The sequence below is a fragment of the Dryas octopetala genome, chromosome 1 (genome assembly GCF_963921425.1).
Source record: "Dryas octopetala chromosome 1, drDryOcto1.1, whole genome shotgun sequence".
Classification (NCBI taxonomy): domain Eukaryota; kingdom Viridiplantae; phylum Streptophyta; class Magnoliopsida; order Rosales; family Rosaceae; genus Dryas; species Dryas octopetala.
Genome location: NC_141366.1, coordinates 12,784,362 through 12,905,527, shown reverse-complemented (window position 1 = coordinate 12,905,527; position 121,166 = coordinate 12,784,362). Strand labels below are relative to the sequence as shown.

General features: G+C 36.1%; 18 protein-coding genes and 3 pseudogenes across 23 annotated transcripts; 6 read left to right on the top strand and 15 right to left on the bottom strand.

The window, feature by feature from the left end:
* The first annotated feature begins 1,747 nt into the window (after positions 1 to 1,747).
* LOC147298052 (F-box/FBD/LRR-repeat protein At4g26340-like) lies at positions 1,748 to 3,767 on the top strand. The gene is made up of 3 exons (XM_086243342.1): positions 1,748 to 2,782; positions 3,172 to 3,381; positions 3,483 to 3,767. Exons 1-3 carry the CDS (start codon positions 1,748 to 1,750, stop codon positions 3,765 to 3,767), a joined length of 1,530 nt encoding a protein of 509 aa, XP_086099468.1.
* A 2,197-nt stretch (positions 3,768 to 5,964) lies between these two features.
* On the bottom strand, positions 5,965 to 9,512 carry LOC147298051 (nucleic acid-binding protein). Its single transcript, XM_086255230.1, has 8 exons — positions 8,807 to 9,512; positions 8,526 to 8,571; positions 8,203 to 8,252; positions 7,976 to 8,017; positions 7,134 to 7,247; positions 6,508 to 6,586; positions 6,357 to 6,428; positions 5,965 to 6,235 (listed from the first exon to the last, which is right to left on the bottom strand). The coding sequence occupies exons 1-8, from the start codon at positions 9,397 to 9,399 to the stop codon at positions 6,188 to 6,190; spliced, it is 1,044 nt and encodes a 347-aa protein (XP_086111356.1). The 5' UTR covers positions 9,400 to 9,512; the 3' UTR covers positions 5,965 to 6,187.
* A 1,882-nt stretch (positions 9,513 to 11,394) lies between these two features.
* On the top strand, positions 11,395 to 14,612 carry LOC147298050 (pentatricopeptide repeat-containing protein At4g21705, mitochondrial-like). Of its 3 annotated transcripts, none has more exons than XM_086229419.1 (3): positions 11,395 to 11,686; positions 12,283 to 13,535; positions 14,372 to 14,612. In XM_086229419.1, the coding sequence occupies exons 1-2, from the start codon at positions 11,417 to 11,419 to the stop codon at positions 13,504 to 13,506; spliced, it is 1,494 nt and encodes a 497-aa protein (XP_086085545.1). In that variant the 5' UTR covers positions 11,395 to 11,416; the 3' UTR covers positions 13,507 to 13,535; positions 14,372 to 14,612. The 3 variants fall into 3 exon arrangements, with proteins under 3 accessions (XP_086085545.1, XP_086085544.1, XP_086085543.1); XM_086229418.1 differs by having other exon boundaries at positions 14,221 to 14,612; XM_086229417.1 differs by having other exon boundaries at positions 14,203 to 14,612.
* Positions 14,613 to 15,724: 1,112 nt separating this feature from the next.
* Positions 15,725 to 17,593, bottom strand: EXPA12 (expansin 12). The gene is given in 4 exon segments (XM_086251014.1): positions 15,725 to 15,913; positions 15,915 to 16,047; positions 16,715 to 17,024; positions 17,434 to 17,593. Coding segments are annotated over 4 exon segments (792 nt in total).
* Positions 17,594 to 19,026: 1,433 nt separating this feature from the next.
* Positions 19,027 to 21,661, bottom strand: LOC147298048 (E3 ubiquitin-protein ligase RMA1H1-like). Its single transcript, XM_086249678.1, has 2 exons — positions 21,462 to 21,661; positions 19,027 to 19,986 (listed from the first exon to the last, which is right to left on the bottom strand). Exon 2 carries the CDS (start codon positions 19,971 to 19,973, stop codon positions 19,212 to 19,214), a length of 762 nt encoding a protein of 253 aa, XP_086105804.1. The 5' UTR covers positions 19,974 to 19,986; positions 21,462 to 21,661; the 3' UTR covers positions 19,027 to 19,211.
* Positions 21,662 to 32,447: 10,786 nt separating this feature from the next.
* Positions 32,448 to 34,655, bottom strand: TRX-M4 (thioredoxin M-type 4). Its single transcript, XM_086242285.1, has 2 exons — positions 34,313 to 34,655; positions 32,448 to 32,966 (listed from the first exon to the last, which is right to left on the bottom strand). Exons 1-2 carry the CDS (start codon positions 34,566 to 34,568, stop codon positions 32,653 to 32,655), a joined length of 570 nt encoding a protein of 189 aa, XP_086098411.1. The 5' UTR covers positions 34,569 to 34,655; the 3' UTR covers positions 32,448 to 32,652.
* A 1,152-nt stretch (positions 34,656 to 35,807) lies between these two features.
* On the top strand, positions 35,808 to 37,083 carry LOC147298046 (uncharacterized). Its single transcript, XM_086243219.1, has 2 exons — positions 35,808 to 36,742; positions 36,892 to 37,083. Exons 1-2 carry the CDS (start codon positions 36,440 to 36,442, stop codon positions 37,081 to 37,083), a joined length of 495 nt encoding a protein of 164 aa, XP_086099345.1. The 5' UTR covers positions 35,808 to 36,439.
* A 1,235-nt stretch (positions 37,084 to 38,318) lies between these two features.
* Positions 38,319 to 41,427, bottom strand: CKS (Nucleotide-diphospho-sugar transferases superfamily protein). The gene is made up of 8 exons (XM_086249061.1): positions 41,113 to 41,427; positions 40,698 to 40,743; positions 39,977 to 40,063; positions 39,761 to 39,885; positions 39,401 to 39,540; positions 39,181 to 39,232; positions 38,936 to 39,046; positions 38,319 to 38,703 (listed from the first exon to the last, which is right to left on the bottom strand). Exons 1-8 carry the CDS (start codon positions 41,356 to 41,358, stop codon positions 38,611 to 38,613), a joined length of 900 nt encoding a protein of 299 aa, XP_086105187.1. The 5' UTR covers positions 41,359 to 41,427; the 3' UTR covers positions 38,319 to 38,610.
* Positions 41,428 to 42,522: 1,095 nt separating this feature from the next.
* LOC147298044 (Nucleotidyltransferase family protein) lies at positions 42,523 to 47,058 on the bottom strand. Its single transcript, XM_086245683.1, has 13 exons — positions 46,639 to 47,058; positions 46,201 to 46,313; positions 46,031 to 46,087; positions 45,795 to 45,890; positions 45,648 to 45,718; positions 45,486 to 45,528; positions 45,088 to 45,168; positions 44,888 to 44,947; positions 44,754 to 44,804; positions 44,359 to 44,456; positions 44,210 to 44,255; positions 43,677 to 43,721; positions 42,523 to 43,429 (listed from the first exon to the last, which is right to left on the bottom strand). Exons 1-13 carry the CDS (start codon positions 46,988 to 46,990, stop codon positions 42,917 to 42,919), a joined length of 1,626 nt encoding a protein of 541 aa, XP_086101809.1. The 5' UTR covers positions 46,991 to 47,058; the 3' UTR covers positions 42,523 to 42,916.
* Positions 47,059 to 51,341: 4,283 nt separating this feature from the next.
* On the top strand, positions 51,342 to 51,893 carry LOC147298043 (putative RING-H2 finger protein ATL19). The gene has a single exon (XM_086243095.1). The coding sequence runs from the start codon at positions 51,342 to 51,344 to the stop codon at positions 51,891 to 51,893; it is 552 nt and encodes a 183-aa protein (XP_086099221.1).
* Positions 51,894 to 54,772: 2,879 nt separating this feature from the next.
* Positions 54,773 to 55,444, top strand: LOC147298042 (uncharacterized). The gene has a single exon (XM_086230167.1). The coding sequence runs from the start codon at positions 54,773 to 54,775 to the stop codon at positions 55,442 to 55,444; it is 672 nt and encodes a 223-aa protein (XP_086086293.1).
* A 2,903-nt stretch (positions 55,445 to 58,347) lies between these two features.
* LOC147298041 (Nucleic acid-binding, OB-fold-like protein) lies at positions 58,348 to 58,997 on the bottom strand. Its single transcript, XM_086229006.1, has one exon. The coding sequence runs from the start codon at positions 58,926 to 58,928 to the stop codon at positions 58,497 to 58,499; it is 432 nt and encodes a 143-aa protein (XP_086085132.1). The 5' UTR covers positions 58,929 to 58,997; the 3' UTR covers positions 58,348 to 58,496.
* Positions 58,998 to 61,285: 2,288 nt separating this feature from the next.
* Positions 61,286 to 68,993, bottom strand: LOC147298040 (uncharacterized; annotated as a pseudogene).
* A 996-nt stretch (positions 68,994 to 69,989) lies between these two features.
* On the bottom strand, positions 69,990 to 72,645 carry LOC147298039 (uncharacterized; annotated as a pseudogene).
* A 6,533-nt stretch (positions 72,646 to 79,178) lies between these two features.
* On the bottom strand, positions 79,179 to 82,331 carry LOC147298038 (uncharacterized). Its single transcript, XM_086254637.1, has one exon. It carries the CDS (start codon positions 82,298 to 82,300, stop codon positions 79,424 to 79,426), a length of 2,877 nt encoding a protein of 958 aa, XP_086110763.1. The 5' UTR covers positions 82,301 to 82,331; the 3' UTR covers positions 79,179 to 79,423.
* Positions 82,332 to 84,800: 2,469 nt separating this feature from the next.
* LOC147298037 (uncharacterized) lies at positions 84,801 to 87,418 on the bottom strand (annotated as a pseudogene).
* Positions 87,419 to 89,740: 2,322 nt separating this feature from the next.
* LOC147298036 (uncharacterized) lies at positions 89,741 to 95,088 on the bottom strand. 2 transcript variants are annotated; one of them, XM_086229018.1, is made up of 8 exons: positions 94,910 to 95,088; positions 94,685 to 94,793; positions 93,993 to 94,133; positions 92,777 to 93,877; positions 92,617 to 92,680; positions 92,182 to 92,321; positions 91,789 to 92,100; positions 89,741 to 90,399 (listed from the first exon to the last, which is right to left on the bottom strand). In XM_086229018.1, exons 1-8 carry the CDS (start codon positions 94,951 to 94,953, stop codon positions 90,091 to 90,093), a joined length of 2,220 nt encoding a protein of 739 aa, XP_086085144.1. In that variant the 5' UTR covers positions 94,954 to 95,088; the 3' UTR covers positions 89,741 to 90,090. The 2 variants fall into 2 exon arrangements, with proteins under 2 accessions (XP_086085144.1, XP_086085145.1); XM_086229019.1 differs by having other exon boundaries at positions 92,777 to 93,868.
* A 5,463-nt stretch (positions 95,089 to 100,551) lies between these two features.
* MT3 (metallothionein 3) lies at positions 100,552 to 102,163 on the top strand. The gene is made up of 3 exons (XM_086229172.1): positions 100,552 to 100,704; positions 101,579 to 101,626; positions 101,799 to 102,163. Exons 1-3 carry the CDS (start codon positions 100,655 to 100,657, stop codon positions 101,899 to 101,901), a joined length of 201 nt encoding a protein of 66 aa, XP_086085298.1. The 5' UTR covers positions 100,552 to 100,654; the 3' UTR covers positions 101,902 to 102,163.
* Positions 102,164 to 103,261: 1,098 nt separating this feature from the next.
* On the bottom strand, positions 103,262 to 104,824 carry LOC147298034 (cytochrome c oxidase copper chaperone 1-like). Of its 2 annotated transcripts, none has more exons than XM_086229203.1 (2): positions 104,699 to 104,824; positions 103,262 to 103,766 (listed from the first exon to the last, which is right to left on the bottom strand). In XM_086229203.1, the coding sequence occupies exon 2, from the start codon at positions 103,732 to 103,734 to the stop codon at positions 103,492 to 103,494; it is 243 nt and encodes an 80-aa protein (XP_086085329.1). In that variant the 5' UTR covers positions 103,735 to 103,766; positions 104,699 to 104,824; the 3' UTR covers positions 103,262 to 103,491. The 2 variants fall into 2 exon arrangements, with proteins under 2 accessions (XP_086085329.1, XP_086085330.1); XM_086229204.1 differs by lacking the exon at positions 104,699 to 104,824 and adding an exon at positions 104,080 to 104,662.
* A 1,385-nt stretch (positions 104,825 to 106,209) lies between these two features.
* Positions 106,210 to 107,877, bottom strand: LOC147298033 (uncharacterized). Its single transcript, XM_086227557.1, has one exon. It carries the CDS (start codon positions 107,165 to 107,167, stop codon positions 106,733 to 106,735), a length of 435 nt encoding a protein of 144 aa, XP_086083683.1. The 5' UTR covers positions 107,168 to 107,877; the 3' UTR covers positions 106,210 to 106,732.
* A 2,080-nt stretch (positions 107,878 to 109,957) lies between these two features.
* On the bottom strand, positions 109,958 to 116,198 carry LOC147298032 (tRNA (met) cytidine acetyltransferase, putative (DUF616)). Of its 2 annotated transcripts, XM_086227536.1 has the most exons (10): positions 116,109 to 116,124; positions 115,364 to 115,977; positions 114,572 to 114,892; positions 114,214 to 114,427; positions 113,959 to 114,068; positions 113,674 to 113,873; positions 112,773 to 112,876; positions 111,367 to 111,554; positions 111,027 to 111,226; positions 109,958 to 110,433 (listed from the first exon to the last, which is right to left on the bottom strand). In XM_086227536.1, exons 2-10 carry the CDS (start codon positions 115,626 to 115,628, stop codon positions 110,233 to 110,235), a joined length of 1,803 nt encoding a protein of 600 aa, XP_086083662.1. In that variant the 5' UTR covers positions 115,629 to 115,977; positions 116,109 to 116,124; the 3' UTR covers positions 109,958 to 110,232. The 2 variants fall into 2 exon arrangements, with proteins under 2 accessions (XP_086083662.1, XP_086083656.1); XM_086227530.1 differs by having other exon boundaries at positions 115,364 to 116,198.
* Positions 116,199 to 121,166: the final 4,968 nt, after the last annotated feature.

Here is a 121,166-nt window from a genome sequence, read left to right as displayed (position 1 = left end):
CGCTACGTCAGCATTTCTAATGGTCGTGTTGACGGAGTTGATGGAATCAGGCAATATGGGTAACGGCATAAAAGTTCAGGAGGTTATATGAGACAAATAAATGTGAGGGGCAAAGTGAGAAAAAACCTATAAGTCATGGGGTAAATGATGCAAATAAGCCTTTTTTTAATGCTCGAATTTTAATTCATCTCCTTTTCTAGTTTTTCAAATTTATCAAGTACATCTATCCTTTGTCTCAAACTTTGTTTGAGTTTGGTCTAATGTATGAGGGCATAAGCCCCAACTAAGTCCAACTCCAACCCCTATCTTTTAGTCAAACCAACTCTATGATAGAATTAGAGTTTCCAACTCAAAACCAATTGGCAATGGGTGGAGAGGCCCAAGACTTATAAGCACATATGCTAAGCTCTAGTTTTCCGATGTGAGACATTACTCCACATTACTCTCAACACGCCCCCGCACGTGTGGCGAGATTTTGAGCCTTACACGTGAACAAATTGTATTGGGTGACGTGGGAGCACTTGTAGCCGTTGGGCCTTACACGCGAATAACCAAGCTCTGATACCATGATAGAATTAGAGCATCCAACCCAAAAACAATTGGCAATGGGTGGAGAGGCCTAAGACTTATAAGCACATATGCTAAGCTCTAGTTTTCCGATGTAGGACATTACTCTCAACACTCTACAACCCTTCCAATAATGTCCACAAACTTTTAACTTTTTGACTATTTACTCTTAAAAATTATTGTGTATACATAAGATAATATTCTTTTGCCATGATTTAACATTATATAAGAGGTTTTATGTTGCTCTCCCAATATATGGGAGTAGTAAGAATCTAATTAATTTAAATTTATAGTTTGATAAGAAAATTTTTACATATATATATATATATCAAGCAAAATTTGAAAAATGAATCCTTAAATTTTTAGATATTGGGAGAGCGTTCCAACTCCCAACATTATTTTTGAAATTTCTAGTGTCCGAATTCCGAATTCTGATTCGGTTCACTTTTTTATGTAAAAATAATTTTTGAAGTAAGACTCAAAAAATGAATAATTTAAATTAAAATATTACATTGGGTCCAGAAAATGGGTCAAATACTTATAAGGTAATGGGCCTACAAGGGCAGTTTTGTTTGCAAACAAGTTATAGGCCACAAGGGAACTTTTGACATTTTGTGGCATTCCACGTGTAGTATCTGTTGGGCCAAGTATTTTAATTAGCTAGACAAGCCCAACGTTCATTGAGAACAATTAGGTAATTCATAATTGGGCCTAAAGAAAATCGTTGTAGATTTAGAACTCTCAAAAAATAACTTCAAATTTCCTTGTCAACCAAGAAGGTTACCGACATGGAAAATCTCTTAGTTCAGCTATGAGTTTCTTGTTAGCCAAGAAACTATCCATTCCTCTATAAATAAACCATTTAGCATGAAAAAGTCCTTGAAGGACACCCCACGCAGGTGTTGCTCCAACAGTTTTTTATTTCTTCCTGAATTTTGGCGGGAAACCCTTTGTGTATAACCCACAGAGGTGGAGCTTTCTGATTGTTTGGGTATAAATTTTAGCACATCAACAACTGAAATACAGTTGAGCGTGAATTTCAGTTGAATCGTTCCACAACAATTAAATATACTTCTCCCTCCCCTTATTAAAGCAAGATATAACTCCCCAAAATCCTCATCCTAAAAACCCTAAACCCAACCACAAAAAACCCACCAAGATTTTTGATTATTGATCGACCATGAACCCTCACAGAGCCCCAACGCCTCAAGATTCAAGCAGTCTACACCTCACAAAGAAAGCAAAAGAAGAAGATCATCAAGAAACAGATGCGATCACCAACTTACCACAAGACATCCGTCTCCACATTCTCTCATTCTTGCCAGCCAAGCACGCAGTCTGCACTACCGTGCTCTCCAAGAAATGGACCAACCTATGGGCCTCCGCCTCCTTCCCCAACCTAGACCTCGACGACCGCCTCCTCCTCCTCCCGAAAACCTCCACAATCATCCACAGCCGCGCCTCCTCATTCGCCAGCTTCGTCGATCGCGTGCTCAGCCTCGCCCCTTTGCCATGCACACGAAAACTCACTCTCTCTTGCTCACTCCCGCACAACCCAACTCGCATAAGTTCTTGGCTGTGCACCGCGTGTAAATCCCACCTCGTTGAAGTCGAGATCAATGTGTTTCATCCTCAAAATCCCATCGCATTGCCTCCCAATCTCTACGTTAGTACTTCGCTTGCGGTGCTCAAATTAAACGCGAATATAAGGCTGGATTTTCCTCCAAACTCCCTCTATTTTCCGAGCCTCAAGGTTCTTTGGATCAAGATTTATAGACAACACGATGTAAATGTGACACAGAGGCTGTTTTGTGACCATATCTGCCCTGTTCTTGAAGATTTGTTCATAGAGGCTGAAATCTTGGATGAGAATAATAGGAAGGTGGTTTTCTTGGTGTTGTTGAATTCACTGAAGAGGTTGAAGATTGAGTACCATTTGGTGCATAGCATTCATGGGAATGACATCGAGTGCAGCTTTGTGGTTCATTGCCCCAATCTCGAGTGCCTTGATCTCTGTGGTGACTTCTTGGCCAAGTATAATGTTAAGGAATATTTCAAGGTTCTTGGTGATGCAAAGATTTGTATTGGACACCCTTCTGCGGATTATGGTGCATTTGAGCTTTATAATGGTGTGGAGCACTCGAATAGTGCATTTGAGCTTCTTGAAGCACTCTCTAATGTCAAGGCCTTATCACTGTCTGGATCCACTACAGGGGTAAGTCTCTCTCTATTGATTTCTTTAACCTTATGATGTTAAATAACTTAAATTCGATTTGGGATATCCTCTGTTTCTATGATTCCTTTGTTTTTTATGCTCATGTCGTGCTTTATGTCCAAAGCTATATAAATTTTATGATTCATGATTAAACCCTTTGAGTTTAGAGTTTAGTATATAGGTTTTTAATGAAAATAAAATTAAATAGAAGCTAAAGCGACCTAATTTTGGACATAGGCATGATATCAACACCAAAAACACATTAACCGTGAATCTAAACTCTACAAATTTATGCTAAATCCGAATTACAAGTGCATATGTTTTTTAGTTTTACAGTATTCTAGTAATTAATCATGGTTCAACTACTTATGAACCTATTTTGTGTGAAGGCTGTGAATTATTCCTATGAGACTGCGCAACATACCGATCCATATGACAATGAAGATGAAAATGCACTACTGAGCCGCTTGAGGAATTTTCAGCTGAATTTTCCATTTTTGACCTGTTTGGAGCTGGGTTTTCGCACCCTTGAGAGCTGGAATTTACTAACTTTATTACTACATAGATCGCCTAATCTGGAGTACCTTGTGTTGAAAAAGGTGAGTTTACATTTGAATGAACAATTTCAACTGCATGCATTTAGTATTTGGTGTCTTTCATCACTTCAGCTTCTTAGTATTTCAACTTTGTTTTGTCACAGGAATTGAAATCAAATATTTATGGCTACAAGAGAGCATTCATCTGGACGCCCAAAGGATCTGTGCCAGAATGTTTGCTGTTTCACCTTAAAGAAATCGAGATTTGGGGATTTGAAGGGAAGCTACATGAGTTGGCAGTGGTAGAGTTTTTTCTGGGACATTCAGAAGTCTTGCAAAAGATGACAATCCATGTCCAGGAATTATCACCAGATACAGAGGTGATGCTCTGCCAGCATGTGATGGAATTCCCAAGGGCTTCAGAATCATGTAAAATGGAGATAGTGTAAAGAATAAGAGGACAAAAAGGGTACAAGTTACTCTATTTTTTTGATGATATGAAAGGAAGTGAATACCTAACATTTACAGTGCTATGGTAACTGATGTAACTACTTTTGCAATTCGACTATTTTGCATAATCATAGAGGAGTAACCAAGGAATAAAGTTTCGGATTTCGAGAAAATTTCGATGGAAATTTCGATGGAAATTTCGACGGAAATTTCGAAGATTTTTAAATTTCGACAAAAATTCGACGGAAACGACAGAAATTATTATCAAAATACGGAAATTTTGAATGAAACTTCACCATATGTTTATTTAACATATGATCTACTACATTGATAAAAAATATTGAAAAAAACCAAATTATATGGTAGGTTTCATGTGATATGTGATGAATATAATGCGCGCTGGAGGCAAATACTGTTAAAAAAATGCTTCACTAATTAATAATTACTTCAATAACACCTCAATTTTATTTTTACAATAATATTGCCACATGAATTACAAAAGTAATCAATACCACATAGAGTTTCTAGGAGGTTCAAAATTTCCGCTGTCTTCAATATCATCATGTCCAGAGTAGGTGTAATGTGAAGAATAATCATCTCAAGATACTTCTCCAGCATAATTTTGCATGTAATTGCCAACATGCCAACCATATGGATCAGGAACCTGTTGTGGTTGAATTTGCCCATAAGCATACTCATTTGAAGAGTTTGTCTCTTGTTGTGCTAATGAGTTACTATCAGACTCAACCAAGAAAGGCAGATGTGGTGGGTAGAATATTGGAGGGTTTTGCCCATAATTGTAATTGTCACTTCCTACCCCCATAGAGCCAAAAGTTTTGCCCATAATATTGAGAAAATATATTTATTTATTTTTTGGCCAATATTGAGAAAAGTTATTAAATAATATACTTAACGGATTCGGTTAATCACCCAGCTACCCGGAAAGACCGTCGTCCTCTTACCCGAACCTTGACAATCCAATCCCCTTCCATGCAACTGCCACGTGTCCAAACTGTAACCAATGCACACAGATATCCCTCCAAATTCTCTCTCCGAAACCTTACCCAACCTTAAAATTTCTCTCTCTCTCTCTCTGAAGTGTAAAACCATATTCATGTGGTGGATCTCCCCTCTGTTAAAAACAATGAGTCCATTTTAAGCTAGTACAGTCAACAAGACTTTACAAAAAACACAATTTCATGACCCCGAAAGAAGAAATGAAACCATAGTTCATTACTTCATTATATCTTCCCCAGATTTTCACATTGAAAGTCAGAGATGAAGTAATTTGGGGAGATGTGGGAAAAACAAATACAAAAAAGTAGGAAAAGAAAAAGCACATCATCCGTACCACAAAGGCCAAAGCAGGGTCCTCACTCAGCCAGGCTTGGCCTCTATGTCTCCCACTAAGAGCATGACATGTACAATACTACAATGTCTGTTTTTTTTTTTTGGTAAACTACAATACTACAATGCCCAAACTTTCTCTCACTGATGAGTCACTGACTCATTAATTACAAGCTTCAACACTCTCACATTACAAAAGAGATATTTGCCACCCCCCCACTATAAATTTTGCTGCTCCACATAAAAACAAATAAGGCACACTTCTCTAGGACTCTATATCATGTTTGTGGAGAGCAAAACCAAAGCTGCATAGTCTGAACACTGAGCAGCACTCCATTTCAATTCATGCTCCCAACACCACCATGAACGCCAGAGCTCTTCTTTACTCCTTCTCTCCCAAGCCAAACGTCCCGTCCGATATTTCGACCCCCAAGAGAGGTTTCGGTTTGGGCTGCGATTTCAGACCACAGAGCCCGTTTCAGTTTCGCGTGCGGATTCAAAATCGGGAACACTGCTGCGTCATTCAATGGAGGTGTGCGCCGATGCAGGTGAGATTGTGAGGCTGGGTATTTGAGGGAGTGACCGAGTGAGGGAAATTTGGTGCGCTGGGGTTTGCTGGGTTACTGCCTTACTGGGTATTTGAGGGAAATTTCGTCGAAATTTAAGCGAAATTTCGTCAAAATTTCCCTCAAAATCAAAAAAATTTACATTTAGGGTATCCGAGCGAAATTTCGAATATTTCGCCGAAATTTACCGAAATTCGGTCGAATTGGTGTTAAAATTTCGGACCCCCGAAAAAACGAAATTTTCGGCGAAATTTCGCCGAAAACTTCGAAATTTAAACCCTTGGGAGTAACTGACTTTCATAATCAATCTGGTAATAAAGCAGTAAAAAAATACATAATTTCCTATGTATCTGCAAAAATGGCTGAGCTGCTGACAAGAATACAGTCACAACATATTACAACCTAGAAAGTATGATAATATGACTACATAAGGTTTTCTGTGGGTTTTTCTTTTTTGATGGTAGAAACATCTTAGGATTAAACTCGTAAACTACAGTAACCCATTTTCATACGGCAGCGTCAGGGTCCAACCTTCTCTGAATAGCAGCAGCAGCCTGAAATGAATAAGAGGTGACACCACAAATAAAAAGCGAGAACATGATTAGGAATTTTTATTGATTGGAAAACATGATTAAGAATTACACCAAGAAGACGACTCAAGTTACTTATCCTCACCTCAAAGTTCCCAATCTTGTACTGATAAGCCATCTCCTCCCTGAGTTGAGCTTGCTCTTTCATTGCTTGTGCCTGGAAATTCAAATGAAAATGGAGAGTGATAAATTAAGCAAACTGAAGTTACGATAAGAGTGATGCAGCAGAAACTAACCAATCCACTCTGCATAGAGCACTTCAAAGCTTCTACTTCTTCTTCCTTTTGCTTTTCACGGGCTCGCATCATTTCTTGCCTGAAAACCAATATGACATTATTGGAAAAACCCGAAAATGTAATAATTGCAGTAAATTTGGGTTAATAGATCCAAACTTGTGTTATGTTTTTTCCTATCCTGTATCTGAACAAAGTTGCGCACACCAAGTTACTTTTTGCAATTGCTCTACAATAAAGGACTGTAAAAGTTCCATTTGAAACAAAGTTTTCGATCAATGGTTGGATTTTAATGAACTGACAGAGAGGGGGGGGGGGGGGGAGCATTTGAACCAATTATGTCCAGAATATTTTTAAAGAATTACAGCTCTGCTGAAGTTTCAATTGGTCCTATGTATGGTACATAACTACATAATGAAGTCACTGGGTTAGATGTAAAAATCTCAAAACAAGAGAGTAAATGAAACATGAGCCATATTAAAGAAAATCATATGAATGAAATGAAACTAAGCATTGCCAAAACTAGTCCACCAAATGAAAACTAAAAATTTTAGTAAAAAACACAAAGATGCCAGATAACAATCAAATTCATGACAAACTCAAATAATAGAGCTACCAATAAAGCATACCGTCGTATTTCTTCATCATTGAATACAGTACGTTCTGCTTGCACAACCTTTTTAAAACCTCTTTTCATTTCCTTTTCCATTTTGTTCCGGTAATAAGCATCGAGGCTATAATACCTGCAGCCACAAAAGTTAAAAGTAATTACTTGTCATTCTGTGGTGTTACCTTGTATTTAATTTCACAATATTGTAGGAGTGCGTGCACTTTTGCAGGTTTTCTAGTGAGAAGGTACAAACACTAAGATTATAACCAACAGGGAACAACATGTGTAAAATTTAAACCAAACAAATTCTTTTTAATTTCACATATTATCTTCTCTTTATTTCCTTCTCTAATTAACAGCAAGCAGGCAAACATATATATTTATATATGAATGATCTCTTTCTAGATATTTAATATGTTATGTTGTCAAATTGTGAATCAAGATCACATATTCAGACATATTTCTACTTGATCAACGATCATAATTCACAATCAAACAACATAAGATGTCAAATTGTAGTAAGAGAAAATTACTCTATAATTATATATTAATTATTACGCTTGGTCACACACACAGTTCTGAAAAGAACCCTTGAAAGAATTAAACAAATCCAATTTTAAGTCAAGAAGGATATTTCGCTCAAATTAATTAGTGCATGCATTCCATTCTCCTATAAGTCCTTGGAGAAAAGGAGTGAAACCACAACCTCAAGTTCTGGATATAGAGATGACTTCCCCCCAAAAGAAGAGCATCAGAACCTCTTACATCAAAAGGGAAGGAATAGAGCTATAATGCTATATAACTTATTCTTTTTTGGATAAGTAAATTTAAGTGCAGAAAACTAATAGAATAGAACCTTACTTCTTGGAAGGGAAAGTAGCAGTGTTGTGATCTTCCATGAATCTATTAAGAAGGGGAAAAAGAAGAAGAAATTTAGATAGAAATACACACATTCAGACAGAGTTAAGCAAATTTCTACACAGATGGTAAGAATCAAAATTTAGAAAGCAAACAAATTCCAGTTATCTTCATCACATAGATGGTTTCGGCAAAAATAAACTAAACGCACTGGACACACACACACTTACTGTTTGAACATCTGCTTCTCTTCCCAATTTGCCATATTTTCCAGGTTCACCTAAAGAAAGATTAAAACAATTACCATTACAGTTATATTATCAACAAGATAAGTGCAATTCAGGAACCGATTAACACTTGACTTCAACATACATATAAATGAAAATGGACATTCAACAATCTTAGAACTCCAACCAAGATACGTGGGATAACACATTCTGCAGCTTTGCAATCTTCACAAGGAAAAAAATTTGAAAAGCAATAACAATTGTTACATAGTGAGGAGCAATGTCTTAGGTTTCATTGGGTTGTAAAATAGTTAGAAATGAATTACCTTTTTCACTTCTGCCAACCATGCAGTGAACTCTGGTCGTTTGGTCCTATACAATAGTAATCACCAAAAGGGTGAGGCTAATCAAATAAACCCAAAACACACTAAGACTACCAAAAAAAATAATTAAATCCTGTGAGGCCAAAAATAAGTGCATTAGCTTCAGTTGAAGTAGAAAACAAATACCAGCAATAACCCCATAAAATTTTATTTCTTTTCCTAAACTTTCTCAGCAGCCAAACACAAACTCTAAACCCCAAAACAAAGGAAAATCATCAACTTACCACATATCAGTTTCTCTGATAATCCCATACTTCCCCCAAGAATCCGTGACCGCTCCTTTCTTTCCTTTCTCCTTCTTCTCCTTCCTCTTCTGCTTTCTCTTCTCCTTCTTCTTCTTCCTCTCCTCCTCTCTCTCTCTTCTCCTCCTCTTCTTCTCCTTCTCTCTCTTCCTCCTCTTCCTTTCTCTCTCCTCGTCTTTCTCTCTCCTCCTCTTCCTCTCCTTCCTCTTCCTCCTCCTCTCACCCTCACTGTCGCTCTCCCTATCACTCTCGCTTTCCGACTCCGACTCCGACCCGCTCTCCTCCGACTCCGAATAATCGGACTCGGACTCCGGATCCGAATCCGAATCCTCCTCGCTACTGTGCCGCCTCCGCGACCTCCTCCTCTTCTTCCTTCTATCGCTTTTCATGTGCTTTTCATCGCTGGATTCGGAGCTTTGCCGCGCTTTTCTTCTGGATTTGCTGCGTTTTCTATCTTCTTCGGCCTCGGACTCGGAACTTTCTCTCGCTTTCCCGGCTTTTCGTTCATTTTCTTCCTCTTTCTCTGAGCTTCTACTTGATTTCTCTGATACGGTACCGTTTCGATCTTTGCCCATTTTGCTACTCTGAAAATGAAAGAGAGAGTCTGAGAGAGAAACTCATTACACGACGACGATGGAGGTGGAGCTGCAGACTAGTATTCCTGTCTTTCTGAAGAGTGACTGATGAGCTCGACTTGGGCTACACAGTGAAGTGAAAGACAGGCCTAATGAAAAACCCGGGTCTCTACTAATTCCAATGGATCCTAGCCCAAGCCCAATCTTTACATGGACCGCAGCCCACTCTAATTGTAACTCACATTTTTCCTTCTCTATCCCTAAAAAATAAGTATTTCACATGCCGGTTCAATTTTATATACTCTCTTAAACTAATATCTTAATATATATTTTTTTATTTAGGTCCAAAAATACTGTCCAAATGTTTTTAATTTCAAAAATGTTTAATATTATCATAAAATTAATGATATTTAAATCTTAATATTATCCTAGTATTAATTATCATAATATTATCATAGTTTTATATTATCTTAATATTATCATATTATAATATACTAATATTATCATATTATCTTAAATTAATTGTGGGGTTTAAATTATATAAATCTAATAAAAATACAGCAGTCCACAAAATAGAAAATATTCAAACAAGGAAAAAAATTATTTATAGGTACATTTCAATTGTACCAATCAATTGATGGTTTGTCGGCGTTTATGTTATGATTTAGCTCCGAAATTTTGGGCTCTAGAGCTAAACCCTAACATAACGCTTTCATCAAACTCATTCTATACCCTATGAGGGAATGAGATGATAAGATAAAGATTTACCCTCAAAACTCGGGGAGGGAAGCAACATAGCCGAGCGATCGGCTGCGGAGACTGAGCGTTCGGATCAGGTGCGCATCTAATCGAATATGTATATATATATATATATCAATCCAGGTATTGGTACAATTGAAATGTATCTATATATAGGTATTTATACAATTGAAATGTACTTATATATACTTTTTTTTCTAACTTGTTTAATATTTTCGATTTTGTAAGTTAATGCATTTTTTATATTTGTATAATTTAAACAGATATTATCTTTTATTATTTTAAATTATAAAACATAAAAACTAGATAATCTTGAATGTTTTATTTAAAAAAATGTAAAAATAAAAAATGTCCTAATGGATATTATCTTTCATAATGTTTAAAATAAATTCATATTAATTATCTTAATTTTAAGAGGTAATATGAGTCAAAAAATTTTAAAAATCCATTTTTTTTTTTACCTTAGCCTTAAAAATTAGATTTGAGTACAAATCTAAATTCTTATATGATTTTAATCTGAATGATCCTCCAAAATTGGACCTACTTCTAATTAACTGATATTTTTTTTTCTATTTAATCTTTTTATTTTACCCTCCATTATAAAAATTAGTCACAATTTCACATTTCAATTTTGTAAACTTGCATTCTTTTTCTTATTTTTATGTCTTAGTAATTGAATAAATACAAGGAGAAGTAAAGCATAAGAATAAAAGAATGAGTGTAAGTATGCAAAATCATTATGAGAAAAAAAAAAAAAAAAAAGAACTAAACCCAAATAGACCCTTCACCCGACACCACTCTTCCTCCTCCTTCCCTCCTACCCACCCACAGGCCTTGCCAGCCTCCCCCCTCCCCTCTCTCTCTTCCTTTTTTTTTGTTTCTACGACTTTTTTGGCTTCCAGGTCGGTCTAAATTACTTAGACAAAAGGCTTAAGAATTAAAATATTTGCTATATTCACCAAATTTGTTTCACTAAATTTTATTTCAACAAATAACAAATGATATGTTTGTGTTTACTTTATTTTATTTGAACATATCATTTGATGGGAATATATGGTGAGAATGCTATATCAGAATGCGTTACTCTCTCATGTATTATTATTAGATAAATACTTTTTCTTTTTTGGGTAGGAAAAATGTTAAACCTTGACTTGACTCCTATAAACTCTAAAACCCTGGTCGTTTGACCCTGAGATCAGAACACTACCACCACCGCACCACATCACCAAGCCCAGCTTAAACCCCTCGTTTCCACCACATGGCCTTTGCAGTCTTCAGACTCTTGAAGAGGTGCCAAAATCTCAGGGCAAATGCATTCCCAATAAAATTTTTCTGCAGAACAAGGCACACTGCTAGTACAAGAAACCTCTACTCAAGAATCAGTCCTCTTGGGGACCCTTCTCTCAGTGTAGCTCCAGTTCTTGACCAGTTGGTTCAAGATCAACAAGGCAAGAAGGCCAACTACTTTGAGCTCCAGCGAATCGTCCGAGATCTTCGGGCCCGAAAGCGGTACAGGCATGCCCTTGATGTGAGTGTAGTTTCCGATCAAGGTCTCTGTTTGGTTTCTGAGAAATTACATCAAAGTAAAGAGAATATAGGATATATAAAAACTAAAATCTGTCTGATTATTTATCCAATTTTAAGTTCTGGGCCTGATGCCATATCTTGTACTGTTACCGATTGGATGTCTTTCTCCATTTACAAAAACGCTTGCTGATCCTTTTGTTTGCTAATAAATTTGTAGAGGAGGAAAACTATTTTGGGTCTTGTTCGCTTTACTTTTTCTTTTTGTTGGGTTTCATAAGATGGTGAAGAACTCACCTCAGACAGTCTATTGGTTTCATTTAAGTGATTATTCCTCCTATACTCCCCTGCTTGCTTGCTGAGAAAATGGGGATAAGTAATAGGTAAGTTTGGTCTTAGGGAAAATGGGAAACCCACAAAATCTGAGCTTTATTTTTTGTATTTGTTCAGATTAAGTGACAGAATTCATTTCTGAGGTACTGAGATTTGAATTTTATGTCATTTTTCCTAGCAAGTTTCAGGCAATAAAGCATATTTATTAACCTTAGTTTTCAGATGGCATGTTGCTCAAATTTCTGCCTTTGAATTCTTGGTGCGCAGGTTTCTGAATGGATGAGTAGCAAGGGCCTCTGGCAATTTTCATCCGGTGATTGTGCTGTGCAGCTCGATCTCATTGGTAAAGTACGTGGTGTGGATGCTGCAGAGAGCTTCTTTAATAGCTTGAATGATGAGCATAAAATCGACAAAATTTTTGGTGCACTTCTAAATTGTTATGTCAGAGAAGGCCTAGTTGATAAGTCTCTCTCTCATATGCAGAAGATGAAAGAGTTGGGTTTTGTTTCCACTCTCACCTACAATGACATTATGTGTCTTTATACGCATGCTCAGCAGTTTGAAAAAATCCCTGATGTGCTGTCAGAGATGAAGGAGAAGGGTCTTTCTCCTGACAATTTTAGCTATAGAATTTGTATGAACTCTTATGGGGTGAGATCTGATCTCAGTAGCATGGAGAAAATTTTGGAAGAAATGGAGAGCCAACCCCACATCTCCATGGACTGGATTACTTATGCTATGGTAGCTAATTTATACATAAAAGCAGGTCTCCATGACAAAGCATTGATCTACCTGCAAAAGAGTGAAGAGAAGATAAATAAAGATGCACTTGGCTACAATCACCTAATTTCACTTTATGCAAGTCTTGGGTATAAAGATGACATGATGAGGTTGTGGAGCCTTGAAAAAGCGAAGTGCAAGAAGCAAATCAACAGGGATTATGTAACCATGCTTGGTTCTCTTGTGAAGATTGGGGAGCTTGAAGAAGCTAAAAAATTGCTGGAGGAGTGGGAGTTATCTTATCAGTGTTACGATTTCCGTGTGCCAAATGTCCTCCTAATCGGGTATTCTCAGTGGGGAATGGTTGAAAAAGCTGAAGAAATGCTTCGAGATATTGTCAAGAGAGGCAAGACTCCAACACCAAATAGCTGGGCAATTGTTGCTGCAGGGTATGTAGAGAAGCAGAAGATGCAGAAGGCTTTTGAGTGCATGATGGAAGCTCTGCATGTACTGGAAAGAAACACAGGATGGAGGCCGAAACCTGGTGTTGTTTCCAGTGTACTGAGTTGGATTGGAGATAATGGAGACATTGAACAAGTAGAAGGTTTTGTGAGCTTAATGAAGACTGTGATTCCAGTAAATAGGGAAATGTACCATGCCTTGTTCAAGGCATACATCAGAATGGGGAAAGAACTGGATGGGCTTTTACAGAGCATGAAAGAAGATCAAATAGAGGCTGATGAGGAAATCCTAAGCTTGAGACAGAAGTAACGTGGAAACAACATGAAGGCTTTTGATGGGTACTTTTTTCTCATCTATACTATTATGTAAAAATGAGAACTTGAATTTTGGTGTTAACTCTTAGACTAACCTGCATCCATAGTATATATTAATGTTGTTGCCTTGTTGGTGACAAACCTGCATCCATAAAACTTACAGGCTACAGCCAATGAAAATGAAATTGACAAAGAGAAAAACAGTTAATTTTAATTTATCTCTGGCAATACTAATAATACAGAACAGTAAGAAAATGCATAGTATAGGCCTATCAACAAAAAAAAATGCATTTAGAGAAGAATTTATGCCTCTACTTTTGAAGAGGCAATCTTGATGGATTATCGTTAGGTGATGATCGTAACAAATAGTGCATAGTATATTGCACCAAAGGTGATGATAAACAATTTAGTCAGGTTAACAAATAATGATCAAAGATAATGGATTATCGTCAATGCAATGCTATTGATGGTAACAAGGCACTGTAGAATAGAAAATGGCCAAATACATTTCCATCAAGCCAAGCCTTCATTCTATTGGTGGCAATTGGCCTACACAAATCTTCATTTCTTTTTTCCCACCATATGTTCCTATTCTCCTTTGTTTTCAGTATTAGTTCTCCTTGCCCATTAATTTTAATCTAATTATTCTAAATAACAATTTTGTATGAGAATTTTCTGAATTCTTTTTCAGAACTTGCTAAAACGATAGCAGTTCAAGTTTCCAGGAAACAATCACACATGAACGGAAGAAAACCAAACACAGAAGAGTCTTAAATTGTTGTTGTTTGCTTCATGGTGGATACTAAGACATTGGAATGCCTTAGATACTAAGACAAAGCTGAAAACCCTTTGTCTTGCAGTGAAGAGTGGCTCGAAAGAATGGACCAGAGGTTGGATTAGATAAAACTAATTATGGAGTCAACATGTGGCAAGGACTCAGCTGTGAATTGGATCACATATTTGGGTATAACAATGGAGAAGAGTGGAATTACACAACAAATGTGTAGTAGTGGAGAGAATTAGAAGTTCTTTTTCTGCAAATGCATGTATTTTTAAAGTTGTTTTATTAGGGCAATGATAGATAAGTACAAATGAGAGGATTTATGCACAAAATAGTTCACTTCTCCAAAAGAACATTCTTCCACTTTTAAGTGTTCATATGTAATTTTTGTTGAGCATTTGAACATTCTATGTCATTCTATGTCACTGTTGATCAGAAACACTCTTGTCTTAAAATAAGGTGTAACTAACAATTGTAAGTGTTCGAATGTTTATAACTAGCATTCATAAGCTCTAACTTAAAACCAGACTGGATGGAAAGAAGTTTAAACCATGATTTTCTTTTTCAATCATTATAAAGTTTGAAAGGGAGTTTTCTAACATTTAATATTTTTGTTTTAAACATTATGTTGTAATAGTCTTGAGATAATTTGGAACAGAGTTTCATGCACAATCTAAGCCTGCCTTAGTTGACACAAACTAACAATGAAGAGCCAATCATGGAACAAGGCTAAGAGATCTTGAAGGCTGAGATTAATGAAATGGATACAATTTTAGATGCATGAAAAAGATCGTTAATTAATTTTACTAAGTTGTTTCTATATATCAAACACTTGTGAGGAATACAAAATTAAACGTAAAAAAGAATGATGCTCTTCACATCTCTAAAATAATGCCTTTTTGTGCTCCCATGGTATTCTTCAAAATGCATATAAGAAAATGAATTAGAATGAAGTAATAAACTCTTATAAATTCAACTTTTTCTTTTGATAAACTTATAAATTCAACTTTAAAGGATATTTTAAGATAGGTGTAAAGCCAAGGATCAAGTAATATATTTTATTAACTTGATGGTTGCTATCTATATCTAGTTGCGAAAGTCAGAATCACACAAAGTTTTAAAGTATGCAAGTACTTTTATTTGAAAGAAAACAAAATGTAATTGTATAACATCTCGATCCATTATTTTCTAGGTTCAATGAACATACAAATTCAATATATAACTCGAATATCCTTAACAAATAAGTTAAGATTAATTCCCGGCATGAGATAACAAATACAGGTGCTTTAATTTGAAAGCACTAACAATTAAAACACAATGGCATATATATATATATATCCTTAATTAAGTGCTTTGTTAGCTATCTCTTTTAATTAATTAATTTGCAGCTAATTAATATATATTTAAGCCTAAGAGGCTAAGATGGATGGAGCTAGAACTGGTTGCGGGATGAAAATGTTTGTCCAAATCTCCAAGTGGAAGGCACAACATTGAGAAACACAAGCACTTTTCCATCACCCAATGTGAGCTTGAAAGAAAGTCTTTGGTTTCGAAGGTCGATGGTGCTTTGCCAATTTGCACCCCAATTCCTGTGCATGGCCACCCATGATGTTCGTGCATGTTCTCATGCTCGACCCCCTTATCCATGCAGCCTTCACGTCACCACTTCCACCAACGTTGGATATCATCACCATGTTGAAATTTGATTGCCCCTTCAATGTGAATCGGACTCCTCCTCTTCTTTTACACGACACCCTTTAATTCGTACACATACACATTTAAATTAAAACAACTGTATATAAATTAATATTCTTAGTATGAATAGCTATTTACCAAAAGGAAAAAGTTCGAAGAGCTAGTAATTAATATTGTTACATCCACCAAAACAAATCCCAAAAATTTTGCATTCGGCCGACGAATATATGGAGCAATTTTTTTGTTTCTTCGTCTATGGGTTCACTTTGAATCTCGTTATTTATTTTTTACAAGTGGTATATATAATATCAGTATTTGGATTCCAACTATATATATATAATTTGGTCTAAATTTTGAAAAAAGGTTTTGGTGACTCATTATTATTTTTTGTTATTCGTAACAATAATGCTAAGTTTTTTTAAATAATGTGTCAATATATATATGTATATGATATGAGTGTGGATTCTATGATGATTTTGTGTGTGATGATCTTGTTCTTATATCTAAAATTGTGTTGTTTATTTAATTATCTTTCTAATATATCCTAAATAATAAACTTTAAACCTAAAATGTTTAACATTTAAGCCCCAAATCAAACAACATAGTTTTGAAGATAAGTACAAGATTATCACCAAGCAAATCAAGACCATATTCGTATATATCACTACATCCTTTTAGCCCTCTATGGGTGATATATAGCTTAATTGGCATTGTAAACATATATTACCTTCTATAAATGATAGGAACAATGCCTTCATTGCCTTGTCGTGCAATGCGAAGAAAAGCAGGCATGGACATGTCGAAGTGGTTGTGAGGGGGATCGCACCACCCTCCGTTGTTGTTTGGGGGGCAAAAGTTGGTGGCGGATACCATTACAGCGCGGCGCTGAAGGCACCACTTTGGATCCACTTTGTAGTTGCACATCACTTGGTAACAAGCACCACATGCCTCACCCCCTCTGAAAAGTCTCCCACGCACTGCCGCTGTGTTCACTCCGAACCCCGCATGGATGGTGTTGTCATACCCACAAGCTCCTCCTACATATATAATTAAATTGTAATGAAGATAATGAATATATAGTGAAAATATAATTGAATGAAAGCATAAATTGACCTAATTTTTGACATATATACAACTATACAAAATCAATGCAAAGTAGAGCTGTCGTCAATAATATAATTAATGGTACAAATAGGTTTGTCAAAAACATATATTATTTATCATTAGTAAAGTTGCCCATTTTAAAACTTAGTTTCTTAGTTAGGATGATGTTTCTTGCCGAGCAGTCAAAATATATATATTGTCAAACTGTGAATTTGAATCACATACACATTTAGTTAATCGTTGATGTCCTAATTAATAATCCTAATTTACAATTTAACAAGCAAACATTCTTCTAAAGGAAAACTATACCTCAAGTGTAAAATTTATTTTCTCAGGACTTACCAAGGGTGGAGGGGTCCTGGTTGGTGCCGTAGAAAGTTGCATGACCACTAAGCCAGCCGTTGGCTTGGCCATTGATGCACTCCAAAACTAGACTAACGAAGAAGAACAAAATATGCCAAAAAAGAACACAAGAAGAAGAAACTCTAAGAGTAGGCGCCATTAATTTTCTCCATCTTAAACACAACACAGATTTCTGTATATATTTGTTGGCAGAGACAATTACTTAAACTTGATCACCTTCTTGAAGAAGCAGCTTCCATTTATAGACTGATCTGACCCATTGTCGGTGACTAAAATAAATTAACGTAGACATTATTATGTATTCTGAAAATTAGTTTTTACAAAACGCGTTTTTCCACGTCCTATGAAGTAGTACGGAGAGATATGTTCTATGTACGTTCGGGAATGAGAGTTTGAGACATGGGAGAACAAGTGCATGTGATGGCAGCTTGTGCATGCGAATCATATGTGTTCTACAGTCGCATGTCGGTGATTCATTTGTGAGGTTTATCTGTGCCATCATTTTTGCTTAAATCAACTAATTAACAAACAAGTTGATCGTTAATTTGGTTATAAACTGAATTCCAAAGCTTTGCATTAAAACTAGGGACGAAGATTGTTAATGCGATACGTTACATAACATAAGTGAACTCATCACAAAGTTAGTGAGTTTATGCTTATTATTACTTTATAAAAACCTACACGATTCGATAATAAGAATGATAAAAAGTTCAGATTAACATCAAATACAAGTTATTTGGTTTTGACACAACCAAATTCATTTGAACTTTAATAAGAATTATATGAAGAAAATGATTGATCCTTTCTATTTCTTAATATGTATTTTATGAATTCTTGTATAGCAATTTACATTTAAATCAATAAAACATTTTAATATTACATAAGTTTGAAAAAATGCATTGATTATTATGTAATTTTGAAAAATTTTATTGATTCATTTGTAATTTGCATTGTATAACCATAGGACCATTTTTTTGGTTTTCTTTCTTAATATCAAGGTCATATGAATTATATACGAGTGATGGACTAGATATGTCGGGTGCAACATGGCACAAATTGTCGAGTCATGATTGGCCCAGCACCTCCCATTTTGTGCTTGTACGGTGATTGGGCTAGATATGCTGTGAACACAAATTATTATGTCATGTTCGGCCCAATATGGCCCAATTTGTGCTCGCATTGTTATTTGGTTTGGTAACAACCAATCCAAATAACAGTCCTGCTTGGCCCAATTCAACCCATTTTGTGATCGTATTAAGTTTTTGGCCCATTTATACACATTTTAATCTTATTGGCCGTGTCATAAATTTTCCGAGCAAAGCTGTTTTACACCTACTTCCTTCTCTGTTTTTTGGTCTGAACAAATGGATAATAAATTCACATTTTGTAGATTACACAAGTGGATAAATTCAAATGGATAAATACGAGTAAATGACAACACTTTGGTGTTTGAAGTTTTGAACTCTAGCCAGACTATATATAGATAGGTAGATTATCCACGGGTGCTTTCACATTGGGACAAGGAGACAAAGGGATAAATATACTATCAACCGTATGGCAGTACTAAAATACTGGAGGATTAGACTCGCTTGATATACTACTAGAAAAAGACCAATTTAAAATACAAAATTATATGTACAGATCAAATGTATCTCACAAGAGTTGTTGCCGCAAAATCTCTAACAGCATGTATATTCTGTGTGAGTAATTTCTTAGTTCTTACAACTATACAGGAGTAAAGCTATGAAAGAATATGTTCAAAACAAGAGAAGACACAAAATGAAGCAGCAGAAAAGAAAGATGGTTACTCTATTAAGAGATCTGTCAAGCTGCACTTCCTGCCTTCTCATCCTAGGACTGGACGGAGGATACGAATTCAGATAAGGGTAAGTAAACAAATTTGAGTCTGAGCCACCAAACATTCTTGCAAAGACCAACTCTCCAAACATTCCAATTGTTGGATTGGATAAATTTGTCATAGCTGTTCCCCCAAGATAAGATGATTCTGAGTTTGCTGCATAACTGCCATAAGCATAAGGGTAGTATTGGTCCTGAACGGACTGCTGATGTGCTTGGAAATAATCTGGATGAAGGTGCTGTCTTGGCAGTGATGTAGGGGTGGTAGGAGTAATCAAAGTGTTCAGCCTAGGTGGTGGTCTACGTGGTACGACCAGACCCTTCTTTCCTTCGGAATCTGTACGGGATGTGCCCCGGCCATAGAGGGGAACCAACGAAGCAGGGGTGATGTTAGCCTTACAGACAGGACATTGCTGCATCTGGTCTGGTTCATCAGAGGCGCTTGGGACCTGAAGCCACTTGTAAATGCATGGCCAGCAGTACAGGTGACCACAGAGAGTCACCACAGGATCTTGTGCTGAATCTAAGCATATGTTGCACTCAAAGCAGCCACCGTCATTGTCAGAGACTGTAGTTGGGGATGAGATTGATTTCCACTTCTTGATTGAAACATCTCCATCTGATTCAAAGTGTCCCTCAGGCTCGTAGAAGTTCTGTTCCATAGTGATGGGCGTTCTGTTATAGAATAAGGTCTTATTCATTAGTATCCATAAAGAAAAATGCGCACACACACAAGCAGAAAAAAAAAAAATTACATATATCTGCTCAATTGAGCCTGATGGTGTGAGTTTGTGTTGTGTGTGTATGAGAGAGAGAGAGAGAGATTCCATCAATTAATAACAACAAGAGCCAAGGAATTCACAATAATGCAGCTGACAACCTAATCACCCAGAGTTCTACCCACTAATCATAGTTGAGAAGAAAAGAAAAGGACCCTACCTAAGTTAATCCTAAATAATTGAAAAAGATGTAAAATTCCAGCATCATGATTATGGTTGTCCCCTGAAATGCTTTTCTTTTTCATCAAGCACCTCCAAAAGCAAATGAAGTAAGACAGTCGAGTTCTTTTTTAAAAAAAAATGTGGAAAAGAAAAAAGAAATCTCCTCTCAGAAATAAAAGTCTTCGTTATCTACAAATATGGCTATTAAATTCTTGTATTCTACTTCACGACCACGCATTTATGTTCCCGATTTCAGTGATTACGCTTCAAATGCATTCTGCAGTTAATATGGGAATAATTTGGTTCAAAAGCAAAGCTTTCTCTAATTTTTTTTATGAAAAAAATTGATTTGGAAGTACAAGCCAAACTATATGAAAAGATTGATTTTCATCCAGTACCCTGACAATTCCACCAATAAACAATATAAAATATAATTCTCGAATACATCTACAGATCCTAGAGTAACATAACAAGATATGAGTAATCCAGGTCCCAAAAACTACAGATACTGATTCAAGATTTCAAATCAAGCAGAAAGCATCCATGAAAAATCTTTTGGAAGAAGAAAACAAGGTTGCAAGAGTTGATTCTAAAATTGTGAGGGATTATGTCTAACCAGGATCTAATAAAGATGATTATCAAGGAAGTTTAAGGTTGAATACCAAAAAATGATGCACCAAGCTAACCCTTCATAAATTACAATTTGTTAGCTTAAAACGCTCACTTCTGGGTACCTAAAGTAAGCCTAACACAACATTTTCAGATTCCTTTCCAATTCTTTGTAACCTAAACAGGATTTCCCATAAGATACAAAATTATATCTTACTTCCAATTCCAAAATTAAGGAATATAAACTTTAGGTTCCAAACAAACTTTTCCCAAACTTTTCCCAAGGTAATTGAATGCAAAAGAAAAAGAAACACTCCTACTTGGATCAAAACTATCCAGGAAACGGGTTATATGTTATAGGAATCAATTTCATACAGAAAAGGAAAAAGGAAATAAAAGCATGAAAATTGAAAACCAAACAAAAAGGAAAAGAAAAGAAACCAACCCATTATTGATCTAAACATGGTAATCAAAATTAGAGAAAAACCCAACAAAATAAATCCACAAATTAAAGAACTTTCACCCAAAAATTCCAAAAAACAAATCAAAGAAAGGGAAAGGAAAGAAATTGAGAGAGAGAGAGAGAGAGAGAATGCATACCGAGAAAAAGAGCAAGCTGAAACCGATCGAGGTGGGTAATGCAATCAAATCGTGCAGCGAAGCAGAGGTTCAATGGAGAAAGCGAATCTCACGAGTTACGAGAGAGAGAGAGAGAGAGAGAGAGAGAGAGAGAGAGAGAGAGAGAGAGAGAAGGTGGCTTTGAATCGTTTGTGAATTTGTGAGAAAGAGGAAAGGCTGAGAGCGAAAGCAGGCAGAGAGGGGGATTTATAAGAAAAATACAAAGAGAGAGAGAGAGAGAGAGAGAGAGAGAGAGAGAGAGAGAGAGAGAGAGAGTATTGTAAATTTGTAACTGTGGGTGTTGGTAGGGTTCGCTGAATGGCTGGTTTTATATGCGTATAAATGTATAATAGCATCACATGTACCCAATTACCCCCCGCCCTTTTATAACCGCGTCGCGGTCGCGCCTTCTATGAGCCTCTGGATGAACTTATGAATTATGATCATGGTTCAATTCAACGTCTTGGACCCGCCTTTTTCATTTTTTTCCTTATTTTTTTTTTATTTACTTCAAGTCCAGCCACGTGTGACTGTGTGAGGGATGTGGCAAAATTAGAAATAATGTTTATTGTTTATAAAATACTTTTTGCTTACAAATTTACAATTTATAATGAAAGTATCTAGTTTTATCTTAAAATGATCTATAAAGTGATCAATTAAGATGATCTAAATAGTCTCATTCTATGTGCGAAAATGTAATTTGATGAAGTAGTTAAGATTGTCAACAATAAAAAAAGAACTAGAAGAACTAGAAGGGTTTGTGTCAAATAAAAATTAATTAGTTCAAATCGTGTTATAATGTCAGGTATTATCATATCGTGTCTAAAATTGCCCTCCTAACTTTAAATGATGAAATAGTGATCCATATGATTAAGGATTTGCACCATGGAGCAAGGCCCCAACCAAATTTGGAAGATAGCCATCCAGATCCCCAGGTATGCTCCCAACATCACATGCATTTACACTATAAAATGCCCTTCTAGAACATGAGAACAAGTCCTGATATTTACTACTACTGTCCTCATCAATATTCTTCTCAATAAGAATAATAATGCCTCCTGCATTACAAGTTACAAACAATATGATGATGGAGCCACATCCTCATAATGGCATTTACACTTGCACCGAAATTACCCATTTGTGCCCAAACAAAAAAAAAAACCAATAAAAAAAGAGCAGCCTAGCTTAATTAGTGATATGTCCAAATGGACATTGTTTGGTGCTTGGCAGCAACGAACCTTCCTATGAAGAAGAAGCAAATAGAACCTACGACCCAATTGATGACAATTGACACCTCATGTTCTTGACCAAAGAAAAAACGAAAGAGAAGACAAATATTTAGTTGTTAATTAAAAATGAATAGGGTTAGTAGTAAAGTAATAATACTAGAATTACCAAAATTTATGTTATTTAATGTGATAATGATGCGGGGCTTAAAGCCTTGTTAAAAGTATTTATTTATGGGAAATGCTATTTACTTTTTTTTTTTTTTTTTCATTCTAAAGGGTAGTCTTATAATCAAAACTGTTTATTTTTTAGATCACACTTTGAAGAATCATTTGTGTAAAAAATCAACAAAATCAGAAATCATTTGGTCATGTAATAATTATCAAATAAATAGATGGTAAATCTAACTATTACCAAAATCGTCTGTTTATTTTATCATAATTACATAATTAAACGATTTCTAATTTAATTAATTTTTTGCTAAGATTATTTTTTAAAAGTAATTTAAAAAATAAATAGTTTCGATTATAAAATTACATTGCGAATAAAAACAAAAAAGTCAGTAGAATAAGTAGATAACATTTCTCTTTATTTATATATTCTGAGTTTGAATCTCTCTTATTTCAATATTGTTTTAATAAAGGCTCTTGTAGGATCACTGATGACTAAGATGATTGAGAGATTGTTATATCATTCATTTTTGTTATTTTCTTTTAATTTCTGACAAATTACAAGTAAAATCAAAATTCAAAAGAAGACTATGGAAGTGATAGAATTTAAACTTTGGCCAAGACTTGAGAGCAAGATTTGACCATCCAGAAGAATTAGACTGATATTTAGTGGAAACATAAACCGTTGGATGTTGGGGGATTTGTGCTGACTAGACTGCCATGTACAAGTGGTTTAGTCTAATCTGCACCACGTGGGATGAGGAGAATCTGGAGAAGATGCTAATCTTCAGAAGCAAGAAATGACCAGTGTGCATTGGGCCATTGCGGGTTGCGGCGCGCATGTTCATCTCTGCATCTACACGTGGCTTGCTTGACACACGGTTTCATGGCCTAAAAGGCTAAACCAATGGGTGGTGCTGCTCTTAATTCAAGAACCTTCTTAATTGGGATTAAAAATCAACATTTTGACATTAAAAAAAACATTAATACCCAGGGTCTTAATTCCAGAAGTTTCTTGGGATTGAAAATCAAAACATTGAGATGAAAAATTACTTGCTACTAGACTTGAATTTGGGTTCCACACTTTCCTCCCACCTCATTCTAAAGTGTCAATTAACTTGAATAAGAGGTCATGGTATATTTGCTTAGAGGTCTGTTGGCAATTTTAGCTTCATAGTTGTTTGAGGAAGTCATATGTGTGCGAAACCTTTATACCTTTTCTCCACTTTTTACTTATCATGTTAATTAACAGTATGTTAATTAGTAATATATGATTGTTTTTTGAATTAGCTCAAGTGGTGAGGGAGGGTAGGTACTGAAATAAATGTTAGAATTATATTAAATCTAAAGTTCAATTCACTACAACTACAATCTAACCAAAAAAAAAACCCTAGTAATATGTGTTGTCTTTGTCTCTTTCAATGTAGAATGAAACTGCACGTGATGAGGAGTGTTAACTCATTTCTTAATAACTTAACATTTTGAATAGTAAAAATAATGAAATTACTATATTACATGTATCATAATTACAAATTATTAATCACAACTTTTACAAAGACATGACTCTACATACATGATCTTCAATTTAATCAATAAAAATGATACATATACATTTATTGTAATTGGATTCATTAGTGATCGAATGGATATGAATTTTCAATTATGAAAAGATACTAAAGTCTTATTCTTATAATTTTGTTATTTAAAATCTCATCTCAAAATGGTCCTATTCTATTTGTGACATTTGTAAAATATAAAGGAATAGTCCACTACGATACACTCCAATAGTGCTATAGAGTCCATTATACATTTATACATTGATATACTTAAAAGGAACATAATCTATGACCCACGAATTAGTTTGAGATCAAATACAGAACCATTTTGTTCAAATCAAGATCAAAATCAAATCTCACTTTTCTTTTTTTCTAGCTCTCCGTCTTTTTATTAATATATCCACCATCTTGTGCAATTCTTTTCTATTTTCAATGATCAAGTTGATCAAAGTTGGTACATGCATGGTTCCCTCAATGAATATTGTACTTGAACAAAATATAAAATATCAGATGGAAGAGGAGACAGTTCCAGCTTCGGATGGCAAGGAACATATATGTAATCTTTTTTTATTTATTTATTTGGAAATGAAGAACTGAACTTGCATGCAGGGAGTAAATTTTGTGGGTCTTTTCAACTAAGTATCCAACAACTACAAAATATATATAAATCTATGACCCTACAAAGAATTTGTTAATTAGTGCTATATTTATATGAAAATGTTCTCCTATTATGTGGTCAAGATTTACAATTACAACATACATAATCCAAATTTATGTTACGTTGAAGCGTACGTACGTCGGTACGTGTTGGGTTGAAGTGTTGCACTTGCATTCGATTACTCTATTTTATACTTTCAAACCGTAAACAAAAGATAAATATACAATAGGAAATTAAAGATGATAGTCATCGAATTGTCACAAAAGACAAGATGGGCACTGTGGAATGTCATTTGGTCCCACCTTACCCGGATTCCAGCATAAACAGATTCAACCTTATCCAAACTAACAAAGCTGCCCTTATCATTGACCTAAATCCTCAATTATAGGTGTGTTTTTATCACCTCGATCTTGTTTTGAAATGTAACTAAAGAGATGGAAACAAAATCGTTATAAATAAATTTATATATTATAATATAGGTAGACGATAAGATATACTTGTAAGGTATAGTATTAAGAACATAAGTAAATTAGTAAGAAATCACAAAAAAATTGTAAGTTTCATACATAAACTCATGTAAAAGATTTATTTATTTTTAAGTCATAAAAAGTGTCTTGAAACTATACTTGTTTTCTTACGCTGTATGTAATCCTCATATAGTTACACTTTATTTTTGTTATATATGATGCAGAATGTAACTCTTGTAGAGCTACACTTTATAATTTCGTAGAATTACATTTTGTTAAATGATGTAGTATTGCATGTTTTAAGGTTTAAGTATTTAGAGTTTAGGTTTTATGACTTCATATTTAGAGTTTTAGGGATTTAACCTTAAATTCTAAAGAATATACGATAAATCCTAAACTCTTAAAAGAATTAAAAAAATAATTAAACTAAAACTTGGATATGCTTGAATATCTTACTTGGGAATGTTTGAATTTGAATAATATTGAATGCTCCATACTTGATTTTTTTGAATTGTGACTTAGAAATATTTTTTGTGACTTAAAAATATATTTTGTAACTTAAAAATAAATAAATTAGAAAATTGAGTTTATGACTAAAAACTATTGTATGTTGTGGCTTATTAATAAAGAACTTGAACATCCACTCATATTATATATAAGGCTTATTCGCGTCAATGTCCCCTGAAAGTAACTTCGATTTTCAATTTGTCTCCTGAAACTTCATTCTTTCCACTTTGCCCCTCCAACTTTACAAAATACCATATTTCGTATGTCTATCTATGAATCCGTAAAAAAAGCCTACATGACGCTTATGTGGAAGAGGCAATAAACTGCCACGTCAGCTTATTTGACGAAATATGATATTTTATAAAGTTCGGGGGTAAAGTGGGAGGAATGAAGTTTCAAGGGACAAATTAAAAATCGAAGTTACTTTCAAGGGGCATTGGCGTGAATAAGCCTATATATAATGCGTAAATTAATTACACCATATTACTATATTATGATTTTACCTGATAACTTCTCGATCGCTTCTCGATCCCATATACTCATACAACATGACATAACAATTTAGCCAAAACTTTACTTCTCAACGCCGCATCATTCGTTCCTTTGGCTTTTGTTCTATCTTCTGCTATGTTTCTATCTGCAATTTTTTATGGGGTCGATTTCTGATTAAACTTAACTCCCAGATAAATAATGTTTGATATAACTCTTTTTTTTTTTTAGGCCAGGATGTTTGATATAACTCTTAAAGAATGCATAAAGACATGTTCTAGTCTTCTAGATGCCGGCAGAGATGTAAAATAAAGATTTCTACAACACTAAGATCGAAGAAAGAGAGTCACTCTCACTGACATGCAGTAGCACATGCAATTCAGTGAACATTGGTCCAGTTTAGAGTTGACAATTAAGAGATTAAATAATTAATTAACAAATAAACGTGTATGCATGACTTGAAAAGCTGATATATATATATATATATACATATGTTATTAAGCAAGTTCAAGCAATCATTTACAAGCATGAAGCATGGTTGACTTGCCTGCAGTTTTCAGGAACACATATATATTTTCTCATCCTTTGATCCAGGGTCTCAATTAATGAAGATGCTACTTTAACCTGTTAGTGAGGTCATTAATAATCTATAATTAATAGATATATTCAGTCATGCATGCATTCAAATTCAACCTCATCTCTCTCACATAATTGTGGACACATTCTATCAAAATCCAAAATAATATTTGACTTCATACACATTAAGCAACCATATGGCATGCATGAACCCAAGTGCCAATGTGATCTTTTCAACTTGCATACAACTAGCTAGCTAGCTCCAAGATTTATGTTCTCTTAATAGTTTTTTGGATGACCGACGAAAATGTTTATGACCTACTTTTTTGATAATATTAGTGTAATGATAATATTAGTGTAATGATATATTATTCTAACCAAGATATTTGAAAAGAAAGTAAGGAAACTTCTTAAGAAGAAAAATTTGAATTTTTAAAGAAAAGAAAATAATTTGAATGTATTTAAAATATAATTTATGGTAACGGATTTGAGAAGAAGAATTTGACAGTCTTGACTTTCTGAGATGGATTTGATCAAATGCAAACCGTTGGAAGTTGGAACTTTCTAATTGAGCTGACTAGACCCACATCCATATGTAACCATATTGGATCCCACTCAAATATTATAAGCCAAGCAATCTACATACAGCCACGTGTTCCTTTCGTCACAAGCAAGATGGATCTGACACGTGACATCAAAGTAGAAGGCCTTACGGTTGAATATTTCAAAATGGATTGTGCTTCTAGAAACCAAGATTTTAGTATTGTGTTGTGCAGCTTGTGCTTACCAATTTCTAATATGTTTATGAGAATCAAATAGAATAATACCCTAGCGGCCAAAAAAAAAAAATAATACCCTATAATTTGCTTACATATATACTCTAAGACAAAACAATCTTTGATGTTGAATATAAAATACGGAATTAGTATGGAAATTAAGTTAGCATTCGAATAATCGTACTCACTTACTTTTCGCATAAATTACCTAATTTATATTTTGCATCAGAGAATTCTAACTCTAAGACATGGTCATATTAATCATTTGAATTTGCATTCAATAATATAAAACATCATAGATATCTTATTAAACACTAAATAATAAGTGTTTAAATACCATTGCTTAATTATCCCATTTATTCGTTTGATAATATTATATAGTTTAAAGGTTTATTTATTTATTAAACAATAGATAATATGTTGCATAATCAGAACTACATTGTCATGTATAATTATATCTAATCAATATTCCTAATAGAGGATCCGCTAAGTAGCATACAATATGAAACTATTCGAAAATAAAATACTATTCATATATTTATATGAATTTCTTCTTTCTAGACTTCAAATATACTCATCTCTTTTTTTTTTTTTTGCCACTAAATATACTCATCTCTTTGTATGCACACAAATAAGAAGTGGACAACTTTAATCTATTCCAAACTGAAAATGCACTATATTGATGCAAAACAAAAACAAAAGAATAATGAAATGTCTTGTGCAATAATATAAGTATTTGATTATGGAATTTTAACTAATTTATTATTTTTTTTTTAAAGAAAAGGAGAGAGAAACAAATAGTTGTTTGTACGACTCAAACTATTCCCACATAGTCAAATTATATATACACTACATATATATACAATGGGCAGTACTTGGGTCACCCAAGGGGTACCACGTGGTCACCCCCACCCCCAAAACTACTTGTTCGGCAGTGCAGACTCAAGATCGGAACTGTTCATTTTTTAAATCACTTATTAAATATTATCTTTGTAAAAAATTAATTCAATAAAAAATCGTTTGGTTATATAACTGTTATCCAATAAATTGACGGTTTGGTCAAAAAACCACTATTTAAATACAAATTGTCCATTTATTCGATAACAATTATATAATCAAACGATTTCCGATTGAGTTAATTTTTTACAGAGATGATCTTTAATAAATAATCTAAAAAATGAACAGTTATGATCCTGAACATTCACTACCTAACAAGTAGTTTTGGGGGGTAGGGTACCTCGGGGTGACCCAAGTACTACCCATATACAATAAATGTTGACATCACCCATCCACTAGCGTAGCATCCAAAGATAATACCATTTTATCAAACTAAAAAACAAAAAGTGGAGTTATTTGTATACATTGTGCAACATGAATCCAACCAATATACATGGAGCTACTTCTTATGCTAGCTTTTCCAAGATGATCAATAAGTATATATATCTTTAGTTTAGTTGTACATATATTTTGTAACATAATTCAAAAGTCTGATAGGGATCATGATACCATACCATCTTGCTGTGAATTTGGGGAAGAATTTGCAGGCCCTATATTTTATTGAAGCCATAAGAGGCTAAGGGAGCTCTAAGTGGGGATATAGGGGTTGGAATGTCATGTTCAAGTTGTTCCCAAAGCTACCAAAACAGCTTAGGCAAGCATGCATGTGGAGACAAAAACTAAACTTAAAAAGGATAAGAATATAAGATTGCCAGGTAAGAAACATCTACTTTTAGACTCTGCCTGCCATAACAGTTAGCTCTTGCATTTATATGGTCACATGGGTCTTCGAAAAGAGTTTTGTTTTGTTTTGTTTAACAAGGACAACTTTTATAGGAGGAATTTAAGGAATCCAAAGTTTTAAAGAGTACTGCAGATATGAATGAATCTTTAGCAGCTGCCTAAAGTATATGAGTTCACATTGAATGTGCAGCTAGCAATCGAATTCTTCTGCATCATAAAAATATTTAATTTCTAGCTTAAAGTTATATCTATCAGAATGTTTGTTTCAATTAGGGATGGCAACGGGGCGGGTTCGGGGCGGGTTTGTCAATGCCATACCCGCCCCGCCGGGTAATCGGGTCCCCATTGGGGGTATTCGGGGCCCCTATTATTTTCAAAAAAATAATTTTTTTTATTAATAACATATCAAATTAATATAAATATATAATATAATAGATGAAATACATTAAAATTCATCATATTATATTACAATAACACTAAATCATAAAGAGAACACTATTAAATTTTAAAGATATGCAACTAAAATTAAGAAAATAAATTAAAATATAATTATTTAATATAATATTTTTATTAAACGGGTATACGGGGCGGGGCGGAGATGGGGATGGTATTACCATACCCGCTTAATCGGGGCGGGTCCCCACGGGGATTTTCGGGGGCGGGGAATTTTGCCATCCCTAGTTTCAATGAAGGATAATGGGTTCTTTCTAAAGGGTTAAAGGAAGCATGAATCATCCTTCCAATCTCACACAGTTGGAGACTCAAAAACTAAAAAGATAAAAAGGAAAATTTGAGACTAAAAGAAAAGTTGGATAATTGGCAAACATTGGTGGAAAAGGGACACCAATGTTCTACAAATTGAAGTTTGCAAACTGGCCTAGATTATTTGTTTGTCTTTATTTATCTTTGATCAACACATTGCGAGTAAGTCAATTGTGACAAAAGACAATAGCCATCATCGAAGTCATCAAGCCATCATTTATACACAAGCAAGATAAAGTTGTGCAAAAAGTGTTCAATGTACCTCAAATGACAGTGCTAAAATTATGACCAAAACATGATCAACTTCACATGCCACTACTGATAGAGAGAGTATATTTAGTTTGAAGTGCATCAATTAGATCACACTGCGTCGGACACTAATAAAGAGTGTGAGACAGTGAGAGTCGTGAGACCCACCGTATATTAGCAGATCCCCATAGGACGTGAATTAGTGTCGAACAAAGTGCACCATGTATGCAAAATTAACTCCAAATAAATCAGATGACCCCGTTAATGAAGCTTAAGAATCAGAAAATTGGAATGTCCAAAAACAATACTACTATAACAAAAACAAAACAATCATCTTCATCCTTGTTAATATATATTGCAAAGACAAATCCATTGCATGAGTAGAACGATGACTTGTAGATACAGAACCCCAAGTGCATATTCACAGACAAAAGACTGCTTGCATATTTAATATCGTAAAAAACATATAAATTATGAAAATTATGTCTCTTAGGAAAGAGTTGGTGAAATGGGCATGAAAGTTGTTAACTGGTCCTACTATATGATCTTCAATCGCATGGAAACATATGGAAAACAACAAGAAATCACTTTAATACAAGAGATGCAAAGACAACAATCCACTAAAGATGCATATGGGTGTCAAATCCTGGCCTGCGAGAATATAGCTAGGAGAAACCCACAGGTTACCTACACAAACCACATAAAGGATGTGCATGCAACATATACAAGACACAAATAGCACTGTCATAAACAGCAACATATACATGACATAAATGGCATGAATGTTACATTTTGAAATGCATCGCAAATGTATGGAAGTCAATCTTTGTTATTTATGTTGTAACACTAAGCCTTGGTTGGGGTAATACTAGTGGCTTGATATTGTTAAGTCAAGGTCTACATTTTATATTTTCTATATTATTCTTGGCCTACAGTTTTCATGGACTTCTTTTAAAGAGGTTTGAGAGTCTTTCTTGAGTAATTAAGCAGCTTCCAGATTATATTATAAGAAAACTAAATAAGTTTTAAACTCTATACGGTATATATCCAATGTGTGATCAGATAGACAGAGGGAGCTACTATAAATATCCACAGTAGTAAGCAACAGTTAGATTTTGATAGTGAAAATTTAATTACATGAGTAAAGTGAGGCACGAACCCTGCAAACAGAACTCTGTCCATTAAAAAGATAAAAATTTACATCTAAATAGCCCCTACAACTCTCACCTAGTATTCTACTATCCTTCTCACCTTAAACATCCTACACCAGTACCCACCACCTCTTACAGCAAGGCAACCCTAAGATTGAATGCAAAAGGCTGCTCTGCATCAAATGTAACCTTACACTTGGCTTGCTGCCCACCAAATTCAATATGATTTAGATGTGATTCCTATGATCCACTTTCACTCAGGAAACTTGCAATGACAAGGAATTTGGCATCAGAGAATCTGCGGAACACCCGTCTAATCTAAGGACATCCCCATGTATGAAGTAATTACAAAGGGAAATCCCCTAAAGGTGACCCCAAGGGGTTAACATGATTTTCAGGACTACTTATGCAACAACGCTTCTATCCATAGCCAGCCCTTTGGAATTACCTAATAAGGAATCTCAATTTACTGCTTAAGAGTTATGACCTCCTCAATGTATATCTTCCAAATAATTCTACATGCATAGTTCCACTGCAACTTACTATGATCTTCAATCAAAAGGTAAAGAAACATAACTATAACATACAGCAAGTATGTCCAAAATAATCAACATACACAACTAACATTCTAAAAGAGGCATTCAGGTAATAAATATATATTATATAAGTAACTAGCATTCTCTGGAAAAGAAAAAAGTTACAGTTTTATCCAAATAACTAACTATACATGAGCAGACATGAGTTTATTTTGAGAGAGAAGTATGAGACAACAGATTCTAAGACAGAGAAGAAGCAGATACAAGGCGCAGCTTAGGTCCGGCAAAGACATCCATTACTTACCAAGTCTACAAGAACTTTTCTATGCTGGAGGTTAATGTGGATTTGGGAACAGCTCCAATAACTGCATCTTTTTTCTCACCATTCTTGAATATGATGACAGTTGGGATGCTTCGGATCCCATATCTGGTTGCAATTGAAGCGCCCTCATCAGTGTTTACTTTGTAGCATTTGAGCTTCCCAGCATATTGTTTTGCCAGTTCATCGATTATAGGGTGGATCATACGGCAAGGCCCACACCATGGGGCCCAGAATTCAACCAAAACAGGGGTTTCAGATTCAAGGACAAGTGACTGCCATGTTGCATCAGTAACAGCAGGCACTGAAATTTTTTTAAACTATATACTATCAGAAAAATATTATGGCACTAACAAATATATGTGAAAACCCTTCCTAATACTTCAGATATTGATTGTATAGCAAGCAACAATCAGACCAATAAGCAATTAAGCACCACCACATAGTAGGTCAAAACTTTTTCATATCAAAATTTGATATTTCATCATCACAAGATTTTCCAAATCTTTTATGCTGACAGATTTCTTTGTCGATCCTAATAAATAATCCTTAACCCTGAGTAAAATTGTATAGTTTCTCAAGTGTAAATAATGAAGTAAGCATGTATCTGACATTCAGATAGTGAAATTGCATTAGAATAACACAAACTTCCCCCCAAATAACAGCAGCACTCGAATAACACAAACTTTCCAAGAAAACTACTCAAAATGCAGCCATCACATTACACCTCCCTAAGACTTTGGCCTTCTTCCCTCCCCCAAAGCTCAAGCCTATCCCAAAATAATGCAGTACATGTATCTCTAGTAATTTTTTTGGATCCATTACTGAAATAACTCGTGATTTGTGCCACTATCCCTTGGTTTAGTATTTTTTTCTGTCTTCAATGATCAGTCACCATGAATAAGTCCCTTGACAGTCTAAATAGTGGCTTGTCTTTAGGCCACCAGACAGTAGGTTTATTTCCGCTACCAGTCGGTTCAACTGAGCAATTAAAAGAAGCCAAAACTAGAGATCACCATAATAAAGCTCACCTAAGACTCTAAAGTTCATTTCTTTTCAGAACCATTTGACGATCCATCTTAGGTGGACTCATCCTCAGTTCCAGCCATTTTCCCTTATTCATAATCTCAAATTATTTTCAGTCAATCTCAAGTTTTCACAGATAGTTTGAAAACATAATATTTCTTCAATCTCAGAAGGGCACAAACATCTCTCAACTACAAATCATCTCTTCCACTTACAATTGTTTGTGGATCATTTTCTCACTCTTTATAAACAATTCCAGCTACCAAATCAGCTTATGCTACGTATTACTCAATTTTCTCAGCTACTATACTGAGAAAAACAGTCAATTTCTTGGCTGCAAGTTCAAAGAGGTTCCATTTTTACACAATAAAAAATTTCAATCTGTCCTCTCATAGCAATCTAACTATCTATATCAAAACCAAACCAATAACCATTAGCCAAAAAAAAAAAAAGCCAAACCAATAGCAAATAGAAACAACACAGTATTCAGCCTGTTCAGCTTAATTTCCAGACAAGCAAACAAAATATTTTAAAAAGATTAAAGATTTGAAAAAAGAAAAAAGGAAAAGGAAAAAAGAAAAATCAGTTTGAGTGATGACTGGAATGCGAAATTAGCAAGCTGACCTTCAACAGCGGTGTCCTGAGCCTCGCAGACGACGAGTCCAGGACGACGACGAGCGAGTCTGGAATGGGGAGCGTAACTCAGCGATCCAACAGAGCGAGTACGGAGAGCGAGGGGCCTGGTCTTGAGGCCTCTGTAGTGGGGCAATCCATGGCCGGCGGATAAGGAAGAAGGCGAGGAGGGCGAGATCGGAGAGAGAGAAGGTGAAGAGAGAGCGGAGGAGCGAGGAACGAGGAGGGATTCGAGTACGGTAGCCATTGGCAGAGAGGATCGGAGGTCGATAGAGACAGAGAGAGTTTTTTAGGGGGATGGAGTCTGTCAGCGAATGGATAGCGAGGAGTATGGTAATTATGTAATATAGTACCACATAAAATGACGGATACCAACCTTGCATGTTCGTAAGATAGTACATGACTCGTTAACAACACACAAACACACACAAATTAAATTTTTGGATCAAGTCTTATTGTGTCGCATGTGTTTCAGTTGTGTTCAAATTTACATGATTTTCACACAACACAAACAGGAAAAAACTAACATGATCCGTTGCTAGGTCTATAACACACTAACAGTAAATCAAATTATTTTTATTGATTAAGCTTAGAACATCTTTTGTTGGTAACTGAGTACCCTTCATTGATGATTGGAGAGTGCATGTCATTAGAGAACTTAAACACTAATGAATTGCAACGAATTTCTAGTTGGACATTAAGGCTTCGTTTGGATTGCTGTGAGAAAAAACAGTTATGAAGTAAAGTAGTTGTGAAGTAAAGTCAGCTGTGAAGTAAAGCAATTTAGTGTTTGATAAATTATATTTTCAAAAGTGTTGTGAGTACAAAAGCAATATGAAGGTGTTTGGTAAATTGTAATGTAAAACTGCTGTGGCTATTTATAATTACTAAATTGAGGATATTATGGGTAAAATAAAATTTTCATTATTGCTGTGATTTACTGCAGCTTTCAAAAGCACCTACAAACTTGCTTTCTATTTTTGCTATGGGGAATTGAGAATTGTGGGACAAAACACTTTTTCATCTTTTTACCAAACATCAAAACTGCTGTGGGTAATTGAGAATTGTCATCCATAGCAGCTTTTGAGTCTTCCACAACAATCTCAAACGAGGCCTAAATAGTGTTGGTCGAACCTAATTGAAATTTTAACTGTTTATCTAAGATTTACAATATTTCAATAATCGTATTTTTTAAACTTCAGACTTTTAATTCCCAAATAAAATATGTGTCAAAAGAAATTATGACTCATCTGATTGGAACTTTTAAGTGATAATGCCCAAATGACAGCCTTGAACTTTTTTCCAGTATCTTATGTCTCAACAAAAAGTTATTTGATATGATAAGTTTGATTCATATCCACGCACAAATACAGATATTTATGTACATACAGATACAGTTATCACAATTTAGAACAAAAACAAATTTATTGTAAACAAATTTGAGCAATCAAATTATGAATTGGGTTGGTAGGCCCAACTTGAGCAATCAAATTATGAATTGGGTTGGCTCTTCTGGGTATCTATAAAAGTGGATCGAATAGAGGTTCGTTATCAACTTATCATTATTAAGGGTCATTTTAATCTGAATCAATATATGTTGAGAAGGAAATTACATGAGCAACATCTAATAGAAAACAAAGCTCATCTATCAGTTTCTTCCTGATTTAACACCACAAGCTAGTAGCCTAGCTAGTAGTCTAGTACTCCACTTAATGAATTTTTAATGAGAATTGATTTGTGATAAACCAATAATTAGCTCGAGTACTCACCGGGATGCTTTCCTTGTGTCAATGATTTGTACCATGTACTGAGATAGCAATGCAAACAGCGTGACCCATATACATATATATGACTTGTCAATTAACCAAGTCCAAGTCCAAGTCCAACAACTACGCACATATATGTTTTATTATATAGTTTTGTCATGGACCGACCTGATCATGCCACTGAAATTCTCATATATTCCTGATTCTAATAAATAAATATAGCTAGCTACTCAGAGTCAGTCAAAATTCAAACCTCACCATTCACCAACCCTGCCTCTCTCTCTCAATCTGTACTCTAATATTTTGTCAAACTCACACAACAGAATTCCATATATTGATTAATAAATTTTACATGGAAAAAGCTGAGAAACTACTCAAAGAGAAGCCACAGGCAGCAGCAGCCATGCAGATATTGCAACAAGAAGACTCTGATCATCAACCGAGCATCAAACAAGGTGCAGCCCAAGAGCAGGTGAAGCTGGCTGCCACTGCTATCAGCCTCAACGTACGGTTGAGATCATCCGACATGCCACCCCATATGCAACACCATGCTCTCCGCCACACCAGATCACTCCTTCACCACTCGGCAACCTCCCCACTGGCCCCCAAAACTACTCGTCCAAACCCAACCCACCTAGCTCGAGCTCTCAAAAAGGTACGTATGGACTCTCACCAACTCCAGTACTTTGTCTTCGTTTAATTTACATGGGTATTCAAAACCGTTAATATATATAAATCTCTTCGTCTGTTAAATTGCTGGTGAATCAATTAATTTCATTAATGCGTGTGTATATATATATATAGGAGTTTGACTCGGTGTATGGACCAGCGTGGCACTGTGTGGCGGGAACGAGTTTTGGGTCGTTTGTGACTCACTCACCGGGTGGGTTCGTGAATTTCTCCATCGACGACTCGCTGTCGGTGCTTCTCTTTAAGACAGAGGTCCAGTTGGTCACGGAACCACAACCAGATCAAGCACCCAAAACCCTTAATTAATGAAAGCCTTTGACTGACTATATTCACACTTGCGCCTACCATATATACATGCATGACACATGTTATTTAGTCGTTACTCTTAATCTGACCAGTGTGTCAAAACTACATTTTCTTCTCTCTTCTTTCTTTCTCACTTGCTCGATCCATCTATGTACATCATAATCATATATTCTTTGAGCTACTATTTTTAATTTATTTGGCTTTTTTTTTTTTTTTGAGGTTTTCAGTTTTCCTTAGAATAACCATAAATGACTGAGTAATAATATAATGACGAGTAATTATTGTTAGTGAGACTGTAACATATAAAATTTATAGAATTGGCGTGAGATAAATGTAATAAGTGTTATTATTACGTGTCATTGCACTATTGGTTTGTTATGTCATGATGTGGCACAAACTCCCACCCAAGTTTTTTTTTTCCAAACTGTACAAGACGAGCTAGATTGGCTGCACTAATAGTTGTGAAACGATGAATTGTGGTAGGGATAGTGGGTATACTGATACATTGATATTATAAGACAGGGAATGATATTTATTTGCTTGGTTTCATTGAAAAGCCAAATCAGGGTCTTTTCCATTTGGTAAAAGACTAAAGAGAGTTGATTTCACGATCAGTCTGCATATACCAAAAACACACGCAAACATGAAAGCTCTGAGTAATGGCAGTCCAGTCCAGTCCAGTCCTCTGGTTTGAATTGGTGAGTTTCACGGGCGCCCAGAGGGTTGTCCTGTATGTTCTTCTTCCCAAAATTGATATCTTCATTTGGCATAATAATTTAGTTTTTGTCCTATTATTTTGGTCAACCACTTTGGGTGTTTGACTAGTCCTTGACCGTCTTATTCTACCATTGTCCTCTGCAATCATCTTGGAAGCTTGTGTTTGGGATACAGTCAGTCACTCACCATGGGTCCAGTAACCCACTTTATCATCATGTTTTGATTTTTGATGTCAAAACAATACAGCATTATTAGGTGTACAGGTTTATAAGTCCTATTAATGTGTCATGTAAGATGTTCAAACATGATACGACATTAACTAAATCTAATTTAAATTGTAGCATAATTTGGCTACTATTTTGTGTGTGGTGTGTGTGTGTGAGAGAGAGAGAGAGAGAGAGAGTCTCCATAATTCAACAAAAATGCGAGAAAGAATATATCCCTCTATTATGAAACAAAATACAAATACTAATTCACATGATAAACAGGGGCAGAAATACAAATAATAAAACAACATAAAACTCTAAACTCTCGATGGATAGCAAATAAATTAAATAATGGGTGAAACTATAGCTACAAGGAATGACTGGAAACTTAATTACCAAAAAGAAAAAGAACGAAAACCAACTCTTAATATACAGGACAGTTATACAAACTCAATGTTATACTTTACCATTTCCTTTCTCTTGAACCTGACAGCTCTATACATGCCTGCAAATCCCATGTGGAACTTAACAACTATGGTCATGAGAACCATGAGTCTATGGAAGTAGTACGCATTTTGTCATGGCGTGAATGCATTACATTGAGCTAAGACAAGTTCCTCTCGCGTATTAGAGATTCTATCTTGTCAACATCTTCTGGGGTGTCGACACCATGAGCCTCATGATCAACCTTAATCACCTACAAACAGAACTATGTGAATTTTTGGACTTCCCGATTACAGCACAAAAGAAATAAAATCACCCACACATTCTTCATCCTGTTATATTTAATTTTTTCCAGGTTATATTTGAGGAGACCCCAGGTTAAATATCCGGCATTCAATCTTTTGCCCTTCAGGCTGAGGGTGATAGCAACAACAACAACATGGGAAAGGGCAAAACTGGTCAGAAAATAAATAATCTTATCATACCTTCATCTTATACCCATTTTCAAGGACCTTGAGCTGCTCCAGATCCTCTTCTAGTTGCAATGGAGTAGGTTTAAGCTCAGGATATATCTTTAGAAACTTTGCATCATAGCTCTGAAAAGAGACAGAATGGAGAACCACACACACACAAGTTAAAATTCAATATATAAAGGTGGCATAGAATAGTTTTCTATCACAAACCTTGAAGCCACAAAGAATTTGGTACAAAGTAAATGCCAATTTGATACCTGAATTCCTAGATGAAGCAAATATGGAAACTGTGGATTGACCTTGCCTGACCTGTACCAAGGTGGAAAATTTGTCAAGTCTTGCTAAGCAGTAGGTAACTAATATACAATTAGTTACAATAAAGTATAAAGTATTTCATGAAAAAGCAATCTATCGTGCAAACTAATATACAATTACAAATAAAACAAAAGACACAAAAACAGATAAGCACAAGCTCACTTGTTATATGGAATCATCCCCCTTGAAAAATAGATGGCATAGCCACAATTATCCACCACACATTTCACTCGATTTGGATCAGATGCATCTTCAAGTTTTAAAGATGTGACTGCAGTGCTAAACACTGCATCTGGGGCTTCCTGGTAAGACAACAATTTTCAACATGATTGCATGTAAACTTAAAAATTACAAGATATGTCATGAGAAATATGTAACTGGCGTGGCTTCACCTCCTTCAGAAAAGGAGACTAGTAATGGAAAACTGAAACTACAAAATGCCAACATGAATTCATTGTTCATGTGGTGACACTCATGTTTCATGGGAAATAATCACAACAAAAGAAGGAGAAAGAAATTTACCTGCAAAGCTTTAACAACGCCATCTATTATCTCAGGTTCAATAAGAGGCTCATCCCCCTGAATATTGACGACTATATCATACTTCTTCCCAAGCTTCTGAATTGCTTCATAACAACGCTCAGTACCTTTAAGTTCAAAAGAGTATATGAACTACCATAAAAAGCAAGTATATATTTAATCTGCAGCAAAAAGTAAAAGGAAAACCAGGGTGCCTACCATTCTGGCAGGATTCTGATGTCATTATGACATCAGCGCCAAAACCTCGACAGCATTCTGCAATCTTCTTGCAATCTGTTGCCACAACTAGAAAAAAGAAGAAGCTAATAACAAAAGCTTCTACATGCATACATATATTAAACGCGCACACACATAGAGAGAGGGAGAGAGAGAGAGAGAGAGAAAACTTTGCAGCCAACACTTCAAAACTTGGCCGATCAAGTTCACTTCACTAATTTCATGGGGTTTCTTATTCAATAGCTATTGTAGGCATTAAGCAACACTTAATGTAAGCCTATATAGAAAGGTGGTTTGTGTATTAATAGATTTGGAGTTGGATTAATGCCCTCTATCATGAGAGGCATCTGGTGTATTTTCAATCAACCCAAGTCTCTTTGGGGTTGCTTGGGTTAAAGATGATTCTCCTCAAAGGTGAATGTTTCACAGAGGTTAAAATGCCTCATTATTGCTCTTGGAGCTGGACCAAGCTCTTGAAGTTGAGAAAATTGGCCCTTCCAAAACCAGTTTGCAGGGGAAGGGTGCCCAAGAGTTCATATACTAGCCCAAAAATTCTCTTTCCAATGTAGGACATTGGGATCCTAACAATGGCAATAGCAGCACTCAACATTTTATCAAAGGAGACTTTCCCTCACAGAATTTTACACAAAATCCTAGTATAAGCATCAAACAAAATTACATGGAGTGAAGTGTGTAGACATACCAACATGATCCAATGTACTTGCCAATTTTGCCCTTTCCCATGTTCTCTGTAGAGACCAACTAAATTTGTAAGTCAAGTTTTTCAGCAATTACAATACCATATGCTCTAATCTCAAACCAAAATAGACACAAGGGCTAAAAAATAGTTAAGAAAAAGAAAAAGACACCCTGCTTTAGATCCCTAATGCTTAGGATCCCAATTAAAACAAGGAAATTGAATCATAATAAGCAGCATTGCTACAAACTTGTAGTTCTCACAATACCCATTTCACTAACGATATAAAAAATGTCATACAGAACAAGCATTCAAACAAAAAATATCTTGAAAATATGTGTTTAAGGAAAAAAGAAAACAAAATTGGAAAGTTAGAGCGAACAATTTTAAAATGAAGGAGAAGTGAAGTGAAATGAAGGACCTGGATCATGGGCTTGCCAAGGATCTGAACGAGAGGCTTCCCCTGGAAACGTGAAGAGGCAAAACGGGCGGGTATGATGCCGACGACCCGACTCCGGAACTTCCTGGACGGACCCAGGTAGACGCGGGCGCCAATTGCCACCGCAATTGCGACTCCGGCGACGATTCCGTGGACGATCCAGGCCTTGGTGCTGTTCCAAGACCCAGATGATGATGATGACGAAGACGATGAGCAAACCACCGACATTGGGTTCGTGTTGATCTCACTGATCACACGCTATCGTTTTTCTTTGGTAATTTGACAGGTGTTGGGTGTTGTAAAGTCGTAACTGTGTTCGTGGACTCGGGTGGGAATTTATAGTTTTCATTTTTCAACCGTTTGTTAGTTGGAATTCTAGCCAACTGCGAGCCAATGGACATTTTTGTCTTTTTCCCATTTTGTGGTAAATTTATTTTGGGAAATTATATTTACACCCTACAATCTGCTCTGATTACCATACATGCTCACTATACACTACACTTTAATTTGTTGTTATTTACTCACTATACCCGTATAACATTCAAATTATACCCTCATGTTTGTAAAATCCTACACCTATATGAAATTTGCTCTTCGACCAAAAAAATATGAAATTTGCTCACAATACCCAATATATCCTATATATGTCTGCATTCCCCAAACCCAACATCCATACTGTAGAAAAAGTATGATTCCTCCATTGAAGACATACCAAAACTCTCAAAATTTCTATCATTTTTCACAAATTTTAATTAAGTATTTCACCATTTATATGTTTAGTACTAGTTTATTTGTTGTTATTTTTTGTGGATTCATAATAGTTAGGGGTTGTTTCTATCAGGGGCCATTCAGCACTAGTCCATCCAATACAATAAGAATATTTGGTGGCCAGGCACCAAATTAACTACTTTGATTTGGAAATCCCCAACCAAAGGATCAAATAGAGCCAAGATATTATTAGGGTTTAAAATTGGGATTGGGAGAGAGTGAGAATGATGGGTAGGGTATAGAAAGAATTGATTTTTTTCTTTTTAAATATCAATCGTCCTTAATGGTCAATCCAAATTGGAGTATATTAGTCCGTTCATGTGAAAAAGTGATGTAGGGTAAGGAGAGCAAATTGTTGGGTATGAATGAGATTCCGACAATGTGAAAGGTCAAATACCTGTGAATGCTATGGTCATATGGTCAAATACATGACAGCGTGTAGCCATAGCCGGTTAACTTGGAATATATATTTTTTAATTTAGAATAATTAATGAGAGCTTATAACTCTAGTTACAAAAATCTCAAACTGATAGCGCAATGTTTGATGACAAACCAGATGATGCATATTCGACATTAGAAATTGTACGATAATATCATTTAACTTTTTTAATTGTGTAAACTGTAAAATGTAAATAAATTAATAAACAAGATATGTTAGTGTATGTTACACTATCTAACCAAAAGAAGAGAAACTCAGAAGGGTTACACGTTACACTTACAGTTACACACAAGGACTGCGCATGTCAAAATTGGAAATAGTTTCTCACCTTGCAGAACACATTTCGAATTTCTGCATGGAGGGGCTTATACCCCATCATAAGCTCACCACACGCCTTTATTGCATGTAAAGGGAGTAAAACGAGCCTAGTTTATGACAGCATAGGCTCGACTCTGTCAATGATCCGCAGGGCATTCAGTTCTTCATTGTCACTTTTAAGTGAGTCACGCATGTTGTGTAGCAACGAATGGTTTGATAATGGCAATGCTTCTTGGAACCCACTAGTACTGGAGAAGATTTCTAGCGACTCCATGCAGGCCCACCAACATAACGACCATATCCATTGCCATTATCTCGGGAATGTCTCCGTCTTTGACTCTTCTTCCTTGAGCCACTGTCTTCACGCCTGATCTTCTCTCTTGAGCCATTTTTTTCATGCCTGCTCTTTTTCCCTACATCCCCATTTTCTCTCACCTTCTTACCAGACTTCTCTTTAGAAGAAGCTTTCCTCTTCTTTCCTGATGATTGCTCACTAACATCTGCAGCGGAATCATCTCCTCTTGGCAGGGGTTCCTCTTCATCATCTAACTGCCAATTGCACAGAAACTCCTGCTGCTCGTACTGTTGCTCAAGTGGTTCCCCTGCTCCAGGAAGCAAGCTATTAAAAGTCACCTGCCCAGGCCCTCCTTTGCGTTCTACCAACGTCGGATCAGGTCTAATTATGGTACCGAGAATACTCCTGTTTGGGCCTAGGCACAAGATGGTCTTAGGATTTGTCAATGTAGTGTAAGCCATTGCAAAGGCTGATTTAATCTGCAACAAATTCAGGAGAGAATGTAAAGTGGAGGAAGGGGATCTGCAAATTATAAAATATTAAACTGGCAAGCATTGCTTGTAAGGATTATAATAGTGCCATTCCCACCAAACCATCCAAATTGTGAACTGTATAACTGGTCAAAGTCAATAAAAATAAATAACAAGTACAAGTGAAAATGTAAACTCAGGTACTCAGCAGCAAAGGCAAAGGAAAGCAAAATCATAAAAATGTCATTCAACAAACCTGGAAATAGTTGAAGGAGTTCTTCCCAACGTCATTCTCCGGTGCCTAAATCATAAAACATAAAAACAGTTAATTATCTATAAAAGAAAGACAGAAATTCAAGGAGGCCAGAATCACCCCAGACCCCCTTTTTTTTTGTTAAGTTCTCTCTGATCTCTGACACAATGTTCTGCAACAAAAGAATAGATATGTGAAAGACTGTCATTTCTATGAAACAGGAAAATAACAGATCCACATAGAATTCCTTGTATTTTCATCTTGTCACAACGTCCTTACATATATAATAGAGGGAACCAAGCAAATAGTTAACTAGGGCAGGGGTGAAGCCAGCTATTACAGAGGCCTGCTTGGAAAATCAAATTAGCATTACTGACATATGTGCTAACTGCTAACAGAACAAATCCAGCAGCCAGTCAAAGAAAGAAAAGAACACATTAAATCCAGCAGAGCCTCAAATAGTTAGCTATGTTCTTTGATTTCCCAAACAGTCCCCTATGAAATTACCATACATCAAATCAAAATCTGCAATAAACCTGTGGGTCCTCGATGGCAATAAGAAATCGTCCCGTAGTTGTGAACCTAACAAAGAGGACAAACCAATCGCAAAAGTCAAATATAACTAACTATACGAGAAGCCAATTGTAAAAGTCATATATCACTTTATCAAGAAGGTTACTTATACCCTTTGCTACTCTTTGAAAAAAAGGTGCCTGCCCCTTTGCAAGATACACCAACATCTGAAGTGTTCAATTTGCGTCCATAAAAATCAAAGAAGTTGACCTATTTCCCAAGCACAACACATAAATAAGAATGTAAGACCGTAGCTCATGAACTATTCTTCAAATCCTTTAGACAAATTTTAGTCTCTCATAAGAACCAAAACAGTAAAGTGCATTACATGGTCCAAGTAATTCCAGTTACATTCTTCATTCCTATAATTTACCCATAGTGAATACAGGCAACTACAGAAAACCCTGGTAGCTGAGATAAAGCAAGTTGACTTGGGATACAATGAAAGAACTTCAGGCAATGATATAGAACTCCCAAATTTTCTTCTAGTTGAACTAGAAAGCTTACCAAGAGAACTCCCAAGTTTTGTTCCGGAGAAGCTTGGCACTCCCTGAGGTTCTGCAGCATAAAATGCATCATGTAAATAATAGGCAAGCCAGAATTGCATCACACATTTAAATGCATATTTTCAATTCACTAACCTGCAACATAGCAATGACCATTGCAAGGAGAGCATAAGAACCTAATCCACCAGAGTATACCTGCATATGTAATCAGAATCCTCAATTAGTCTAACTGGAATGAGAGATTGTATTTCTTTTTTTCTTTTTTTATAACAGAAATAAGAGATTGTATTAAGAAAAAGAAAGACAAGTTGATCTGTTAGACTAGAAAGTCATACCTCATTCAATTCTCTTTGTTGTAAAAATATTTTCAAAATTAAACACAATGGCCGCAAAGGAGGCCACTTAAGTATGGCATCCTGAAAAGGGATCAATGAGTAACCATGGTAAGTAGAGTAAAATCCCATAAGACACTAGATTATCAATATGCCACTGAATTACGGAGGTTAAGGCTATGTATAATTAGTTGATCAATTAAAAATATGATATAACTATAGTTAAAGATATCAAAATTATTGATGAAGTCATAATAAACCTTGACCAATACAAGGAAGAGCACAAAGTTGCAAACGACTATGTTAAAATCATTAAGAGGCACATGATGGGGATCTGACCTAGATTAAAGAAATTATAATATCTTTCAGAAACATATCAGATGATAGATTATACAACCAACCTTAATAAAGTCAGCAGCTTTTGGTCCACTTTCTATATCAAAACTGTGAAACAAGAAAAGAAAAAAAATATCATTTAACGTTTTCAATTATTAATCCTCCTTTACTAATACATTCTAGCTTTATTAATCCAACTGCATATTGAAAACGGTAGAAAAGCACACCTTATGTCAAAGGAAATGCCACTTGTTTTTTCTACAAATTTAATAATAGGTATGCGAGCCTTTGCAATCACCTGAGGAATCCACAGAGAACAAGTAAGATACTAAAATTTGCTCATGAGAGTCTTCCAAATTAAAACTGAGACACACCTGTATCCTTTTTGCCAAGCCCTTCTGTGACAAGGCCCTAGAAAGAGCTTGCAATCCTTGCTGTGGGGTTGGAATACCTGACCCCATAATGACGACCTACGAGTAATAGCAATCAACCAAATGTCTAACTTAAATGGGCAGTTACGCATGCATTATATACAAGAGTGACAAAATTTCATATGCAAATTCAAATAGCAGTTCAAAATTTACATTAACCTCAAGATCAGCATACTTACATCAATATCACTAGTTGGAAGATATAGCCCTGTCTTGAATGACCCAAAAACTTCAACCTATAGCAACAATCGTAGCACAGCAGTGGTGCATAACAGGCTTTTTCATGATCAAAATCACACACGCACACATGCACATTCGAACAGACGCACACAGACAATAAAAACCGTACCTCGCACCGAGGCCATATATATTTGATAACCTCAAAGATACGATCAACTGCTGCATTGCGTGACTCTTGTTCTTCGGGGGTGGGAGAGAGAAACTCACAAAAATCCAGAATCTCTGTGGTACCCATTTACGAATTGCACAAGTTACACACTAACCACATTACAATTAAACAATCTTTTCAGCTGAAAAGTTTCTAAATTTCTATATAAATAATAGAAATTAGCAAAACCCAGCTCAAATTTAAATCAAATTACTTGGAAAAAAATTGTAAGCACTTCAAATTACAGATTACAACCTATGAATTTTCTTATACGTATAACTAAATACTTCATTAAATACTCAGACATTACCATTTAACATTAAAAAACCAAAATCCAGTTCGACATTTTAATAGAATTGCTTGGCAACAAAATGTAAGCAGTTGAAATTGCATAAATACCCTTATGAAGCTGAATCATAGGGCTCTTGAATTTACTATGGCTACGAAACCACCCGCTCTCGAGCTTCGGCTCATATTCGGGAGGCGGCGTCTTCGGCTCGGCTGGACGGGCAGGAGACGGCGAGGCCCAACTTGGCTCGGCGGCTTCCTCGGGGCTAACGTCGAGGGAGAAGAAATCGGGTGCGGCGGTGTCCACCGGAGCGCAGGGGGGAGTGGAGAGAGATATCTCGTTGCGGAAGACGGAGTAGAGTTCTAGATGATCGGACGGCGGAGATTGGTCGGTGGGGAGGAGAGAGAGAACGGGTAGGGTTTCGTAGAGAAAGCTTTGGGTTTGGGTAGTCTCCTCCTCCATCTTACAGAGAGGGAAAGGATGGTAGGCACAAAGAGACAGAGGAAGTTTTTTTTTTTGCTGGGAAAGCACTGAGGAAGTTAAACTAGGGGTTTTGATTTTTTTATTTTTTATTTTTTCCAATTTTTATGGGATAGGGTTTGGGCTTGGGCCTTAATTAGGGTTTATATTTCACTAATAATTTTTTTTTTTGAGAAACTTTTTTGGGATATTTGTGTTGTAGTTTTTTTTATAGCAAATTATAATTTATACCCTTAGGTTTGGCATAAAAATGTCGTATGAAACCAATTGGTTCGGCAGACTAGTGCCGAATGAGTGCCGAATGACCCGTGAGGCCGCGAACAAAACATTTCCCTCTCTCTCTTTCTTTCTATCTCTATCCCCTTCCTTCTATCTCATTTCCTCTCTCTCCTTTCTTCCTTTCTCTCTTTTTCTTTTGTCCCGCCGACCACCAATCTAGAGGCTGGCAAGGTCATTAGTCTTTGCAACAGATCAGACCGAGAGGGACATAAGAGAGAGAGAAAGGGAGAGAGGAGAGAGGAGAGAGACAGAGAAATTGAGAGTGAAGAAAAAGAAGGGGAAGAAAAGAGAGAAGGGAAGGGGCAAGTTGAATCGTGGTCGCCTGCGGCGGGGTGGTTGAGTGTGGGGTGTTTAGTTGTTTTTTCTTTCCTTTTTGTCCTTTATTGTTTTTTTTTTTTTTTTGTCCTTTATTGTTTTTTCATATTGGGTTAAATTTGTAATTTTAAAAATTTAAAAGTAAGGGTGTATATTAAGAGGAAATGAGGTGTGGATATAGCATTACTCAAATTTAATGGTGATTGACCTTATTTGTGTTGTGGACTGGTGGTTAAGAAAAAAAATAATGACCAACTAGTTTATATATATATTTTTTTAAAATTAACTGTCATTCATAAAATTTGAATTCAGCACCTTATCTCAGCAAGACAACAAATAGGAGACTAGTGTCATCAAATAATTATTGACACTAATTAACTTATCGGTGATATTTTGCCCTTTTAGTAGAGGCCCAAGTTTCAATGTCATTAATAGTTATGTTCATTGTATAATTCTTTTATTCATTAAAAAGAAAAACACAATTATTTATGCGGCTTATGCCATAGGACCGAAAGAATTATATGCGGCCATAGCTCAATCATAAATGGGAACATGAACCATCTCAACATGTATGCAATTGTTTTAGTATAAACCTTTTAGTGAGTAATATTATTGGAGAATAATTAACCACCTTTTATACTATCTTTCTAATATAAGTGGGACACACCCTTTTATTAAAAAAAAAAAATTGTCAATAAAATGATGATGGTTCAAATAATTCGATTAACCTTTCAACTTCATTTTACTTCAAAAGTTCTACCTTAAACATTTAAACCTCTATGAGAATACATTCCAAGACCCTTACCTCACATAATTAAAATATGTTAATAGACTATTTCCAAACACTTTATCACCTACGTGAGTTGGTGTTAACTATACGTCTATACCCTTATGTCGAACGTCATATCAGCTAATTGAAATTCACTTTAATGACGCACAATTTTTTTATTTCCATTGAAGAGCTGCATAGACATTTGAAGGGGTCATGACCATCTTAGACCTCGAGCTGTCATTTCCAAAAGTCACAGCACTCATTCACCAAAAAAAAAAAAAAATAGTCACAGCATGACAGCACTCATTGTGGCACCTAGAGGGGCATTTGTGTAACGGAAAGAAATTCTTGCACACAAGGAATATATATAGAATATCCCACTTACAATAATCCTCTCAAGTAAAAAATAAACGTATATACCCGTTGTATACAACAATTTTAAAATTATTGTATACCTAACTTTCATAACGGTAACTCAAAGTAACCACCTAACTTTAACTACCCAATTTTGTTACTGGATCTGCCATCCCATAATAGGCTATGCCAGTGAAGTGGGGATATTTTACAGAGGCCAAGTTTCCAAAATTAGGATCCAAAACAAATGAGCTGTGAATGGTTAACCAAAAAACAAATGCAGGCGTGACTCATTTTGCAGCCCTGCTATAAATTTGAAAATGTGTTTAGCCATAGGATCAGAAAAAAAAAAAAAAAAAAAAAGAGAGAGAAAAAAAAAATCAACAATCAAAGCGTTCTGGCTATTAACCCAAGTGCCCTGAAGAACATTAACTCTTATATCCAATCAAGTCGTTAGCGCTTATTAACTCGAGTGCCCTAACGAACATTTACCCTTACACCCAAAGACAAAGTTTAAATAAACGTCCCGCTTCCTCCAGCTCCCGGTCTTGGAGCTTCATTTGAATCCAAAATCAGCAACCATGTCACACTCAATGGGCAATTACACTTTGTTCCCACAATACCCATTTGTCAGCATGTACAGCATGTTTTCTGAAGCCATTGTACTCCCAGCCAACATCATTGCATGCATATGCATGGTAACGTTGTTATTCATGATTCTGAATCACATTCTCAACGTCTTGATCGCGTGGCTTCTGGAGATTTTCCCCGAGCTCGATCTTGAGGGAGGAGACATTATTTACGGACCCCATGATTACATTGGTTCCCATCCATTTCGTCAAGCCATGCACAGGCTGGGAGTAATCAACAGAGTCATACCCAACATGGATGAAGAAAGAGGACCAAGGCTTAGGGCCACAAACAAACTGCCACCACTCGTATATTATGGAAGCAATTACGAAACAGAATCGGGTTCGATATCGAGCACTGCAGGGTGTGCAATCTGCTTGGAGGATTTTGCACAAGGCGAGTCCTGCCAAGTCTTTTCAATTTGCAACCACATTTTCCATTCGGATTGTATTGACCATTGGTTGATGAACAAGCCAACTTGCCCGGTTTGTCGAAATTGTATCGTAGAAGCTTGAGCTGTAGTTGTAATTAGAATTTTGTACTCCTTCACTAATTTTATTGTCATTAACTTTTGGACAAAGTTTATGACAAAAAAAACTAGAGAATTTTTTGGTTGCGATTAGGATATATATTAATTATTATTGATTCAAAAATGGGGCAGGCTGAAACCTTCAAACAAATTTAGACCCTAAATGAAATCCTAATCAAAATCTGATTAAAGCCTAGAATTATACTGTAATTACGTACAGAAGAAGAATATAGTACAGAAGAAAGAGATAACCTAAAACTAGAACTTGTAGAAAAAAAAAAAATCTTTAAAATGTCAAGGGCTGCAGCACCTGTAAGCCTAGCTGTGCCTGGCCGGTGACGATCTTAACATCTTTGCACATCTTCAAGGATGAAAATGTTAATTCGTATGGATGAAAATGATTTAACAATATTCCAATCCTTGTACTCTAGCTTCAAAGTGCAACTCTTCCCATTCTAGATGAGCATTAATCTCGTTGTTCTAGATGACCTAGCTAGCTACATGAGAACACCAAGAATGAAGAGCTTAATTTCCCATTTTCTTCAGATTCTATGGCATGGTCTTCAAAATGTTGGTTTTAAGAATGACTGATTATGGTTCTCCGAACCTTACTACCCAACTTGAAAACAATTAATGTGGTCCACTTATTGGACCGGGTTCTATGGTTGCCGAGGAAAGCCCCATATTGGATAAAATTAAATCTGTTGAGGATCCGCTTTCGTTTGGGAAAAGCTTTTTATGTGCCAAATACTGGATAAGGTTGGTATGGATTCTCAACCGATCTTAAGGGTGATTTAAATGGTTGAATCTTCTAGAAGTTAATTTCCTATGTGATGCTTAGGCTTAAGACTTGGTTACTTAAGGGGTGTGGTCCGTGTGGATGAAGTTAATGCGTGCCACATCATAAATATGACTTAAACAATCTTAATTGGGTGATTCATGACTAATAGCACCAAGGTACGTGTTTAATTTGTAATAAAAACCCATGCACACTTTCCTTAGGCTTAAACAAATTAACCTGTGCTGGACCTACTTAGTTTAAGTTAAAGATAACATCCACGTTGTGTCGAGATTTAGCAGTGCACGTACTCATGTTGGTTCGTTGAAAAAAAAAACATAAACTAATTCAAGGAATTGTTTTTGGAAAACAAACTTTGTCAAGTAAATTACCTGACTATAATTCTTTTAGAAGAATTACCCAATTTTTGTTGGCACAGTCCTTCCAGCTAGCCTTGAGAGCTTATCCCTTTGAAGTAGGTACACTTTACAAAGACCAAGTTTCTAAAATTAGGAGCCATAACAAATGCTGGTGTACCCTTTTTGCAACACCATATTTTGCTGCTATATATAAATTTGCAAAATGTGTTTAGCCACAGTATCAAAATCGGCAATCAATTCGTAAAACTTTTACTTCTACACCCAAAACCAGACCAAGTACGTCATCACAGTACTCAATGGACAATTACACTAATTTGTTCAGGAAATATTCATCCCTCATACACAACATGTTCTCTGAGGCCTTTGATCCCCCATCTGATCCTCCTTCACTTTCAGACCTCCTAGCTGCTAACATCATTGCAGCAATCTCAATAACAACGTTGTTGTTTTTGATTCTCCATCAAACTCTCAATCTGTTCATCAATACCTGGCTCCTTATCCCAGCAGAGCCCGATCTCGAAAGAGGAGGTATTATTTATGGACCCCCAAATATTATACAGAGGCTTGAAATAATAAGGAGATTCATCCAGGACGAAGGACGAGGGCCAAGGCTTAGGGCCTCCAACAAATTACCACCACTTGTGAATTATGGAAGCCATGAGACAATAAAATCAAGCTCAAGGAGGAGTGGTACTGAGTGTGCAATATGTTTGGAGGATTTTTCAGAAGGCCAGTCGTGTCAAGTCTTTGCAATGTGCAACCACATGTTCCATGCCAATTGCATTGACAATTGGTTGATGAATAGGCCTACTTGCCCAGTTTGTCGAAATTGTATCATGGATGAATGACCCAATTGTTATTTTTTCTTTTTGAATCTGTAAATATATATCAACATTCTTTCTAAAGGCATATATTGTATCAATATCTTCATTTGCAGTTACCCCTTTTAAAGCACATCATTGAGATTTTCCATAGGTTATGCATTGCAAATTTCTTAACATAGCCATTAGTAACGAACCAAATGGCAAGGCCATATGATAGTACACATGTAAAATCGAAGAAATTAGAAGAAATGAAGGTACTTAATGAATAAGTGGTTTCATCCAATTGAACCATTCTTAGTTTTGAATTGGAGCTTTAAAAATATTTGTACATCATTGAGCCTAACATAATATATGCGGATCCTAGCTAGTACTAGGTCCAAACTCTGATGTTCGAGAGTGGGGCAAGGTTAAAGATCATAAGTCCTATTTTCTTTTTCTTTTGTGCTAGTCCTAAGTCCTACTGAAAACAAATTATTTTGTTGTTTTCATATTTTGGAATGTTTCCAAAAATCATCTCTAAAAATAACCTAGCAACGCATTTTTCTTGGATTTGTTGTTTCATTTGCTTTGAAAAACAAAAACCTGTATCACCTTAACCTCTATACCTATAACCAAACAAATAAAACTAAAATGACAGTATACAAAACCGATTTCAGGTTTAGATTGATCAATAACATGCAGATTCTAGCTCTCTTATCCCTCATGTGACACTAGAAGTTGGTTTACACCAAAATTTCTAGTTGTTTCTAGCAGTTTAGGAACAAACTTCAATGACAAATACTAAGCAAAGCCCTAGTTGTTTCTAGCAGTTTAGGAACAAACTTCAATGACAAATACTAAGCAAAGCCATACCTTGTCCCCAAGCCTTTGCTCAAGCAAACAAATATTCTGTAAAAACATGTTTCCTCAAGCCTTTGTCTTGGCAGCAGCCTCTGTATTCTCTGTTCTTTCTGTCTCTGCCCTTGTAACTTTGATATACCTCTGCATCATAGCACTCACAGTCATGACTTCCCTCATCGTTATTGCCCTCTTCTACATCGTCTACGAGTTCTTTTGGATGCCCTTGTACGAGAGGAGTCTGCGCGATCTTGAAGAAGGAGAAGAAGAAGAAACAGCAGTGGCCTCTCAACCAAATGACATCACAGAATGGCATGACCACGCGACATTTTATCAAGCCGCTGTGCTGCATAATCTGCATGTGCTGGAAATGCTGGACGCGGTTATTGAGATATTGGAGGAGAGAAAAGAGCAGAGGAAGCAGAGGAAGCGGCAACGAGCCTTGGAGAAGAGAATGCCACCACCCATAAATTATGGAAGCCATGGAATCGAAATTAGAGGTAGGGAATGTGCCATTTGCTTGGAGGACTATGAGACTGGGCAGCTGTGTCAAGTTTTTCCCTCATGCAAACATACTTTCCATTCCAAGTGCATGAAAACTTGGTTGAGGAAGAGCCTAACTTGCCCCATTTGTCGAAATTGTGTATTGGATTTATGACTAGATCAGATCAATACATGTACGTGTGCAAGTGAAAATTGTAGACACAAAACCTTTAATCATTTTTTTAATTCTTTTAAGAAAAATTCTTTTTGGTGATGGTAAGAAATTGTCGAGCTGACATGTAATTAAGCAACGTAAAAGATGGATTTGAATTATCTGCTAGACTTATTTTTGATTGTTTCAATTCTGACCATAAATTTAAGAATTATGAATCTATAAATGTGACCTCACCATTGAATCATTTCATTTATTTTTCATATATTTTTGAATTTATAACATACGACGAAAAATAAAACTCAAGAAAAAACAAGCAGAAAATCTGAATCGCACAAAAAATAGTTTGCAAACACAGAGAGAATGAGTCCAAGGTCAACTCAAACGTAAACTATAATTTGATGGGTAGGGTTCTGGTTAATCCCTACCTATCTAATTGCGCTAGTCATATTAATTGTTTTCTTATTAAGAAAATGCTACTCCTAACTTCAATTTCCCTTTAAAAATAAAACTCCTTTGCCCAACAAGTTTTCCATTGGTTCACAAAATACATATTCCAATGGCGGATCCATGATTTTTGCTTGGGTGTGATGAAGCTCTCAAATATATTTTTTGAAACAGAAATGTTGGGAATGGCTCCATTCATTGCTTGTCATTGCCTCAGCCTCTGTGAGGCATTTCATCGAGCCACTTACCACTGTCAATCTGTCATGTTGCCTTCACTCGCCCATATGTTTATATTGCGGCCATTCATATAATGGATTACTTCTATATATTCGTTTTCTAACTTTTCCATATATTATTATGTTTTTTAAATTGCAATGCATCCGGAAACTACCATGCATGCATGATGCATTGTGGGGATGTCCTTTTGCATATAGTTGGAGATACCATAGTTTACGGTATAGAAATTGCTATAAAATTTGAAATGCCCTATCATTGAAAGTTTGTATGTGGTTTGAACCTTAGATTTGCCTAATTGGAAGTAACGAATTAAGTTTATCAAGAAAATCAGCGAGTATCTCTATATGATAGATAGACCTCAACAGGAAGCTAAAGAGTAAAAAAAAAAATTGTTATGTATAACCTCCTCTCACAACATGTATGTAGTTCTTACAGTTATGTGGTGGCCGGACACACGACAACACACAAAACCTTTACCGCCGCAAACATAATAAAATTTAACCTATGTTGTTGCCTTTTTAGTTAAAAGGACAGGTAATAAAAGAAATGTGCACCTCTATGTTTAGGGTCTAGTACTCTAACTTGATGTCAGTTGTAAAACAAAAAACTACCAGATGGGTTTTAGCAGTTATGTCACAAGCTTCATTTATGAACAAAAACCATGCATGCTGCAGGGCCATGCACCAATTAGCCTAATGTGTTCATGAAAGCATTCCTAGCTCTCATCATGAACAGCATGATTATAGGTACCATTTTTATTCATCACCCTCCCCATTCTCTTACTCTTTTATCTCTCTTTTTCGCTCTTGGAATCGCGGCTTTTCTGTTTCTTCTAAGCCAAGAAAAATTCACCGCTCCCGGCCGTATTGTAATTTGGGTAGCACTTGGCAAATTAGCTCTCTGCGCTGCAGTTTTATTTCTCATTGCCTTTATCCATCACATCGTCGGAGTGATATTTTCTTGGCTTCCAAACAGAAGCAATGATCGCCCCGACATTGAAGGAGGAGATGATCCATCTCTCCATCATCATAATGAAGATGCATTGCCTCAAGCTCAGCTGGAAAACGTTGTCACCTTGTTGCAGATGTTCTTAATGGAAGTGCTGGATAGAGTTTGGGAGGACATGGTGATGGAGGAAGGGCCAGAGCAGAGGCTTCAGGCCCTTCGAGTCCGGGGCTTAGAGGCACTGCCACCGCCTTTGCAGTACTGTGAAGGCGGCTGTGAAATAAAATCAAGTTGCTGCAGTGATCGGTGTGCCATTTGCTTGGAGGATTTTGTAGATGGCGAGTTTTGTCGTGTATTTGCATGCAAGCACATGTTTCATTCCAATTGCATTGATCATTGGTTAAGGAACCATCTAACTTGCCCAATTTGTCGAAACTCTGTTCTGAGTATCTGACTTGTAATAAACATTCATGCTACAATTTGCCTAAAGTGCTAAAAAATAACCTCCTGTTGTAGCATAAACAAGTTTTGAGCCATTTTTCCAGAGGCAAACATCTTTCTCCTATCAACAAACCCTGGTCTTTGTGACATTGGTTTTCATTTCAAACCCAAAATTTACATTTGGAAAACAATTGGAAACAGACCCTGTGGCAAATAGAGAAATTGTACTCTCTTATAAGAAAAATGACAAAGCCCCCAAATCACATTCATTCAAACTAATTCTATCAGAATGCAATGGTTCATTTTTCTTAATGAGTTCTTGACTGTGCGGTGGATTGAAATTCTTATTTAATATAAGAATTTTTTCCATTTAAACAACACTTAACCATGAATAAACAAATGAAATCAGAAGCCAAAGAAAATGCTCGAGAAACTATTAACCCAATACACCAAATACAAAATTATTGGAAGTAATACTATCAATGACAACGGTGATATCATCCATTCATTGTCAAAGTTGGAGCATCTAACATTCTAACCCATCAATTAATAATGAGTGAACAAGCCTATTTATATGGACTTTCTCTTCACCTTATAATCATCATCAGACTCCGACCCAACAAAGTCCAAATCATCATCGGCGTCCTCGTCATCATCAAAACCATCATCATCAAAGTCCTCCTCATCATCATCTTCATCCTCGTCACTGGTCTCGCCGCGTGACCTGCAGGCCTGTGCCCTGGACCGGAGCCCAAAAGCAGAATCCGAGGCCCAAAGCCGCCCATCCGTCACACCATCAAGCCCAACCTTGGCCGGTTCTTCATAAAGATAACGGCGCAGACCCGAGAGTTCAGCTGGCGGTTTCTGGGTCGAAGGCCGCGCGGCCTGAATGGACTGAACAATGAGTTCGGGATTTGCAGCAGCGGTTTTGGGCAAGAAGGGGTTGCGAAGGAAGAGGAGTGGGGCTTTGGCGTCCTTGAAAATTGTTTTGGTTGCCATTTCGTGTGTTTTGAGCTGTGGTGGCTACACTGGGTAGGGGGTTAAGGAGGGGTTTCATATAGAGAAGGTTTAGGGTTTAAGGGGGAGGAGTGTTCTGAAGTTGAGGGTTACTGCCACGTGTTTTGTTCAGTTTTGGGGTTTAGGCCTTGTCGGCGTTGTCGCCTTGATTGTAGTGGGGTTTGTTTTGTTTGTTGAATTGGGCCAAGCAATCTGGGTATGGGTCTGTACATGGCAATGAAATGAAGGGAGGATCTTCTGGGCCTGGCTCTACTTGGCCCACCAGCAAAAGGAGAAATAGGAAAATACAATGCTATTCGAGTAATCGCTTGTCGGTTCGTTGTGTTGATCCCAGTTTGGTATTGAGGTGTGGCTAAAATAAGGAGCTTATTTTAAAAGTTTTTGACTCAAATGTGTTTATTTTAAAAAATGGAGTCAAAATAAGCTGTTTTTGCGGGTTCAAAATAAGCAAGTAGAGGATTGCTTTATCTCATAACAGTTTTTTCTCACAATTACTTTATCTCACAACAATACCAAACTGGTCAATCTCTAAAGAAACGTTAGCCATTATGTCATTTCACATTCAACATTATGTCGTTTTACATTCAACATTATGTCGTTTCATGTTCTACACAATAACACTACTTTTTGCAAATACACGGTACATCATACATATGTAGGAGAAAGAGTAGGACAGGTTTGATGGTATACGCTGTTGAACATGATAGATATCAGTGTTTGTTTTTCTCTAGTGTGTTTTACCGTAACCTTGGTTACTCTTACTCTTTCAAAGGATCATATAGATTTGGCATGACTAACATAATAACATCCAATTCTTCTCCAAAATGATTATTTACATTGCAGAACCAGTGAAATTCAATTCATCCAAACACTAGAACTCAGTAAAATGTGAGTCATGTTAATAAATAACAAGCACCCCCTCTAATTTCGTAACTCATTCAAACAATAAGAATGAGTGAGGAACACAATGGTGAAGGTTAGGGGGAACCAATTTCTCTCAAAAAGATGCATTTTGTGGCCATATATATTGAAGATTGAACTAGAAAAAGCATCCCACCAAAGCTACCAAAATGGCAAGCACAAAAAGCATCCTATAATCTCTACCCTCATCCCGCTCATCTCATAGCATATCATCCTGTACCATTCCATTACCACTCGAATCATCTCTACCCAATCCATCTCATACCAAGTCACCCGGTACCATCCCAAGCCACTCCAACGATCTCTACCCTCATCCAACCCATCTCATACCATTTCATCATGTACCATCTCATGCCACTCGAACGCTCTCTACCTCATCTCACCCATCTCATGCCACTCGAATGCTCTTACCCACATCCCGCCCATCTCATATCATATCATCTCATACCATTCCATGCCACTTGAACAATCTCTACCCTCATCCCAGCCATCTCATATCATATCATCCCATACCATTCCATTCCACTCCAACAATCTCTACCGATAGCTTGTAGTGAACAGCCCCCTTATGAAACCAACCGAAAGCAGCCTTTGGTACTTAAGTAGTTAAGGTTCGGAACCCTTGCAACTACGATAGAAAGCCGTTTGCTTGTTGCCAAACCCTTTGCCTTTCATCCAACTCATCTCATAATATATCATCTTGTACCATCCCATGCCACTCCAACCATCTCTACCCACATCCAACTCATCTCATACCATTTCATTCCATACCATCCCATGCCACACCAAGCCATCCCCACCCTCATCCAACCAATCTCATACCACATCACTCGAGCTAAAAATCTCACATACCAATCTTGCCAAAAAGATCAATAAGCAATGCAGCTCAAGCAAAACTAAAAATATGGGACAACAAAAGATTGTACACTTCAATTTTGCAACCACATAACACTATAGCAGATTTCAGTAACCAACTTGAAATTACATGATACAATCCAAATTGCCAACACAACACAACACTTCATTCACACATTCACATTATATAGCACAATGTTTCAGTGTCACTTACAAATAAAAATTAAAACCAAAAAGAAAAAAAAAAAAAAAAAAAAAGAAGAAGAAACCCATTATGGAGAATCCTTAGTGTTACGGAGTCTATAAACAATACGACCTCTGGTGGTATCATAGCGACTGACTTCAACCTTGACTCTATCCCCAGGCAAAATCCTAATAAAACTCTTTCGGATTTTCCCAGATATGTATCCTATAATCATGTCGGCGTTGTCTAATTTGATGCGAAACATACCGTTGGGGAGCGACTCCGTGACCAGCCCTTCTTGGGTGAACTTCTGCTCCTCCACTTTCGGCGACGATTTGCTCATCTTCACGACCAAGTTTGGGAAGCGTTTGGGGACGAGACTGTGCTGGTTGCTGTGGAGATTATGTGACTGAGGTTTTGGGTTCGGTTGGAATTTGAGAGGAGTTGGGTTTAGGGTTAGGGTTTTGGAGTGGAGGGGAGAGTGGAGGATTGGGTGGTGGAGTGATGATGAGGTTAACATTTTTCCTGCTTTCTGTATTTGTGGGTGGAGAATGGAGACTGAAGAGAGGGAGGGAGGTAAAGGGATTGGGTTGGGGATTTGGGGGGTGTTTTTAAGTGATAGTGGATGGTGCCAAGGATAAATTTGTACTTTCATTAAATTTAATTTTCTTTTTCAGGATTCGATAATATTCTTATTTGTTTTATCATTTAATTAGAGAGGTCAAATGGGTTGTATCCAGACCCAAAAAAAAAAAAAAGGGTTGTATCATGTTGCCTCGGTCCATGTTTCATGTCTTACTCGTACTTAATAATTATGCTCAACTTAGATAATAAGATTTAACAGTTGTTAGGTAGTCCAGTTGAAAGAATCGTGAAATTGTCTAGTTTGTATCCAAATTTGATTTCCTTTTCTAACTAAAAAAAAAAAAAAAGATAATCAAAATTCAAGATGTAGGGCTTGATACTGCCCACATATTGGTTTTTTCTTTTGATTGTTTTTAAAGTTTTTAATACATCTTATTTTTGTTTGTTTTAGAAATTAAATTTTCTTATTGAAAAGTGTTTTAGAAGATAATTTGGTATTCGTGCCGTATCATGTTTGATGAGCAAAATTTTTTTATCGGACTCAACACATTTACTTGTGTCATGTTTATGTCGGTTCAATTATTCGTGCCATTGTTTAATTATGTTGTGCACAATCACATAATCCATATTAAATTTCTCACAATTAACAACAAAATTATTAATAGCAACATTGGTAAAGGTATGGAATTGGATCAATGGGTCATTACCCTCAAAGGCAGATATGTAGATTGATAGGAGCATGATTAGATTCACTAAAATGGTAAAATTTCCACCATGGCAGAAGGATACTCATACAAGGCAAGCCAATGTGCATTAGACACACACCTCTATCTAATTTTTCCATAATGAGAGTGTCAACCTGATGCAAGGTTTTACCAAGTGAAAAAGGCAAGCCAGCAGAATGTAAACTCATTAGCACTATTAGTAATTTAGTAAGGTCTATAAAATCAACACTGAATTTAAAGTAAACACATATTGCATCTAGACACTGTTGATATTATAACAGTAGTATAAATAACAGTGACATGTCATCTACACAATCAACAGTTACATTTCCCAAGAAATCACGAGCCACTGAAACTTTCTCATAATCTTCATATGGCCTATTTCTACATGGAAGGATACAGCGTCCACCAAACCGCTGCTGCAAGTAGATGATTAATTGCAGCAAATAGCAGACTCACACAACAAATAATGACATCCGAAACGCCGGAGAAAAAACCTGTGTGAGGATTAACAACAGACTTGGATGACCAATCAAGGAAAGATCGTAGGTTCGAACCCTGTGAAGGTCATATGCGTGTGGAAGCACACACATAAAAGTAAAGAGAAAATTTTAATAAAACTACTCGTCTGTTACACCATTTTCTAATTGAAGATGCGACATTCAAAATGTTTCAATTAAGGACTCCTAATTTACTTAAAGCACCAATTAAGAACTCTCCGTTAATTTTTCACTAATAGCCGTTAAAAATTGGTCATGTGACCCGCACATAACCACTTTTTGGGGGTAAAAATGTCTTTTTAATCAATGTTAAAAAATAATATATAATAAATTAAAATAATTATAAAAATTAAAAAATTACTTGATCATATTTTAATAATAAAGAATTTCTTTACAAAATGACAATTATTTTCTACTAATCGATTCGACCAAAGGTGCATTTAATAGATGCCAAAGGGAACTTAATTGGGAAGGAAGATGGCCGTTAAGAGCACACGGTGAGACACCAACAAATTATTAAACAAAATTTACATCAATGTAGCAGGTATGTCGTATACTCGTATGACAAGAGGTCGATTTTTGACAAAGACAGTCTCTATAAGAATTGGTTAAAGTATCTGTAAGTAAGTTTACGTGTATCGATCTCTACATATAAGTAAATTTATTTCAAACCCCAACAAGAAGATATAAATCGATCCTACCAACAGGTTTTGGCCTTGTTTGATGCATGTAAATAGCTTTTAAAGAGATTTATTGGTTCAGCCAAGTACCTTATAAAAAAGGTAATTTCAGACTATAGGATGACATTATCATCAAACTTCTAGCAACAGAAAACTTCTATCAACAATGATGTTATCTTATTGAAAAGCAAGATGGAGGTGCATACATTGAAGCTTACATGTTTGACATAAAAAAAAAAAAGATAAAAACAAGACGCTAAAGCTTACAATTTTTTAGACCCAGAAGGCTACATGCTGAAAATACGAAAGAAAGAAAATAGCAGCAGATTCAGAACTCTCCAATTCACCCTTCAGTCTTCAGTCTACATACATTGATCCCCATGACAATTATGATTCAGAAACTGTAGGGACCTTCTCATATACACCCAACTCTCTCCACTTTTGAGGAAGAATGCAACAACCCCCAAACCTTTGCTGCAAGTAAATGATCCCAGCAAACAGTAGACCTACAAAAGGAATAATGACATCCCAAGCAGTGGAGTAGAAATCTGCCACAGGACTTGCATAAATGTATGACCCATCCAATTGGTGATGAGCAGAGCTGTGAGCCCTGAAAAGATCATATGCATGTGGCAGAAGCAGTGTTTTCAAAGGCGAGCTTCAGGCGCGCCTCAAGGCGCGAGTCATGGCGAGGCGGCGGCCGATTGCGCACGACGTCGCCGGACTGTGAAAAACGACTGAAAGGCGACGGCAAGGCGTTGAAGGCGTACGCCTCTCGACGGCAAGGCGCTGAAGGCGTTGAAGGCGTCGCCTCGCGACCAACTCTGCGGGATTTTTTTCAACCTCTGTTCTAGGTTTTTTGCACCTCTGTTTTGGAGAAGATCGGTTGGAGAAGAACCCACTCTTCCAACCGAGTAAGATCGTGCAAGGCAAAGGTTGACTTGCAGTTATGGTGATGGCCATCAGGCTTTGGTCTTTTTGGAATGAATAAAATCTTCCTGGAGCTATTTATCTATGTTTGGGCCATCAGGCTTTGGTTTTACAGCCTAAACAGTCCTAATACTGTTTTTATTTATTTTTTAATTCAAAAACATTTTAAAATATTAATTTTTTTACATGTGCTGAAAAGACAACAATACCCTTGCTTATATATATATTTGGGTCTTATGTTCTATATATATACTTATACAGGAGGCTTCAGTTGCGGGATCCCGCATCCAGCCTATTTGCGGGAGAAGATTGCTGGCCGTTGGATCTCATTAAAAGAGATCCAACAGTGGAGGCTTTAACATATCTCTAACCCGCATAACCCACTTAACCCATCCCCCAACAGAGAAAACCCACCCTTGCGCCCACGACCCAGCAACCGACCACCACCATCACCCAGCTCGCCGTCGACCCCCACTTCCGACCTAAGCTTACCGGCGAACACACCAGGCGCCGGCCACCCTCCCGAGCTCACACTCTCCCCTCATTCTCTCTCTCGCCCCGTGTCTCTCTCTCTGCTCTCCCCCTCTGTGCGCAGCACCGGCCATCAACGCCGGCCTCCCCTCGCAGTCGCCACTCTCCGGTGACCTTCCCTCAGGCCGGCGACCTCGCCCAGCACTCCTCCAGCCAGCCCAGCCGCACGCACAGAAAACCCAGAAAACCAAGATTCTCTTAAGGTTCTCGAGGCTGATATTCAGCATGCCAATATACTGTGAGTCCACCCCCCTTCTTCTTCTTCTTTTTTATAATTTATAATTTGATTTTTTCTGTTTAAGTTAAATTTTGAAACTGGGTTTGTGAAATGTGAAACACAGTGTAGGCTTCTGAATTTGTTCTCTTAGTCGTGTAATGTTTTTTTATGGTTTTCTATATTCTACATTTACTGTTTTGAGGGTGAAATTCTACTCTGCAATATCCAAAAGGTTCAACAATGGCGCATGAACTTCAAATTCTGTATTAATTTTGGTTTTGGTTTTGCTTTTGATGGCTTGTTTCTTAGACAAAGCAATGGACACACACACAGAGGGTTTAATTATATTGCGTTTCACGATTTTTCTTTTTTGAAACATATATCCATATGGGTATGTGTACAATGTGTATCTAGTGTCTGTTGTTTTTGCTTTCATATTTATGCTATACGAATTCCAATATATTGACCCGAATTCGCAAGCTTTAATATTGATGTGTATAATTAGTATACTTAAGTGAAAGTTTGCATTTCTTCTGCATATAACCTTGGATATACTCTGTTGGCTTCTCCCTGTTATGTTATCATTAGATTCTCTGTTGCTGGTTAGAATTGAATGCTGGGGGGTTGCAGAATACTTGTAATCTTAAAAAGAAGAGTGAGGTTCAGCCCACAACCATTTATAATTTTAAGTGACACCATCAGTTTAGATAATGTTCAGCTTCTGTTCTTGCTTACCATTTTTTTTTTTTTTGAATTTGTAACCTTATTTTGAAATATTTGCTGACCCTTTGAATGCTTTGTTGGATTAATAGACCAAGATAATACTTTTGTGGTAACAGTTTAAGTGATTTTTGATGTTACTTGAATAAAAATATGTATGCAGGGCAGCTTCCATCCCCAAAAGCAAGGATAATACTTTTGTGGTAGCACTATTCATATTTCTCTGTACATGTATGTTCCTCTTTGTGGTTCTCTGACCTGTGCTTTTTTGTATCTCATGTTTTTCCTTTCAGCAGACCTCCATTGAGATAAGTAAAATACGCACTGAAGGGGACCATGTGCTTACTGTGTTCACTGGAGAATGCATGACATGCAGGCAATGCACATCAGGTAAAAGCAACATATGTGAAGTACTGGGGCTGGAAAGGAGAGGTGTAATAAGAAGTCGCTAGAAATGCAAATATATGTTCTGTTGGTGCAGTGGACTATTTGTATCTCCATTTATGGTGCTTTAGGACAAATATTGATTTGAAAAATGTTAAGTTTGACATTCCAACTCATTCGAAGTTTGTCTTTTTGCATTTTGATTACATACAGTAAACATGAAAGTGATCAGAGCATAGTTTCTCGAGCAATGAGATAATGTACTTGTGTTTAAACTTTTCTTCAAACATAATCCAATTTGGTTGGTGATTTTAAAGTTATGTGGGTTGTACTGAATGATTCTGGCTTCCAACACAAAGACAAAGAGCTTCATACCAATTAATGCAATAATCATTCTACCAAGAACATTGTCAAATTTTTAGAACACACATGGCCATCATTCATACATAACCATTACAAAAGTAAGGATTTGAATACCTCATTCCAAAGCAATAATACAACCAAGTTTGTTCTTGTTACAAAAGGAATAAACATTACAACAAAGTAACTTTAAACATAAAAAACATCAAAAGTAGTACAACAGTTTTCATGAGAAAGCCAAATCTAGCTTGGTTCCTCCTCTGGAGTTCTTCCTCAAGTGGATTTCACTGATTACCACTTTGAGGCTGCCTTCCGCTCTTGTGCTCTTGTGCCTGGAGAGAGAGGGAGAGAGGGAGAGAGTGAGTCAACCACTTTGAAAAGAAAAGAAATTAGTACTCAAAGTATTAAGGCAAGGAGTACCACAGCTAATGTGTAAATCATACCTACTTAAAAGTGGTGAATGCTAAAACTGAATACGATACAGAATTAGGGAGAGAAAAAGATAGTAATCAAAGTACGATATCCAATCTACGCTATTTGATGCTTATCAATGTAAGGTATCTAAATATAAGCCATTTCATGCTTGAACTAGAATCCCAATGCTTAATTCTTAGGATAGAATAGAATTCCATCAAAACTTGCTTTTATTGCATATATTTGAGAGTTAAATATGAGAACAATCATTCTGTTGCTGGAAGTAATTAAGTTGGGGAACACTTGACAGATTTAAAAAATTGATGAGTTCAATAATTTCCTACAAGTGCATTCTGACTTCATTAGGATTTTTCAACATAAATTGGATTGTTCTATTTGGTCCTCTACAATTAAAATTCCCCTTATTATGCTAAAGTGTTCTCTTATCACCGTCAAGCAAGGAAACAGAAAGTAACCAGAGAAACAAAAAAGGAAGAATGAGCATTGAGCCAAGGGAGCAATTTATACAAATAAATAAATTCTGATTGAAAAAGTGGGGTAAATTTTTCTTCTCTATCTCTGCCTCTCTCTCAATCCATTCGTTGGCAACATCAAGGGGACACAATAGAGGAGAGAAGTTCTCAGGGCATTTTCATAGCCATTCATAAAGACACTTGAACAAGGTAAGCCTATGAGCAATCAACAAATCAAAGAAAGCCTATGCATTTTCACTTTCAGCATTAACCTCTATCACAAAGAGTCTTTTGGCACCATGAAATTATTTCACCATATCAAAATAGCATCCAGAGTAAGAAGCAGAGGAAAAACCAAACAAAAACACTTATAAGAAAGTAACCAACAATGCAGCAACCAACAATGCAGCAACTCTTTCAATACCAAGCACAAATGCCCAAAATAATCCGTAGTTTCACGAATGGCAGTGGGGGGTTCGGAGTTACTATGGGTGCTACCCAAGGTGGCTGCCCCAACTCTAAATTCAACCAAGAAATGCCTAATTCCTCAAACCCACTCAAATCCTTCAATCTTAAACCACAATTGGGGTTCCTAGGAATAGAATTTATTATTCAAATCAACAAAATAGCCCTCTAGTCCGAAAATTTAAGAACAACCCGAATGGCTTCAAAACCCAAAATTTTCAAATTCCTATATACTCGAATCTAATCAATATCAGTTAGGAAAATAAAAGCCCAAAGGAAGAGGAAGAAATCTCACCAAAAATGGAGGTGATTGGCGCTGGAAATTGGTCAGAATCCGACGAGACAAAGGCGAGCCAAACTGCTGGTTTTCTGGGTTTTCTGTGCGCGCGGCTGGGCTGGCTGGAGGAGTGCTGGGCGAGGTCGCCGGCCTGAGGGAAGGTCACCGGAGAGTGGCGACTGCGAGGGGAGGCCGGCGTTGATGGCCGGTGCTGCGCACAGAGGGGGAGAGCAGAGAGAGAGACACGGGGCGAGAGAAAGAATGAGGGGAGAGTGTGAGCTCGAGAGGGTGGCCGGCGCCTGGTGTGTTCGCCGGTAAGCTTAGGTCGGAAGTGGGGGTCGACGGCGAGCTGGGTGATGGTGGTGGTCGGTTGCTGGGTCGTGGGCGCAAGGGTGGGTTTTCTTCTTCAGGTGTGGGTTTTCTCTGTTGGGGGATGGGTTAAGTGGGTTATGCGGGTTAGAGATATGTTAAAGCCTCCACTGTTGGATCTCTTTTAATGAGATCCAACGGCCAGCAATCTTCTCCCGCAAATAGGCTGGATGCGGGATCCCGCAACTGAAGCCTCCTGTATACTTATATATATATTTATCTATTTATATATGTTTATATATATATTTATAATTTTTTTATTATAAAAAATATATACCGAAAAGCTTACGCCTTAACGCGTTGAGGCTTACGCCTCGCCTTCTACGACTAAAACGCCTCGCGTCATGTTTTTGCGTCTGAAAACACTGGGCAGAAGTCTAACAAAAGTTGTTCCGATGTAGAAGGAAACGGACAGAACATTTTCCTTTGATTTGGAGAACATGTTGAGCAGAATTTGAGGTAACAGAAAACCATCCAAGACCAAACCAGCGTAAGATTTCACGGCACCTAAAATGGGATGCTTTTGATAACTTGAAACCACCACAGCATCATTGTCACTCTTCCTCGAATTCATCAGAAGCAAAGTAGCCAAGGCCCCTGCAACATATACTGGTAAAACCACAATGAGAGCCTTCTTCTCCATGATCCAAAGCTCCTTTTGGGTTCCATTTGCTGATCTTTCTGACCATGTTAGCTGCAGTAGACGGAATTGCAACAAGAAAGCTATCATGGTTATTACCCTTACAATTACCTCATTGACTTCAAGCCATCCACCACTTCCAAGAGATACATTTTGGCTGTTGGTGTTATGCCTGAACATGGCTTCAAAGTTTAGCATAAGAGGTATCATGTAGCCTAGTGTTAGAATTAGTAACATGAAAATGGAAATGGAGGGAAGCAAATCAGGATGCTTTTTCACATGGAAGAGTTGTAATGCCACAAAAACACATGCCAGTGTGGTTGATATGAGAACCAAGGTGATCTCCACATCCATCCGCCAAATGGATCTGTCTACTTCAACAATGTAACCTGCAGCAGAAGACAATTCCATACGGTCAAAATGAAGAGGATCATACTTTTCTCGTGTGCTTTCAATAATCCCCTTGACAAAACCCGGATTCTTCTTTGAATTTTTTGGAGGGAAATGAAAATTGACAAGAATCTCACAATCTACAGAATCATTTGTTGGCTGTAATTGACTGTTTAAGCCAAGATATCTGCAGCCTACCATGCACAGGCTTCCTTGTGTATCGTCATAGATCCCTTCAGCAGAAATCTTCACTTTGCCCAACTGTTTGAAATTGATGCTTATTATGTAGCTGATATTGAGGGGGATGCTGTCATTGTACCTGTAACGCACAGCAGCCACAGAGTGTCCAATGCCTGCGCTTGGTTTTGCAGGAATTTCATTTGAATACCAATACTGCTGGTAAAGCCTATGCCAACAGAGATAGGGACAGCATAGCCCCATGCAACTTCTCCTTTAGAACTTTTAACAGACACGTCAAATCTCATGTCATAAGAAAATGGATCTGCAGCTGGGTAAATGTTCTTCTTATCATAAGCAGCCTTCCTTCTCGAGCACAACTTGGTTACTTTGTCAATTTTAGTATACTCATATTTCAAGCCTGGAAGCAGAACCCTTCCAATATCATTCTCAGGACTTCCAAATGCGATGCTTTCAAAGTAACCCAACTCTGTCACAGTTTTGTTGCTCCAGATTTGCCCCACAGTGCTACTTGTGGTTCTGATTGTCCATATTGCAGGAAATCTCAAGCTCAATCTTGTTGAACAATCACCCACGTGAGTACTATTAGTAATAGAATCTGTTGCATTCAAGAATTGACAAGCAACAACACAAAGCTGATTTTTCTTTGCATCCCATGACCCTTCCCCAACCAATGTTGTATTGGGATTGAAAGGCCTCTGATACCAGCCATTGTTACTGTCTGCAAATATTACCAGAACTCTCAACTTTCGTTTATCCTCTGAACACCCAATACTCTTCAACGACACAACACGAGGCAAATTGAACACAGAGAATGGAGTGCAGTTCTTTGCAGAAATGCAATGGCTTGAATATTTGAGATCAAATTCATGCCTTAGTACTCTTGAGAGTACTGAACAAAATCTCCCTATTGGCAATGAACTTGGAGGAACATCACTTCCACCAGAACAACTGTTATCAGATTTATTTGAAACCAAAGTGTACACATAGTTCATACGAGGAAGCATCAAAATAGATACTGGTTTAAAATAAGTTGGATCAATCTGAGAACTCATAAAGCTCTCTAAGGTTCCACTAATCAAACTTGTAACACTAGTAGCATTCATCAGATTATAGAGCTTAAGAACAGCAGGAACATTAAGCAAATTACCTTGTTTTGAGTATATAGAACCTGATCCAACCATACAAACCTTCCCAGAATATATTGACCAGAACCCACTTAGACTAAAGCTTATCGAACTTGGTCGATGAGGAATTGATCGAGACCTGTTATATCGAGGCGGGTGAGTTGTGACATTTCCCACATAGTAAGTCGACCCACTGTCTCTTTGAAATCGAAGACTTCCTTGAACCTTGAATAAGCCTTGTACATAAGTTTCTTCAACACTCCTGGCATTGAATTCAATTGAATTTTGGGGCTCATTATAAGGCTGATATGATGATTCTTGACTAAGAATGCCACTGCCACCACCAGTGTAGTAACCTGTATGTTGTGGGAGAAAGTGAAATTCTGAATATCTTCTTGGGGTTGACCAGGGAACAGTTGAAGCACAATGATCAGCATAATAGGTGTGAAAAGGTGCAGAAGAGGATGAAACTGAGTTCAAAAAAATGGTGGTGAAAACAAAGAAGAATATAAGAAGCTTTGGCAGTGTGTACCACTTCTTCAAAGAGCTGGTAGCAGAAGACTTGCACTTCCTGGAGATAGCCATAGGTTCTTTCTCCATGTATATTGAAAGAAAGATGAACAAGAAAAAGAACAAAAAGTTATGCAATGTGAAAATACTGTGATATTGCATTGTTTTTATGTACTTAGCACAGTCTGTATTGTATTCTTTTATTGACAATTTCAAACCAAATAAGGAGTTGATCATGCCTCTACTTTTCATAAATAACTGAAAAAAACAAAACCCGTGACTGTGAAAACAAAGCTGAATTGAGTTTTTTGTGAATGCCTATAAGGGACAAAGATGAGGGGAAAAAGTCAAAGAAAATATTTAGGGAAATGATAAATGCACTCCAAAACAAGATTCTCACACTCCTTTATGCACTCACAGATCATGAAACCACTTTTGGAATGCAAATAGCAGTTCCCAATATATATATATATATATACATACATACACACACAATTGGCAAAGTTTGACTCAGCCAAAGTTTCTAAAACTCTTGTAAAAATCCTGAAATACTTCCTTGAGTGTTTGTGTTTGTCCTTCTTAGTGCAAAACAAAGTCAAACAACAATCTAGTACTTGGCTTCAATGCATATGCCCCAGACAACTCTGGTGCAAAATATTGTTTTAAACCTTTAAGGCAAGCGTGATTCTTTACAAGCCTCCGAATCATTATAACCTTCCTCATTAGTCATGCCCAGCCCACCAACAAGTTTTGGCCTTCTTTGAGGCAAGATTTCTTGTTCGAGCCATTAATTAACCATATAAAAAGGCTAATTTCGATCAGTATAAGATGACAATATCATTAAACTTCTATCAACAATGACGTTCTTATAGAAAAGAGAAATGTAAGTGCATGTTGTTAATTTCCATCCAATCAGGCCTAATTAACAGTGCGTGAACACATTAAAGTTTACATGCCTCACATAAAAAACATGAAAACGAGAAAATAACAGCAGACAGAACATACTGTCCAGTTCTCTCTTCAGTCTACATACACTATGACAGAGTGAATACCAGAAATGGTGTGCAAGACTGATCAACATGGCAATTACGATTCAGTAAAAGTAGGGACCTTCTCATATGCACCCAAATCTCTCAACTTTTGAGGAAGAAAGCAACGACCCCCAAACCTCTGCTGCAAGTAAATGATCCCAGCAAACAGTAGACTCCCAAAAGTAACAATGACATCCCAAGCAATGGAGTAAAAGTCTGCCACAGGAGTTGCATAAATGTATGAATCATCCAATTGGTAATGAGCAGAGCTGTGAGCCCTGTAAAGAACACATTTAAGTGGCACTAGTCTAATATAACTTGTTCCAATATAAAACCAAACAGACAGAGCATTGTTCTTTGATTTGCACAACAGGTTGAGCAGAATTTGAGGCAGCAAAAAACCATCCAACACCAAACCAGAAGAAGATTTCAAAGCCACCAAATTGGGATGCTCCTGATAACCTGAAACGACCATGATACCACTGTTGTTCTTCCTCCTATTCATTAGGAAAAAAGATGCTAAAGCCCCCAGAGCATATACTGGTAAGCCCACAATGAGAGCCTTTTGGGTCCCATTTGCTGATCTTCCATACCATGTTAGCTGCAGAAGACGGAATTGCAGCAAAAAGCTACCATTGTTATTACCCTTACAATTACCTCATTGACCTCAAGCCATCCACCACTTCCAAGGAACACATTTTGGAGGTTGGTTTTATGTATGAACATGGCTTCAAAGTTTAGCATAAGAGGTATCATGTAGCCCAGAGTTAGAATTAGTAACATGAAAATGGAAATTGTGGGAAGCACATCAGGGTGTCTTTTCACATGGAAGATTTGTAATGCCACAAACCCACATGAAAGTGTGGTGGTTATAAGAACCAAAATGATCTCCACATCCATTCTCCAAATTGATTTGTCTACTTCAGCCACGTTACCTGCAGCCGAAGACAAATCCATACCTTCAAAATGAAGAGGGTCGGACTCCTTTCGTGTGCTTTCGATCCTCCCCTTAAAAAAACTCACATTCTTCATTGAATTTGTTGGAGCGAACTGAAAATTGACAAGAATGTCACAAACTACAGAGTCACTTGTTGGCTGTTTACTGTGTGAGTCTAGACTTCGGCAGCCTACCATGCACAGGCTTCCTTGTGTGTCATCATAGATCCCTTCAGCATAAATCAGCACGTCATTTAAGATTGATTTGTCAACCTTTCCGTAATATAGCAGTGTGATGCTTATTATGTAGCTAATATTGTAGGGATTGCTGTGGTTGTTGCTGTATCTCACAGATGAGCTCACAGGAAACGTCTGAGGAGAGCTCACAGGAGACCTTGAATACCAAAATGGCGAGTAAAACCAATTGCCAACAGTGAGAGGCCAAAAACTTCCCCACCCTACTTCACCTTTAGAATTTCTAGCTGACATAACAAATCTCATGTCATAAGAAAGGGGATGGGGGTACGTGTTGGTCTTGTAATTAGCACTTGCAGTCTTCTTTTTTGGGCACAACTTATTTACTTTGTCAACTTTGGTATACTCATATTTCACGCCCAGAACCATTCCAACATCATTGCCAGAATGTTCAAATGTTATCTTTTCAAAGTAACCCGACTCTGCCACAGCTTTGTTGCTCCAAATTTGTGCAACAATGCCGCTAGTGTTTCCAATTGTCCATACTGCAGGAAATCTCAAGCTCAATCTTGTTGAACAATCACCCACATGAGTACTATTCAAAGATTTCGTATCCAAGAATTTACAAGCAACAATGCATAGCTGATTTCTCTTTGCATCCATGAGCCTTCGCCAACTAATGTTATATTGGGATTGAAAGGCCTTTGATACCAGATGTTTCTGTCTTTAAATTCCACCAGAACTCGCAACCTTCGTTTATCCTCCAAACAGTCAATACCCTTCAACGAAACAGCACGAGGAAAATCAGACACTGCAAATGGTGTGCAGTTCTTTGCAGAAGTGCAGTGGCTTGAATATTTGAGGTCAAATTGACGATTTAAGACATTTCTTGAGCGTACTGAACAAAATCTCTCTATCTGCAAAGAACTTGGCGGATCATCACTTCCAGAAGAGCAACTGTTATCAGATTTATTAGAAACCAGAGTATACTGGTAGTTCATACTAGGAAGCATCATAATAGAGACAGGTTCAAAACTATTTGGATTTTTCTTGGTCATGCTCTCTAAAGTTCCAGTGATCAAACTTGTAAGACTTGTGGAATTCATGAAATTATAGAGTTTAAGAACAGCAAACAAATTTTTCTAATCATTTTGTCCATTGCAGTAACTAAATCCAACGCCAACCAAACAAAGCTTCCCAGTAGATTCTGACCAGAACCCATCTAGTAAAAAGTCTATTCTTGGACCATGTGGAATTGATCCAGACTTTTCATAGTTATAGATGGCACCAGTATACAAAGGCAGGCTACTTGTGGAATTTTCCAGAAAGTAAAATGTACCATCTCCTTGTAATCGAAGACTTGCTCGAAGCTGGAACAGGCCTTGTACATAAGTTTCTCTAACATCCCAGGTGTTGAATTCAAGTGAATTTGGGACCTCATTGGATGTTTTTTGAATGAGAATGCCAGTGCCACCTCCATCGCTGTAGTAACCAGTATGGCGAGGGCCATTCTGAGGATCTGCATATCTTTTCGGGCCTGACTCAGGGACAAATGAAGCACAATGATCAGCATAAGACATTTGGAAAGGTGCAGAGGAGGATGAAACAAAGTTCAAAGAAAAGGTGGTGAAAAAAAACATGAATATGAGAAGGTTTGGCAGTGGACACCACCACTTCAAAGAAGTGGTAGCAGAAGGTTTCCTGGAGATAGTCATAGGTTCTTTGGTCATATGTATTGGGAGAAAGATGAACAAGAACAAGAGCAGAGAACAAGCCAGCAAGGCAATGTGAAAATACTTTGATGTTCTAATAGTGTTTTTAAAGGCGAGCTTCAGGCGCGCCTCAAGGCGCGAGTCATGGCGAGGCGGCGGCCGATTGCGCACGACGTCGCCGGACTGTGTAAAACGACTGAAAGGCGACGGAAAGGCGTTGAAGGCGTACACCTCGCGACGGCAAGGCGTTGAAGGCGTACGCAAAACCCAAGATAAATCCGCAAACCCAAAGCGCCGCAAAACCGATGCCGCCAAAATTCAACCCATCGCAAGTGGTGGACTACGTCCGAGTCACCAGAGGCGACGTCGGCGCTGCCAGTTCGCTCACCCCCCCAAGATAGGTCCACCCGTGAAGAGGAGGGGGTTGGGTTGGGCTTGGGTGAGGGTGAGGGTGAAGGGGTGATGGGGTGGGGTGGGGTGGGGTGGGGTGGGGTGGGGGTGGGGGTGGGGGTAGGGGTGGGGGCGGGGAGGGGATAGCGCTGGACTGCTGGGTTGGGGACCTTGGGGTGGGGGATGCTCAGGGTGGGGGGAAGGGAGTGACTTAGAAGAATTTGTATATATTTTTTAATTCAAAAATATTTTAAAATATTAATTTTTGTATGTTCTATATGTATACTTACCCAGGCTCCTTCTATTGAGGTATACCTCAACTTATTTATGTTGAGGTATGATCTTGTTGGGGCCCACACGAGTCATTTTGTGACGATCTGAACCGTTCGCAAGAATCATCTTCATTGATAGATCATTCTTGCAAAATATTAGTCAAATCCGAAATCATTTGTCTATCTAACTTTGATAAAACAAATGAACGGTTTCAACGAAAATATTTGGTTCGTCCATTTATTTGATCAAATTTAGATAGGCAAATGATTTCCGATTTGGCTAATTTTTTGCAAGGATGATCTATCAATGGAGATGTAAAAAATGAATGGTTCGGATTGACACAAAACGACTCGGGTGGGCCCTAATAGGGCATACCTCAACATAAATAAGTTGAGGTATACCTCAATAGAAGGAGCCTGTATACTTACCTATTTACCTATTTACCTATTTACCTATTTATATATATGTTTACCTATATACAGGCTCCTTCTATTGAGGTATACCTCAACTTATTTATGTTGAGGTATACCCTATTGAGGTCCACATGAGTCGTTTTGTGTCGATCCGAACCGTTCAATTTTTACATCTCCATTGATAGATCATCCTTGCAAAAAATTAGCCAACTCGGAAATCATTTGCCTGTCTAACTTTGATCAAATAAATGGACGAACAAAATATTTTCGATAAAACCGTTCATTTGTTTGATCAAATTTAGATAGGCAAATGATTTCCGATTTGGCTAATTTTTTGCAAGGATGATCTATCAATGAAGATGATCCTTGCGAACGGTTCGGATCGACACAAAATGACTCGTGTGGGCCCCAACAAGATCATACCTCAACATAATTAAGTTGAGGTATACCTCAACATAATTAAGTTGAGGTATACCTCAATAGAAGGAGTCTGTACCTATATATATACTTATATTCTATATATATACTTATAGCATGGGTTTGGTCTTATGTTCTATATATATATATATATATATACTTATATATATATTTACCTATTTATATATGTTTATATATATATTTATAATTTTTTTATTATAAAAAATATATCCCAAAAAGCTTACGCCTTAACGCGTTGAGGCTTACGCCTCGCCTTCTACGACTAAAACGCCTCGCGTCATGTTTTTGCGTCTGAAAACAATTACCTCTATGTACTTAGCATAGTCTGTAGTACCAGGTCAACTACCATCCCACTATACCCCAGCAATAGAAAAGTCCTCCAGTGGTCCTACTGCTTCAATTCTAATGCCTAAAAATATTCTTTTAAACAAATTAAAAAGTTTGATGATTAAGTTGAACAACCAATAGAATCAAAATTTTAATTTGTATTACAGGTTTTATGAAAATTATTCATTGGTTGAGTTGACTCTCGAAAGTCAAACAGCAATAATTTGATGTATTTAATTGCTTATAGCATAAGCATACAAGTGGACCAAATTTTTGGGTCCTAAACCAACAAAGGTAAACATAAAAGATACCCATAAAATAAAAAAAATAACCATTTGATTCAAGTTTTGAAGGCTTGGAAATGATAAATCAATTTCATTCCTACGTTTGATAAATGCGTGGAAGGGAAATGATTTCTTGACCCATTAGAATCTGAAGCACCCGAAGGAGGGAAAATGAATCCCTTAAAACAAAACAAACAAAATAGCATTATTTAGCATGTTTCACAATTACACTTAAACATAAAACACAGCGAAACAAAAAATAAAATTAGTCCAAGATATTTACAAGATACTAAACAACCAGCAATCATCCAACTTCAAGCAACAAAATGACCTGAAAGAATTAACTAACATGGATCACAGTTTCATTTAAAAATTATAATATGACATTGAATTGGGCTTATTGGCTTAATTAGGATTTTAAAAAAAGTACATATATACATATATATGGGCCTGATATTTTGGGGGCCCTCCCAAATTGAGGGCCCCGTGCGATCGCATAGGCCCATCCTCTAATAGCCAGCCCTGATTATGTAGCTAATATTGTAGGGGTTGGTATGGTTGTAGGGTTGTAGTTGTATCTCACAGGAGAGCTCATAGGAGAGCACTCAGGAGATCTTGCAAGTATATCTCCATCTTCTAATAAATACTAGTAAAACCGATGGCCAACAGTGAGAGGCCAAGAACTTCCTCATGCAACTTTCCATTTCCGTTTAGTTTAAGTTTTGGAGAATTGAGAATGAGAAATCAATTTCATTTTCATATTTGGTAAATACAAGGAAGATAAATCATTTCTTGGCCTAAGGGAATATTCTGATGCCCTTATTGAGGAGAAAATGAAACCCTTACTCCAATTTAAATAAATAATAGATGAAGATATAATTGAAAAATTAACACTTTTCATTTCCAATTCTTGCACAACCCAAACATGCAAATGAAAATAAAAATATAAATTCTGGTTTGCTTTACAAGGATTACCAAACACATGAAGGGCCTGTTTGGTTCACGGAAATTGATTTCTTGGGAAATCAATTCTTTTGAATTTTCCAGGGGAAAAGAAATGTGAAATTCCCTTTCTTGTGTTTGGTAAGCTTGGGAAAGTAAACTATGAATTGGAAGCAATAAATGCTATGTTTGGTCAGTTTTTCAATTATACCATAATCTATTATTTATTTTGAAATAACAGTAGGGTTAGTTTTATCCAAAAAGAAGCAATAAATGTTTTCCCTATAAGGGGAAAATCAATTACATTGCTCCAGTCAGGGTTTCATTTTCCCTAATAAGGACATCAGATTTCCTTGGGCCAGGAATTGATTTCCATTTCCTGCACTTACCAAACATGGGAATGAAATTGATTTCTCATTTTTAGACCTCCAAAACTTGAACCAAACGAGCTCGAAAGAGAATTTCACATTCCCTTTCCCCGGGAAAATGCAAGAATTTGATTTCCCAATGAACCAAACAAATGGGGGTACATGTTGGTCTTGTAATTAGCACTAGCAGTCTTCTTTTTTGGGCACAACTTATTTACTTTATCAATTTTGGTATACTCATATTGTAAGAAATTAATAGACTTGATCCTTGTTCTATTCGGATGCTGACATTGCTAATAATACTTAAGAGCCAAGTGACAGGAGTATTAATCAAACTACAACAGGAAAAGCTCAACTAAGTCATATTCCTAATCATAATGGGATTATGATAGTGAGCTGCCTTATACTATAAACAAGGCATTTATTAATTAGTCATTATATACAGTTATATTAGGATTGAACCATAGAGATCTTAATGGGAGGTACACGGTTTGATTAAGACTCTATATAAGGCTCAGGTCCCTAACCACACAGGACATCGATCTATGCTATTTGGTACTCTGCCCCATATTGATTAAAGCTTTGAAGAAAGACTGTGTTGGTTTGCAGGCTTGTGCTCTTAGACTTCAAGATACTTGCTGCAGACGACATGGCTTCTTCAGGTAAGTTTATTCTCACATGTGTTATACTTATGCAATGGTGAATATACATGTCTAGTGTTTTTATGTTGTGTGTTCATAGAGAATATGTATAAAGAGTTTTGATGAATTTCCTGCAAGTATACAGGGTGGATGTAATATAGTATATGGATAAAAGGTTGTCGTACCCACGAGGATTATTAATTTAATTCAAAAACTTAAATTCCTTATTTAGATCTAATAAAAATAAACACAACTTAAAAATTAAAAATGACTTTCAGAAGAGTATTGTGATGATTTATGATGAGAGCAAATGAAAACACACAAATTAAAAACAAGGATCAAGAACAATAAGTAAACTAATGAAAATAAATATTATGGTTTAACAATCAATTGGAAGAACTAGGGATTCATAATCAACCACAAGCAATCCAGTTTAGGTTTTAATACATTCAACAAATTCTTTTGATTCTTTAGATGATAATTCTCGTATCTAAGTTCCTCTCAGACACTTAGACCATAGTTTTCCTTAAGTGCATGATTCTTTCCTTCTCAGGCAAAGGTCGTATACCCTAACATGCAATTTATCCTTCTCAGGCACAAATTTAACAAATAGGATTCATTACGCTATAGAAAACAAGAGAACCAAGCAAATCATTATTCTCTCTCGAGCAACAATGTAATTTACCACACTCAACCACAAGAAGCTAATTCAAATTATATTGCCTCTCAGCCTCAAATTCAACTTCAAATTTACTAGATGCAAAGCCCTAAGGTGCGCAGTCAAAGAACTTAACAAATAGCAACAGTTAAAACAGTGATTAAGCATTCATCTAAAGAACTAAAAATCCATTAAATAAATATTAAAAACCATAAACATTCATGCTAGGGCATCATCCTATCCCTAGAAAAAGGGTTTAGTTGCTCATGTTTAAAGAAAACATAATTAAAAACCTAGAAAGCATTAAAAACTTATGAACTATGACGACGGATGGAAGAAAACAATGATGGCAGCCACTTCTTGTCTCTCCTCTTCAAAAAGAACCCTCAAGATGATGATCTCCTTCCTTTTAAATAAGAAACAAATCATTTTCTTCTTTGGTAAAGACTTTCCTTGTTGGACTTGGATTATTCTTATGATGAGTTGTCATTGATGGTTTGGCACCCAAAATCCCAACAAAAATAGGATTAGACCTTAAATAATAAACCTGGATTCCTCTAGATACTTCCCAAATACACATAACATCAATTGGGTTCCAAGAAAGAAATCTAAAAAGAATTACTTTGCATTTTCGCACAAAATTTTCTGCCTGAACTGCCTTCAGTCAAATAGCCATAACTTCTCCTAGAAAAATGCAAATCACGAACCGTAAAATTCCTCGGAAAGCTAACATCCGTATCTTTCCAACGGTATAGGGCACAACATCTGGTTTGCTCCGAGGAGGTGCAGTTTATTCCGCGAACTTGACTGATCTGCCCAGTAATTTCTACTCTGAAAATATTCCATTTTGCTTTGTTTTCTCCTCTTTACTCTTCAAACCTATAAAAATATAAAACTAAATTAAAACGAACTAAAAACACTCTAAAACATAACAATAATCCAAGAACAAGAGTATAAAAGTATATGAAATAATGGTCAGATCAAGTTTACACATATTTCACGCCAGGAATCAGAACCCTTCCAATATCATTGCCAGAATAGACGATTGGGGCTGAATGGCTGATTGGATAGTTCTAAGCAAAAGGGTCTCTGGGTCACTCGGAGTCTCAGATAGACGCTAACAAAACAGAGAAGTTGGTAAAGGGGACATCTTTGGTTGGCGGGTCGATCAAACGCCACTTTGGTTAGTATCATGTTTTTTTATTATTCCCATGTTACATTTTTTGTTCAACTTGTTTCTACTTGAGTTCTTTTAAAAATTGCAACCATACCCATGTATTTGATTTTGTGTGCAATTAAGGACCAAAACTCAACAATACCCATTATTGGATGCATGGAAATAGTTTTTTAGAAGAGATTTCTTGTTTGAGCCATTTACCTTGTGAAAAAGTAAAGTACGGACGATAACATAAGAGGGGATTCTTGCATCCAAGCTTGGTTTGAAAGGGATCCTATATCAGAATTCTTTATGACAATCTCATACAAAAAGCTTTTCAGTTTTCATGTATGAAGGATTTCCGTATAGGATTTCAGATTTCTGTACAGTTTCTTGTCTAGATAAACTTCTTGTATAGAATTAACATAATAAATTTTCAATTAGGATCCCGTTCAGATCAAATGTAGGTGACCGGAGTGTAGATGCAAGAATCCCTGGTAAGTTAAGTATATCATCAAACTTCGATCAACAACGATTTTATCTTATATCAAAAAGAAAAATGGAAGTGCACAAATTAAAGCTTACATGCTTCGCATAAAAAAAAAAAAGGATCATAATAAAAATACAAAAGAAAAAAAAGTAGCAGCATATAGAGAATATATTCTCCAATCTTCAGTCTACACAGCCATATACTATGACAGCATCGAGTGATAATGTATACCAGAAATGGAGTGCTAGGTTAGACCACTTTGGCAATTACGTTTCACTAACAGTAGGGACCTTCTCATATGACCCCAACTCTATCAACTTTTGAGGAAGAATGCAACGACCCCCAAACTTCTGCTGCAAGTAAATGATCACAGCAAACAGAAGACCACCGAAAGGAATAATGACATCCCAGGCAGTGGAGTAAAAATCTGCCACAGGACTAGCATAAATGTATGACTCGTGAAGTTGTTGAGGAGCAGAGCTGTGAGCCCTGTAAAGATCATATGCATGTGGCACAAGTCTAACAAAAGTTGTTCCAATGTAGAATGAAACAGACAGAGCATTTTCCTTTGATTTGGAGAGCAAATTGAGCAGGATTTGAGGCAACAGAAAACCATCCAACACCAACCCAGCATAAGATTTCAAGGCCCCCAAAATGGGATGCTCTTGATAACCTGAAACCACCACAACATCATTGTCACTCTTCCTCGAATTCATCAGAAGCAAAACAGCTAAAGCCCCTGCAGCATATACTGGTAAGGCCACAAAGATAGAGTTCTTCTCCATGACCCAGAGCTCCTTTTGGGTTCCATTTGCTGATCTTGCAGACCATGCTAGCTGCAGAAGACGGAATTGCAACAAGAAAGCCACCATTGTTATTACTCTTACAATGACCTCATTCACTTCAAGCCATCCGCCACTTCCAAGGAACAAATTTTGGCGGTTGGTGTTGTGTGTGAACATGGCTTCAAAGTTTAGCATAAGAGGTATCATGTACCCCATAGTTAGAATTAGAAGCATGAAAATGGAAATTGTGGGAAGCACATCCGAATGTTTTTTCACATGGAAGAGTTGTAATGCCACAAAAACACATGCAAGTGTGGTGGATATAAGAACCAAGGTGATCTCCACATCCATCCTCCAAATTGATCTGTCTATTTCAACCATGCCACTGGCAGCTGAAGACAAATCCATACCATCAAAATAAAGAGAGTCAGACTTCTTTCGCGTGCTTTCGATCCTACCCTTGACAAAACCCGGATTCTTTGTTGAATTTGTTGGAGTGAACTGAAAGTTGACAAGAATGTCACAATCTACAGAATCACCTGTCAGCTGTAGACTGTTTGAGCCCAGATTTCGGCAGCCTACCATGCACAGGCTCCCTTGTGTATCATCATAGATCCCTTCAGCAGAAATCTGCATTTCATTTGAGACTGATGTATTGCCCAGCTTTGAATAAGATAGCAGTTGGATGCTTATTTTGTAGCTTATATTGTAGGGGCTGAAGTGGTTGTTGCTGTTGCTCACAGGAGAGCTCACAGGAGAGCTCACAGGAGCCCCAGAGTACTCTTCAGTGCTTGCGATTACATTTGCTTCTTCCAATGAATACCAATATTGCTGGTAAAACTGATTGCCAACAGAGAGAGGCACAGAACTGCCCCAAGCAACTTCTCCTTTAGAATTTTTAGCTGACATATCAAATCTCATGTCATATGAAAACGGATTCGGGTATGTGTTAGTCTTGTCATTTGCACTAGCAGTCTTCTTTCTTGGGCACAACTTGTATACTTTGTCAATTTTGGTATACTCATATTTCATGCCTGGAATCAGAACCCTTCCAACATCATTCTGAGGACTTCCAAATGTGATCTTTTCAAAGTAGCCCGACTCTTTCACAGTTTTGTTGCTCCAAATATGCCCCACAATGTTACTAGTGTTTCCGATTGTCCAGATTGCAGGATATCTCAAGCTCAATCTTGTTGAACAATCACCCACATGAGTAGTATTCAAAGATTTTGCATCCAATAATTGACAAGCAACAACACATAGCTGATTTCTCTTTGCATCCCATGAACCTTCCCCAATCAATGATGTCTTGGGATTGAAAGGCCTCCTATACCAGACCTTGCTGCTGTTACTGTCTACAAATTCCACCATAACTCTCAACCTTCGTTCATCCTCCGAACAGTCAACACCCCTCAACGACACAGCACCAGGCAAATCAGACACAGCAAATGGAGTGCAGCTCTTTGCAGAAGTGCAGTGGCTTGAATACTTGAGATCAAACTCATGATTTAGTACTTGTCTTCTGATTACAGAACAAAATCTCTTTATTGGCAAAGAACTTGGGAGATCATCACTTCCACAAGAGCAATTATTATCAGAGTTGATTGAAACCAAAGTGAACTGGTAGTTCATACTAGGAAACAGCAAAATAGAGACTGGTTCAAAATTGTTAGGATCATTCCCAGACAAGCTCTCTAAGGTTCCACTAATCAAACTTGTAACGCTAGTGGAATTCATGAGATTATTGAGCTTAAGAACAACATGAAGATTTTGCAAAGGATCGCGATATTTTGAGTAACCAAATCCAACCATACAAAGTTTCCCACTAGATTCTGACCAGAACCCATCTAGTATAAACTCTATTGATCCCTGTGGATGAGGAACTGATCTGGACCTGTTATAGCTATTGAAGGCACCAGGATATCGAGGCAGGCTCCTAGTTGAATTTCCCACATAGTAATATGTACTGCCACTTCGAAATCGAAGATTTGCTTGAAGCTTGAATAGGCCTTGTACATAAGTTTCTCTAACATTCCAGGTTCTGAAAATAATTGAATTTCTGACCTGATTTGATGAGTCTTGGCTAAGAATGCCACTACCACCACCAGTGTAGTAACCCGTATGGCGACGGGGATTGTCATATCCTGAGTATCTTTTGGGGATTGACTCGGGAACAATCAAAGCACAATGATCAGCATAAGAGACTCCAACAGCTGCAGCAGAGAACGAGACAGAGTTCAGAGAAAAGGTGGTGAAAACAAACAGGAATATGAGAAGGTTTGGCTGTGTATACCACCAACTCTTCAAAGAGGTGGTAGCTGAAAGCTTCCTGGAGATAGTCATAGGTTCTTTGGTCATGTGTATTGGGAGAAAGATATGACAAGAACAAGAAGCAAGGCAATGTGAAAAATACTGTGATGTGCTGTGAACTTAGTATAGTCTGAAGTACCAGGTCAACCACCATCCCATTTTCCATTGGAGTTTGCTTTAATTATGATGCCTAAAAGAATTTTTAAACAATTCAAGCAGTTTGATAATGAAGTTTACAAGCCAATATAATCAAATTTAAATAAACAAATAAAAATGTTACCAAACAAGCTAAAAAATCAAGCCCAAGACTATGAGAATCAAGCTGAATTTTGTAACAAAGATGAGGGGAAAAGTTAAAAGAAATTATTTAATACATCAATTTTTCATTCACTTTGTTCAGACGGAATTTTATATGAGAATCATGTATGCCAATTCTATATAAAAAGTTTGTTGGTATAAAAAATTCTCATATTGAGGTTCGAATCATATGTGGACGACTCATGTGTGGATGCGAGAATCACAACTGCTTAATATATGTTGTGTTATTCCATATATGAATATATTGGCCCCTGTGATAGTTTGAAGATTCCAAATGTATGATTAAAATTGTATTTTTTTCTTTGGTTTTTACTTAATTTATTTATTGTGATTTAGGGTTGGTTTGGTATTGCTGTGGGAAAAAACAGCTGTAAAGTAAAGCAGTTGAGTGTTTGGTAAACTATGTTTTCAAAAGTGCTGTGAGTGCAAAAAATAGTATCAAAGTGTTTGGTAAATGTTAATATAAAAATGATGTGACTGTATATAATTACTAAAATCGACATGATGCTGAAAGTGCATTTCACTTATTTGTTTGGTAAAAATAAAATATTTTTTTACTTGTTTTTGAAATTTTTGACTATAAATTTTTATTAGTATTGATTTTTTTAAGAAAAACATTATTAAATAAGTATGCCTATTATTTTTTTAGGTATATTATAATTTAATCGTATAAATAAAATATCATAATTAATTATCACAATATAAAATATAACTAACAATGAACATATTTTTTTAATTTAAAATAAACAAATAAAAATTACATAAATCAATGAGGGTATTATGGGTAAAATAAAATATTCATTGTTGCTGTGAGTCACTACAGCTTTCAAAAGCACCTAGAAACCTGCTTTCTGTTTTTGCTGTGGGGAGTTGAGAATTATAGGGAAAAACAGTTTTTTATTTTTTTACCAACACCAAAACTACTGTAGGTGATTGAGAATTGTAAAATATAACTAACAATGAACATATTTTTTTAATTTAAAATAAACAAATAAAAATTACAGAAATCAATGAGGGTATTATGGATAAAATAAAATATTCATTGTTGCTGTGAGTCACTACAGCTTTCAAAAGTACCTAGAAACTTGCTTCTGTTTTTGCTGTGGGGAGTTGAGAATTATAGGGAAAAATAGTTTTTTATTTTTTTACCAACACCAAAACTGCTGTAGGTGATTGAGAATTGTCATTCATAGTAACTTTTGAGTCCCCTACAGCAATCCCAAACGGGGCCTTAGCCTTTGTTGACTTGGTAAATGATGGCATGACAATTTCGTCACTACATAACACAACGACGCTATTAGCTTTTGATTGAAATCGGTGAGGAGCCGGCAGATAGGAGGTGGCAACTGGCAAAGGTGTAATTTCAGTCAACGTCAACCTTTACTTGGAAAATGAAGGTCGAGCTAGCACTAAGGAGTAAGGACGTTATACTTTTACTTGTGCCAACTTTGCCCCTATAGTTTTCTAACAATTACAATTTAAAGATACAACCTTAATCCTGTCAATTTGGTCAATAAAAAATAGCATGTAGAGAGTATGAGTGGGAAAATTTAGCAGGCAGTAATGAAGCTAAACTATTCAAAAATTTCAAAATATCCTCACTCATGACATGCCATGCCTTTGAATTATGTAAAACCCTTCTCATTGGTCATGACATGCTAAACTGTGGTTCATGACATGCCTTTGAATTATGTAAAACCTTTCTCATTGGTTCATGACATGCTAAACTGTGGTTCATGACATGCCTTTGAATTATTTAAAACCTTCCTCATTGGTCATGACATGCCTTTGAATTATGTAGAACCTTCCTCATTGGTCATGACATGCTAAACTGTGGTTCATGACATGCCTTTGAATTATGTAAAACCTTCCTCATTGGTCATTCCCACCAACAAGTTTTGGCTAGCTTGTTTGATGCATGGGAATAGTTTTTTAAGAAGAGAATTCTTATTTGAGCCATTTATAATATGAAAAAAGTTTACAGACTATAATCTGACAATATCCTCATACATCTATCAACAGCGATGTTATAGAAAAGAAAAATGGAAGTCCACACATCAAAGCTTACATGTTTCACATCAAAAAGGATAAAAATACCAAAGAAAGGGAAATAGCAGCAGATAGAGAATCTATTGTCCAATTCTCATCAGTCTACACAGTCATACACTATGAAAGCCTCCAGTGATAATGAATACCAGAAATGAAGTGCTAGATTAGACCACTTTGGCAATTACGTTTCACTAACAGTAGGGACCTTCTCATATGCACCCAACTCTCTCAGCTTTTGAGGAAGAATGCAACGACCCCCAAACTTCTGCTGCAAGTAAATGATCACAGCAAACAGAAGACCTCCAAAAGGAATAATTACATCCCAGGCAGTGGTGTAAAAATCTGCCACAGGACTTGCATAAATGTATGGCTCATCAAGTTGTTGAGGAGCAGAGCTGTGAGCCCTGTAAAGATCATATGCATGTGGCACAAGTCTAACAAAAGTTGTCCCAATGTAGAATGCAACAGACAGAGCATTTTCCTTTGATTTGGAGAACATGTTGAGCAGAATTTGAGGAAGCAAAAAACCATCCAACACCAAACCAGCATAAGATTTCAAGGCCCACAAAATTGGATGCTCTTGATCACTTGAAACGACGACAGCACTGTCATTCTTCCTCGAATTCATTAGGAACAAAGAAGCTAAAGCCCCTGCAGCATAAACTGGTACGGCCACAAAGAGTCTTCTTCTCCATAGCCCAGAGCTCCTTTTGGGTTCCGTTTTCTGATCTTGCAGACCATGTTAGCTGCAGAAGACGGAATAGCAGCAAGAAAGCTACCATTGTTATGACCCTTACAATTACCTCATTGACCTCAAGCCATCCACCACTTCCAAGGAACAGATTTTTGCGGTTGGTGTTGTGTGTGAACATGGCTTCAAAGTTTAGCATAAGAGGTATCATGTACCCCATAGTTAGAATTAGAAGCATGAAAATGGAAATTGTGGGAAGCACATCAGGATGTTTTTTCACATGGAAAATTTGTAATGCCACAAAAACACATGCAAGTGTGGTGGATATAAGAACCAAGGTGATCTCCACATCCATCCTCCAAATTGATCTGTCTACTTCAACCAGGTTACCTGTAGCGGAAGAAAAATTCATACCTTCAAAATGAAGACGGTCAGACTTCTTTCGCGTGCTTTCGATCCTCCCCTTCACAAAACCCGGATCCTTCTTTGAATTGTTAGGAGGGAACTGAAAGTTGACAAGAATGTCACAATCTACAGAGTCACTTGTTGGCTGTTGACTGTTTGAGCCCAGATTTCGGCAGCCTACCATGCACAGGCTTCCTTGTGTATCATCATATATCCCTTCAGCAGAATCTGCATTTCATTTATGTTTGATGTATTGCCCAAATTTTCATCAGGTAGCACTTGGATGATTATTTTGTAGCTAATATTGTAGGGGCTGCTGTGGTTGTAGCTGTAGCTCACAGGAGGGTTCACAGGAGCCACAAAGTACTCATCAGTGCTTGCAAGTACATTTGCATCTTGCATTGAATACCAGTACGAGTGGTAAAACTGATTGCCAACAGTGAGAGGCTCAGAACCCCCCCATGCAACTTCCCCTTTAGAATCTCTAGCAGACATATCAAATCTCATGTCATTAGAAAATGGACTCGGGTATATATTGTTCTTGTGATCATTAGCACTAGCAGTCTTATTTTTTGGGCACAACCGCACAACTTATTTACTTTGTCCGTTTTGGTATACTCATATTTCAGGCCTGGAATCAGAACCCTTCCAACATCATTCTGAGGAGTTCCGAATGTGATCTTTTCGAAGTAACCCGACTCTGTCACAGTTTTGTTGCTTCAAATTTGTGCAACAATGCTACTAGTGTTTCCAATTGTCCATATTGCAGGAAATATCAAGCTCAATCTTGTTGAACAATCACCCACATGAGTACTATTCAGAGACTTGGCATCCAAGAATTGACAAGCAACAACACATAGCTGATTTCTCTTTGCATCCCATGAGCCTTCCCCAATGAATGATGTATTGGGATCGAAAGGCCTCTGATACCAGAGCAAGCTGCTTCTACTGTCTGCAAATAATTCCACCATAACTCTCAACCTTCGTTCATCCTCCGAACAGTCAACACCCCTCAACGACACAGCACCAGGCAAATCAGACACAGCAAATGGAGTGCAGCTCTTTGCAGAAGTGCAGTGGCTTGAATACTTGAGATCAAACTCATGTTGTATTACTTCTCTTGAGATTAATGAACAAAATCTCTTTATTGGCAAAGAACTTGATGGATCATCGCTTCCACAAGAGCAATTGTTATCAGAGTTCTTTGAAACCAAAGTGAACTGGTAGTTCATTTTAGGAAACAGCATAATAGAGACTGGTTCAAAATTATTTGGATCATTCCTAGACAAGCTCTCTAAGGTTCCAGTAATCAAACTTGCAACACTAGTGGAATTCATGACATTATAGAGCTTAAGAACAACATGAAGATTTTTCAACGGATCATGATATTTCGAGTAAGCAGAATAAAATCCAACCATACAAAGCTTCCCAGAAGATTCTGACCAGAACCCATCTAGTATAAACTCTACTGATCTTTGTGGATGAGTCAGGATCCTAGTCGAATTTCCCTTTCCCACATAATAATATGTTCTGGCTCTTTGAAATCAAAGATTTGCTTGAAGCTTGAATAGGCCTTGTACATAAGTTTCTCTAACATTCGAGTTGCTGAAAACAATTGAATTTCGGACCTGATTTGATGAGTCTGGACTAAGAATGTCACTGCCACCACCAGTACGTATGGTAACCCGTATGGCGATGGGCATATCCTGTGAGAAGGTTTGGCTGTGTATACCACCACCTCTTCAAAGAAGAGGTAGCAGAAGGCTTTCTGGAGATAGTCATAGGTTCCTTGGTCATGAGTATTGGGAGAAAGATATGAACAAATGTGAAAATACTGTGATGTTCTATGTACTTAGCATAGTCTGAAGTACCAGGTGAACCACCACCCCAGTACCCCAGTATCCATTAGAGTTTGCTTTAATTGTAATGCCTAAAAGAATTTTTACACAATTCAAACAGTTGATAGTGGAGTTGAAAAAGCCAATATGGTAAAATTTTAATTGTATGACATATTTACATGTTTTATCAAAGGATAGGAATGAAAAAAAGAGAGAGAAAAAATAGAAAATGATTTGTAAAATAAAACTACAAACTAATAATACACATATCTCTCATTGCTCATCTTTACTCTCATTTCTTCTATATCTTTAATTTCCCTCTCTTGCAAATTAAGAAAATTGATAAAAGTGCTACCAAACAAGCTAAAGAATTAAATCCCAAGACTAACTCATTTTATATATTGTACTGTTTCTTGTATATGGCCCTTGTGTTAGTTTGAAGATTCCAAATGTATGATTTAAATTGTATTTTTTTTTTTTTTTCGGTTTTTATTCTTTGTTTTTTTTATCTATTGTGATATTAGTCTTCATTGACTTTGAAAAATGTTAATTGGCATGACAATTTTGTCTCATTACATTAACACGACTTCACTATTAGCTTTTGAGACTTTGGGACTCAGGACTTATGGGGGAAGGAGGTGGCAAAGTTTAATTTCAGCCAACCTCAACCAGCCCAAACAAAACGACAAAGAAGAACGGAGGGAAACTAGCTGTGCACACCCCTGTTTCTACTCGCAGTCCAGACACATTAGTATAACTGTATAAGCTGCATAACTTGTTATAACCGATTTATTTGTCTTAGCAAATATTAAAATATTGCTTTATTTATAAAATATTTTCCTTTTGATAAACAAGAGTGCATCCATTAACAAAAAAGAAATGACAATACTGGGTTTTTCCACACTAGCTAATTTGACAAGTAGAGAACAACAGAGAAAGAGGTCATTTTCCAACAACTTGTAGTGGGAAAATTTCTTTGTTTTTGGCTCCATAAGGTGCAAATAACATCGAAAACTCCGGTGCCAAATGGTTCATACTTGGCCAAAATAGAAGTGAAGTGACCCCATTGAAATACTATTTTCCTTAGTCAAGTTCGAAAGTGATGGAATCCACTAGCCACCAGGTGCGAAGACAAGATTATATGCTTAGAGAGGCCGAAATATAATTGTTTAATTGTCCTTAATATCTCACCAAATAATTTTAATATTGTCTAAAAGTTATTTTTTTAAAAATAAATTATAAAAAAAAATTCTTTCCATTATCGGAAAATATTATGAAATTGTGAAGTTATGTACATTACACATATATTAAATTCTCATATAATTAGTATGAATATGAATATGAATGGTGTGACACATTCTTTTAATGACAGTACACCCTAAAATTTATTCATAAGAATTTTGTAAATTCATCTAGATTTCTATAATTAGAATTTAGTTATTATGAGCATGTTAAAAAATTATTGTTAGAATATTATATTTTGCACATTTATTGCACTAATCATCATCATTAATTGTATGTCTGTTTGTGTAACACATAGTTCTCAAATATTGATTTTCTTGTTTGATTTAAGGGTTCTTTACAATTCATCCCCCCAAATAATTGGGGGTACACACTTCCCCCCCTAAATTAAGATTTTGACACCTTACTCCCAAACTATATTTTGTTAAACATATAACTCCTTCCCGTCAAAAAATATTAAATGGGCCGTCATTTTTGTACATGTGGCCTTCTCTCTGAGCACCGTGTGTGCAAAACTAACAAAGAAAACTATTTTTTAACAGATTGGGGTTCTTTTGCTTGACGGAGTATACAGGAATTATTGTCAAAAAAATTGGTTTGAGGGGGCAAAGTGTCAACCTCCAATAGTTTGCGAGGACAAAATATAAGTAACCCTTGATTTAATAAAGGGTTTTAATTAAGAAATTAGGCTTTGTAGAGGTATGTCTTTTAAAACAAAAGAAACCAAAAACACTTTTATTGTGAGTTTTGAGAAACACTCTAGGTACTTCCAAGTGCTTTTGCATAAAACACTTAGAATTTTTATAAAAATTTGAATGTGCCAAACAGGCCCTATATTCCGTCTCTACTAGCCACCCTACTTTCAGTGCCACACACAGCACCATTCCTTCACAAACATTCAAATGATAACTTACAGGACAAATAACAGTGGCAGAGAAAAAGATAAGTCATCAAAATAAAGATTTTTCAACTTTGATAAAATTAGTCATCAAATTAATCGAAATCAGGACAGAATATATCAGCTTTACAATTTCAGTCAAAATATATTCCGTACTGACAATTCAGAATGAAAGTTTCAGTACTAAATTCCCAATCATATAAAACTGCACCTTAAACTACGCAACCCCATCCATACTGGCAACTATATACAATATCCAAAACCATATTTACGCATTCGGATGGTTCAAGTCAAAGACACTGTATAGTCTAAACTATATTAAAGCAAAAAGAAGCCTAGGTCTTTCCTCTCAGATAATAGATATATGACATATTGAGTCAAGTCTCGAACCAACTTTTCAACATGAAACCATTGATGTTGCAGCCTGGGGCATATTAGCAATCTGCATGTTCCCATTTATTGGTGGTGACAGAAATTTCTCACAGTCCTTAGCACCGATTTGGGTAAACTCCTTGACAAGCATAGGCACATACCCAGCTAAAGAATCCTTAAACCTCTGTGAGCAGCTCTTGTCACCCGCATCCACGTCCTGAACCCCACCTTTGACCAGACACCCCACTTGAGCACCATCCATATATGCTTTACATGCCACCAGGATGTCATGAGCACGATCGCGGAAATGCCCCAGAACAAAATCCTCAAAATTCTGCATCCAAATATAAGTTACAACTGAGAACTTAAATATTGCACTCACAAAGTGAGCCAAACATGCATTCTGAACACATAAACACAATTTATTTAAGCTAACTCTGGTGATATCAGAGAATAGTCATTAAAGACAACTGTGAATATCAACAGATATTATGGCTCCTAATTGATCTTTGCTTATGTAGTTGACAACATTAACTGCTAAGTTCATTAATCTAAACTAAAGATTATGTAGATAAAAATAAATTTATCATGAAAAACTATCAAAACTTGCAATTTATATCCACTGAATCACTGGCTTTCTAGTCAAACTTTCATATAAAGAAACCCATAAATTATTTTAAAAACCCACATTCACACAACTGAAACATTCTAATCATCTTGAGTTCACTATATCATTATGCCCAGAAATAACTGTCAATTAGTTGTGTATCATGAAGTGGCCATTCCTACTCCCTTCTATTCTGAACAAAGATCTCACAATTTGCAGTCCTATCCAGAGTTGCAGGGATCGGAGGCCCCCCAGCCGACCCCCGACCCAATTGATACTGCTTTCCCAAGTCTGCCCTTTAGTCTTCCTTGCCTAGGGACTATACATTGAATACCAGTTTTTTTTTTTTTTTTATCCAAATACATTGAATAACAAAAATATATTGTAAATTATTAATTATTAATTATTGATATTGAACAATCATAAATGTTATAATTAATTAAAATCAAAGTATAAAATATAACAATAAAAATTAATTTTTATATATAATACAATATAACATAATATAAGGAAAACAATCCGGATTAAATTTTACAGCGAACAGTGACCCAAAATACGGTACCAACTAAGCCTACCCCTAACGTACTGCATACCAAAGAAAACTATTGTACCCCTTACCCGTACCCGTTCCACGTACCAATTCGACCCCTGACCCAGGAAACATTGCTCCAATCATAAGCATTAAAACTCATTTGATCTTCTTGTTAAAATGAAGTCTAAGTCTGCAAAACTTTCTTTCTACGAGTTTCAACACATAAAACTCCAAAGGAAATTTAATTCCATCTCAAACTCCCAGAAGAACCTACATAATGAATTTAGAACTTTAGTGTAGAAATGACTTCAGAAAAAGTATACCATTTTGAGAAATTTAAAGTATGTATTGGTCAAGACTTCGGGAAACTTAGCATACATTCAAGTTTGACTGATTTTGTATAACATTTCAAAAAATTCTCATCAATTTCACGTATTGATGCACTTAGACTATGATTACAAAACTACAGCCAAAAAGTCAAGCTACATTTACCTAAAAATTTCAATATCAATCTAATACTGCAAAAAAGGTCAAGAGTATGAGGAAATGAAAAAATGAAATAAAAAAAGAAAATCAAAACTTACCTTTGGAGGCCTCCTCATCATGTATATCATCGTCCTTAAAGATAGGATGAATGTATCCTCATTGTACTGCTGAGACCTCGTTTCACCAGCTGCTGAACCATTCATCCGTGCATATCCAGGCTCATTAAAGTAGGGCTTTGTATTCAAAATCAGCCCCTGTATAGAGACCAAAACTTGTAGCATGGTTGACATGCCTGGGATCCACTTCTCATTCTTGTTCCCAGACCAGGTGTTTAGAAGGCTGAGGCATACTTTTCCGCAATTATACAAATTTGGATTTAGTCGGAGGCCACCAGAGTGGTAGTAGACATTCTGGCATTACCAAGTTTATAGTCAGACCAATGATGTAAGCAGATATAAATTAATGCCAGAAATCAAACATTAATAACATACCGGTGGTGAATTAGGATAGCCAGTGGGGAAGAAAACATCAAAGAAGAAGAGACCATCATGGTAGGGAGTACCCTCCGCTCCCACAATTACAGCTCTCAAAAGATCCATCCTTGTCTCATAAACTCTAACAAATATTGTATCTGCCAACGTGATAAAAAAGGAGGCAGAGTTGAAGGTTCAAATATGAAGTTAATTGTATCAGGGAGTAGGGACACTCAAGCAGATTAAAAGGCAGTGCACCTAAGTTTCTATTAAATCAAAAAAAAAAAAAAAAAAACCCCACATCTATATTCTATGTATTCTCAATTCCAATTTTCAGTAACAAACCATTACTCTGCTTCATCTAAAATTCACTTCAAAAAGTTGGTAAAAATGGATAGGCTATGGATGGGAAAATCAAACTACCATTACATAAAAATAAAGCAGAAGGCTCACCAGGCAAATCCTTCTCCAGGATCTTCCACTCTTCCTGAATTCTCTTTGCCCAATTCTTTGATGGCTTCAGAAAGAGTAAAAACAGAAAACTATAAGATCCAGAATTGAAAATGAAACTAAAACATGAAATAGAAGGAATCAATACATCATCTAAACTCACCTGCTTCGTTGAAGAACCATGGCTAGTATAGTGATGGTCTGAATGATCTTCAATTGTATCAAATTGTTTGAAACCCTTGAACTTCCTCATAATTTCATCCATTTCCGAGCTAGAAATTTGCCTCACAGGGGTTGTTGAAAACCCAACAGCGGCAGCATTCTTTTGATTTTGGGCATTAACCCAAGGAACACCTGCTACTTCTCCAGGAGGATATATTGAACCCAATGGATCGTAGAAAGTTGAGTTAGATGGCTTAGAATTAGTTTTAAAAAACGGATCTGACAACCAAGGACTGGTTGGTTGTACCCCAGGAGGATAATAAGAAGTACTTGAAGCTTGTTTGTTCACACTGTCAGGTAAATAATATGCCCAAGGAGATGGCTCAACTCCAGAAGGGAGCTTCATTGCTTCAAATTGATTTCCAGAATTATAATTAGTTGAACTACTCGAAGAAACTAACTTCTTTTTGCGCTGAAAAGGTCCTAAAAGCCATTGAGATTTTGATGATTCTACTCCAACTGGGAGATTAGGAGAACTCCCTTGGTATTGCAAAGCAGCTTGTTTCTTTTTACTTCTGGCAGCTTTTGGAAGTTTCCAAGATGATGATACATCCAGTCTAGGAGGGTGACTAATACTTTCCAGCTTGGTCTTCAAGCTTGAATTGCCCAAAATAGTCGACCTCATGTTGAAATGAGACTCTAACGACCAAGGAGAGAAAGATGAGTTGCTCCCTTGGAAACCAACAGCACCTGATTGCACTTGAACACTCAAATTGACAGAACTACTTCCAGAAACTGAATCTACTTTACTTTTGGGAGGATCTGGCAACCAAGGGATAGGGGCCTCTATTCCAGGAGGAATATCCACCTTATCAAAATGGGATTGCAAAAGGGCATACTCATCAACATCCATAAACTCATCAAGAAAAAGATCAGCATAGTCATCATCGTCAATAGAAACATCAGAACTGTGACCATCCAAGTTGATAAAGTTATGTGAAACGGTCGAAAAACCCTTAGCAGCTTCAACCGCAGTCACTGATCCAGAGGTTTCCATACCAGAAGGACCAAAAATGTTATTCACCGCAGCTACCTGAAAATACTAGTAATAATATAAAGTAAATATGCTAAGGAATGCTACAGCCACATTGAATATTCATCGTATACCACAAAGATAACAGTCAACAGCTAGATTGTCATTCAAGTTAATCATAAACCTTAGCTTGATGATCACCATAACCATCAGAAGAGTTTTTTATTGCCTTCCCTTTGATACTTCTGTCCACTCTTTCATCAATAAACATGGCAGCAGCAGTCTCTTCATCTTTGTCAAGTTCAATCACATCATGCACAATAACCTGAAAAAAAAAGTTATTAGACACATCTGTTGAGACGGACCGAACTGCACCCAAAATAGATGATAGTAGCGTAGTAAAGCCACCATTATGTATAACAATTACAATCCAGTATACACTCATTTTGATATCATGAAAAAGCAACATGAAATTGATAGATATGTTGGATACAGATAGATAAAACCCAAAAGAACATTTCCAAAAGCCCTAAAATAAAATTAATTAAAAAAAATGGTCCAATTGGGCAATTTAAGCCCCAAGATTCTACACCAAAGTTCGAATCATCTCGCAGCGACTTTACCAAATTCAAGTAATCTGAAACTAGATGTAGCCTATAAGGCTCCAGTGGAGTACCCATTCAAGCCAATTGAATATGAATAAAAAACGGAGACTTAGATCGATTCAAAGAGAGTCCCCGCTTCGAAAGAACGCTGCTTTCATTACAAACCACATGATCGAATCCGATAAAAACAAGTGAAACGCAGCTCGTGATCGATAAAATTAACAGATAAACGAATAAATATGATAGAGAAAGATGGTGTATGAAAAAGAACCTCTTTTTGCTTGGCTAATTTCGGCGTCCGAGAAATCGGAGGAGGGACGATCTCGACGACGTCGTCGGTATCCATGCACCGAGAACTGCCCCCCGAAAACGCTCGCTTCCTGTTTGGAGCGAAAGAAAGTGAGGGAAAGAAAAAGAGAGAGAAAAAAAGTTTCGTGCTTTTCAAAATTGCGAAATGCGAGTGATAAGAGAAATAGGCAGAGAGAGTCGAAGAGACTTGGAATTCAGGGGGCTGTTTTTAGGTAACGGCGGCTTCTCCATTGGACTGGCTATTGCACTTTTTTAATTTTTTTCTTATTTATTTAAAGGGGATCAGCAATGAGCAAACGTAATCGGCTAAACCACCGTGGCGGCTCGGCCGGCTCGACCGGCTCGATTAGAAAACCAGTTGATAAAATAAAGTGAAAAAGAAATGAGAAGTTTGGTTTGGCACTTGATGTCTTCGCGCCTTATGTAGGGAGAGATCAACATAGATTACGATGACAAACAAGGGAGTGCTCCCTTCCTTAAATAAATGCACGCGTTTCCACCTTAAATTACCATTTATACCACTACGGAGTAGTACACGGCCTTTGGCTGGGGTTTGGATTTCTTAGTGGGTCCCACGGTCCTGTGAAATAACTTCCACTACAAGTTCCTTGACTTCTGTTCTGTCCTTCCAATCAGGATTTGCCATTTCAGTGACTGGTGTTGACGATGCTGACACGGCCGGTCAAGGCTGGGGTTGCTGTAGAGAACCACAACCAAACTTACAATTCAAGCTAAAACAAGATCTTAAATTCGATAATGATGGACTTATCATATTTATTCACCAAATCTGTTTATAATTGAACATTTTCAAAAATTAGTCCAAACGTATGGCTTGGACATATAGATTTTTTTTTTTTAATTTTAAAAATAGAATCCTAAGTACAAGTTTTTTTAAAGCATTATTAAATAGGATTTCAATATTACTAACTAGATAAGGTTGTTTGACGGAAAGTTAAGTACTATTTGAGGATTATTTTTTTAAAATTTTTTAAAAAAAATTAAAAGTCTATTAAGAGTTGTTGGATACCTTTGAATGTATAAAAAAAACATCATTGGTTATATCATTAATCGGGATGTTTTTCGATATTTTTTTCCATTAATAGGGTACTGGGTAGTTAATAGTATAACAATTTTTCCATAATAAGGGAGATCTACAATATCTCAAATTCTCAGCCATTTGACCTCTTATATAACAGATACATTGGAAAAAAATGTATCTATGCTTAATGAGACAAAGATTATTAATCTTATGCACCCTATTCGGTTTTATACTTACTGTTCCACTCGGTTGGGTTGCCAGCCTCCTCATCTTTGGTCAACTTAGGCCCATTTTTGTGGTTAGGTTCAGTATGTATCTTTCGTTTGGACCAATAATGTAGATGGGCTGACAATCTGCATGAGGTCTGGCCCAATGTTACTATGGGAGTGCTTGCCTATCCTACCATGTCCAATGTTGGGCCCAAGTGGTTATATACCCAATTCTTCCTCTTATTGGCCTGCTTATCATCTTGTGTAAAATGTTGGAAGAGCATAGCTAGAGATACTAAATTTGTATGGGGAAGGCTATTCAGACCACCCTAAGATTTTTTTTCCCATTTTTTCCTATTTTACCCTTGCCCCTTTTTTTTTCCCCATTTTTTCCTATTTCGGCTAATTCCGACCAACTACCACCACCACCCCTCCCCATATTTGGTTCAAACCAATCTAACCAACAACAAGAACACAACGAGAGTATCGAAAACCATACATGGATCGACCCAATTCATCGCCGGAATCTATCGGAATCGGCGACGAAAGCCGCGGAGCTTCACGACGTCGATTAGCCGCGCACGGTGGTCGGATGAGCAAAGGAAGACCAGGGTTGGACTCGCCGTGACCAGGGGAACAAAACCCAAGTGGTCCGGCGTCTCAAATCTGCCGGAAAAGGAAGATCGCCTGCAAAGGGGCCGATCGGGTCTTCGCCTGGGTTCGAGTTTTCTGGGCTTTCCTGGTTTGAAGGCTACCATAGGGAGAGAGAGGAGAGGCAGGCGAGTTGACTGGTGGTGGTCTTGCCGCCACTGATCGCCGGACGGTGGCACACCGAAGAGAGAGAGAGTGACTGGTCGGGTCGGGTGGGTGGGTGGGTGGGTGGGAGGGATGGGGTTTTGTGGTTCTTTTTTTTAATAATTTTTTTTATTTACATTAAGGGTATATTAGGAATATTTGTAAAATAAATAAGAAGGGTGATCAATTCAGCATTTTTGAGTGGTCTGCATAGCCTTTCCCAATTTGTATTCCAAATTTAAATCAATGTAACATTGTTTTATTAATTCATACACGAACCGGCTCTAATTGCTTAAATATTGAACAAAAAGTAAAACACTTATAATGTAATAACACCTAATTGTTAATACATGTTTGATACTCTCGTGGAGGAAAAGAAAAAGAAAATTCCTAAGTCAATGGTCAACACATAATATGATATACATTAATCTAAGGTCCGTCACCACATCTTGTCTTTTATCTATTTAAGAGTCATGTTCAAAGAAGACCAGACAAAATGATATTTATAACCATACTATTGCATATGACAATTGGAAGAAGGAAATTTCACAGAGGATCGACAATTGACCCCATTAGCTATAGCATGGATCCACACCTAGAGGCCGGGGACAAGAAATCCGGACGGTATGCTTTAACCATTCTCATTTTTGTGTACTTTGTTTCAATGTTGGGTCGTAATTGATAATTTGATAAAATAACATATTAAATATATGATATAAAAACATTATATTATCTTTACCTGACATAATATACTCATTCGTAATTTTACATGGCATAATAAGTATTGTGTATTGATTAAGACAATGTTAAAAAATTTATTAATTTCATTATAAGTTTTGAGCTTATATATACATAAAAGTTTCAATATAACTGTGTGTGGATATAATGCAAAAAGACTGTCCTCTTCTTTCTTATCTCCCATTTCTCATCCTTCAACTTCACTACATTGAAAAATAATTCAAAACCATAGGAATGAGAGAAAGACTGAAAGGTATGGCAAAGTTTAATTAGAAAATTAGGATTAAATATCAAATCTTAATAATTTTTTGGTATAGCATGAAAACTATATAATATTTCAATTGAACTACCAAATTTAAATGTAGTTTTTTAGATTATGTCACAAATATGTTGGCCCCTTTGATTTGAGCCTTTTCTATTTGACATTTTTGTCATTTGGCCCACATATGATGGGTGTTAGTTAAAATTTATAAGGTTTTGACAAAATTGCCCTTGAGGCTTTTATATTATCTTGAAAATTTGCTAATGTAGTCTCAACTTCACATTTAGTTGTGACTGTACGATACTCACAACTTCAAATTTAGTTGTGACTGAACGACAGTCACATCTAAGTTGTGAGACAGTCACAGTTAAGTTGTGACTTCATTGAATTTTTTTTATAAAAATTATACTACAATATAGTATAAATAGAGGTCAAAACAATACTTTTACTCAAAATAATATATAGTATAGTGATGTGAGTTGTCTCTTTTAATTTACCAAGACAGTCACAGTTAAATTGTGACTGGATTGATTTTTTTTTTTAATACAATATAGTATAAATTAATATAATATTTGTGATATAATATTATTTTTTTATTGTAGTGGCATGTGATGTAATATTTGTAAATTCTAATACTTTTTATTTTATTATTTTGTTTGACTTTTCAACTAGTACTTAATCTAAAATGCTATTTAATTTTGGTATCTAAACTAAAAAGTTATTGAAATTTAGTAGTTAAAATCCATAGACCTAAGTTTAATTTGGCATGCGTGAAGGCTACTATATAGTTTCCAATACAAGTACCAAAAAATTTATTATGTCAATAAAAATTCAAAGGCAAATTTGTCGATCTATATTATATATCCACCAAAAAAATAAAGAGATCTATTGCTTGCTGCATATTAATATAAGTTAAATTGATTGCTACATCTATTGCTTTTTATGAAAACAAATGGAAGTTTGTCCATTTTAAGAAGGACCCCTTGAAATAGATGGGCTTTTTTTAAATCAACCAATGAAGTCATGGCATGGCCTCAAGTTCATATGGGTATTAGTGGGTTTGGTTGTTCATGTCACTTTTTTGTTTTCCATTGATCGGGACCAATCACATTCAAGAATCCAAGCTATGATTTCAATACAGCTTTCAAACCCCACTAGTTTGCTATTCTAGTGGTCAAACTTATTGGCTCCTCCTATCAACCAAGAATAAGTAGATTTTAAAGTTAACAAATTTGAAAAATTAGGTCTTTTCTCTGTGCTTTTTTTTTTTTTAATTTCATAATATACAAACTTTGGTCTTGATCGACAAGTTTGGGCAGAAAGTGGAATGCTAGCAATGAGGAGGACAGCTACCATGATATCTCTTCCTACTTGTGGATATAAAAAGATTGAAGACATGTAACATGAATGTAAGGCTACACTTCATTTGGAAAAATGTTTGATCAGTAAAGCTGGCTAGCTACTCGGAGAAGCAATGGTTTAAAAATCACCAAGATATATAAGTGCTTAGTTTGTGTTTTCTTTATTAATTAAAAAATCACCTCAAAAGAATTAACAGTTAAGAAAATTGTATTTTCTCTAGAGGATCAAATAGGTAAAGTAATGGTACTTTCCAGAGGACTTTGAAAGAATCAAGTACCACCTCTCATGGTCTCTAGTACTACACTTGTCATGCATTTTGTGCCCTTAAAAGTCCTCAATTTGAAGAAAAATAAAAGGGTTGTAGGGATAAATACTCATAATCACTAAAACTATAAGTCCTTCGTGTTTTTATACCATATGATCAACAAAAGTAAATTACAGAAATAATCATAAATTCATAATCTAGATCTATTCAATTTGAAACTACTTACTTAATTTTCTTTTTTTATCAAATGATATATATTAAAAATAAAGAATTCAAAAATTTCGAGCATAAAGATAAATACTCTTAACCACTAGAACTATAAGCTTCTACAATTTGTAACTACACACTTAATTAACTTAAAATTAATTATATGATATCGGCATGCAAGAGCAAGTAGATTTTGGCATAAAGGGTACGCATAGAAAGAATCAATACTTGGAAGAATTAAGTGAGGGACAAATATTTACCGTCCATCTTTTATTTAGGGTAAGCTTTTGGTTTGTTTCTTCCAAGTTTATTAAGCAAATACGTTCAAGTAAGTAGCTAGAATATTTATGATATATGCCCAATTTTGCAAGTTCTCTTACACTTGGATGGTCAGAACTTAGAGGGAATTTGTGCTTTTATGTCATACGTACAAGGTCCGACCTTTCAAAAGTCATGTAAACTACTTATATATCCAACATTGACAATGAAACTGGCTGAAATTAAAAGTGCAATCAGCTATTAAGCTCATGTCATGTGAAGTCAAATTCAATTTAATCTGTCTATAAATAACTAATGTTGTACATTAATTACATAATTAATGCGATGTTTATCCATTAATTATACTAAAAATGAAAGAGCCTTGAATGGGACAACATTCATAACTCCTCATCATCCCAATTGAAAGTGAGAGATGGTAGAAGATACATATCTCAAAATGCGTGTGTGTTTGTAGAGATTTGGTGGTATTGTGCAAAAGAGAAATGAAGATGACATGAGAGGAGGATAGGAAGCCAAGCCCCTCCATTATTTAGATTCCTTCGGACGTTTCTCGGGAGACGTGTGCTTCTCTCATGCCTTGAGGGTCCCACTTAGACCTTTACCCGGCCAGTAGGGCCCACATCGATCAGCAAGTAGCTAAGTAGTAAGTACCCTGTGCACCCTTGCACCTCTCCATGCACCTATAAATTGAGGACCATAGTGCCGAGCTTGGAGATATAGCAAGCAATTCTAAACACACAAACGTACTCCTTCAATTCCATTCAAACTCAAGCACCATGTCTGACAAGTGCGGCAACTGCGACTGCTCTGACAGCAGCAAATGCGTGTAAGTAGTACTCCTTCATCGCTCACTACAAGAATCACGACTGCCAAAATTGAAATTCAACGCAAAAACCCTTTTGCGATGAAAAACTCTCATTGCAGATACCCCTTTTTGCCACGAGATTTTTTCATACTAGAATGCATGTGTAATTCTGGTTTCAGCTTATATTATATGTTGTTTTGCTCATATTAATTTGTGCATGGATAAGGTAGCTCATACTGCCTGGACTATGCACTGTTACTTATATACACATGTATAAGATAATATTTTGCCGTACAACTAATATATTATATTGTCATACTGTTAATCTAAACCATAATATTTTTATTTAATTGTGTATGGTTTTATAATTATAACCGGCCAGTATTACATACTATGGGTTCCATGGTTTAGTTATTATTGCAACTATTATTGTATGGAAGAGAGGGAGAAGTCAAATATTGAAACTTTGCTCCCCAGTACCATATATATATAGTTGGCTCAAGGATTTCGATCTCTGGACCTCAACCTCCATCTTATGACATCCTCATATATATCCTAATAATTAAGTTTTTCAATTGTATATGCATAAAACAGTTGGTTTTGTGTTTACCGAATTAATGTTATTTCCACTGATCCTGCTATGATAATATATATATGACCATATATAAACTTGGTAGAAATTGATTATCTATTAGAAGTTATTTTACTATCAGATATTTCGCAGAAATTACTATATATGAATTTGCTCAGAACTCGCATATATATGTTTGTGGTCACATCAATTAGCTTGTGTTATGGATCAATGATGAACAAACATACATGGTTTAGCTTTTTAAATCTAGTTGGCGCATTATGTCATTAATTAAAGCAAAACTCCGATCTGATGAAATTGCAGGAAGAAGGGAAGCAGCAACAGCATCGTCATAGTGGAGACTGAGAAGCGGTACTTGTAACTTGATTGTTTCCTTTTGACAACTTTTTTTGTATATATATACTCAGCTAGCCTAGCTATATATACAATAATCAGTACATATATATATATATGTATGTATGCATGCAAGTAAAAGTCACAAATTTAAGGCTAACTATGGAGATGAACTAATTTGATTTTGCAGCTACATGGACACTGTGGTCATGGATGCTCCGGCAGCTGAGCATGATGGAAAGTGCAAGTGTGGCTCAGCCTGCGCTTGTGTCAACTGCACCTGTGGTCATTAAGCCCCCATATATACAATGATTAATAAAAATGTCATGATATATATGTGAGATTGTGGACGTACCCTATCATTAATAAAGTAATCATATATTGTGGGAAATATATGTAAACTCTCTGTCTTTAATTTGTGATCATAGTATTGAGTCTGTGGAGTGAGATGTACTCTGTGTCAGTCATGTACTTTGTGTTTCTTTGATGCTAAGTCATGTAATACCATGGCCATGTTCGTGGCCTTGTGATGTTAAATCAATTACTATTACCATACATCCTCAGCCTCTCTCATCATATACGTACATAGACTCATTCTGTTGAGATATATCTTAACTTAAACATGATGATGTATGACTTGTGAATCTTTTAAAGAAGATGTTTAGAATGATTGAGATTAACTTCTTCTGAAATCCCACTTCAATATAGAATATGTCAAGCACATTAATGGCCATAACACATCATTATCTTTGTACTTTCAATGACATACAATAATTTTGTTTTGTAAAAAGTTAATGCTATTTTGTTTTGTAATTTATTCTCAACTCAAATTAGTCACAATTGAGCCCCATCCAAAAAACAAAGTTACTAATAATGTCAGCAAAAATTTAGAAATCATACATAACTGGTTGCATCATCTGCAGCTGCAGACGATGAAGATTTTCATCTCCATTAATTTGCTTAATTTGAACCAATTGTAACCAACATAATGACAATTCTTAGTTCCGTTTTTTCCACAAGCATAATATAATGACAAGGCACTAAAGGCAGGTAACAAAAGGGAAAGTCAACCGAGTCAAGTGGCTTCTACATATATTATTCACATTAAAGTGAGCTTAACAATGATCAGCAGTAAAGAGACAATTGGAGCGAGTAAGCAAACAGTAGTGTGATCATTAGCTTCTGCTTCTCAATCCATATGGTAAAAAAAAACAAAAGTAAATATCACCACAAAATGAAAGCAGACATTGAGATAATAAAGTAATATTCTTTTGTCAACAATCTATTATATTACACTATATAGCAATAGAACATTGTCGTTTTCTATCTGTAGGTCATCTCATTCCTCAAAAATGCTTGTTTGGCAGTGCAGGATTGAAGCCATTCATTTAACATACAATTTGTATTTAAAAAGTAATTTATTAACCAAACTGTTTATTAATTCTATTCATTTGATAACGGCTATATAAGTATAACCAACCAATTTTCGATTGAATTAATTTTTTATAAAAATGATCTTTAATATGTGATTTATAAAATGAATGATTTCAAACCTGAGCCTACGCTGCGGAACAAGCATGCATTTTTGGGGGATTGGGTGTATATGGAGGTCACCCCAAGTATTGTCCTTTTCCTGATATCTTATATCCAAACTTATCAATCAATGTTTACCTCAATATATAAATTTGAAGGGTACAATCTCGAAAGAAATACAAGTAAAATATGAATATGCAAGATTGCATCTAACAGTAAAGAGAAGCTCTCCTTCCTTGAAATATTCTTGAACTTTCAAATATCATCCTGTAAGTGTAAGCCTAAAATAAATGGTTTCCTTTCAAAACTGTTTAATGTTCATTTTATTATCTTAACTATCTCCGGCAATCTCAAACGTTAAAGCCCTCTGCACGAAGGCACTTGCGATGAGCCTCAATCCATTTTGTGCAAGCTTCTTCACCATGCTCCACTATACATTCATCTCGCAGCTTCTTAGTATCTGGGCAAGCACAACAGATCTTCTTCTTTGGCTTTGTGTCCGCGCCAGTCGTAGCGACCGCGGATCCTTGATTTGGCTGCGGCTCTGGAATAGCCAGAGCAGGGGAAGTATTTTTCGTTGGCACCCCGCCCATTTCTCAAGGTCCTTCACGAATAAATACGGTACCTAATAGAAGGATGCAGATAAAAGGAAGATAAAGAAGAACATCAAATTGAACTCAGAGCATAGCCTTGATAATAAGCATGCATTCATTAAGCATGGTGTAGATTACTATATCACAACCCAAACAGAGAGAATGAAAGAAAGATATAGTGTCATATATACACAAAAACAACCTTAGACTTGTTCATCAAGTGATTAGCCTAATCACTAGACTAGCTCATGTTAAATAAAGGCAGACACCATAAAACACAAACTGTACGCAAGCAATTTGCTCAGATCTACTAAACCTCATCTCTAAGTGCATGAAATCAATCACCTTTAATATTGAGACATTAGGAAACCAAAAAAGCAGAAACGACCAACTCCTGCATATCATAACGAAGTTTAACCAATTCCAATATCAAAGCAATTCATCCAATTACCAGAAGTAATAGTTAGGGCCTATATGCTAACATGTTTCAGCTTAAAAAATACATCATGCTTTCCTATTATTATTTGAATTTCATACTTCTCCAAACAGGCTCTAACCCACAGAAGGAACCCAAAAACAGAAAACCCAGATGAGGAAGTAAACTCTTTGATACTGGTTCTTGATTCGAAGCAGATTCCTCCTTGGCTAACATCCATTGGGGCTTTTCTTCAAGCATATGGTGGGCGTTTGTTATTACAAGTCACTCCCACATATTAGACAATTCAAGAAAAAAACAGAAGAAACTAAAAATAAAATAAAACAAAACAGAAAACCCTATAAGAAAAGTAAAGCAACCCATTTAATCAAACAAGAAAACAGCCATAACCACGAGAATGGGAAAGTACATCTATAATCTATCATCTTCCTGAAACAAAAACAAAAAATAAAACAAAACAAAAAAATAATAAAAATAATAACAATGTAATATTAGTAATACATAAGAAAGGAAACGAACGAACTTTACCGCTGAAAATAAGAAAGGGAAGCTTAAACTCAAAGCTTGTGTTTAACTGTTTTCTGGAAGAGACGTCGAAGCTCTAAAAGTGGGGGGTGTGTTTTCTAGAAGCCAAAAGCGGCCGCTCAAATTTTCAAGGCTAAAACTGGGCCGCGTTTGAGTCAAGGGTCAACCCAAGTGTTGGGCTCAATGGGCCTACAAAATAAATACACTGAAAAGTTTCATGAGAAAATAGCCAATTTTCAGTCTATGTAATTTCTTTTCTTTTCTTTTTTGATAACTCAGTCTATGTAATTTCATTGACCAAAAATAATTAGATCTCTATAAATTTTATTTTTTATTTTTTCAATCAGATAACTATAGCTAAGCTAATTACAGGATTTGTCAATTGGTTAAATGAAAATATTCCAATTCGGTCCTCATAAAGTCATAATTATATTTTGTCCCCAATTAGGTTTATGTCCTAACTCCTAACGTCTATGTGATACCTCGACAGTGGCCTCTCCACCAAATAAATAGAGTCGGAGAAGATGACTCTGTGAGGAGAAAACTGAGAGGCTGGTTGTGAGTGTTAGTGTTAGTTTAGAAAACTAGAAATTAGAAAAGTATTGCTTTGTGAGAGGCTGGTTGTGAGAGGCTGGTTGTGGTTGAGAGGCTGTTGTATTGCTTTGTTTGCCCTTTGGGCTGTTTCGTTTCTTTAATGAAATATCTTCTTGGCCAAAAAAAAGAAATTAGAAAAGTAAACTTAGTACCCCCTGACTTTCATAAACTTTTTAAAAGTATATAAAAGTCTTGATTGAGTACCTCCTAACTTTTTAATTTAACAAAAGTCTTTAAAAGTCTTGATTGAGTACACTGTACACCCCCCTTAATGTATTTAGAAATTTAGGAATTTTTTTTGGTATTTATTAATATTATTATATTAATAAGTATATATTTATAAATATAAAATTAATCGGCGGGCCTAATTGTTATTGGGCAGTAGAAAGCCCAAACTGAAACCTACCCAACAAATGTCAGGCCCAACTGAGATAATGGGTCGATTTCTTTTGTGTTGACGTGGGCCCGAGCTGAGCCTACCCAAGTCGGTTTGGGCCGCTGGTTTTGTGGGCCGATTGGTTTTTTGCCCAAGCCTAATTATTAATACTATATTATGCAAATATAAACATGTCATAGAACAATACCTTTACATATGAATTGGTTATACCACGTATCAATATATCGGTTATACTCAATAATTATTCTTAATTGAGTTGCAAATTGTTCATTTTCTCGAGTTTCATTTTTTTTCTTTTAATGTGAAATTATTTATCTCGTTTACCCCACAGGCCACAGTTTTTGGTTGATGGGTTGTGAGATTGTGAGATTGTGTCAACCAACCAAGAGCTGTGAGATTATGCTTCATAAGATACACAATTTCACTGACTGATAATGTTAATACATGAACCTAAAAGAAAGACAGGTTAAGAATCAAGCAAACACAAATCCAAGTAAAATTAGCTACAAACACAACAACTGCAGAAGTAAATACATTTGCCATCATTTTATTTATCATATGATGCGAACAAATTTAACAAGGTTTAAGCAGCTATACTAACCCAGAATGAAATCTTAAATCTTTGATTTGCTCCTATGGCACAAAGCATGCAAGAGAGTCTCCACTTTGTGATTATGAGAATTTAACACCATCAAGTTTCATTCCACAACATATGATCCAAGAAGCTGAGGAACCAAAGCGCAATATTCCATCAACAATGTGTTCCTCCTTAGATTGAAATGCACTGATTTTGTGGCAAAGTAAAAGACAAATTCATCCCACAAAATATGATCAAGAAGCTGAGGAACCAAAGCACAATATTCCATCCAACAATGTGTTCCAACTTAAGACTGAAATGCACTCATTTTGTGGCAAAGTAACAGATAAATTCGTTCCCGAAAATAAGATCAAGAAGCTGAGGAACCAAAGCACCATTCCACCCAACTATGTGCTCCTCATTAGATTCAAATGCACTGCTTTTGTAGCAAAGTAACATCAATTCTTTATTAATCATACTTCTCCCTCCATGAGTACACAAGAAAGAAAACCCAGGAAAGCCCTAACGTGATGTCTCCGACAACCTGCCTCGGGCAATCCCGGGCAAGGCCTTCAAGTTTCCTCTCAAAGTAAACTCTCCAAATAGCCATGGAAATGTGAAGCAACACACAACCTTTAGAAAAGAAGCTCTGGAACTTAGTGTCCTTGACAAAAGCCACCATGAACAAGAGGAATCCAATGGCAAATAGAAGCAAACCCGAGAAGGAATCCGAGGTTTGAATTAAAAGCTCATCATGGGGTGTTGACCCTAGAAGCTTGCTGGCCGTCTCAAGGCCATGGCTAAACACATAAAATTCATTGGAGGCAAACATCATCAAAGCTCCACAAGCCAGAGCAATAACAGAGTGGAGCACACAAACTAAGAAAAACGCAGATAACCCCATTGATTAAAATTCCAAGTATTAACCTTATCTTTCTCCTCTACATAAATAAGCTTGTATTCAATCCAATGCATAATCTTATAACAGAAGGGCATGTAAAACCATTGACCAAGGCCTATTCTTGACGGTAATGTATGTTATACAAAAGAAAGTTGAAAAATCATAAAAACCCTAAACCCTAACTTCTATTGTTTTGTAGAAATCCTAGAAACCAGATCGAACAAGTAAATTGATCAGAAGCCAACCTTTTTTCTTGGGAAGTATCAGAAGCCAACCTTACTTGGCTTTCACTCTACAATTTTAGAAACCCAGATGGACCCACTGATCAAGGTTTCGAGATTGTCTCCTTTTAGCCCAAGAAAGCTTTAAATTAATAAGAATCAAACCTCAAACCAGAAAACCCATATAACCCCTAATCTATCAGTGTTTTCAATACCAAACAAAACCTTAGGTTTTCAAAGAAATTGAATCTGAAAAAGGGACTTTTGGTGAGGGGAGAGCAGCAAAGATAGAATTTTGGGAATTTGCTTTAATGAGAGGTCATTTCAGCAACCACAACAACAACAACATGCTTATTGTTAGTGGAAAGGGTTTTTCTATTTATGTGAATTTTTGGATTTGTTCAGTTGTTGATCAAGATGGGTAATCTATAAATGGCATAGAGATTGCTTCCGTCTCCAAAACCCCACACCCCATGCAAAAGATGCCAGGCTTTTTTGGTTACTTGTTCTGCTAAGCAATTGAACATTTGTGGGTCATAGGACAATGGGTCTACATTATTTTATTTAATTCTTTGAATCAAATTGTTGGATTTTGGAATCATTTTGGGCCACCATTTGCTTGTTATTATCTATCTAATATCTATTAGCCTTCAAGTAAAGTCATTTAAAACAGTCATTGGTCATCATGATAAAGAGTAACTCTCCATTTCTTTGGTAGCTACAGAAAAGAAGATATTTTCTTAGCAAAAAAAAAAAAAAAGAGAAATATACTTCTTTAATAAAACTTTCCTAACAAAAGTGCTTTCAAGTCTTAAGATGAAGTTGAAGACTTGAAGGATAGCTTTCAGTCTACCATGGTCCAAGACTAATTCATAGCTCACCAATTTAGCAATAGGAATCTCACGTTTGGCTTTATCTCTATGGGGTCTTAGAGGGTTCTTAAAAGCTTTTTCATATTGAAAAATGGTTTAGTTAATGAAGGGTACCCAATTGAAAAAATTACATCACCATGCCATTTTCTTCGTTGAGAGCAGAATGTGTAGTAAAAGAGAAGGAGTTTCATTTTTCAGTCCAAGTTTTGAGAACCCCTCCAAGCTATAATTTATTTCACTTCGTACTGTGAGTTGGTGCCAGCAGAATCACCTGCATCTGCATATAAATACATAACTTTGATCATGTAAATTTATTGATTGCAGTGTCCTCTCCAAATCCAGCAGTGTCGGTTTTCATTTCCCCAACTTCTTTTTGTATTTAAAAATATCTTCATTGTGTAGTGGTGGATGGTTGTAGAGCTATACAAGCTGTACCACTTTATTCTTTTAATAATACTAAACTCAATAATGTGTCGGTATACATATTAATAAGAGTACAATGATATTCGAATAAATAAGACATTATCACATGATTTTGTATACCATCTCAATGACAACTACCTTCTATGTCTTAATACATTGAGAAATGATATAGAAAGTCATTATGAGACCTCCCTCAAGCTTACAGCTACAGTTGTGGGAGTGACTATTCTTTTCCTGAAAAGAGAATATTATTCACATTCTTTAATCTACTTTCTCCGTCGATCTTATTTTTATTATTTTTATTCCGCAATATAAATTTATGATCAGAATTATTCAATTTTTAGATCTAATTATGAAAATTATCTTTACAAAAAATCAATCAAATCGAAAATCGTTTAATTATGTAACTGTGATCAAATAAACAGACGATTTTGGTAACAATTTGATTCACCGTTGGTTTATTTGATAACGATTCATGACTAAACGATTTTCAATTTAGATGATTTTTTATAGAGATGATATTCAAATAATTATTTAAAAAATAAACGATTCCAATCATAAAAATACGCTGTGAAATAAGAATAATAAATAATAAGTTCGGTGAAGAAAGTGGATAGCATTCCTCTTACTAAAAAAGGGTTTATACAAAGACCTTTAGGAATTTGGCTTACTTTGATCGATCCCTCAAATTCATCGGGGGCATGATTGATGATAGCACATTGACCAAGGCACTGCCAACCAACGGCCAGTGTGGGATCACATGAAGATGAGGCCTACCACCTGTCGTACATGATTAAAACTCTATTTGAAAAACCAATGCTGCAATCAAAGAATCAATTCTTGGCCTTGCAAAAGCAAAGTCCTCCCCGACCTTCAAAATCATCTATTAATATTTGCAGACACACATCCCCTCTTTAGGCAATGCTTGAATAAATATAAATATCTATCGCTTTCCTGATTCCTTGCATTTTTAACTTTTAGGTAGCATGCTGTTTCACAGGATGGGTTTGTTGAAAATGTCATTTGCATTCCCATTTTAAGGAAATGAGAGTCAATAATGCTTGTTATGGTAAAGAATATTTTTCAAACCCTAAAGGAAAAGTTAATAAAATTCAGGTGTTTCAGCTATTAGGCATTAGACTGAAGAAGTTAGTGCCACTTACCTTCCTAGACCAGCCCTTCAATTTCTAAAAATTTTAGGAGTATACATATATCCTGAAAGAAGATAATTAAACTGAAAATCTCATTTCTTGCATCAGGAATAGAAGTTAATCATTATGTGTGACATAATTTGGAATACAATGGTTGACCTCCAAGATCTAATATTGATTTCTGAAGATTATATGACAGCTTGTTTTGGAAAAAATGCTTGGAAAAAAAATGAATAGATATCAACAATTCCCAAACAAAAATTGGAGTTTCATCTGTTCTTTTCTATCCTGCACAGACCTAACGAGACCTTCCTACCCCGTGATGTATAATTTGTGACAAAGGGGAAGGGGGGGTACATTTTCTTTTAGTCAAAGGGTTATTAAGGGGAAAGAAAGAACAATTAGAAAAATTTGTTGTCTCTACTACCACCAGCAACCTTACGATGACGCTTCTTATCACCTCGCCCACGCTTTTGAGAACTCTTTTTCCCAGCTGGAGTCTTTACAGATGTTGTAACACGAGGCAAAGGTGGTGGACGACGAATCATAGCCACAGGGGGAGGGGGAGGAGGCATGTGCTCCAGTAACTCTCTGTGGTATGCCTGCACATTGCGAGCACTATGAACATATAAAGATATGTACAACTTAATGAATTTTTATCAAGGAAAATGGAAGGAAAGAGAGACAAAAGGACCACACAACTTAGTCAGGCATATCATGCAACTTAGTCATTTTGACATCCCAATAAACTTACCACTGGCCTTTGTGGCCAAGTAGTTAAGACATATTCATTTGTGCCTGCATTCTGAGGATGGATTTTTTACCTTCGTATGCAATGAAAGACAAAAACAACAGTTCAGGCAGAACAAGATTGCTAATTGGCAAATGAACCATTATGCAAGTTCAGCAGAGGGAGATGACTTTGGCACTTCAAAAACAACTTTATGCAAAGCAAAAGTTGATTTTGTCACTTATAATTACCTAGTGACACAGGGACCAAGTGATGACACAGATATTCATCCAAAGCAAGCCACTTATAATTAGTTGGGGTGGTCAATGTGTTAACAGAACCATCTGACTCATACAACAACCTGACAAGCCTTAACAATATTTAAAAAAAAAATATATATATATATATAGATAAAATAATAAATAATTTTTCAAAGCCTATAGACATTATTGAAAAAATTAATACCTGAATTACAAAATTGCGCCGTTCACAATCCAAAAACATATTAATGCTCCAACTAACTTTCCCCATGATTTTATCCCTCACTGTGGAAAAGCTTAACTGATCCCTGGAGGTAAAACGATCAACCTCATTGAACCAATTACAGGTAAACAAATTTGTGATGGGAATGTGTTCCTTTATGATAACACAGCCTTCAGGAACATCTGCAGAAAGTCACAAAGCAAACACCAAATTTGAAATTAAAAAAATAATAATAATAATAAAGCTAACGCTTGTAGAAAAACATACACAGACATATGTATGCATAAGCTTACATATCAATGCACGTACATGAATGACCTACCGCTTGTAATTGGAAGCTTAGCCTCAGAATAAGGTTGTAAACCCTCCTTTATATAGAATTCAATCTGCTCATTAATGGAGGAATTATCATACTTTCCAGCAGCTCTGTTAGCTTCAGCCTCTTCAAAAACATCATACCGTTTATAGTGCCTTGAAATTGCAAAGTTCGCATTCTGACGCCACAAGAACCTGAACAATATTTAAGTATTAAAAATATCAAGGTTTATGTGAAGATAAAACAACTCCTTATCCTGTTCCTTTCTCCAAGCACATGATTCATGATTGTACATCAATGCCAGTATGCTTTATAAGATATTAAGAAGATACTAAAAGGTGCGGCAAAATATGCATAGCCAGCAGCAGAGTGAGAGCTTATTGCCAAGATACAAGAGACAATATATCTTCCCTCTTCATGCAATAAACACACGCACACTAAGCATCTTCTAGTTTGTCAAAATAATATGGATGGGGGTTTCAAAATCATTGTTAAAATTACAAACAGTTAAAAACACCTAGTTTTCGACTTTCACTGTTAAAAGAAACTCACTACTCCACTTCTTTAACCCGATTCCTAATTGGTTTCCTGATTTAATTCCCAACTTCCCACTCTCCTACCCTCCAACTCATACTTCCACAACCAGAACACCCACCCAAACCCCCCCCCCAAAAAAAAAGATCCTTTTAACTTTTAATTTAATACTATTTTTAAAATGTACTTTTTCATACACAAGCATACCAAAGAGTCTAGTTTGGCATACTTTGAAGTAGAAGATGAGAAAAAGAGAAAAAGGACAAACCCTTAAATGCCCAAAAAATGACTACAGAGACAGATCCATTCGACAGAATTCCATAATAGAGCACATATTGGGACAGGATCTAATCTGTAATATCAATTTATTTTCCATCCCCAAGGTAACTACAACATACAAGAAATATACCCACACAGCAACCAAAAACTTCTGACACCTGTCAATTTCAATATACAAGAGATAAAATTCAAAAAGAAGTGAAAAAAGGTTGATAACAGCTCAGCTTTCACTGGAGAGAATCAGGTGACTAATCACGGCTTTGTGATGCAACCATAATGGTGCACAGATCTTACCAAAGTTTTTCTAAAAACTTCCAAATATCCAAGAGGAGCATTCAATTTACATGTTGCAGGAATTTGATTATCCAACTTGATTTTCTAACAGACAACTGATGAGATGTACAATACAAGTTTGCTCAAAGAACCTTCAATCTCTAAACTGTTGCAACATACTAAATAACATGACAGGATCTAAATTAACAGCACCAGACTGAACTAGTATCAGGAAAGAACCATCTTACCCTTCCTTAAAAACTCTCAACTATGCTACTACCGGTGTCCAAATAGCAATAATGAACAGAAACAGAAAAGAAGTGTACCTCTCAAGGATTTGATAAGGATCCACAACAAGCTGAAGCTTTCCATCAATCCATACAGAATATCTGACATTGGGAAAAAGCCTATGCAATAGAAGCTTCGGAATCTGCCACAAAAACATGATGTGTAAATGACATCTAAACCATTTCCCAAAATCCCTCTTAATCAAGATTCTTTTAGCACATTCTGGACAGCACACCTTTAATTCTATTAACTTAAATTAAAAGCACCACCTGATACGATAGATGACATTTAACTTTTCTTAACATCCATACCACTGCATAAAGGGAACACCAAACCAAGGTTAGGAGTGCCAGTTTGACTATGATGGACCAAACTCCAGTTGCAAAGCCCAACATTTTCAGGTTAAGCTTCAAAACAACTTGTCAAGCTGTACTTGCAACAGAACCTTGAATTTGAACCGAATGCTGCAGCCAGATAAGTCCATTGGCCATATAGTATATGAACAAAACATAACATATGTCTATATGTATGACCATGTAAACTCCCTCAACCTTGGCTTAGGTGGTAAAAGGGCTGGGCCGATTTAGTGTGGGTTTTACACTAATCAACATATGTATATTCACATCCTTACATGTGCATGTCTATGTGTGTATCTGCAAATTTGAGAGATAGGAAGATTGTGAAAATTGTAAAGAATAATACATTGTGGAATACTTTCACTCCATAGTTTTGTCAATCCCAATGAGTCTTATAAAATAATCTAAAGATTACCAATCTCCTATCTCCGAATGTAGTTAGGAAGAAACTAGACTAGCATTTGAGAGCAGCAGAAAATGCTTGAAACCAAAAACAATAAATAAAATCACAAAGTCAATTGATCTAAGCTACATTGTGGCATCTAGTCAAAAGGATCAACCAAATCAATCAAAACAAACTGACCTTTCCATTGCGTCTTGCATCAGTGTAAGGAATATTATGGACAACAATAATTCTCCACAATCCTACCATCCTACTGTTTCCCAGAACACTGGAATTCCTCATATAAGCCTCTGTCTCTTCATCAATAAACATGTAGAATGGAACATTTTTCCTTGAAAACTCACTAACATTCTTTGGCTGCTGTATTATATCATAATTTCCTAGAAAAGATGAAACCATAAGGAAAAGCAAACCACACACATATAATTAAGAAAACATCATACAATTTCTTAAGTTCAGAAGTACCAAAGACAGCTGATGCAACAATGATGTCATGGAACATCTCCAACTCCATAAGGTCAACTTCATCAACATCAAATCCAGACTGGTCCCCAGGTTTATTTCCCTTCACAAATCTGAAAAGAAAAGAACCAAGAGAATACAAGAAAGGTAAACCCTAAACCCTGACAAAGGGAATAATCCACTTGGTACTTTTGTGACAGAATATTCATTAATTATAAATAGCAACCAGGTGAAACGAATAATAAAAGTAAAACATACCCACAGTGGACTATCATGGATTCTTTTATATCATAAGAATCATTTCTTTGCTTCAGAGTAGGAAATCCACCAAATTCAGAACCTCCATGTGGTTCAATTCGGGTCGGATTTTCATCATAAACATATGTCAAATTATGAAGGACAGGTGATTCTGAAGAAAAGCTTGGCATACTAGCTATAGCCTGCTCCACAGGGAGATAACATACTGGACATGCTGAAAGAAAATGAACAACAAAATCAAAAGGCGGCAGAAACAGCAAATGTACTAAACTCGGATCTTTCTCATGCTCATGATGTTAAACCAAATTGGATATCACAGTATTATCACCAAAAGATTAAAGAAAAAGCAAGAACTTACGGCGTGGTCCTTTCCGTTTTCGATCACTTGGAGGAGGAGGAGGAGGAAATGCAAAATTTTCACATTGGTGGGCCAACAGAGGGGCATTTCTATGAACAACACTAAATGGCTGAGTAAGGGGATGGGAGGGAGGAGGAGGAGTTCGAGAAGAAGGAAGCAGGAATCTATCTTCATCATTTCCTGTCATCGTACTCTGTGTAGAAGTAATTTTAATGTCATGTTCATCTTCCATTCCGGCGAAAGTTATGGAACTACTTGATATCTCCTTGAGGTATGGTATCACATTTTCACTATGTTGAGTGATAATGACATTAGTGCTTTCTGGTCCATTGTCATAAAAAAAAAAAAAAAAAAAAAAAGCATGATGAACACATGTTATCATAAGTAAAAGAAATGTAAAGAACAATAAAAATGAAATTTGTCTAGTTCAGAGAACACTCTGCAAAATTAGAATTGGGTCAGACATTGACAAGCATGGCTCAAACAAACTAGCCCCAGTTACAAAGAAATAGATGCAGCAGGTAAACTCAACCAGGTAATACCTCATATAATAACTAAAGGTGTAAACAATGACCATGTTTCTTTCCATCCAGTTAATCACGTCCCACTATCAACACAATTTTGGTTGATGTATCAAAAAAATGTTAAAGCTTAGACAATTAGATACTTGAATGCTTCAAGTGCTTTAAACTTAATCAAGACAAGGACTCTGCATGACTCTTACATTTAACCTATGTTAAAAACGAAGACATTACTGTGGATATATAAGGAGCAGAGATAAAGATAACAAACCTTTATTAACAGTGAAGGAATTAGCTATGAAAACCAAAAGAGCAAGGACAACCAAAAGAAGCATTGTGACCCTCTTTCGACCCAAGAATCTACAGACAAAGGGCAGTACCCTTTCCTTCTCCCTTGAACTTGTAAGAAGCAACTTGGATGGCTTGCGCCCAAGAATAGGTGTCGGCTGATTGTGTGATAAACCATTCTGTATCTGTTGTTGTTGTTGTAGTGATCCATAGCTCCCTGTACGTAGACCTAATGACCCTCCAGTCATTGTACCTTCAAGTCCACAAATTCTTCAAGTTTCATCTCCTTCTTCTTCTACTAGAGCCTCTCATTCATGAAACCCAAATTCTTTTTCCAAAATCTAAAGCTCAAAAAGTGCCATACAACAACATTTGTTGAACTTCTCAGTCTTCCAAACTCACGAAAAAAGATCACCCCACATCAAAATCAAACACCAAATCACCGAACCCACCACCAAATGGATCCCAAAAATCAAACCCACTTGCTCAAATTCACAAACCGATCATTACACGCGATCTCAAAGACCAATGTGCTTGAATTCTCTGAAGCAAAACCAAACAAAGCACATTCCACGCAAAACCCACTTCCTAAAAACACTTTAGGATCAAATTTACGATCTCAAATTAGGCATTCAAATCCGACCCAAGATCAAATTTACCAGATCAATGCCAGCACACAATGCAATGCCAAGCAGAGTTTTATATAGAAAAGGCTTCTATTTACGTACCTATCTGAAAAAAGCGCTCCAAATTCGAACTCAATTATAAAAACTTTTAGGGCTTATCTAATAACATTTCTCTGGCTTGTCTCTAGGGTTTCGGTGGCGAATATTTTGGGGATTACCATTTGCTGTCTCATTAATATTTTCTTAATATTACTTTATTATTTATTAGGAATGAAAATTGAAAACAGTCCCGGAAACACATGAAATTAATGACACTTTTGCTATGTATCTAATTATGGAATTTGGACCAAAAAAAATCATTAATTGTTGATCTATCTTTTTTTGTCTGAAAGTTATAAAGATATCCAACTATTGGTTCTATTTATTATAATGTCTTTTTTTTTTAATCAGCAAATTATAATGTGGTTGAAGAAACTTAATACCTAGTAGGTAAGCACCAATCACATTTCATTATTTCCAACTCAAAAATATTTGGTTTCTTTTTAGTTTTTAGTAGGGTGGTTTTAATGGACAGTAATCATTTGCTTATCTTCTTTTAATTTAATTTATTATTAGATAATTTATCATGAGGAGTGGTTTTTGTGTTTTATTATATTTATTTAGAGATAGGGTAATTTGAACTTAAAATTTCTTCCAACAAAGTTGAGAGAATATCACTATATAAATAGTTAATTGTTTTATAAGAGAAGTGCTTAATCACAAAGAAAATGCACAAATTGAAGAAGGGTGATATATGTTTGCTTATATTGGAAAATGGAGAAGATAAATATGTGAAAATGTGTTAAGCTTTAAAAAAAAAAAGATATATGACACAACTCTCTAACACAAATACAAAATTATCATGTTAGTATCAAAAGCACCGACTCGTAGTTAATCTAGTTGTATTTCTTTTCATAATGTTGGGAGAAATTTCAAGTTTGAATCTTCACTGGTCCATATCAAAAATTAGTATAAACAATGTATAATGCAATTGTTATTTAGTGCGATCGACACACTCCAATAGAAAAAATGTGTAATCCATAATTGTGTGATATTCACATGATTGTTACTAAGATCTAGAGCAATGTGTTTGTCATACAAAAAATTCAATATTGTTTGAACCATTAAATTTGTTCATCAAATAGTATGAAAATATTCAATTTATACAAATTTAAGTCTACTTTGAACCTCATTTATGTTTAACAAATAAAATGATAACATGTACATTGACACATAAATTGATGAATCAATTTAAAAGACAACCAATAATTCAAATTTGTGGGACAAAATAACATTATTGGGCTAATGGGACTAAACTGGGCACGACGTTTCTTTATTTAATGTGGGATAGATACCATGACACATGACTCATGTATTCCTATATTTATATATATGTTCATTTTGTTTAGCTTGACCAATTAGTATAAACCATCAACTCATCCTAGAATCATAGATGCCTTATTTTACCACAAAAATTCTATGGGCATGCCAGCATTCAGTTACAACTAATATGATCCTTGTTGCTCGCCCAAAGAACCAAAGAAGGGAAAATCTTCTTTGGGGCTAGCTCAATCTCTAAGACCCCATAATAATTAAGGGTTCTTATTAAGATAGGAATAACTTTGAGTTTTTATAATTACTTTTTTATTACACAAAATTGTTATATTTTCAAACAAAAAAGGCTTCTATTTTTAAGTTTCTAGAAAAAATAATAATAAAAGCCCTTATTTTCATCAAATTGATCTCTAAGTTCCTCACTTGAATTAAAACCCACTTTCAGTCATCCGCCAACCATTCTTTTTCTTGTCACTACCATCAATTTGATGAGAAAATTGACCTTTCAGCTCCCTTATTTGAAACTCACTTTCAGTCACCCACCATTGTTGTTCTTGTCACTAGACTCACTAAATGAACTTGATGAAAATCTCAATACAAATTGTTGCCCAAAATAAAAATTTCTCAAGACAATCATAGTACATTTTGCCCTTTACCCCTTGTTAGTTTCTCTTGTTGCTCATTTGGGCTCTCTTCCTTAGGCTGCCTTCTTGCAGGCCTTGCTTGCTGCTCTTGCTTTTCTTTTATAGTAAATTTTAGAATAATGCTATACTTACCACATTTCTTATACCACATTTTTATACCATCTCACGTGTCATTACTTTATTGGACAGAGTTTTTCTTTTTTTTTTTGGGTTTTTATTTTTATTTTTTAGTATCCAATGTATGAATGCCATGTAAGTTGCCACATAAGGTGGTATGAAATTATGGTATAAAAATGTGGTATATCTAGCACTACTGTAAATTTTATGTATCAAAAAAGAAAAAGAATTTACTCCTATAAGACAATAAATTTGGAGTATTTTTCTAGACATGTAAAAATAAATGAAGGTAGAATTTGTGGTATTATTTAGATTTTTCTCTTGGAAAGTTATGTAGAAAATATGGATGCCTCTGAGCTGCAAAACCATGTGATCTGAGTACCCCTCAATGAATTGAGTGGGAGGGACCACTGATCAGTCATGAATGACAGTGTTCAAAGCAATTTTCTTTCTTTCATTAAAAGAAAAAATAAATAAATTGGGCCAATGGCCCAACAAAAACCAACATACAAAGCACTACCAATACAGTCAGGCCCAGCAAAAGTTATAATCACACAAATGTAGAAGAGAAGGAAGGGGGAGGTGAAAGAGATCAAACTGCTTCAACCAATCAAACCAAATCCACGATGAATGGATTGGTTTGTTTCGAGTTAGTATGCGGGTTAGGTTGGTTTTGATTCAAGCAAATTTCAAGCTAATTAGATTGGTTCGATTTGTGGTTTGAGACAAAACTCATACCAATTCAGACCGTGTTCAATACTAACACCAATCAAAGAAGTTTGTCATGTCAAATTATTCATGATTGACGTCAGTTCAAACCATTAATTATTCTTTGTGAGCAAATTATGGAATCCAAAAGAATGGTTAATTTAATATTAACTTGTTAGCTAGTTAATTTTAAAATATTTATATATATATATGTGAAGTAATGTTTAATCTTTAACTTGTAAACTTTATACTAAATTCAAGTCATATGATCGTTGCATAATAAATATAGCTACTATGCATGTTTCGAACTATTCTATAATTTATAGGATACGAAAAATAGGAGTCGAATTCTATGTCAAATGAGATAAATACTAGCTCTACAACTTTGACCATGACTAGCTATGAGCCCTTATCGGCTCATACAATTTTCGTAGAGGCCAAAATATATGTTTTAAAAAGAGTCTTTAAAAATATATAATTTCAGTCACCAAAAGAGGAAAGTAATTATTAATTTGTTTCCATAGATCCAAACAAAAATAAATAATATTATAAAAGTTCGATTCCCATGCAATGTCAAATACTATATTTCCTATTTTTATTACTAAGGCGGCCATTCGGTGCAGGCCCCTTAGAATTGATGTGTACGACAATAGCCACAAATTATTCAAATGCTAGTTTTCTATATATTTCTCTATATAAAGAAGAGTTGGTAATTAAAATACAAACTATTAGGAGTTTAGGACACAATTGGCTTGTCCAAAAAAAAAGACACATGGCTGGATTCAGATCCTCTGATCAGTTTTTTTTTTTTTTTTACTTATATTTAAATTGACCTCATTTTATTATTTTATATAATAAATTTTCTAATATAAATTTTAAAATTAAGTACTAAACTCAAATGTTTAACTCTTAAATAAAATAAAATAAAAGGTGAAGATAAAAAAAATAAAAAAATTATTGTATGTTTGTGAGTAACATGTAAGTAAGACTGAGTGTGCTTGAGACTGCATTTGCATGGAGAGACAAACAACACATTAGGCCAAAAGAGTGGGCCCACAGCTAATCAGAGGCTAAAACTTGAAATGGGGTCCCATGGAGTTGTTTCTTTGTCCGAGGGACAGAAGACATAGCCATAAATTTCATGTACTAATGATCATATGGATCCACTGTTCACAAATTTAATAGACATAGACAACTCTTGTTGGGTCATTCATGGTTCTGTAATCTATGCACCTTTGGTGGACCTCCTATGCATGACTATTGACTACCATATATACATTAACATACTCTTTTACTCGCAATAATTTTTGTTTCATAAATGATAAATCTAAACTCTAGTATGAATCTAAATTTCATACCCTCCCTTACTTAGTAAAAATATGTCATGAATGACATCCAAACTAGTTTCCAGTAAAACAAAGTCACTTATGAGCAATTAATATGCAAATCATATTTCAGTCTCACCATTTCATTAGATCTTGCACACTCTTTTATTTTAGAATATATCAATCTAATGTAATATCTTAAGTCCGGCGTGAATTGTATGTTTCTGACTGGTCTAACTGTCTAAAAAATTAATCTGGTGTGCAAAAATTAGCGCACGACACCTTGATTACCAAAAAAATGCAATATTTACCTTACATTGCATCTAGGGACCAATCTAGCTATAGGCAGCATGAGCTCTACACCGTTCAAAAATTTTTTTTTTTCTTGAAATCTTCCTAAATAACAACCCATTCCCAATATAATCTCAACCTAATCTAGCCCACCCAAATATCTCAACCTATGTTAGTTTGATAAGCTGGATTCGTCCCTGATCACATCACCCCAAAGTGCTAACTTAATGTATCACCCTACGTCTCATGAAGTCTAAACTTGCCTCAAGCCTTGCATGATCTTTAAATAATCCCAACTAAAATCACTTTCTTCTAAGAAATTTTTTTTTTTTTGCTTTTCATGACTCAACCTCCATGAGTAGTCTAGTGAGTCTTATAAATAAAGGGTTTTTTTTTGTAGTAATTTAAATTTCATTAGATCAAAGTAAATTTACAATAAGGCTTAATAAGGTAGGATGTAGAACTAGACTTTATACTTTCTTGAATTTAGTTAAAAAACTGCATAGTGCAGTTCCACAATCCTCTCTCATAGTCCAGTTTTGCAATAAAGGTACTTACATTGCAATTATAGCAATTTTGTTACATCGTCTCTTACACACCCCGTAAGAGAGGGAAAAAAGAAAAACAGAAACTATATGTATATATATATATTTATTTTATTTTTTTGTGGTATAACACACTTTAAAACTATTACATGGTTG

What these genes read in the sequence shown, in the direction of transcription:
- LOC147298052 (XM_086243342.1), top strand. Translation starts at nt 1,748, where the DNA reads ATGAACCCTCACAGAGCCCCAACGCCTCAAGATTCAAGCAGTCTACAC. An exon ending in TGTCTGGATCCACTACAGGG is followed by an intron (nt 2,783 to 3,171) that starts GTAAGTCTCTCT and finishes TTTTGTGTGAAG; the next exon opens with GCTGTGAATTATTCCTATGA. An exon ending in AGTACCTTGTGTTGAAAAAG is followed by an intron (nt 3,382 to 3,482) that starts GTGAGTTTACAT and finishes GTTTTGTCACAG; the next exon opens with GAATTGAAATCAAATATTTA.
- LOC147298051 (XM_086255230.1), bottom strand. Translation starts at nt 9,399, where the DNA reads ATGGGCAAAGATCGAAACGGTACCGTATCAGAGAAATCAAGTAGAAGC. An exon ending in GGTTGGCAGAAGTGAAAAAG is followed by an intron (nt 8,253 to 8,525) that starts GTAATTCATTTC and finishes ATCTTTCTTTAG; the next exon opens with GTGAACCTGGAAAATATGGC. An exon ending in GCTACTTTCCCTTCCAAGAA is followed by an intron (nt 7,248 to 7,975) that starts GTAAGGTTCTAT and finishes TTGTGGCTGCAG; the next exon opens with GTATTATAGCCTCGATGCTT.
- LOC147298050 (XM_086229419.1), top strand. Translation starts at nt 11,417, where the DNA reads ATGGCCTTTGCAGTCTTCAGACTCTTGAAGAGGTGCCAAAATCTCAGG. An exon ending in GGTACAGGCATGCCCTTGAT is followed by an intron (nt 11,687 to 12,282) that starts GTGAGTGTAGTT and finishes CTTGGTGCGCAG; the next exon opens with GTTTCTGAATGGATGAGTAG.
- LOC147298048 (XM_086249678.1), bottom strand. Translation starts at nt 19,973, where the DNA reads ATGGAACAGAACTTCTACGAGCCTGAGGGACACTTTGAATCAGATGGA.
- TRX-M4 (XM_086242285.1), bottom strand. Translation starts at nt 34,568, where the DNA reads ATGGCTACCGTACTCGAATCCCTCCTCGTTCCTCGCTCCTCCGCTCTC. An exon ending in TCAGGACACCGCTGTTGAAG is followed by an intron (nt 32,967 to 34,312) that starts GTCAGCTTGCTA and finishes AAAAAATTTCAG; the next exon opens with TGCCTGCTGTTACTGATGCA.
- LOC147298046 (XM_086243219.1), top strand. Translation starts at nt 36,440, where the DNA reads ATGGAAAAAGCTGAGAAACTACTCAAAGAGAAGCCACAGGCAGCAGCA. An exon ending in TAGCTCGAGCTCTCAAAAAG is followed by an intron (nt 36,743 to 36,891) that starts GTACGTATGGAC and finishes ATATATATATAG; the next exon opens with GAGTTTGACTCGGTGTATGG.
- CKS (XM_086249061.1), bottom strand. Translation starts at nt 41,358, where the DNA reads ATGTCGGTGGTTTGCTCATCGTCTTCGTCATCATCATCATCTGGGTCT. An exon ending in GCGTTGTTAAAGCTTTGCAG is followed by an intron (nt 39,541 to 39,760) that starts GTAAATTTCTTT and finishes TTGTCTTACCAG; the next exon opens with GAAGCCCCAGATGCAGTGTT. An exon ending in GGGATGATTCCATATAACAA is followed by an intron (nt 39,233 to 39,400) that starts GTGAGCTTGTGC and finishes ACCTTGGTACAG; the next exon opens with GTCAGGCAAGGTCAATCCAC.
- LOC147298044 (XM_086245683.1), bottom strand. Translation starts at nt 46,990, where the DNA reads ATGGAGGAGGAGACTACCCAAACCCAAAGCTTTCTCTACGAAACCCTA. An exon ending in GGCATTTCCTTTGACATAAG is followed by an intron (nt 45,529 to 45,647) that starts GTGTGCTTTTCT and finishes CTTGTTTCACAG; the next exon opens with TTTTGATATAGAAAGTGGAC. An exon ending in AACAAAGAGAATTGAATGAG is followed by an intron (nt 44,948 to 45,087) that starts GTATGACTTTCT and finishes TTACATATGCAG; the next exon opens with GTATACTCTGGTGGATTAGG.
- LOC147298043 (XM_086243095.1), top strand. Translation starts at nt 51,342, where the DNA reads ATGGACAATTACACTAATTTGTTCAGGAAATATTCATCCCTCATACAC.
- LOC147298042 (XM_086230167.1), top strand. Translation starts at nt 54,773, where the DNA reads ATGAACAGCATGATTATAGGTACCATTTTTATTCATCACCCTCCCCAT.
- LOC147298041 (XM_086229006.1), bottom strand. Translation starts at nt 58,928, where the DNA reads ATGTTAACCTCATCATCACTCCACCACCCAATCCTCCACTCTCCCCTC.
- LOC147298038 (XM_086254637.1), bottom strand. Translation starts at nt 82,300, where the DNA reads ATGACCAAAGAACCTATGACTATCTCCAGGAAGCTTTCAGCTACCACC.
- LOC147298036 (XM_086229018.1), bottom strand. Translation starts at nt 94,953, where the DNA reads ATGGAGAAGCCGCCGTTACCTAAAAACAGCCCCCTGAATTCCAA. An exon ending in GCTATCCTAATTCACCACCG is followed by an intron (nt 92,101 to 92,181) that starts GTATGTTATTAA and finishes TGGTAATGCCAG; the next exon opens with AATGTCTACTACCACTCTGG. An exon ending in TGATGAGGAGGCCTCCAAAG is followed by an intron (nt 90,400 to 91,788) that starts GTAAGTTTTGAT and finishes ATTTGGATGCAG; the next exon opens with AATTTTGAGGATTTTGTTCT.
- MT3 (XM_086229172.1), top strand. Translation starts at nt 100,655, where the DNA reads ATGTCTGACAAGTGCGGCAACTGCGACTGCTCTGACAGCAGCAAATGC. An exon ending in TCTGACAGCAGCAAATGCGT is followed by an intron (nt 100,705 to 101,578) that starts GTAAGTAGTACT and finishes ATGAAATTGCAG; the next exon opens with GAAGAAGGGAAGCAGCAACA. An exon ending in ATAGTGGAGACTGAGAAGCG is followed by an intron (nt 101,627 to 101,798) that starts GTACTTGTAACT and finishes TTGATTTTGCAG; the next exon opens with CTACATGGACACTGTGGTCA.
- LOC147298034 (XM_086229203.1), bottom strand. Translation starts at nt 103,734, where the DNA reads ATGGGCGGGGTGCCAACGAAAAATACTTCCCCTGCTCTGGCTATTCCA.
- LOC147298033 (XM_086227557.1), bottom strand. Translation starts at nt 107,167, where the DNA reads ATGGGGTTATCTGCGTTTTTCTTAGTTTGTGTGCTCCACTCTGTTATT.
- LOC147298032 (XM_086227530.1), bottom strand. Translation starts at nt 115,628, where the DNA reads ATGACTGGAGGGTCATTAGGTCTACGTACAGGGAGCTATGGATCACTA. An exon ending in AAAACGGAAAGGACCACGCC is followed by an intron (nt 114,428 to 114,571) that starts GTAAGTTCTTGC and finishes ATTTTCTTTCAG; the next exon opens with CATGTCCAGTATGTTATCTC. An exon ending in TCCATGATAGTCCACTGTGG is followed by an intron (nt 114,069 to 114,213) that starts GTATGTTTTACT and finishes TTTTCTTTTCAG; the next exon opens with ATTTGTGAAGGGAAATAAAC.